At 38.3% G+C, this 144,179-nt stretch overlaps 1 protein-coding gene and 1 pseudogene across 2 annotated transcripts; both read left to right on the top strand.

Annotated features, from left to right (window-relative positions):
• Nucleotides 1–60,311: 60,311 nt before the first annotated feature.
• On the top strand, nucleotides 60,312–103,842 carry LOC132180480 (exocyst complex component SEC6). Of its 2 annotated transcripts, none has more exons than XM_059593317.2 (26): nucleotides 60,312–60,599; nucleotides 61,534–61,665; nucleotides 65,128–65,166; nucleotides 65,340–65,428; nucleotides 65,573–65,663; nucleotides 66,132–66,221; nucleotides 66,404–66,483; nucleotides 67,664–67,756; nucleotides 69,130–69,156; nucleotides 79,091–79,198; nucleotides 79,425–79,533; nucleotides 79,738–79,782; nucleotides 80,304–80,359; nucleotides 81,363–81,471; nucleotides 85,975–86,115; nucleotides 86,770–86,949; nucleotides 87,825–87,908; nucleotides 88,679–88,765; nucleotides 90,962–91,006; nucleotides 96,873–96,951; nucleotides 99,813–99,882; nucleotides 101,726–101,813; nucleotides 101,915–102,004; nucleotides 102,200–102,316; nucleotides 103,090–103,152; nucleotides 103,414–103,842. In XM_059593317.2, exons 2-26 carry the CDS (start codon nucleotides 61,537–61,539, stop codon nucleotides 103,543–103,545), a joined length of 2,241 nt encoding a protein of 746 aa, XP_059449300.2. In that variant the 5' UTR covers nucleotides 60,312–60,599; nucleotides 61,534–61,536; the 3' UTR covers nucleotides 103,546–103,842. The 2 variants fall into 2 exon arrangements, with proteins under 2 accessions (XP_059449300.2, XP_059449299.2); XM_059593316.2 differs by having other exon boundaries at nucleotides 79,395–79,533.
• Nucleotides 103,843–140,144: 36,302 nt separating this feature from the next.
• On the top strand, nucleotides 140,145–143,720 carry LOC148585785 (uncharacterized; annotated as a pseudogene).
• The last annotated feature ends 459 nt before the right edge of the window (nucleotides 143,721–144,179 follow it).

Here is a 144,179-nt window from a genome sequence, read left to right as displayed (position 1 = left end):
AGAGGATAAGACATTTAATGATTTCTTTGGTAAACTTAGTGAAATTAGAAATTTCATGATAAATCTAGGAAAGAAAGTTTCTGACACTAAGATTATTAGAAAGATCCGGAGAGGTTTTACTTTTAGAACCTTTTCTAAAAGGTTTCCTCTTTGTCACCAAAATCTTTGTGTGTGATTGTTTATATTTTGGTGATTGTTTGCTTTGATAAATATCCGTTAATTCCGCATAAAATTGTGATATTTATCTGTTTAGAATTTTTTCAAGGAGATTTTTGTCCTTGCTCCGAGAGTATGTCTTTAGCAACTTAGCTGCTTAGGTAGAATAAAAAATAGAAATAAATGAATTTAATAATTTAATTTAGGAAAAATGTATGATAAATCCTTGAGTCAGCCTTTCAAAATTTTAATATCCTTAAGTTTTTTTTTTTTTTTCGAAAATTTAGTCTCTGGATAAATTGAAATGACAATAAAATCCTTGCCGTTAAATTTTTTTAACAGACGTTAAAGAATTCAAAACGCACCATTTTGCTCTATTAAAATATTAATTTTTTTATTAATTTAATTTAAAAAATAAATCTAAAAAAAAAAAATTAAGGCTGCTGCCACCCCTGGCCACCACCCAACCCCTATGGGGTGGCCACAAGCCACCCCAGGGGTGGTTTGCAGCCACCCCCAAGGGGTTTGGGGTGGCCGCGAGCCACCCCAGGGGGGTTTGGGGTGGTTCGCAGGCCACCCCTCCATCCATGGGGTGGCTCACAGCCACCCCTTGGGGGGGTTGGGGGTGGCCTGCGGGCCACCCCTCCATTGTACCATTCTCCTCCAGCACAATAGAATTAAATGAAGAATTAATTAATTCAATATGCATCTATAAACTCGGCATTTAATTTTCTAAAGGAAATATGAGAATCTTCAATATTATAACTAGCTAGCCATTAGTTAAGCTATACCAATTAAGTACAAGCTCGTGCTCGCCATCGGGCTATGTATCATATGGATAAGGGGTTCCCTCTGGCGGCTTGATGACAATGGCACCATGGATTGTGGCACGTGACCAGTCACTATGGGCATGCCACCAAAGTATTCCATTTCGTCTGAAAATATAACCTCATAAGTTAAGTTTGTTTGTGGTTCAATGGGCATCTGTGTGACGTACTCAGGACCATCATACCATGGATTTCTTGGTTGCTTCACTCCGTGCTTGTCAATTAATGTCATGCCCAAACTATTCTTTAGTTTTCGTGATATTTTCATTTAATTTCATACCATATATATATCATTATGGTTTTGGACAAATAACGTTAATCCTTAGGACTGATATGGGTATCATCCACGAGTTCATCAATATTGCATATATTAATTCCATTACGACCCAAAGCTTCCCATCGATCGTTGCATGTATATTGTGAAATGTACTCTTTCTTTCCCTAGAAAATATAAAAATTATTCACCCACAACCCCCCCCCCCCCCTAAAAAAAAAATTAAAAAACTGCGCGCGTAGCATGCAGACTATGCAGTTACAGGAGAGAGAGAGAGAGAGAGAGAGAGAGAGAGAGAGAGAGAGTTTTTAGTACCAGTGAATAGTGACATTATAATCTCCATTATTGTGAACATTGATATATGCCGTATCGCCTTTACGAACACGAATCGTAGGGCCAGGCCATTCGGGTAAGCCTTCTATTTCTACAGTAAACATGCTCTTTGTTTGGCCACACAGCCTTGTGAAATTCACGAGCAACTCCCTCAGCTGCAATCAAAACGGACAATTACATAACGTTATATATATCAAAGTTGCAAACATAACGTGAACATCGTAGCTAGTGCCTAGTGGACACTTACAATGAAGCTATAATGGTGGTCTTCGGCTGCCGTACGAAGCAGCAGCCCATCGAAGAACAAAAAGCCTGAAAGCAAAAATCAAACCCATCTTCTTTACTCCCATACTCACTCGCTAATTGTAATTAACTACTTCTTGTCTTGCATGTGTGACTTTCAGCATGGACTTGGGTTCTACATATAGAGCCAACTTTCCTCAGACGCACCTACCAGAATATATATATATATAATTTCATATTATACTCAATCTAAAATTTTGATATAATTGGTTTAAACTTAAATAAACGTGTTATATAATTAACTAATCAACAATTAATTAATAATTACAAATTAATGACAAAAATAATGGGTTTTATAACTCTTGAAAAGCATGGGATAAAGATGCATGTGTTTGTACGTTTTCAGGGATTAAATCACAAATTTTAGATTCCTGAATGACTATTATAACTTCGTACACATTGATAATTAATAAATAAATGTAATATGATGTTCACAGGCATGAAATCAGCCAACCGAGAAATCCCTGGTCAGATGGTCCAGGGTATATCACACAATGTCCAAGAGAACCAGGTTCAAATTTTACGTACAAAGTCATTCTTAGTACTGAGGAAGGAACTCTTTGGTGGCATGCCCACAGTGACTGGACGAGATCCAGTGTTCATGGTGCCATTGTTATTTATCCCATTGAAGGAACAACTTATCCTTATCCAAAGCTTGATGATGAAGAGATTCTCATCCTCGGTACGTATATTAAGTTTTATGAATCATTTATATATCTAGCTAGCAAGCATTTGGAATATTTCTTTTATATATGTTTAGTAATTGTCAAATGGTATCTATATATATAGTTTAAAGAATCCTAAAATGCGTCGTGTTGGGTACGTGTCAGATAAGTAGGATTGTGTCAAAAATTGTTAGCCCATATGTCATGCGTTGGATTGAGTTCACGTCGAGACAGAATATAAGACTAATTTGATGTTAGGTTTGTGTTGGGTTTTCGACTCTTGTTATAATTTGTCATTCCTACTTAAGAGACACGTGTCTATATCGAGAAACTTCCTCTAACCCAATTTAGAAAAACTTTATCCGATCCTTTGACCATACCACTTCTTATACCACGTACATATATACATTGTTGTAAATGCAGGATCTTGGTTTCTTGGAGACGTTAACGAGTTAGTTTACGAGGACCTCGCCATCGGAGCAGACACCCTGGAGTCAGATTCTTATGTCATCAATGGCCAACCGGGAGACTTATTACCATGCTCTCAAGGTACACAAAATTATAAATTGTTATGAAATCATAGCAATTTGTTTTTTATTTTTCAAATAATTAAGGACCAAAATATTTGGTTTTTGTTACTTGTTACAGAATCAACGTACAGTTGGGTGGTTGATTATGGGAAAACATATCTTGTCCGGATAGTTAATATATGCAGCCATGAATGCACAACTCTTCTTTGCAATTGCTAACCATAGCCTCACAGTTGTCGGGATGGATGGGAACTACATAAAACCCATAGTCAGAGATTATTTAATGATTTGCTCCGGACAAACCATGGACGTCTTGGTAACAACAAACCTGTCTTTGAGCCACTACTACGTTGCCATAAGATAATATTATGATGACATGCCACAATATCAATTATATGATAAAACAAATGCTACAGCCATTCTTATGTACAGTGGCAACCATACAGCATCCGAGTATCCTATCTTTCCTTCCAGCCTTCCATCCAACATGGCCCTTACTGCTGCAAACAGATTTTTGGACGGCCTTAGGAGCTTAGCAAGCAAAGATCACCCAGTAAACGTTCCACTAAATATAACTACCAAAATGTATATCACAATTGCTATGAACCAGTTTCTCTGTCCAAATGTATCATGTTCTGGGGTAGATGGAAATAAGCTTGCTTCAAGCTTAAACAACATAAGTTTTTTAAACCCGAGTACTGATATATTGCTTGCCTATTACAGGTATTTTTCTATTATCTTTTTCTTTCCTTCTGTTTGTCTACTTAATTTGAATTTGCTCTAGCTAACATTTTATTTCAAAATATGAGCATGCAGGAACTTGAGTGGAGTTTACACCATGGATTTTCCAAACTGGCCGCCAGTTTTTTATAACTTCAATTCACTTAGAAGTTTTTGCCGGTCAATACTACAATACCGACGCTGGGGACCAAAGTCAAGATTTTAAACTACAATGAACAAGTGGAAATAACTTTTCAAGATACTAACGTATTGAATGCATCAGCGACTCATCCAATGCACATGCATGGGTATAACTTTTACGTGGTTGGATCAGGTGTTGGCAATTTCAATAATGAGACTGACCCCAAAACCTATAACTTGGTCGATCCACTTGAAGTGAATACTATAGGAGTCTCCAAGAATGGATGGGTTACCATCAGATTCAAAGCAAATAATCCTGGTAATTAAGCTCTTTAACTTTGAGAAAAAAATTAAATTAAGAAAACAAAAATCAACGATACAAACATTTACACTAAGTACTAACATTGGATGCTTTAATTTATATCAGGCGTATGGTTTTGGCACTGCCATTTGGATCGACATCTTACGTGGGGCATGAGCACTATAACGATAGTGAAGGATGGCGGCACACCTGAGACGAGTATGCTCCTGCCCCCTCCTAATATGCCCTCTTGTAAAGTACCCTACAAAAGTACTTGGATTGAAGACTTTGGTGATTCTGATGAACAAGTTAATAAGAATTGATATGTTATATGATAATATATATATGACGTGGGTTGACAATTATCTATTTTTATCTATTTTTAGTTTTATTATCTGTAGTTTGAATATTATTTATCTATTTTTATGAAATCAACCGTCAATTTATTTTTAATTTTTTAGTTTTGTTCCCCCTCGTAATATTCTAGTTTCTCCCATGTCAACAATTATCTCAAAATTCAAATGTGACTGTTGAATCATTTTTATTTTTTTTAGTAAAGAATGACCATTAAAATATTGGTTGAGACTGTACATCAATATTATAGAATAGTTGCCCGCAGTGGCAAAGCCAAGATGTTCATTTAGGGGAGGCAAACAAATTTTATGAATAAAAAAAATAAAGTTAAATAAATATCAAAAAAATATAGTTAACAGAATAAGTGATTTGGTTTCTATCACTAGAATGATAATCGCAAATTTGTTTTCTTAAGCAAGGATCTTGTGATAATTTTGCTAAATCTACTTCAACACGAGCTCGTTTAAAATTTGATTGGAGCTCAATGAAAATCGTTGTTTTTCTTCATAATCTCAGATAACTACAATTAGCGAAAATGAGGTGGGCTCTCCAACAACATACCAAACTAAAAGAGTAGGGCAATAATTGTTAGAATATATTTGAATGATGAGATTTGATGAAGATTCACTGATGAGCAAGGCAAAAGTGTACATAGCCATGATTCTTCTCTATGGGTTAGAAAGGATTAATTTCTCCTTTGTTGGCTAAATCTTACTCTTTCTGAGTCTGTGCTGACCACCATGTTTGGCTTGAATTCTTCAAATCAAGTGTGGAGTGCTTTGAAGACCTGCTTTGCATCTGAATCTCGATTACGAGTTTCTCATATGAAACACTAACTACAGAGTCTAAATCAAGGCTCCAAGTCATGTTCTGAATATTTGAGAACTGCCAAAAAATGGGCAAATCAGTTGACTGCCATTGGCAAACCAACAAAAAATGAGGATTTAATATCCTTTATCCTTAGTGGTCTAAATGCTAGTTCCTTGCCCGTTGTCTCTCTGAGTCATTTCATCAAGTACCTTAACTGTATCACATCTATTTGTTGAATCATAGGTTGCAAGCTCACTCCTTCTCGACAGTTACCGCACACCTACATCAATCCTTGGTCAAACCTCTCTCTCACCTTGGCCAAAAAAAAGAATAGTTAATAATTTTTTTTTGGGTAAGTTATCGAGAAACAACAATAATAATAATAAATATTTCATTGCACTTTGGGATCCATTTTGCATACGATTTGATTGAGTTGACATGTTCAATCTACTTTTAAGTAAGAAGATGAAAAAAGAAAGAAAGACATATATATTATTAGTTTATTTCTCATTCATCTCTTTTTTAAATCTACAATTGAATCTATAGAATCCACATTTAATGGTGGATTTTTTTAAAAAAATATATGAATAGAGATGGATGAGAGATAAACGAATGATGAAAAAATATCATTTCTCGGAAAAAAAAAAAAAAAAAAAAAAAACTAATATTGAATAGAGCATGCCAACTCAGCAGAAATGCACTCAAGATGCACTTTGAATGTAAACAATCATTTCTCAATAATAATACATGCCATTCTTTCATTGTGCTATTCTTTGAAATTGTATATTATTAAGGGTTTTACAACTTTTATTAAAAGTTCTTTACAAACAAATGTAATAGTTTACGTGGTATGTACCACACTAATTATTAAAATATAGGGGAAACTACATTTTGCTCCCATGACCTACAACGCCTTGACACTTTCTCCCCATGAGCGGCCAACTGTACTACTTTGTCCCCATGAACTACCATTTTGTGCCCAAAACCCCTTCCATTAGTCAAAGCCGTTAACTTAGACGATCAAAGTGACAATGCATTGCAATTCATGGGGGCAAAATGGTAATACGTTGTAGTTCATGGGGGCAAAGTGACGCAAAGTGACTGGTTGACTGTTTGAGTTAACGGCTTTGATTGACGGAAGAGGGTTTTGGGCATAAAATAGTAGTTCATGGGAGCAAAGTATTACAGTTGGCAGTTAATGGGGGGAAAGTACCAATGCGTTATAGTTCATAGGGGCAAAAGGTAGTTTCCCCTAAAATATACACTATCATGTAAGAGTCTATCTAACTACTAAAATTCACATTACAACCAAGATAATTTATGTGAAACTCATTTCCTCCCATTTGAAGACAAAACACCAAATCGACCCACTCTTGTTGAAGTTGCTTTATTTCTTTCCACTTGATGCACGCCTATAAGGGGCATTTTACTGTGCACCCAAAAGGTTTATTGTTGTTTATAAATGTGTCACATATAATGTGCAATTAAATAAATACGATAAAAACCTTGTCCCGTGGGTAGAGCGTAATAAGGTTTGGTTGGAGGGATCATCTAATTGTATCTGTGATGTAATTTTGATGGAGCAATCTGCTCTATCTTTGATTTGATATATGATATATATTCAATCTTTTTCTATATAAAAAAGAAAAAAAAAAAAAAAAAAAAAAAAAAAAAGAAAAGCTAGTCACCGCTATGATTTCTTAACAAATATGGTAAATGTCTCTCAACAAAATTTCAAATTAGTAAAAAAATAATCGTGAGTGACATATGTATAAGGTTTAATATAGGGTGGCCAAGTTTGGCAATGGACCGGTTGTGTTTTTTTATTTGGAAGTAATTGACGTAATATAAAGTATATATAAGTTTAGAATTTTTGTATGGAAAAAAAAAAAATATATATATATATATAGTATAACTAAACTAACAAAAAAACACAAGCCCTTCAGCTTACATTGCTTCATGCCAACATGAATGCTGAATAGCTTGGTGATAATATTGTGGTTCAACATGTGTTGAAACCGAAAGAAGATAATGTTTTTAAGAAATCAAGGTTAAATGCATAAACTAAACCCTAAATCAATTTTAAGGGAACAAAGGATACAAAACCCACTTGATATCAGATCTCTGGACATTTACTCTTACAAGTTACAAATGCAATTTATCAATGATTATGGCTTAGAGTTGGAGCGTCAAAGAGAGAGAGGGAGAGGGAGAGAGAGAGCGTTTGAGAGGGACTAAGGGAGAGAGAGAAGAGAAAGGGGGAAAACTCAGAAGAAGCGTGAGAAAGGGGGGAGAAAAGAAACAATTTTTTTTTTTTAATAGATTGGGCCACAGAGCCGGAAAAAAAAAAAAAAATGTTGGGGGTGCCATGTCGTGCCAACAAGTAGCCACAGAGCAGGGAAGAAGAATTTTTTTTTTTAAATCGTTGTGGCACTCCCAAACGCCAACGTGGCTCCGCCACTGATTCAATGCATCTTCTTTTCATCAAAAAGTGAAAAGAAAAAATACCTTCAAATATAACTAACTAGATACTCTCCCATTCATTTGAATTGGAAAGGATCGTGTTCCATTTGCCTAAGCAATGAGCCGGCCTTACTCCCTCCGAATTGAAATTATCATGAACAAGATTTCTTAAGTTTAAGAGCTTGTGCCATGTCCAATAGGCATAATGGACCAAAAATTTCTATCTAGGCCCTTGCAGCCCAATTCCAAGCATCAACCCCGTTTAACCCAAATTATTGATTGAGGGTATATTATAAAAATTGAAATATTAGAAAGATATTAAAAAAAAAAAAATTAAAAGAGGGTAATGTGTAATTCACCCTAATTTTGCAAACAAGGAGAACCCTGCTGTTTCTTACGGCCATGGAGTCAGCAAAAGGGAGAGAGTAATCGCTAGTGAATATGACGCTGAATCCAGTCAATCCTTTCTATCAATTGACCAGAGGTGTTATTAAACTTCAATTCCGCAACCGGAAACAACAACGGAGAAGAAGTTGATGTTCGCCAGCAAAACTACGAAGGCGACAGTCGCCGAGTGTCGAGACTAGTGTGTAAAGCCTCATGGGTAATGACGGAGGGCGCACACAATTCCAGAGCCCGTTTACCTTCAACTTTTTTGGGGATTTTTAATTTCATCTGTGTGCAAAAAGTTGCTGCTGTTATTTTTTTTTAGGAATCTTCATAGTGCTTTTTTGTTTTTTGCAGGTTTCTTCCTGCTCTAGAACTTTCCTCTCTGTTTCTTCCTCCTCTAGAACTTGCCGTTTGGTTTCCATCTTGCAAGTAACGGCGTGAGTAATAAGAATTTTTTTTTTTATTTATTAAATAAGGCACTTGAACTCTTTGCAAAACAACACAGTTTTGCATGGACTGTTATGCAAAACTGTGCCGTTTTGCATAACAGCTTCTATGCGGTAGTTTTCACTACCACATAGAAGCTGGATCCAAAATGAACACAAAATCAGTTTTTGGGGTTTCCAAACGCACTGAAATTTCATTTCCGTTCATCCATATACCGGGAAATTGTTGGAGGAAATGATGGTGGAGGATCTGGCGGTTGAGGCTAAGGAATCGGCGGTGCACGAGGTCGCCAAGCTATTGCCACTGCCGGAGCTCCTGCAGTCCATCGCATCGATCAAGGCTGATTACATTGCGCGTCGACTAGTGCCAATTATGTGCATTTTGTCTTTGTAGATGGGATTAAACCTGGTTATGGTTTATACAGCTGATAACATTGGATTGACTACTTTTAAAGTGGAGATGTGATTGGACAGCTGTTGTGGAAATGTGTAGAAATTTGGATTGGGTTGGGTTCTTAGGTTCGAAGTTTTATCAAGAAAGAGCAAAATGCGTATAAATCAGATTGCACTCTGTTACATGCCCTGCATGATTTTTACATTGATGTTGTAGAGCATTGTCTTGGTGTTTCTGGGACTCTAGTGGATCTAGGGTTTTCTAGATTATTGAAACTATTTCCAATTTGAGTTACCATGATTCGCTACAAGCCTACAACCCTTCCGAATTGTGATCAGGGATTGCCGATCAATTGTACTAGTATATTGGCAATGCAGAATTATTATTATTTTTTTTCCATTTATTTTCTTATCAGCTCTTTTAGAAATGAAAAATATAAATTAGACGTGAAGAGCTTAGAGGTGCGTATGGCTTTTTAGTAAAAAAATAGAATTTCTAACTGAGACCTACCTTACTCTTTCTGAGTCTATGCTGACCACCGTGTTTGGCTTGAATTCTTCAAATCAAGTGTGGAGTGCTTTGAAGACATGCTTTGCTTCTGAATCTCGATCACGAGTTTCTCATCTGAAACACTAACTACAGAGTCTAAATCAAGGCTCCAAGTCTTGTTCTGAATATTTGAGAACTGCCGAAAAATGGGCAAATTAGTTGACTGCCATTGGCAAACCAACAGAAAATGAGGATTTAATATCCTTTATCCTTAGTGGTCTAAATGCTAGTTCCTTGCCCACTGTCTTTCTGAGTCATTTTATCAAGTACCTTAGCTATATCACATCTATTTGTTGAATCATAGGTTGCAAGCTCACTCCTTCTCCACATTTTATCCACTAAGGATAAAATGTGGATAGAGGGGAGAAAAGAAACAATTTTTTTTTTTTTAATAGATTGGGCCACAGAGCCGGAAAAAATAATTAAAAAAAGAAAAAAATGTTCGGGGTGCCATGTTGTGCCAACAAGTAGCCACAGAGCATGGAAGAAGAATTTTTATCAAGTATACGTATAAATCAGGTTTGGCTGTAAGAATCACCTAATTGTATTTGTGATGTAATTTTGATGGAGCAATCTGCTCTATCTTTGATTTGATATATGATATATATTCAATCTTTTTCTACATAAAAAAGAAAAAAAAAAAAAAAAAAAAAAAAGAAGCTAGTCACCGCTATGATTTCTTAAAAAATATGGTAAATGTCTCTCAACAAAATTTCAAATTAGTAAAAAAATAATCGTGAGTGACATATGTATACGGTTTAATATAGGGTGGCCAAGTTTGGCAATGGACCGGTTGTGTTTTTTGATTTGAAAGTAATTGACGTAATATAAAGTATATATAAGTTTAGAATTTTTGTATGGAAATATATATATATATAGTATAACTAAACTAACAAAAAAACACAAGCCCTTCAACTTACATTCCTTCATGCCAACATGAATGCTGAACAGCTTGGTGATAATATTGTGGTTCAACATGTGTTGAAACCGAAAGAAGATAATGTTTTTAAGAAATCAAGGTTAAATGCATAAACTAAACCCTAAATCAATTTTAAGGGAACAAATGATACAAAACCCACTTGATATCAGATCTCTGGACATTTACTCTTATAAGTTACAAATGCAATTTATCAATGATTATGGCTTGGAGTTGGAGCGTCAAATATGGTAAGGGAGAGGGAGAGGGAGAGAGAGAGCGTTTGAGGGGGACTAAGGGAGAGAGAGAAGAGAAAGGGGGAAAACTCAGAAGAAGCGTGAGAAAGGGGGGAGAAAAGAAAAAAAAAAAAAATTTTAATAGATTGGGCCACAGAGCCGGAAAAAATAATTAAAAAAAGAAAAAAATGTTGGGGGTGCCATGTCGTGCCAACAAGTAGCCACAGAGCATGGAAGAAGAATTTTTATCAAGTATGCGTATAAATCAGGTATAGCTGTAAGAATCACCTAATTGTATTTGTGATGTAATTTTGATGGAGCAATCTGCTCTATCTTTGATTTGATATATGATATATATTCAATCTTTTTCTATATAAAAAAGAAAAAAAAAAAAGAAAAAGAAAAAAAAAGCTAGTCACCGCTATGATTTCTTAACAAATATGGTAAATGTCTCTCAACAAAATTTCAAATTAGTAAAAAAATAATCGTGAGTGACATATATGCATAGGGTTTAATATAGGGTGGCCAAGTTTGGCAATGGACCGGTTGTGTTTTTTGATTTGGAAGTAATTGACGTAATATAAAGTATATATAAGTTTAGAATTTTTGTATGGAAAATATATATATATATATATATATATATATATATAGTATAACTAAACTAACAAAAAAACACAAGCCCTTCAGCTTACATTGCTTCATGCCAACATGAATGCTGAACAGCTTGGTGATAATATTGTGGTTCAACATGTGTTGAAACCGAAAGAAGATAATGTTTTTAAGAAATCAAGGTTAAATGCATAAACTAAACCCTAAATCAATTTTAAGGGAACAAAGTGTTGGGGGTGGTCCCTCTTTATGTGGGGACCATCCCACGTGGCAGCAACACTAAGGGTTTTAAACCCTTTGTGTGCTATATATATATAAAGTGACAAAAAGAAGAAAAAGAAGCAGTGCGGCGCAGGGAGAGAAAGAAAAAGAAAAAGGAGAAAAAAAAGGGTTTCGCCTATTCACATCCGTCAGAGATTGGAGGTTCGTTTGTGGTCCGATCTTGATGCAATTTTAGAGTGTTGCTCCTGACGACGAGTGCTACGTATTGACTGGTGTCGATCGTTGGAATTCCTCTCCAATCGCTTGGTTGCTAATACCTACTTGGTGAGATCTTTCTTTATTATTGTTGGAATCCACTTAGGGTGATGAATTTATGTTTAATCCAAGAATGCATGTATTCTTGATGTGGTGATAACCTCTAGATATTTCTCTAGGGAAGACAATTGTAAACTCATTATTGTTGATAGTGGAAGATTTAACTGGACTAGGTCCTGTGGTTTTTCCCTTCGCATTGGAGGGTTTTCCACGTAAAAATCTTGGTGTCTTGTTTGTGGGTTTGCTTGATTATTATTTTACTATTGTGTTACTATTTAATTTGCACAAAGAGGGGTAGATTAATTCCGCTGAGCATCTGAAATTGGTGTTCACCCCTAACAAAGTGGTATCAGAGCCTTTGGTTCATTGTTCGTGTGGAGTTCTTGTGTGAATTAAATGGAAGAGTCATCTAATAGCATGGTTAAACTCACAGCTTCCAATTATTCAATTTGGAAGACTAGGATGGAAGATATTTTTAATTGCAAGGAATTGTTTGACCCCATGGAGTTGAAAGGTGTCAAACCAGTTGCTGTAACCAACGATGATTGGAAGAAATTGAATAGGAAAGCCGTTGGATATATCAGGCAGTGGGTTGATCAAAGTGTCTTTCATCACGTAGCTAAAGAAGTTGATGCTTATGGTCTTTGGCAGAAGTTAGAGAGTCTTTATGAACGAAAGACTGCTCAAAACAAAGCCTTTGTGATAAGAAGGCTTGTGAATTTGAAGTACAAAGATGGGCATAGTGTTACGGAGCATCTGAGTAATTTTCAGGGAATGTTGAACGAGTTGTCTACCATGAAACTTGCACTAGATGATGAGGTGCAAGCATTACTTGTGTTGAGTTCTTTGCCAGACAGTTGGGAAACCTTGGTGGTGTCACTCAGTAATTCGGCTCCCAATGGTGTGATAACTATGGGTATGGTAAAAGACAGCATGTTCGATAAAGAGGCAAGAAGGAAAGAGCAAGGTATTTCTTCTCATTCAGAGGCACTTGTTATAGAAAGGCGAGGGAGAAGTAAAAGCAGAAAACCTCACAGGTATGACAGTCGTGACAAGTCAAGGGGAAAGTCTTATTCAAAAACAGACATAAAATGTTTTCACTGTGGCAAGTCTGGGCATATAAGAAGAGATTGCAGAAAGTTTAAGAGGGAACAGTTGAAAGGAAAAGACGAAGAACGTCAAGAAGAAAAAGACACTGCAGCAGTTGCATCTGATGGTGATGTGGTATTTGCTTTTGATGAAGCTTATGCTAATCTCGCATGTGATGAATCTACGTGGGTAGTTGATACAACAGCATCTTTTCATATTACTCCACATAGAGATTTCTTCTCTTCCTACACCAGTGGCGATTTTGGTTGGGTTAGGATGGGAAATGAAGCAAAGTGTAAAGTTGTGGGCATGGGAGATATACAGCTAGAAACCAGCATTGGGTGCAAATTGATTCTCAAGGATGTTAGGCATGTTCCTGAAATGCGCTTCAACTTGATTTCTATTGGGAAACTTGATGATGAAGGCTACCACAATTACCTTGGAGGTGGACAGTGGAAACTGAGCAAGGGTTCTCTTATCTTAGCCAGGGGAAAGAAGAACAACACTCTCTACAAGACAGCTGCAAGACTAGTCAAGGGAAATGCGATTGTTGTTGAGAATGAAAACTCCACTGAGCTATGGCACAAGAGGCTTGGTCACATGAGTGAGAAGGGACTTCAGATTCTCGCCAAGGAACAGCTCCTACCTAATAATAAAGGTACGTCACTAACGCCCTGTACTCATTGTCTTGTTGGAAAACAAAGAAGAGTTTCTTTTCAAAAATCTTCTTCATCAAGAAAGTCTAATATTCTTGATTTAGTTCACACTGATGTCTGCACTATGGACACTAAAACTCTAGGTGGTGCACTTTATTATGTGACTTTTATTGATGACCACTCTAGAAAGGTATGGGTGTTTGCTTTGAAAACCAAAGATCAGGTATTGGGTATGTTCAAAGTCTTTCATATGAAGGTTGAAAAAGAAACTGGAAGGCAGTTAAAATGCATCCGTGCAGACAATGGTGGTGAATACAGAGGACCGTTTGAAGAGTATTGCAAAAGCCATGGGATCAGGCTTGAGAAAACTGTACCCAAGACTCCGCAGCATAATGGCGTAGCAGAGAGAATGAACAGAACATCTGTGAGAGAATCAGGTGTATGCTCTCTCATGCAAAATTGCCTAAACATTTTTGGGATGAGGCAATGAGGACAGCAGTTGACTTGATAAATCTTGCTCCTTCAGTTCCTTTGGATTGTGACATTCCTCAAAGGGCTTGGACAGGGAAAAATGTTTCTTTTGAGCACTTGAGAGTATTTGGCTACAGGGCATTCGTCCATATTCCTAGAGACGAGAGGTTAAAGCTTGATAGCAAAGTCAAGCAATGTATCTTCATGGGTTATGGGCATGAGGAGTTTGGTTACAGATTGTGGGATCCAGTTAATAAGAAAATCATACGAAGCAGAGATGTCGTATTCTTTGAAGATCAAACCATTGAAGACTTGGATCAGAAAAAGACAGAGTCTCTCAATGAATACCGTGTTGATTTGGATCCAGTTATTCCTCCTTGTGTGATGCATGATGAACACATGGGAGATGTACAAGAAGAATAGGTTGATACAGTTGGTGAAAATGCTGAGCCTACAATTGATAGTGTGGAGTCAGAAGAGCATCTAGAGCAAGCTTCTTCAGAACCAGCCGCTGAGATTCAGTTGAGGAGATCTACTAGAGACCGACAGCCTTCCAGAAAATATTCAGTTAATGAGTATGTGTTACTTTCTGATGGGGGAGAGCCAGAAAGTTATCAAGAGGTTATGCTACATGACCAGAAAAATCAATGGTTAGAAGCCATGCAAGACGAGATGAAATCCTTGCATAAGAATCACACATATGATTTGGTGGAACTGCCTAAGGGCAAGAGAGCACTCAAGAATAAATGGGTGTTCAGATGCAAGATTGAACCAAATAGATCACAGCCAAGGTACAAGGCGCGACTAGTTGTAAAGGGGTTCAGTCAAAAGAAGGGCATTGATTTTGATGAAATTTTCTCACCCGTGGTAAAGATGTCTTCTATCAGAGTTGTTTTGAGTTTGGCTGCCAAAATGAATTTGGAGATCGAACAGCTTGATGTGAAGACTGCTTTCCTTCATGGTGACTTGGAGGAGGAAATTTATATGGAGCAACCAAAGGGGTTTACAGCTAAAGGCAAAGAACACTTAGTGTGTCGGTTGAAAAAGAGCTTGTACGGACTCAAGCAGGCACCGAGACAGTGGTATAAGAAGTTTGATTCTTTTATGGTTAATCATGGGTATGAGAGAACTACAGCAGATCATTGTGTGTGAAGAAATTCTCTGATGGAGAATTTATTATTCTCTTGCTGTATGTGGACGACATGTTGATTGTTTGTCGTGACACTAGTAAAATTGACAGATTGAAGAAAGAATTGAGTAAGTCCTTTGCTATGAAGGACTTGGGACCCGCAAAGCATATCCTTGGTATGAAGATCTCTCGTGATAGGAAGAAAGGAAAATTGTGGCTATCACAAGAGAGTTATATCGAGAAGGTACTGGACAGATTCAACATGAGCAAGGCAAAACCGGTGAGCTCTACACTTGCAGGTCATTTGAAGTTGAGTTCAAAGCAAAGTCCTACAAGTGAGAAAGAAAAAGATGAAATGAAGAAAGTGCCTTACGCATCAGCCGTGAGTAGCTTGATGTACACCATGGTGTGTACGAGGCCTGATATCGCTCATGCAGTTGGAGTTGTTAGTCGGTTCCTTTCTAATCCTGGCAAAGAACATTGGGCAGCTGTGAAATGGATTCTCAGGTTTCTCAGAGGTACTTCGAGAGTATATTTGTGCTTCGGCAGTGGTCAACAGGTGCTTGATGGGTTTACATACGCAGATATGGCTGTGGATATTGATTTTAGAAAATCTACTTCAGGGTACCTGATTACTTATTCAGGGGGAGCAGTGTCATGGCAGTCCAGATTGCAGAAGTGTGTTGCATTTTCTACCACAGAGGCAGAATACATTGCTATTACTGAAGCGGCTAAAGAATTGTTATGGATGAAAAAGTTCTTACAAGAATTGGGTTTACAGCAAGAGAGGTATGTGCTTTACTGTGACAGTCAGAGTGTCATCCATCTCAGTAAGAATTCAACTTTCCATTCAAGATCGAAACATATTGATGTTAAGTGTCATTGGATTCGTGATGCACTAGAGGATAAGCTGTTACAGATTGAGAAAATCCATGCTGATGATAATGGGTCAGATATGATGACTAAATCGTTGCCTATGCAAAAGCTTGAAATTTGCAGAAGCGCGGCGGGCTTGGTGGAGCCCCCCACATAATCGAGAGGGGGAGATTTGTTGGGGGTGGTCCCTCTTTATGTGGGGACCGTCCCACGTGGCAGCAACACAAAGGGTTTCAAACCCTTTGTGTGCTACATATATATAAAGTGACAAAAAGAATAAAAAGAAGAAAAAGAAGCAGTGCGGCGCAGGGAGAGAAAGAAAAAGAAAAAGGAGAAAAAAAAGGGTTTCGCCAATTCACATCCGTCAGAGATTGGAGGTTCGTTTGTGGTCCGATCTTGATGCAATTTTAGAGTGTTGCTCCTGACGACGAGTGCTACGTATTGACTGGTGTCGATCGTTGGAATTCCTCTCCAATCGCTTGGTTGCTAATACCTACTTGGTGAGATCTTTCTATATTATTGTTGGAATCCACTTTAGGATGATGAATTTATGTTTAATCCAATAATGCAAGTATTCTTGATGTGGTGATAACCTCTAGATATTTCTCTAGGGAAGACAATTGTAAACAAATTATTGTTGATAGTGGAAGATTTAACTGGACTAGGTCCTGTGGTTTTTACCTTCGCATTGGAGGGTTTTCCACGTAAAAATCTTGGTGTCTTGTTTGTGGGTTTGCTTGATTATTATTTTGCTATTGTGTTACTATTTAATTTGCACAAAGAGGGGAAGATTAATTCCGCTGAGCATCTGAAATTGGTGTTCACCCCTAACACAAAGGATACAAAACCCACTTGATATCAGATCTCTGGACATTTACTCTTACAAGTTACAAATGCAATTTATCAATGATTATGGCTTCGAGTTGGAGCGTCAAATATGGTAAGGGAGAGGGAGAGGGAGAGAGAGAGCGTTTGAGAGGGACTAAGGGAGAGAGAGAAGAGAAAGGGGGAAAACTCAGAAGAAGCGTGAGAAAGGGGGGAGAAAAGAAACAATTTTTTTTTTTTAATAGATTGGGCCACAGAGCCGGAAAAAATAATTAAAAAAAAAAAAAATGTTGGGGGTGCCATGTCGTGCCAAAAAAGTAGCCACAGAGCATGGAAGAAGAATTTTTATTAAGTATGCGTATAAATCAGGTTTGGCTGTAAGAATCACCTAATTGTATTTGTGATGTAATTTTGATGGAGCAATCTGCTCTATCTTTGATTTGATATACGATATATATTCAATCTTTTTCTATATAAAAAAGAAAAAAAAAAAAAAAGAAGCTAGTCACCGCTATGATTTCTTAACAAATATGGTAAATGTCTCTCAACGAAATTTCAAATTAGTAAAAAAATAATCGTGAGTGACATATGTATAGGGTTTAATATAGGGTGGCCAAGTTTGGCAATGGGCCGGTTGTGTTTTTTGATTTGGAAGTAATTGACATAATATAAAGTATATATAAGTTTAGAATTTTTGTATGGAAGAAAAAAATTATATATATATATATATAGTATAACTAAACTAACAAAAAAACACAAGACCTTCAGCTTACATTGCTTCATGCCAACTTGAATGCTAACAGCTTGGTGATAATATTGTGGTTCAACATGTGTTGCAACCGAAAGAAGATAATGTTTTTAAGAAATCAAGGTTAAATGCATAAACTAAACCCTAAATCAATTTTAAGGGAACAAAGTGTTGGGGTGGTCCTTCTTTATGTGGGGACCATCCCACGTGGCAGCAACACAAAGGGTTTTAAACCCTTTGTGTGCTATATATATATATAAAGTGACAAAAAGAATAAAAAGAAGAAAACGAAGCAGTGCGGCGCAGGGAGAGAAAGAAAAAGAAAAAGGAGAAAAAAAAGGGTTTCGCCTATTCACATCCGTCAAAGATTGGAGGTTCGTTTTTGGTCCGATCTTGATGCAATTTTAGAGTGTTGCTCCTGACGACGAGTGCTACGTATTGACTGGTGTCGATCGTTGGAATTCCTCTCCAATCGCTTGGTTGCTGATACCTACTTTGTGAGATCTTTCTTTATTATTGTTGGAATCCACTTTAGGGTGATGAATTTATGTTTAATCCAAGAATGCATGTATTCTTGATGTGGTGATAACCTCTAGATATTTCTCTATGGAAGACAATTGTGAACTCATTATTGTTGATAATGGAATATTTAACTGGACTAGGTCCTGTGGTTTTTACCTTCGCATTAGAGGGTTTTCCACGTAAAAATCTTGGTGTCTTGTTTGTGGGTTTTCTTGATTATTATTTTGCTATTGTGTTACTATTTAATTTGCACAAAGAGGGGTAGATTAATTCCGCTGAGCATTTGAAATTGGTGTTCACCCCTAACACAAAGGATACAAAACCCACTTGATATCAGATCTCTAGACATTTACTCTTACAAGTTACAAATGCAATTTATCAATGATTATGGCTTGGAGTTGGAGCGTCAAATATGGTAAGGGAGAGGGAGAGGGAGAGAGGAGAGAGAGAGCGTTTGAGAGGGACTAAGGGAGAGAGAGAAGAGAAAGGGGGAAAACTCAGAAGAAGCGTGAGAAAGGGGGGAGAAAAGAAGCAATTTTTTTTTTTAATAGATTGGGCCACAGAGCCGGAAAAAATAATTAAAAAAAGAAAAAAAATGTTGGGGGTTCCATGTCGTGCCAACAAGTAGCCACAGAGCATGGAAGAATAATTTTTATCAAGTATGCGTATAAATCAGGCTTGGCTGTAAGAATCACCTAATTGTATTTGTGATGTAATTTTGATGGAGCAATCTACTCTATATTTGATTTGATATTAGATATAAATTCAATCTTTTTCTATATAAAAAAGAAAAAAAAAAAAAAAAAAAAAAGAAGCTAGTCACCGCTATGATTTCTTAACAAATATGGTAAGTTTCTCTCAACAAAATTTCAAATTAGTAAAAAAATAATCGTGAGTGACATATGTATAGGATTTAATATTGGGTGGCCAAGTTTGGCAATGGACCGGTTGTGTTTTTTGATTTGGAAGTAATTGACGTAATATAAAGTATATATAAGTTTAGAATTTTTGTATGGAAAAAAAAAAATTATATATATATATATATATATATATATATATATATATATATATATATATATATATATAGTATAACTAAACTAACAAAAAAACACAAGCCCTTCAGCTTACATTGCTTCATGCCAACATGAATGCTGAACAGCTTGGTGATAATATTGTGGTTCAACATGTGTTGAAACCGAAAGAAGATAATGTTTTTAAGAAATCAAGGTTAAATGCATAAACTAAACCCTAAATCAATTTTAAGGGAACAAAGGATACAAAACCCACTTGATATCAGATCTCTGGACATTTACTCTTACAAGTTACAAATGCAATTTATCAATGATTGTGGCTTGGAGTTGGAGCGTCAAATATGGTAAGGGAGAGGGAGAGGGAGAGAGAGAGCGTTTGAGAGGGACTAAGGGAGAGAGAGAAGAGAAAGGGGGAAAACTCAGAAGAAGCGTGAGAAAGGGGGGAGAAAAGAAAAAAAAAAAAATTTTTAATAGATTGGGCCACAGAGCCGGAAAAAATAATTAAAAAAAGAAAAAAATGTTGGGGGTGCCATGTCGTGCCAACAAGTAGCCACAGAGCATGGAAGAAGAATTTTTATCAAGTATGCGTATAAATCAGGTATAGCTGTAAGAATCACCTAATTGTATTTGTGATGTAATTTTGATGGAGCAATCTACTCTATATTTGATTTGATATTAGATATAAATTCAATCTTTTTCTATATAAAAAAGAAAAAAAAAAAAAAAAAAAAAAAAGAAGCTAGTCACCGCTATGATTTCTTAACAAATATGGTAAGTTTCTCTCAACAAAATTTCAAATTAGTAAAAAAATAATCGTGAGTGACATATGTATAGGATTTAATATTGGGTGGCCAAGTTTGGCAATGGACCGGTTGTGTTTTTTGATTTGGAAGTAATTGACGTAATATAAAGTATATATAAGTTTAGAATTTTTGTATGGAAAAAAAAAAATTATATATATATATATATATAGTATAACTAAACTAACAAAAAAACACAAGCCCTTCAGCTTACATTGCTTCATGCCAACATGAATGCTGAACAGCTTGGTGATAATATTGTGGTTCAACATGTGTTGAAACCGAAAGAAGATAATGTTTTTAAGAAATCAAGGTTAAATGCATAAACTAAACCCTAAATCAATTTTAAGGGAACAAAGGATACAAAACCCACTTGATATCAGATCTCTGGACATTTACTCTTACAAGTTACAAATGCAATTTATCAATGATTGTGGCTTGGAGTTGGAGCGTCAAATATGGTAAGGGAGAGGGAGAGGGAGAGAGAGAGCGTTTGAGAGGGACTAAGGGAGAGAGAGAAGAGAAAGGGGGAAAACTCAGAAGAAGCGTGAGAAAGGGGGGAGAAAAGAAAAAAAAAAAATTTTTTAATAGATTGGGCCACAGAGCCGGAAAAAATAATTAAAAAAAGAAAAAAAATGTTGGGGGTGCCATGTCGTGCCAACAAGTAGCCACAGAGCATGGAAGAAGAATTTTTATCAAGTATGCGTATAAATCAGGTATAGCTGTAAGAATCACCTAATTGTATTTGTGATGTAATTTTGATGGAGCAATCTGCTCTATCTTTGATTTGATATATGATATATATTCAATCTTTTTCTATATAAAAAAGAAAAAAAAAAAAAAAAAAAGAAAAAAAAAGCTAGTCACCGCTATGATTTCTTAACAAATATGGTAAATGTCTCTCAACAAAATTTCAAATTAGTAAAAAAATAATCGTGAGTGACATATATGCATAGGGTTTAATATAGGGTGGCCAAGTTTGGCAATGGACCGGTTGTGTTTGTTGATTTGGAAGTAATTGACGTAATATAAAGTATATATAAGTTTAGAATTTTTGTATGGAAAATATATATATATATATATATAGTATAACTAAACTAACAAAAAAACACAAGCCCTTCAGCTTACATTGCTTCATGCCAACATGAATGCTGAACAGCTTGGTGATAATATTGTGGTTCAACATGTGTTGAAACCGAAAGAAGATAATGTTTTTAAGAAATCAAGGTTAAATGCATAAACTAAACCCTAAATCAATTTTAAGGGAACAAAGTGTTGGGGGTGGTCCCTCTTTATGTGGGGACCATCCCACGTGGCAGCAACACTAAGGGTTTTAAACCCTTTGTGTGCTATATATATATAAAGTGACAAAAAGAAGAAAAAGAAGCAGTGCGGCGCAGGGAGAGAAAGAAAAAGAAAAAGGAGAAAAAAAAGGGTTTCGCCTATTCACATCCGTCAGAGATTGGAGGTTCGTTTGTGGTCCGATCTTGATGCAATTTTAGAGTGTTGCTCCTGACGACGAGTGCTACGTATTGACTGGTGTCGATCGTTGGAATTCCTCTCCAATCGCTTGGTTGCTAATACCTACTTGGTGAGATCTTTCTTTATTATTGTTGGAATCCACTTAGGGTGATGAATTTATGTTTAATCCAAGAATGCATGTATTCTTGATGTGGTGATAACCTCTAGATATTTCTCTAGGGAAGACAATTGTAAACTCATTATTGTTGATAGTGGAAGATTTAACTGGACTAGGTCCTGTGGTTTTTCCCTTCGCATTGGAGGGTTTTCCACGTAAAAATCTTGGTGTCTTGTTTGTGGGTTTGCTTGATTATTATTTTACTATTGTGTTACTATTTAATTTGCACAAAGAGGGGTAGATTAATTCCGCTGAGCATCTGAAATTGGTGTTCACCCCTAACAAAGTGGTATCAGAGCCTTTGGTTCATTGTTCGTGTGGAGTTCTTGTGTGAATTAAATGGAAGAGTCATCTAATAGCATGGTTAAACTCACAGCTTCCAATTATTCAATTTGGAAGACTAGGATGGAAGATATTTTTAATTGCAAGGAATTGTTTGACCCCATGGAGTTGAAAGGTGTCAAACCAGTTGCTGTAACCAACGATGATTGGAAGAAATTGAATAGGAAAGCCGTTGGATATATCAGGCAGTGGGTTGATCAAAGTGTCTTTCATCACGTAGCTAAAGAAGTTGATGCTTATGGTCTTTGGCAGAAGTTAGAGAGTCTTTATGAACGAAAGACTGCTCAAAACAAAGCCTTTGTGATAAGAAGGCTTGTGAATTTGAAGTACAAAGATGGGCATAGTGTTACGGAGCATCTGAGTAATTTTCAGGGAATGTTGAACGAGTTGTCTACCATGAAACTTGCACTAGATGATGAGGTGCAAGCATTACTTGTGTTGAGTTCTTTGCCAGACAGTTGGGAAACCTTGGTGGTGTCACTCAGTAATTCGGCTCCCAATGGTGTGATAACTATGGGTATGGTAAAAGACAGCATGTTCGATAAAGAGGCAAGAAGGAAAGAGCAAGGTATTTCTTCTCATTCAGAGGCACTTGTTATAGAAAGGCGAGGGAGAAGTAAAAGCAGAAAACCTCACAGGTATGACAGTCGTGACAAGTCAAGGGGAAAGTCTTATTCAAAAACAGACATAAAATGTTTTCACTGTGGCAAGCCTGGGCATATAAGAAGAGATTGCAGAAAGTTTAAGAGGGAACAGTTGAAAGGAAAAGACGAAGAACGTCAAGAAGAAAAAGACACTGCAGCAGTTGCATCTGATGGTGATGTGGTATTTGCTTTTGATGAAGCTTATGCTAATCTCGCATGTGATGAATCTACGTGGGTAGTTGATACAACAGCATCTTTTCATATTACTCCACAGAGATTTCTTCTCTTCCTACACCAGTGGCGATTTTGGTTGGGTTAGGATGGGAAATGAAGCAAAGTGTAAAGTTGTGGGCATGGGAGATATACAGCTAGAAACCAGCATTGGGTGCAAATTGATTCTCAAGGATGTTAGGCATGTTCCTGAAATGCGCTTCAACTTGATTTCTATTGGGAAACTTGATGATGAAGGCTACCACAATTACCTTGGAGGTGGACAGTGGAAACTGAGCAAGGGTTCTCTTATCTTAGCCAGGGGAAAGAAGAACAACACTCTCTACAAGACAGCTGCAAGACTAGTCAAGGGAAATGCGATTGTTGTTGAGAATGAAAACTCCACTGAGCTATGGCACAAGAGGCTTGGTCACATGAGTGAGAAGGGACTTCAGATTCTCGCCAAGGAACAGCTCCTACCTAATAATAAAGGTACGTCACTAACGCCCTGTACTCATTGTCTTGTTGGAAAACAAAGAAGAGTTTCTTTTCAAAAATCTTCTTCATCAAGAAAGTCTAATATTCTTGATTTAGTTCACACTGATGTCTGCACTATGGACACTAAAACTCTAGGTGGTGCACTTTATTATGTGACTTTTATTGATGACCACTCTAGAAAGGTATGGGTGTTTGCTTTGAAAACCAAAGATCAGGTATTGGGTATGTTCAAAGTCTTTCATATGAAGGTTGAAAAAGAAACTGGAAGGCAGTTAAAATGCATCCGTGCAGACAATGGTGGTGAATACAGAGGACCGTTTGAAGAGTATTGCAAAAGCCATGGGATCAGGCTTGAGAAAACTGTACCCAAGACTCCGCAGCATAATGGCGTAGCAGAGAGAATGAACAGAACATCTGTGAGAGAATCAGGTGTATGCTCTCTCATGCAAAATTGCCTAAACATTTTTGGGATGAGGCAATGAGGACAGCAGTTGACTTGATAAATCTTGCTCCTTCAGTTCCTTTGGATTGTGACATTCCTCAAAGGGTTTGGACAGGGAAAAATGTTTCTTTTGAGCACTTGAGAGTATTTGGCTACAGGGCATTCGTCCATATTCCTAGAGACGAGAGGTTAAAGCTTGATAGCAAAGTCAAGCAATGTATCTTCATGGGTTATGGGCATGAGGAGTTTGGTTACAGATTGTGGGATCCAGTTAATAAGAAAATCATACGAAGCAGAGATGTCGTATTCTTTGAAGATCAAACCATTGAAGACTTGGATCAGAAAAAGACAGAGTCTCTCAATGAATACCGTGTTGATTTGGATCCAGTTATTCCTCCTTGTGTGATGCATGATGAACACATGGGAGATGTACAAGAAGAATAGGTTGATACAGTTGGTGAAAATGCTGAGCCTACAATTGATAGTGTGGAGTCAGAAGAGCATCTAGAGCAAGCTTCTTCAGAACCAGCCGCTGAGATTCAGTTGAGGAGATCTACTAGAGACCGACAGCCTTCCAGAAAATATTCAGTTAATGAGTATGTGTTACTTTCTGATGGGGGAGAGCCAGAAAGTTATCAAGAGGTTATGCTACATGACCAGAAAAATCAATGGTTAGAAGCCATGCAAGACGAGATGAAATCCTTGCATAAGAATCACACATATGATTTGGTGGAACTGCCTAAGGGCAAGAGAGCACTCAAGAATAAATGGGTGTTCAGATGCAAGATTGAACCAAATAGATCACAGCCAAGGTACAAGGCGCGACTAGTTGTAAAGGGGTTCAGTCAAAAGAAGGGCATTGATTTTGATGAAATTTTCTCACCCGTGGTAAAGATGTCTTCTATCAGAGTTGTTTTGAGTTTGGCTGCCAAAATGAATTTGGAGATCGAACAGCTTGATGTGAAGACTGCTTTCCTTCATGGTGACTTGGAGGAGGAAATTTATATGGAGCAACCAAAGGGGTTTACAGCTAAAGGCAAAGAACACTTAGTGTGTCGGTTGAAAAAGAGCTTGTACGGACTCAAGCAGGCACCGAGACAGTGGTATAAGAAGTTTGATTCTTTTATGGTTAATCATGGGTATGAGAGAACTACAGCAGATCATTGTGTGTGAAGAAATTCTCTGATGGAGAATTTATTATTCTCTTGCTGTATGTGGACGACATGTTGATTGTTTGTCGTGACACTAGTAAAATTGACAGATTGAAGAAAGAATTGAGTAAGTCCTTTGCTATGAAGGACTTGGGACCCGCAAAGCATATCCTTGGTATGAAGATCTCTCGTGATAGGAAGAAAGGAAAATTGTGGCTATCACAAGAGAGTTATATCGAGAAGGTACTGGACAGATTCAACATGAGCAAGGCAAAACCGGTGAGCTCTACACTTGCAGGTCATTTGAAGTTGAGTTCAAAGCAAAGTCCTACAAGTGAGAAAGAAAAAGATGAAATGAAGAAAGTGCCTTACGCATCAGCCGTGAGTAGCTTGATGTACACCATGGTGTGTACGAGGCCTGATATCGCTCATGCAGTTGGAGTTGTTAGTCGGTTCCTTTCTAATCCTGGCAAAGAACATTGGGCAGCTGTGAAATGGATTCTCAGGTTTCTCAGAGGTACTTCGAGAGTATATTTGTGCTTCGGCAGTGGTCAACAGGTGCTTGATGGGTTTACATACGCAGATATGGCTGTGGATATTGATTTTAGAAAATCTACTTCAGGGTACCTGATTACTTATTCAGGGGGAGCAGTGTCATGGCAGTCCAGATTGCAGAAGTGTGTTGCATTTTCTACCACAGAGGCAGAATACATTGCTATTACTGAAGCGGCTAAAGAATTGTTATGGATGAAAAAGTTCTTACAAGAATTGGGTTTACAGCAAGAGAGGTATGTGCTTTACTGTGACAGTCAGAGTGTCATCCATCTCAGTAAGAATTCAACTTTCCATTCAAGATCGAAACATATTGATGTTAAGTGTCATTGGATTCGTGATGCACTAGAGGATAAGCTGTTACAGATTGAGAAAATCCATGCTGATGATAATGGGTCAGATATGATGACTAAATCGTTGCCTATGCAAAAGCTTGAAATTTGCAGAAGCGCGGCGGGCTTGGTGGAGCCCCCCACATAATCGAGAGGGGGAGATTTGTTGGGGGTGGTCCCTCTTTATGTGGGGACCGTCCCACGTGGCAGCAACACAAAGGGTTTCAAACCCTTTGTGTGCTACATATATATAAAGTGACAAAAAGAATAAAAAGAAGAAAAAGAAGCAGTGCGGCGCAGGGAGAGAAAGAAAAAGAAAAAGGAGAAAAAAAAGGGTTTCGCCAATTCACATCCGTCAGAGATTGGAGGTTCGTTTGTGGTCCGATCTTGATGCAATTTTAGAGTGTTGCTCCTGACGACGAGTGCTACGTATTGACTGGTGTCGATCGTTGGAATTCCTCTCCAATCGCTTGGTTGCTAATACCTACTTGGTGAGATCTTTCTATATTATTGTTGGAATCCACTTTAGGATGATGAATTTATGTTTAATCCAATAATGCAAGTATTCTTGATGTGGTGATAACCTCTAGATATTTCTCTAGGGAAGACAATTGTAAACAAATTATTGTTGATAGTGGAAGATTTAACTGGACTAGGTCCTGTGGTTTTTACCTTCGCATTGGAGGGTTTTCCACGTAAAAATCTTGGTGTCTTGTTTGTGGGTTTGCTTGATTATTATTTTGCTATTGTGTTACTATTTAATTTGCACAAAGAGGGGAAGATTAATTCCGCTGAGCATCTGAAATTGGTGTTCACCCCTAACACAAAGGATACAAAACCCACTTGATATCAGATCTCTGGACATTTACTCTTACAAGTTACAAATGCAATTTATCAATGATTATGGCTTCGAGTTGGAGCGTCAAATATGGTAAGGGAGAGGGAGAGGGAGAGAGAGAGCGTTTGAGAGGGACTAAGGGAGAGAGAGAAGAGAAAGGGGGAAAACTCAGAAGAAGCGTGAGAAAGGGGGGAGAAAAGAAACAATTTTTTTTTTTTAATAGATTGGGCCACAGAGCCGGAAAAAATAATTAAAAAAAGAAAAAAATGTTGGGGGTGCCATGTCGTGCCAAAAAAGTAGCCACAGAGCATGGAAGAAGAATTTTTATTAAGTATGCGTATAAATCAGGTTTGGCTGTAAGAATCACCTAATTGTATTTGTGATGTAATTTTGATGGAGCAATCTGCTCTATCTTTGATTTGATATACGATATATATTCAATCTTTTTCTATATAAAAAAGAAAAAAAAAAAAAAAGAAGCTAGTCACCGCTATGATTTCTTAACAAATATGGTAAATGTCTCTCAACGAAATTTCAAATTAGTAAAAAAATAATCGTGAGTGACATATGTATAGGGTTTAATATAGGGTGGCCAAGTTTGGCAATGGGCCGGTTGTGTTTTTTGATTTGGAAGTAATTGACATAATATAAAGTATATATAAGTTTAGAATTTTTGTATGGAAGAAAAAAATTATATATATATATATATAGTATAACTAAACTAACAAAAAAACACAAGACCTTCAGCTTACATTGCTTCATGCCAACTTGAATGCTAACAGCTTGGTGATAATATTGTGGTTCAACATGTGTTGCAACCGAAAGAAGATAATGTTTTTAAGAAATCAAGGTTAAATGCATAAACTAAACCCTAAATCAATTTTAAGGGAACAAAGTGTTGGGGTGGTCCTTCTTTATGTGGGGACCATCCCACGTGGCAGCAACACAAAGGGTTTTAAACCCTTTGTGTGCTATATATATATATAAAGTGACAAAAAGAATAAAAAGAAGAAAACGAAGCAGTGCGGCGCAGGGAGAGAAAGAAAAAGAAAAAGGAGAAAAAAAAGGGTTTCGCCTATTCACATCCGTCAAAGATTGGAGGTTCGTTTTTGGTCCGATCTTGATGCAATTTTAGAGTGTTGCTCCTGACGACGAGTGCTACGTATTGACTGGTGTCGATCGTTGGAATTCCTCTCCAATCGCTTGGTTGCTGATACCTACTTTGTGAGATCTTTCTTTATTATTGTTGGAATCCACTTTAGGGTGATGAATTTATGTTTAATCCAAGAATGCATGTATTCTTGATGTGGTGATAACCTCTAGATATTTCTCTATGGAAGACAATTGTGAACTCATTATTGTTGATAATGGAATATTTAACTGGACTAGGTCCTGTGGTTTTTACCTTCGCATTAGAGGGTTTTCCACGTAAAAATCTTGGTGTCTTGTTTGTGGGTTTTCTTGATTATTATTTTGCTATTGTGTTACTATTTAATTTGCACAAAGAGGGGTAGATTAATTCCGCTGAGCATTTGAAATTGGTGTTCACCCCTAACACAAAGGATACAAAACCCACTTGATATCAGATCTCTAGACATTTACTCTTACAAGTTACAAATGCAATTTATCAATGATTATGGCTTGGAGTTGGAGCGTCAAATATGGTAAGGGAGAGGGAGAGGGAGAGAGGAGAGAGAGAGCGTTTGAGAGGGACTAAGGGAGAGAGAGAAGAGAAAGGGGGAAAACTCAGAAGAAGCGTGAGAAAGGGGGGAGAAAAGAAGCAATTTTTTTTTTTAATAGATTGGGCCACAGAGCCGGAAAAAATAATTAAAAAAAGAAAAAAAATGTTGGGGGTTCCATGTCGTGCCAACAAGTAGCCACAGAGCATGGAAGAATAATTTTTATCAAGTATGCGTATAAATCAGGCTTGGCTGTAAGAATCACCTAATTGTATTTGTGATGTAATTTTGATGGAGCAATCTACTCTATATTTGATTTGATATTAGATATAAATTCAATCTTTTTCTATATAAAAAAGAAAAAAAAAAAAAAAAAAAAAAAAGAAGCTAGTCACCGCTATGATTTCTTAACAAATATGGTAAGTTTCTCTCAACAAAATTTCAAATTAGTAAAAAAATAATCGTGAGTGACATATGTATAGGATTTAATATTGGGTGGCCAAGTTTGGCAATGGACCGGTTGTGTTTTTTGATTTGGAAGTAATTGACGTAATATAAAGTATATATAAGTTTAGAATTTTTGTATGGAAAAAAAAAAATTATATATATATATATATATAGTATAACTAAACTAACAAAAAAACACAAGCCCTTCAGCTTACATTGCTTCATGCCAACATGAATGCTGAACAGCTTGGTGATAATATTGTGGTTCAACATGTGTTGAAACCGAAAGAAGATAATGTTTTTAAGAAATCAAGGTTAAATGCATAAACTAAACCCTAAATCAATTTTAAGGGAACAAAGGATACAAAACCCACTTGATATCAGATCTCTGGACATTTACTCTTACAAGTTACAAATGCAATTTATCAATGATTGTGGCTTGGAGTTGGAGCGTCAAATATGGTAAGGGAGAGGGAGAGGGAGAGAGAGAGCGTTTGAGAGGGACTAAGGGAGAGAGAGAAGAGAAAGGGGGAAAACTCAGAAGAAGCGTGAGAAAGGGGGGAGAAAAGAAAAAAAAAAAAATTTTTAATAGATTGGGCCACAGAGCCGGAAAAAATAATTAAAAAAAGAAAAAAAATGTTGGGGGTGCCATGTCGTGCCAACAAGTAGCCACAGAGCATGGAAGAAGAATTTTTATCAAGTATGCGTATAAATCAGGTATAGCTGTAAGAATCACCTAATTGTATTTGTGATGTAATTTTGATGGAGCAATCTGCTCTATCTTTGATTTGATATATGATATATATTCAATCTTTTTCTATATAAAAAAGAAAAAAAAAAAAAAAAAAAAAAAAAAAAGCTAGTCACCGCTATGATTTCTTAACAAATATGGTAAATGTCTCTCAACAAAATTTCAAATTAGTAAAAAAATAATCGTGAGTGACATATATGCATAGGGTTTAATATAGGGTGGCCAAGTTTGGCAATGGACCGGTTGTGTTTGTTGATTTGGAAGTAATTGACGTAATATAAAGTATATATAAGTTTAGAATTTTTGTATGGAAAATATATATATATATATATATAGTATAACTAAACTAACAAAAAAACACAAGCCCTTCAGCTTACATTGCTTCATGCCAACATGAATGCTGAACAGCTTGGTGATAATATTGTGGTTCAACATGTGTTGAAACCGAAAGAAGATAATGTTTTTAAGAAATCAAGGTTAAATGCATAAACTAAACCCTAAATCAATTTTAAGGGAACAAAGTGTTGGGGGTGGTCCCTCTTTATGTGGGGACCATCCCACGTGGCAGCAACACTAAGGGTTTTAAACCCTTTGTGTGCTATATATATATAAAGTGACAAAAAGAAGAAAAAGAAGCAGTGCGGCGCAGGGAGAGAAAGAAAAAGAAAAAGGAGAAAAAAAAGGGTTTCGCCTATTCACATCCGTCAGAGATTGGAGGTTCGTTTGTGGTCCGATCTTGATGCAATTTTAGAGTGTTGCTCTTGACGACGAGTGCTACGTATTGACTGGTGTCGATCGTTGGAATTCCTCTCCAATCGCTTGGTTGCTAATACCTACTTGGTGAGATCTTTCTTTATTATTGTTGGAATCCACTTAGGGTGATGAATTTATGTTTAATCCAAGAATGCATGTATTCTTGATGTGGTGATAACCTCTAGATATTTCTCTAGGGAAGACAATTGTAAACTCATTATTGTTGATAGTGGAAGATTTAACTGGACTAGGTCCTGTGGTTTTTCCCTTCGCATTGGAGGGTTTTCCACGTAAAAATCTTGGTGTCTTGTTTGTGGGTTTGCTTGATTATTATTTTACTATTGTGTTACTATTTAATTTGCACAAAGAGGGGTAGATTAATTCCGCTGAGCATCTGAAATTGGTGTTCACCCCTAACAAAGTGGTATCAGAGCCTTTGGTTCATTGTTCGTGTGGAGTTCTTGTGTGAATTAAATGGAAGAGTCATCTAATAGCATGGTTAAACTCACAGCTTCCAATTATTCAATTTGGAAGACTAGGATGGAAGATATTTTTAATTGCAAGGAATTGTTTGACCCCATGGAGTTGAAAGGTGTCAAACCAGTTGCTGTAACCAACGATGATTGGAAGAAATTGAATAGGAAAGCCGTTGGATATATCAGGCAGTGGGTTGATCAAAGTGTCTTTCATCACGTAGCTAAAGAAGTTGATGCTTATGGTCTTTGGCAGAAGTTAGAGAGTCTTTATGAACGAAAGACTGCTCAAAACAAAGCCTTTGTGATAAGAAGGCTTGTGAATTTGAAGTACAAAGATGGGCATAGTGTTACGGAGCATCTGAGTAATTTTCAGGGAATGTTGAACGAGTTGTCTACCATGAAACTTGCACTAGATGATGAGGTGCAAGCATTACTTGTGTTGAGTTCTTTGCCAGACAGTTGGGAAACCTTGGTGGTGTCACTCAGTAATTCGGCTCCCAATGGTGTGATAACTATGGGTATGGTAAAAGACAGCATGTTCGATAAAGAGGCAAGAAGGAAAGAGCAAGGTATTTCTTCTCATTCAGAGGCACTTGTTATAGAAAGGCGAGGGAGAAGTAAAAGCAGAAAACCTCACAGGTATGACAGTCGTGACAAGTCAAGGGGAAAGTCTTATTCAAAAACAGACATAAAATGTTTTCACTGTGGCAAGCCTGGGCATATAAGAAGAGATTGCAGAAAGTTTAAGAGGGAACAGTTGAAAGGAAAAGACGAAGAACGTCAAGAAGAAAAAGACACTGCAGCAGTTGCATCTGATGGTGATGTGGTATTTGCTTTTGATGAAGCTTATGCTAATCTCGCATGTGATGAATCTACGTGGGTAGTTGATACAACAGCATCTTTTCATATTACTCCACATAGAGATTTCTTCTCTTCCTACACCAGTGGCGATTTTGGTTGGGTTAGGATGGGAAATGAAGCAAAGTGTAAAGTTGTGGGCATGGGAGATATACAGCTAGAAACCAGCATTGGGTGCAAATTGATTCTCAAGGATGTTAGGCATGTTCCTGAAATGCGCTTCAACTTGATTTCTATTGGGAAACTTGATGATGAAGGCTACCACAATTACCTTGGAGGTGGACAGTGGAAACTGAGCAAGGGTTCTCTTATCTTAGCCAGGGGAAAGAAGAACAACACTCTCTACAAGACAGCTGCAAGACTAGTCAAGGGAAATGCGATTGTTGTTGAGAATGAAAACTCCACTGAGCTATGGCACAAGAGGCTTGGTCACATGAGTGAGAAGGGACTTCAGATTCTCGCCAAGGAACAGCTCCTACCTAATAATAAAGGTACGTCACTAACGCCCTGTACTCATTGTCTTGTTGGAAAACAAAGAAGAGTTTCTTTTCAAAAATCTTCTTCATCAAGAAAGTCTAATATTCTTGATTTAGTTCACACTGATGTCTGCACTATGGACACTAAAACTCTAGGTGGTGCACTTTATTATGTGACTTTTATTGATGACCACTCTAGAAAGGTATGGGTGTTTGCTTTGAAAACCAAAGATCAGGTATTGGGTATGTTCAAAGTCTTTCATATGAAGGTTGAAAAAGAAACTGGAAGGCAGTTAAAATGCATCCGTGCAGACAATGGTGGTGAATACAGAGGACCGTTTGAAGAGTATTGCAAAAGCCATGGGATCAGGCTTGAGAAAACTGTACCCAAGACTCCGCAGCATAATGGCGTAGCAGAGAGAATGAACAGAACATCTGTGAGAGAATCAGGTGTATGCTCTCTCATGCAAAATTGCCTAAACATTTTTGGGATGAGGCAATGAGGACAGCAGTTGACTTGATAAATCTTGCTCCTTCAGTTCCTTTGGATTGTGACATTCCTCAAAGGGCTTGGACAGGGAAAAATGTTTCTTTTGAGCACTTGAGAGTATTTGGCTACAGGGCATTCGTCCATATTCCTAGAGACGAGAGGTTAAAGCTTGATAGCAAAGTCAAGCAATGTATCTTCATGGGTTATGGGCATGAGGAGTTTGGTTACAGATTGTGGGATCCAGTTAATAAGAAAATCATACGAAGCAGAGATGTCGTATTCTTTGAAGATCAAACCATTGAAGACTTGGATCAGAAAAAGACAGAGTCTCTCAATGAATACCGTGTTGATTTGGATCCAGTTATTCCTCCTTGTGTGATGCATGATGAACACATGGGAGATGTACAAGAAGAATAGGTTGATACAGTTGGTGAAAATGCTGAGCCTACAATTGATAGTGTGGAGTCAGAAGAGCATCTAGAGCAAGCTTCTTCAGAACCAGCCGCTGAGATTCAGTTGAGGAGATCTACTAGAGACCGACAGCCTTCCAGAAAATATTCAGTTAATGAGTATGTGTTACTTTCTGATGGGGGAGAGCCAGAAAGTTATCAAGAGGTTATGCTACATGACCAGAAAAATCAATGGTTAGAAGCCATGCAAGACGAGATGAAATCCTTGCATAAGAATCACACATATGATTTGGTGGAACTGCCTAAGGGCAAGAGAGCACTCAAGAATAAATGGGTGTTCAGATGCAAGATTGAACCAAATAGATCACAGCCAAGGTACAAGGCGCGACTAGTTGTAAAGGGGTTCAGTCAAAAGAAGGGCATTGATTTTGATGAAATTTTCTCACCCGTGGTAAAGATGTCTTCTATCAGAGTTGTTTTGAGTTTGGCTGCCAAAATGAATTTGGAGATCGAACAGCTTGATGTGAAGACTGCTTTCCTTCATGGTGACTTGGAGGAGGAAATTTATATGGAGCAACCAAAGGGGTTTACAGCTAAAGGCAAAGAACACTTAGTGTGTCGGTTGAAAAAGAGCTTGTACGGACTCAAGCAGGCACCGAGACAGTGGTATAAGAAGTTTGATTCTTTTATGGTTAATCATGGGTATGAGAGAACTACAGCAGATCATTGTGTGTGAAGAAATTCTCTGATGGAGAATTTATTATTCTCTTGCTGTATGTGGACGACATGTTGATTGTTTGTCGTGACACTAGTAAAATTGACAGATTGAAGAAAGAATTGAGTAAGTCCTTTGCTATGAAGGACTTGGGACCCGCAAAGCATATCCTTGGTATGAAGATCTCTCGTGATAGGAAGAAAGGAAAATTGTGGCTATCACAAGAGAGTTATATCGAGAAGGTACTGGACAGATTCAACATGAGCAAGGCAAAACCGGTGAGCTCTACACTTGCAGGTCATTTGAAGTTGAGTTCAAAGCAAAGTCCTACAAGTGAGAAAGAAAAAGATGAAATGAAGAAAGTGCCTTACGCATCAGCCGTGAGTAGCTTGATGTACACCATGGTGTGTACGAGGCCTGATATCGCTCATGCAGTTGGAGTTGTTAGTCGGTTCCTTTCTAATCCTGGCAAAGAACATTGGGCAGCTGTGAAATGGATTCTCAGGTTTCTCAGAGGTACTTCGAGAGTATATTTGTGCTTCGGCAGTGGTCAACAGGTGCTTGATGGGTTTACATACGCAGATATGGCTGTGGATATTGATTTTAGAAAATCTACTTCAGGGTACCTGATTACTTATTCAGGGGGAGCAGTGTCATGGCAGTCCAGATTGCAGAAGTGTGTTGCATTTTCTACCACAGAGGCAGAATACATTGCTATTACTGAAGCGGCTAAAGAATTGTTATGGATGAAAAAGTTCTTACAAGAATTGGGTTTACAGCAAGAGAGGTATGTGCTTTACTGTGACAGTCAGAGTGTCATCCATCTCAGTAAGAATTCAACTTTCCATTCAAGATCGAAACATATTGATGTTAAGTGTCATTGGATTCGTGATGCACTAGAGGATAAGCTGTTACAGATTGAGAAAATCCATGCTGATGATAATGGGTCAGATATGATGACTAAATCGTTGCCTATGCAAAAGCTTGAAATTTGCAGAAGCGCGGCGGGCTTGGTGGAGCCCCCCACATAATCGAGAGGGGGAGATTTGTTGGGGGTGGTCCCTCTTTATGTGGGGACCGTCCCACGTGGCAGCAACACAAAGGGTTTCAAACCCTTTGTGTGCTACATATATATAAAGTGACAAAAAGAATAAAAAGAAGAAAAAGAAGCAGTGCGGCGCAGGGAGAGAAAGAAAAAGAAAAAGGAGAAAAAAAAGGGTTTCGCCAATTCACATCCGTCAGAGATTGGAGGTTCGTTTGTGGTCCGATCTTGATGCAATTTTAGAGTGTTGCTCCTGACGACGAGTGCTACGTATTGACTGGTGTCGATCGTTGGAATTCCTCTCCAATCGCTTGGTTGCTAATACCTACTTGGTGAGATCTTTCTATATTATTGTTGGAATCCACTTTAGGATGATGAATTTATGTTTAATCCAATAATGCAAGTATTCTTGATGTGGTGATAACCTCTAGATATTTCTCTAGGGAAGACAATTGTAAACAAATTATTGTTGATAGTGGAAGATTTAACTGGACTAGGTCCTGTGGTTTTTACCTTCGCATTGGAGGGTTTTCCACGTAAAAATCTTGGTGTCTTGTTTGTGGGTTTGCTTGATTATTATTTTGCTATTGTGTTACTATTTAATTTGCACAAAGAGGGGAAGATTAATTCCGCTGAGCATCTGAAATTGGTGTTCACCCCTAACACAAAGGATACAAAACCCACTTGATATCAGATCTCTGGACATTTACTCTTACAAGTTACAAATGCAATTTATCAATGATTATGGCTTCGAGTTGGAGCGTCAAATATGGTAAGGGAGAGGGAGAGGGAGAGAGAGAGCGTTTGAGAGGGACTAAGGGAGAGAGAGAAGAGAAAGGGGGAAAACTCAGAAGAAGCGTGAGAAAGGGGGGAGAAAAGAAACAATTTTTTTTTTTTAATAGATTGGGCCACAGAGCCGGAAAAAATAATTAAAAAAAGAAAAAAATGTTGGGGGTGCCATGTCGTGCCAAAAAAGTAGCCACAGAGCATGGAAGAAGAATTTTTATTAAGTATGCGTATAAATCAGGTTTGGCTGTAAGAATCACCTAATTGTATTTGTGATGTAATTTTGATGGAGCAATCTGCTCTATCTTTGATTTGATATACGATATATATTCAATCTTTTTCTATATAAAAAAGAAAAAAAAAAAAAAAAGAAGCTAGTCACCGCTATGATTTCTTAACAAATATGGTAAATGTCTCTCAACGAAATTTCAAATTAGTAAAAAAATAATCGTGAGTGACATATGTATAGGGTTTAATATAGGGTGGCCAAGTTTGGCAATGGGCCGGTTGTGTTTTTTGATTTGGAAGTAATTGACATAATATAAAGTATATATAAGTTTAGAATTTTTGTATGGAAGAAAAAAATTATATATATATATATATAGTATAACTAAACTAACAAAAAAACACAAGACCTTCAGCTTACATTGCTTCATGCCAACTTGAATGCTAACAGCTTGGTGATAATATTGTGGTTCAACATGTGTTGCAACCGAAAGAAGATAATGTTTTTAAGAAATCAAGGTTAAATGCATAAACTAAACCCTAAATCAATTTTAAGGGAACAAAGTGTTGGGGTGGTCCTTCTTTATGTGGGGACCATCCCACGTGGCAGCAACACAAAGGGTTTTAAACCCTTTGTGTGCTATATATATATATAAAGTGACAAAAAGAATAAAAAGAAGAAAACGAAGCAGTGCGGCGCAGGGAGAGAAAGAAAAAGAAAAAGGAGAAAAAAAAGGGTTTCGCCTATTCACATCCGTCAAAGATTGGAGGTTCGTTTTTGGTCCGATCTTGATGCAATTTTAGAGTGTTGCTCCTGACGACGAGTGCTACGTATTGACTGGTGTCGATCGTTGGAATTCCTCTCCAATCGCTTGGTTGCTGATACCTACTTTGTGAGATCTTTCTTTATTATTGTTGGAATCCACTTTAGGGTGATGAATTTATGTTTAATCCAAGAATGCATGTATTCTTGATGTGGTGATAACCTCTAGATATTTCTCTATGGAAGACAATTGTGAACTCATTATTGTTGATAATGGAATATTTAACTGGACTAGGTCCTGTGGTTTTTACCTTCGCATTAGAGGGTTTTCCACGTAAAAATCTTGGTGTCTTGTTTGTGGGTTTTCTTGATTATTATTTTGCTATTGTGTTACTATTTAATTTGCACAAAGAGGGGTAGATTAATTCCGCTGAGCATTTGAAATTGGTGTTCACCCCTAACACAAAGGATACAAAACCCACTTGATATCAGATCTCTAGACATTTACTCTTACAAGTTACAAATGCAATTTATCAATGATTATGGCTTGGAGTTGGAGCGTCAAATATGGTAAGGGAGAGGGAGAGGGAGAGAGGAGAGAGAGAGCGTTTGAGAGGGACTAAGGGAGAGAGAGAAGAGAAAGGGGGAAAACTCAGAAGAAGCGTGAGAAAGGGGGGAGAAAAGAAGCAATTTTTTTTTTTAATAGATTGGGCCACAGAGCCGGAAAAAATAATTAAAAAAAGAAAAAAAATGTTGGGGGTTCCATGTCGTGCCAACAAGTAGCCACAGAGCATGGAAGAATAATTTTTATCAAGTATGCGTATAAATCAGGCTTGGCTGTAAGAATCACCTAATTGTATTTGTGATGTAATTTTGATGGAGCAATCTACTCTATATTTGATTTGATATTAGATATAAATTCAATCTTTTTCTATATAAAAAAGAAAAAAAAAAAAAAAAAAAAAAAAGAAGCTAGTCACCGCTATGATTTCTTAACAAATATGGTAAGTTTCTCTCAACAAAATTTCAAATTAGTAAAAAAATAATCGTGAGTGACATATGTATAGGATTTAATATTGGGTGGCCAAGTTTGGCAATGGACCGGTTGTGTTTTTTGATTTGGAAGTAATTGACGTAATATAAAGTATATATAAGTTTAGAATTTTTGTATGGAAAAAAAAAAATTATATATATATATATATATATATATATATATATATATATATATATATATATATAGTATAACTAAACTAACAAAAAAACACAAGCCCTTCAGCTTACATTGCTTCATGCCAACATGAATGCTGAACAGCTTGGTGATAATATTGTGGTTCAACATGTGTTGAAACCGAAAGAAGATAATGTTTTTAAGAAATCAAGGTTAAATGCATAAACTAAACCCTAAATCAATTTTAAGGGAACAAAGGATACAAAACCCACTTGATATCAGATCTCTGGACATTTACTCTTACAAGTTACAAATGCAATTTATCAATGATTGTGGCTTGGAGTTGGAGCGTCAAATATGGTAAGGGAGAGGGAGAGGGAGAGAGAGAGCGTTTGAGAGGAACTAAGGGAGAGAGAGAAGAGAAAGGGGGAAAACTCAGAAGAAGCGTGAGAAAGGGGGGAGAAAAGAAAAAAAAAAATTTTTTTAATAGATTGGGCCACAGAGCCGGAAAAAATAATTAAAAAAAGAAAAAAATGTTGGGGGTGCCATGTCGTGCCAACAAGTAGCCACAGAGCATGGAAGAAGAATTTTTATCAAGTATGCGTATAAATCAGGTATAGCTGTAAGAATCACCTAATTGTATTTGTGATGTAATTTTGATGGAGCAATCTGCTCTATCTTTGATTTGATATATGATATATATTCAATCTTTTTCTATATAAAAAAGAAAAAAAAAAAAAAAAAAAAAAGAAAAAAAAAGCTAGTCACCGCTATGATTTCTTAACAAATATGGTAAATGTCTCTCAACAAAATTTCAAATTAGTAAAAAAATAATCGTGAGTGACATATATGCATAGGGTTTAATATAGGGTGGCCAAGTTTGGCAATGGACCGGTTGTGTTTGTTGATTTGGAAGTAATTGACGTAATATAAAGTATATATAAGTTTAGAATTTTTGTATGGAAAATATATATATATATATATATATATAGTATAACTAAACTAACAAAAAAACACAAGCCCTTCAGCTTACATTGCTTCATGCCAACATGAATGCTGAACAGCTTGGTGATAATATTGTGGTTCAACATGTGTTGAAACCGAAAGAAGATAATGTTTTTAAGAAATCAAGGTTAAATGCATAAACTAAACCCTAAATCAATTTTAAGGGAACAAAGTGTTGGGGGTGGTCCCTCTTTATGTGGGGACCATCCCACGTGGCAGCAACACTAAGGGTTTTAAACCCTTTGTGTGCTATATATATATAAAGTGACAAAAAGAAGAAAAAGAAGCAGTGCGGCGCAAGGAGAGAAAGAAAAAGAAAAAGGAGAAAAAAAAGGGTTTCGCCTATTCACATCCGTCAGAGATTGGAGGTTCGTTTGTGGTCCGATCTTGATGCAATTTTAGAGTGTTGCTCTTGACGACGAGTGCTACGTATTGACTGGTGTCGATCGTTGGAATTCCTCTCCAATCGCTTGGTTGCTAATACCTACTTGGTGAGATCTTTCTTTATTATTGTTGGAATCCACTTAGGGTGATGAATTTATGTTTAATCCAAGAATGCATGTATTCTTGATGTGGTGATAACCTCTAGATATTTCTCTAGGGAAGACAATTGTAAACTCATTATTGTTGATAGTGGAAGATTTAACTGGACTAGGTCCTGTGGTTTTTCCCTTCGCATTGGAGGGTTTTCCACGTAAAAATCTTGGTGTCTTGTTTGTGGGTTTGCTTGATTATTATTTTACTATTGTGTTACTATTTAATTTGCACAAAGAGGGGTAGATTAATTCCGCTGAGCATCTGAAATTGGTGTTCACCCCTAACAAAGTGGTATCAGAGCCTTTGGTTCATTGTTCGTGTGGAGTTCTTGTGTGAATTAAATGGAAGAGTCATCTAATAGCATGGTTAAACTCACAGCTTCCAATTATTCAATTTGGAAGACTAGGATGGAAGATATTTTTAATTGCAAGGAATTGTTTGACCCCATGGAGTTGAAAGGTGTCAAACCAGTTGCTGTAACCAACGATGATTGGAAGAAATTGAATAGGAAAGCCGTTGGATATATCAGGCAGTGGGTTGATCAAAGTGTCTTTCATCACGTAGCTAAAGAAGTTGATGCTTATGGTCTTTGGCAGAAGTTAGAGAGTCTTTATGAACGAAAGACTGCTCAAAACAAAGCCTTTGTGATAAGAAGGCTTGTGAATTTGAAGTACAAAGATGGGCATAGTGTTACGGAGCATCTGAGTAATTTTCAGGGAATGTTGAACGAGTTGTCTACCATGAAACTTGCACTAGATGATGAGGTGCAAGCATTACTTGTGTTGAGTTCTTTGCCAGACAGTTGGGAAACCTTGGTGGTGTCACTCAGTAATTCGGCTCCCAATGGTGTGATAACTATGGGTATGGTAAAAGACAGCATGTTCGATAAAGAGGCAAGAAGGAAAGAGCAAGGTATTTCTTCTCATTCAGAGGCACTTGTTATAGAAAGGCGAGGGAGAAGTAAAAGCAGAAAACCTCACAGGTATGACAGTCGTGACAAGTCAAGGGGAAAGTCTTATTCAAAAACAGACATAAAATGTTTTCACTGTGGCAAGCCTGGGCATATAAGAAGAGATTGCAGAAAGTTTAAGAGGGAACAGTTGAAAGGAAAAGACGAAGAACGTCAAGAAGAAAAAGACACTGCAGCAGTTGCATCTGATGGTGATGTGGTATTTGCTTTTGATGAAGCTTATGCTAATCTCGCATGTGATGAATCTACGTGGGTAGTTGATACAACAGCATCTTTTCATATTACTCCACATAGAGATTTCTTCTCTTCCTACACCAGTGGCGATTTTGGTTGGGTTAGGATGGGAAATGAAGCAAAGTGTAAAGTTGTGGGCATGGGAGATATACAGCTAGAAACCAGCATTGGGTGCAAATTGATTCTCAAGGATGTTAGGCATGTTCCTGAAATGCGCTTCAACTTGATTTCTATTGGGAAACTTGATGATGAAGGCTACCACAATTACCTTGGAGGTGGACAGTGGAAACTGAGCAAGGGTTCTCTTATCTTAGCCAGGGGAAAGAAGAACAACACTCTCTACAAGACAGCTGCAAGACTAGTCAAGGGAAATGCGATTGTTGTTGAGAATGAAAACTCCACTGAGCTATGGCACAAGAGGCTTGGTCACATGAGTGAGAAGGGACTTCAGATTCTCGCCAAGGAACAGCTCCTACCTAATAATAAAGGTACGTCACTAACGCCCTGTACTCATTGTCTTGTTGGAAAACAAAGAAGAGTTTCTTTTCAAAAATCTTCTTCATCAAGAAAGTCTAATATTCTTGATTTAGTTCACACTGATGTCTGCACTATGGACACTAAAACTCTAGGTGGTGCACTTTATTATGTGACTTTTATTGATGACCACTCTAGAAAGGTATGGGTGTTTGCTTTGAAAACCAAAGATCAGGTATTGGGTATGTTCAAAGTCTTTCATATGAAGGTTGAAAAAGAAACTGGAAGGCAGTTAAAATGCATCCGTGCAGACAATGGTGGTGAATACAGAGGACCGTTTGAAGAGTATTGCAAAAGCCATGGGATCAGGCTTGAGAAAACTGTACCCAAGACTCCGCAGCATAATGGCGTAGCAGAGAGAATGAACAGAACATCTGTGAGAGAATCAGGTGTATGCTCTCTCATGCAAAATTGCCTAAACATTTTTGGGATGAGGCAATGAGGACAGCAGTTGACTTGATAAATCTTGCTCCTTCAGTTCCTTTGGATTGTGACATTCCTCAAAGGGTTTGGACAGGGAAAAATGTTTCTTTTGAGCACTTGAGAGTATTTGGCTACAGGGCATTCGTCCATATTCCTAGAGACGAGAGGTTAAAGCTTGATAGCAAAGTCAAGCAATGTATCTTCATGGGTTATGGGCATGAGGAGTTTGGTTACAGATTGTGGGATCCAGTTAATAAGAAAATCATACGAAGCAGAGATGTCGTATTCTTTGAAGATCAAACCATTGAAGACTTGGATCAGAAAAAGACAGAGTCTCTCAATGAATACCGTGTTGATTTGGATCCAGTTATTCCTCCTTGTGTGATGCATGATGAACACATGGGAGATGTACAAGAAGAATAGGTTGATACAGTTGGTGAAAATGCTGAGCCTACAATTGATAGTGTGGAGTCAGAAGAGCATCTAGAGCAAGCTTCTTCAGAACCAGCCGCTGAGATTCAGTTGAGGAGATCTACTAGAGACCGACAGCCTTCCAGAAAATATTCAGTTAATGAGTATGTGTTACTTTCTGATGGGGGAGAGCCAGAAAGTTATCAAGAGGTTATGCTACATGACCAGAAAAATCAATGGTTAGAAGCCATGCAAGACGAGATGAAATCCTTGCATAAGAATCACACATATGATTTGGTGGAACTGCCTAAGGGCAAGAGAGCACTCAAGAATAAATGGGTGTTCAGATGCAAGATTGAACCAAATAGATCACAGCCAAGGTACAAGGCGCGACTAGTTGTAAAGGGGTTCAGTCAAAAGAAGGGCATTGATTTTGATGAAATTTTCTCACCCGTGGTAAAGATGTCTTCTATCAGAGTTGTTTTGAGTTTGGCTGCCAAAATGAATTTGGAGATCGAACAGCTTGATGTGAAGACTGCTTTCCTTCATGGTGACTTGGAGGAGGAAATTTATATGGAGCAACCAAAGGGGTTTACAGCTAAAGGCAAAGAACACTTAGTGTGTCGGTTGAAAAAGAGCTTGTACGGACTCAAGCAGGCACCGAGACAGTGGTATAAGAAGTTTGATTCTTTTATGGTTAATCATGGGTATGAGAGAACTACAGCAGATCATTGTGTGTGAAGAAATTCTCTGATGGAGAATTTATTATTCTCTTGCTGTATGTGGACGACATGTTGATTGTTTGTCGTGACACTAGTAAAATTGACAGATTGAAGAAAGAATTGAGTAAGTCCTTTGCTATGAAGGACTTGGGACCCGCAAAGCATATCCTTGGTATGAAGATCTCTCGTGATAGGAAGAAAGGAAAATTGTGGCTATCACAAGAGAGTTATATCGAGAAGGTACTGGACAGATTCAACATGAGCAAGGCAAAACCGGTGAGCTCTACACTTGCAGGTCATTTGAAGTTGAGTTCAAAGCAAAGTCCTACAAGTGAGAAAGAAAAAGATGAAATGAAGAAAGTGCCTTACGCATCAGCCGTGAGTAGCTTGATGTACACCATGGTGTGTACGAGGCCTGATATCGCTCATGCAGTTGGAGTTGTTAGTCGGTTCCTTTCTAATCCTGGCAAAGAACATTGGGCAGCTGTGAAATGGATTCTCAGGTTTCTCAGAGGTACTTCGAGAGTATATTTGTGCTTCGGCAGTGGTCAACAGGTGCTTGATGGGTTTACATACGCAGATATGGCTGTGGATATTGATTTTAGAAAATCTACTTCAGGGTACCTGATTACTTATTCAGGGGGAGCAGTGTCATGGCAGTCCAGATTGCAGAAGTGTGTTGCATTTTCTACCACAGAGGCAGAATACATTGCTATTACTGAAGCGGCTAAAGAATTGTTATGGATGAAAAAGTTCTTACAAGAATTGGGTTTACAGCAAGAGAGGTATGTGCTTTACTGTGACAGTCAGAGTGTCATCCATCTCAGTAAGAATTCAACTTTCCATTCAAGATCGAAACATATTGATGTTAAGTGTCATTGGATTCGTGATGCACTAGAGGATAAGCTGTTACAGATTGAGAAAATCCATGCTGATGATAATGGGTCAGATATGATGACTAAATCGTTGCCTATGCAAAAGCTTGAAATTTGCAGAAGCGCGGCGGGCTTGGTGGAGCCCCCCACATAATCGAGAGGGGGAGATTTGTTGGGGGTGGTCCCTCTTTATGTGGGGACCGTCCCACGTGGCAGCAACACAAAGGGTTTCAAACCCTTTGTGTGCTACATATATATAAAGTGACAAAAAGAATAAAAAGAAGAAAAAGAAGCAGTGCGGCGCAGGGAGAGAAAGAAAAAGAAAAAGGAGAAAAAAAAGGGTTTCGCCAATTCACATCCGTCAGAGATTGGAGGTTCGTTTGTGGTCCGATCTTGATGCAATTTTAGAGTGTTGCTCCTGACGACGAGTGCTACGTATTGACTGGTGTCGATCGTTGGAATTCCTCTCCAATCGCTTGGTTGCTAATACCTACTTGGTGAGATCTTTCTATATTATTGTTGGAATCCACTTTAGGATGATGAATTTATGTTTAATCCAATAATGCAAGTATTCTTGATGTGGTGATAACCTCTAGATATTTCTCTAGGGAAGACAATTGTAAACAAATTATTGTTGATAGTGGAAGATTTAACTGGACTAGGTCCTGTGGTTTTTACCTTCGCATTGGAGGGTTTTCCACGTAAAAATCTTGGTGTCTTGTTTGTGGGTTTGCTTGATTATTATTTTGCTATTGTGTTACTATTTAATTTGCACAAAGAGGGGAAGATTAATTCCGCTGAGCATCTGAAATTGGTGTTCACCCCTAACACAAAGGATACAAAACCCACTTGATATCAGATCTCTGGACATTTACTCTTACAAGTTACAAATGCAATTTATCAATGATTATGGCTTCGAGTTGGAGCGTCAAATATGGTAAGGGAGAGGGAGAGGGAGAGAGAGAGCGTTTGAGAGGGACTAAGGGAGAGAGAGAAGAGAAAGGGGGAAAACTCAGAAGAAGCGTGAGAAAGGGGGGAGAAAAGAAACAATTTTTTTTTTTTAATAGATTGGGCCACAGAGCCGGAAAAAATAATTAAAAAAAGAAAACAATGTTGGGGGTGCCATGTCGTGCCAAAAAAGTAGCCACAGAGCATGGAAGAAGAATTTTTATTAAGTATGCGTATAAATCAGGTTTGGCTGTAAGAATCACCTAATTGTATTTGTGATGTAATTTTGATGGAGCAATCTGCTCTATCTTTGATTTGATATACGATATATATTCAATCTTTTTCTATATAAAAAAGAAAAAAAAAAAAAAAAGAAGCTAGTCACCGCTATGATTTCTTAACAAATATGGTAAATGTCTCTCAACGAAATTTCAAATTAGTAAAAAAATAATCGTGAGTGACATATGTATAGGGTTTAATATAGGGTGGCCAAGTTTGGCAATGGGCCGGTTGTGTTTTTTGATTTGGAAGTAATTGACATAATATAAAGTATATATAAGTTTAGAATTTTTGTATGGAAGAAAAAAATTATATATATATATATATAGTATAACTAAACTAACAAAAAAACACAAGACCTTCAGCTTACATTGCTTCATGCCAACTTGAATGCTAACAGCTTGGTGATAATATTGTGGTTCAACATGTGTTGCAACCGAAAGAAGATAATGTTTTTAAGAAATCAAGGTTAAATGCATAAACTAAACCCTAAATCAATTTTAAGGGAACAAAGTGTTGGGGTGGTCCTTCTTTATGTGGGGACCATCCCACGTGGCAGCAACACAAAGGGTTTTAAACCCTTTGTGTGCTATATATATATATAAAGTGACAAAAAGAATAAAAAGAAGAAAACGAAGCAGTGCGGCGCAGGGAGAGAAAGAAAAAGAAAAAGGAGAAAAAAAAGGGTTTCGCCTATTCACATCCGTCAAAGATTGGAGGTTCGTTTTTGGTCCGATCTTGATGCAATTTTAGAGTGTTGCTCCTGACGACGAGTGCTACGTATTGACTGGTGTCGATCGTTGGAATTCCTCTCCAATCGCTTGGTTGCTGATACCTACTTTGTGAGATCTTTCTTTATTATTGTTGGAATCCACTTTAGGGTGATGAATTTATGTTTAATCCAAGAATGCATGTATTCTTGATGTGGTGATAACCTCTAGATATTTCTCTATGGAAGACAATTGTGAACTCATTATTGTTGATAATGGAATATTTAACTGGACTAGGTCCTGTGGTTTTTACCTTCGCATTAGAGGGTTTTCCACGTAAAAATCTTGGTGTCTTGTTTGTGGGTTTTCTTGATTATTATTTTGCTATTGTGTTACTATTTAATTTGCACAAAGAGGGGTAGATTAATTCCGCTGAGCATTTGAAATTGGTGTTCACCCCTAACACAAAGGATACAAAACCCACTTGATATCAGATCTCTAGACATTTACTCTTACAAGTTACAAATGCAATTTATCAATGATTATGGCTTGGAGTTGGAGCGTCAAATATGGTAAGGGAGAGGGAGAGGGAGAGAGGAGAGAGAGAGCGTTTGAGAGGGACTAAGGGAGAGAGAGAAGAGAAAGGGGGAAAACTCAGAAGAAGCGTGAGAAAGGGGGGAGAAAAGAAGCAATTTTTTTTTTTAATAGATTGGGCCACAGAGCCGGAAAAAATAATTAAAAAAAGAAAAAAAATGTTGGGGGTTCCATGTCGTGCCAACAAGTAGCCACAGAGCATGGAAGAATAATTTTTATCAAGTATGCGTATAAATCAGGCTTGGCTGTAAGAATCACCTAATTGTATTTGTGATGTAATTTTGATGGAGCAATCTACTCTATATTTGATTTGATATTAGATATAAATTCAATCTTTTTCTATATAAAAAAGAAAAAAAAAAAAAAAAAAAAAAGAAGCTAGTCACCGCTATGATTTCTTAACAAATATGGTAAGTTTCTCTCAACAAAATTTCAAATTAGTAAAAAAATAATCGTGAGTGACATATGTATAGGATTTAATATTGGGTGGCCAAGTTTGGCAATGGACCGGTTGTGTTTTTTGATTTGGAAGTAATTGACGTAATATAAAGTATATATAAGTTTAGAATTTTTGTATGGAAAAAAAAAAATTATATATATATATATATATATATATATATATATATAGTATAACTAAACTAACAAAAAAACACAAGCCCTTCAGCTTACATTGCTTCATGCCAACATGAATGCTGAACAGCTTGGTGATAATATTGTGGTTCAACATGTGTTGAAACCGAAAGAAGATAATGTTTTTAAGAAATCAAGGTTAAATGCATAAACTAAACCCTAAATCAATTTTAAGGGAACAAATGATACAAAACCCACTTGATATCAGATCTCTGGACATTTACTCTTACAAGTTACAAATGCAATTTATCAATGATTGTGGCTTGGAGTTGGAGCGTCAAATATGGTAAGGGAGAGGGAGAGGGAGAGAGAGAGCGTTTGAGAGGAACTAAGGGAGAGAGAGAAGAGAAAGGGGGAAAACTCAGAAGAAGCGTGAGAAAGGGGGGAGAAAAGAAAAAAAAAATTTTTTTAATAGATTGGGCCACAGAGCCGGAAAAAATAATTAAAAAAAGAAAAAAATGTTGGGGGTGCCATGTCGTGCCAACAAGTAGCCACAGAGCATGGAAGAAGAATTTTTATCAAGTATGCGTATAAATCAGGTATAGCTGTAAGAATCACCTAATTGTATTTGTGATGTAATTTTGATGGAGCAATCTGCTCTATCTTTGATTTGATATATGATATATATTCAATCTTTTTCTATATAAAAAAGAAAAAAAAAAAAAAAGAAAAAGAAAAAAAAAGCTAGTCACCGCTATGATTTCTTAACAAATATGGTAAATGTCTCTCAACAAAATTTCAAATTAGTAAAAAAATAATCGTGAGTGACATATATGCATAGGGTTTAATATAGGGTGGCCAAGTTTGGCAATGGACCGGTTGTGTTTGTTGATTTGGAAGTAATTGACGTAATATAAAGTATATATAAGTTTAGAATTTTTGTATGGAAAATATATATATATATATATATATATAGTATAACTAAACTAACAAAAAAACACAAGCCCTTCAGCTTACATTGCTTCATGCCAACATGAATGCTGAACAGCTTGGTGATAATATTGTGGTTCAACATGTGTTGAAACCGAAAGAAGATAATGTTTTTAAGAAATCAAGGTTAAATGCATAAACTAAACCCTAAATCAATTTTAAGGGAACAAAGTGTTGGGGGTGGTCCCTCTTTATGTGGGGACCATCCCACGTGGCAGCAACACTAAGGGTTTTAAACCCTTTGTGTGCTATATATATATAAAGTGACAAAAAGAAGAAAAAGAAGCAGTGCGGCGCAAGGAGAGAAAGAAAAAGAAAAAGGAGAAAAAAAAGGGTTTCGCCTATTCACATCCGTCAGAGATTGGAGGTTCGTTTGTGGTCCGATCTTGATGCAATTTTAGAGTGTTGCTCCTGACGACGAGTGCTACGTATTGACTGGTGTCGATCGTTGGAATTCCTCTCCAATCGCTTGGTTGCTAATACCTACTTGGTGAGATCTTTCTTTATTATTGTTGGAATCCACTTAGGGTGATGAATTTATGTTTAATCCAAGAATGCATGTATTCTTGATGTGGTGATAACCTCTAGATATTTCTCTAGGGAAGACAATTGTAAACTCATTATTGTTGATAGTGGAAGATTTAACTGGACTAGGTCCTGTGGTTTTTCCCTTCGCATTGGAGGGTTTTCCACGTAAAAATCTTGGTGTCTTGTTTGTGGGTTTGCTTGATTATTATTTTACTATTGTGTTACTATTTAATTTGCACAAAGAGGGGTAGATTAATTCCGCTGAGCATCTGAAATTGGTGTTCACCCCTAACAAAGTGGTATCAGAGCCTTTGGTTCATTGTTCGTGTGGAGTTCTTGTGTGAATTAAATGGAAGAGTCATCTAATAGCATAGTTAAACTCACAGCTTCCAATTATTCAATTTGGAAGACTAGGATGGAAGATATTTTTAATTGCAAGGAATTGTTTGACCCCATGGAGTTGAAAGGTGTCAAACCAGTTGCTGTAACCAACGATGATTGGAAGAAATTGAATAGGAAAGCCGTTGGATATATCAGGCAGTGGGTTGATCAAAGTGTCTTTCATCACGTAGCTAAAGAAGTTGATGCTTATGGTCTTTGGCAGAAGTTAGAGAGTCTTTATGAACGAAAGACTGCTCAAAACAAAGCCTTTGTGATAAGAAGGCTTGTGAATTTGAAGTACAAAGATGGGCATAGTGTTACGGAGCATCTGAGTAATTTTCAGGGAATGTTGAACGAGTTGTCTACCATGAAACTTGCACTAGATGATGAGGTGCAAGCATTACTTGTGTTGAGTTCTTTGCCAGACAGTTGGGAAACCTTGGTGGTGTCACTCAGTAATTCGGCTCCCAATGGTGTGATAACTATGGGTATGGTAAAAGACAGCATGTTCGATAAAGAGGCAAGAAGGAAAGAGCAAGGTATTTCTTCTCATTCAGAGGCACTTGTTATAGAAAGGCGAGGGAGAAGTAAAAGCAGAAAACCTCACAGGTATGACAGTCGTGACAAGTCAAGGGGAAAGTCTTATTCAAAAACAGACATAAAATGTTTTCACTGTGGCAAGCCTGGGCATATAAGAAGAGATTGCAGAAAGTTTAAGAGGGAACAGTTGAAAGGAAAAGACGAAGAACGTCAAGAAGAAAAAGACACTGCAGCAGTTGCATCTGATGGTGATGTGGTATTTGCTTTTGATGAAGCTTATGCTAATCTCGCATGTGATGAATCTACGTGGGTAGTTGATACAACAGCATCTTTTCATATTACTCCACATAGAGATTTCTTCTCTTCCTACACCAGTGGCGATTTTGGTTGGGTTAGGATGGGAAATGAAGCAAAGTGTAAAGTTGTGGGCATGGGAGATATACAGCTAGAAACCAGCATTGGGTGCAAATTGATTCTCAAGGATGTTAGGCATGTTCCTGAAATGCGCTTCAACTTGATTTCTATTGGGAAACTTGATGATGAAGGCTACCACAATTACCTTGGAGGTGGACAGTGGAAACTGAGCAAGGGTTCTCTTATCTTAGCCAGGGGAAAGAAGAACAACACTCTCTACAAGACAGCTGCAAGACTAGTCAAGGGAAATGCGATTGTTGTTGAGAATGAAAACTCCACTGAGCTATGGCACAAGAGGCTTGGTCACATGAGTGAGAAGGGACTTCAGATTCTCGCCAAGGAACAGCTCCTACCTAATAATAAAGGTACGTCACTAACGCCCTGTACTCATTGTCTTGTTGGAAAACAAAGAAGAGTTTCTTTTCAAAAATCTTCTTCATCAAGAAAGTCTAATATTCTTGATTTAGTTCACACTGATGTCTGCACTATGGACACTAAAACTCTAGGTGGTGCACTTTATTATGTGACTTTTATTGATGACCACTTTAGAAAGGTATGGGTGTTTGCTTTGAAAACCAAAGATCAGGTATTGGGTATGTTCAAAGTCTTTCATATGAAGGTTGAAAAAGAAACTGGAAGGCAGTTAAAATGCATCCGTGCAGACAATGGTGGTGAATACAGAGGACCGTTTGAAGAGTATTGCAAAAGCCATGGGATCAGGCTTGAGAAAACTGTACCCAAGACTCCGCAGCATAATGGCGTAGCAGAGAGAATGAACAGAACATCTGTGAGAGAATCAGGTGTATGCTCTCTCATGCAAAATTGCCTAAACATTTTTGGGATGAGGCAATGAGGACAGCAGTTGACTTGATAAATCTTGCTCCTTCAGTTCCTTTGGATTGTGACATTCCTCAAAGGGTTTGGACAGGGAAAAATGTTTCTTTTGAGCACTTGAGAGTATTTGGCTACAGGGCATTCGTCCATATTCCTAGAGACGAGAGGTTAAAGCTTGATAGCAAAGTCAAGCAATGTATCTTCATGGGTTATGGGCATGAGGAGTTTGGTTACAGATTGTGGGATCCAGTTAATAAGAAAATCATACGAAGCAGAGATGTCGTATTCTTTGAAGATCAAACCATTGAAGACTTGGATCAGAAAAAGACAGAGTCTCTCAATGAATACCGTGTTGATTTGGATCCAGTTATTCCTCCTTGTGTGATGCATGATGAACACATGGGAGATGTACAAGAAGAATAGGTTGATACAGTTGGTGAAAATGCTGAGCCTACAATTGATAGTGTGGAGTCAGAAGAGCATCTAGAGCAAGCTTCTTCAGAACCAGCCGCTGAGATTCAGTTGAGGAGATCTACTAGAGACCGACAGCCTTCCAGAAAATATTCAGTTAATGAGTATGTGTTACTTTCTGATGGGGGAGAGCCAGAAAGTTATCAAGAGGTTATGCTACATGACCAGAAAAATCAATGGTTAGAAGCCATGCAAGACGAGATGAAATCCTTGCATAAGAATCACACATATGATTTGGTGGAACTGCCTAAGGGCAAGAGAGCACTCAAGAATAAATGGGTGTTCAGATGCAAGATTGAACCAAATAGATCACAGCCAAGGTACAAGGCGCGACTAGTTGTAAAGGGGTTCAGTCAAAAGAAGGGCATTGATTTTGATGAAATTTTCTCACCCGTGGTAAAGATGTCTTCTATCAGAGTTGTTTTGAGTTTGGCTGCCAAAATGAATTTGGAGATCGAACAGCTTGATGTGAAGACTGCTTTCCTTCATGGTGACTTGGAGGAGGAAATTTATATGGAGCAACCAAAGGGGTTTACAGCTAAAGGCAAAGAACACTTAGTGTGTCGGTTGAAAAAGAGCTTGTACGGACTCAAGCAGGCACCGAGACAGTGGTATAAGAAGTTTGATTCTTTTATGGTTAATCATGGGTATGAGAGAACTACAGCAGATCATTGTGTGTGAAGAAATTCTCTGATGGAGAATTTATTATTCTCTTGCTGTATGTGGACGACATGTTGATTGTTTGTCGTGACACTAGTAAAATTGACAGATTGAAGAAAGAATTGAGTAAGTCCTTTGCTATGAAGGACTTGGGACCCGCAAAGCATATCCTTGGTATGAAGATCTCTCGTGATAGGAAGAAAGGAAAATTGTGGCTATCACAAGAGAGTTATATCGAGAAGGTACTGGACAGATTCAACATGAGCAAGGCAAAACCGGTGAGCTCTACACTTGCAGGTCATTTGAAGTTGAGTTCAAAGCAAAGTCCTACAAGTGAGAAAGAAAAAGATGAAATGAAGAAAGTGCCTTACGCATCAGCCGTGAGTAGCTTGATGTACACCATGGTGTGTACGAGGCCTGATATCGCTCATGCAGTTGGAGTTGTTAGTCGGTTCCTTTCTAATCCTGGCAAAGAACATTGGGCAGCTGTGAAATGGATTCTCAGGTTTCTCAGAGGTACTTCGAGAGTATATTTGTGCTTCGGCAGTGGTCAACAGGTGCTTGATGGGTTTACATACGCAGATATGGCTGTGGATATTGATTTTAGAAAATCTACTTCAGGGTACCTGATTACTTATTCAGGGGGAGCAGTGTCATGGCAGTCCAGATTGCAGAAGTGTGTTGCATTTTCTACCACAGAGGCAGAATACATTGCTATTACTGAAGCGGCTAAAGAATTGTTATGGATGAAAAAGTTCTTACAAGAATTGGGTTTACAGCAAGAGAGGTATGTGCTTTACTGTGACAGTCAGAGTGTCATCCATCTCAGTAAGAATTCAACTTTCCATTCAAGATCGAAACATATTGATGTTAAGTGTCATTGGATTCGTGATGCACTAGAGGATAAGCTGTTACAGATTGAGAAAATCCATGCTGATGATAATGGGTCAGATATGATGACTAAATCGTTGCCTATGCAAAAGCTTGAAATTTGCAGAAGCGCGGCGGGCTTGGTGGAGCCCCCCACATAATCGAGAGGGGGAGATTTGTTGGGGGTGGTCCCTCTTTATGTGGGGACCGTCCCACGTGGCAGCAACACAAAGGGTTTCAAACCCTTTGTGTGCTACATATATATAAAGTGACAAAAAGAATAAAAAGAAGAAAAAGAAGCAGTGCGGCGCAGGGAGAGAAAGAAAAAGAAAAAGGAGAAAAAAAAGGGTTTCGCCAATTCACATCCGTCAGAGATTGGAGGTTCGTTTGTGGTCCGATCTTGATGCAATTTTAGAGTGTTGCTCCTGACGACGAGTGCTACGTATTGACTGGTGTCGATCGTTGGAATTCCTCTCCAATCGCTTGGTTGCTAATACCTACTTGGTGAGATCTTTCTATATTATTGTTGGAATCCACTTTAGGATGATGAATTTATGTTTAATCCAATAATGCAAGTATTCTTGATGTGGTGATAACCTCTAGATATTTCTCTAGGGAAGACAATTGTAAACAAATTATTGTTGATAGTGGAAGATTTAACTGGACTAGGTCCTGTGGTTTTTACCTTCGCATTGGAGGGTTTTCCACGTAAAAATCTTGGTGTCTTGTTTGTGGGTTTGCTTGATTATTATTTTGCTATTGTGTTACTATTTAATTTGCACAAAGAGGGGAAGATTAATTCCGCTGAGCATCTGAAATTGGTGTTCACCCCTAACACAAAGGATACAAAACCCACTTGATATCAGATCTCTGGACATTTACTCTTACAAGTTACAAATGCAATTTATCAATGATTATGGCTTCGAGTTGGAGCGTCAAATATGGTAAGGGAGAGGGAGAGGGAGAGAGAGAGCGTTTGAGAGGGACTAAGGGAGAGAGAGAAGAGAAAGGGGGAAAACTCAGAAGAAGCGTGAGAAAGGGGGGAGAAAAGAAACAATTTTTTTTTTTTAATAGATTGGGCCACAGAGCCGGAAAAAATAATTAAAAAAAGAAAAAAATGTTGGGGGTGCCATGTCGTGCCAAAAAAGTAGCCACAGAGCATGGAAGAAGAATTTTTATTAAGTATGCGTATAAATCAGGTTTGGCTGTAAGAATCACCTAATTGTATTTGTGATGTAATTTTGATGGAGCAATCTGCTCTATCTTTGATTTGATATACGATATATATTCAATCTTTTTCTATATAAAAAAGAAAAAAAAAAAAAAAGAAGCTAGTCACCGCTATGATTTCTTAACAAATATGGTAAATGTCTCTCAACGAAATTTCAAATTAGTAAAAAAATAATCGTGAGTGACATATGTATAGGGTTTAATATAGGGTGGCCAAGTTTGGCAATGGACCGGTTGTGTTTTTTGATTTGGAAGTAATTGACATAATATAAAGTATATATAAGTTTAGAATTTTTGTATGGAAGAAAAAAATTATATATATATATATATAGTATAACTAAACTAACAAAAAAACACAAGACCTTCAGCTTACATTGCTTCATGCCAACTTGAATGCTAACAGCTTGGTGATAATATTGTGGTTCAACATGTGTTGCAACCGAAAGAAGATAATGTTTTTAAGAAATCAAGGTTAAATGCATAAACTAAACCCTAAATCAATTTTAAGGGAACAAAGTGTTGGGGTGGTCCTTCTTTATGTGGGGACCATCCCACGTGGCAGCAACACAAAGGGTTTTAAACCCTTTGTGTGCTATATATATATATAAAGTGACAAAAAGAATAAAAAGAAGAAAACGAAGCAGTGCGGCGCAGGGAGAGAAAGAAAAAGAAAAAGGAGAAAAAAAAGGGTTTCTCCTATTCACATCCGTCAAAGATTGGATGTTCGTTTTTGGTCCGATCTTGATGCAATTTTAGAGTGTTGCTCCTGACGACGAGTGCTACGTATTGACTGGTGTCGATCGTTGGAATTCCTCTCCAATCGCTTGGTTGCTAATACCTACTTTGTGAGATCTTTCTTTATTATTGTTGGAATCCACTTTAGGGTGATGAATTTATGTTTAATCCAAGAATGCATGTATTCTTGATGTGGTGATAACCTCTAGATATTTCTCTATGGAAGACAATTGTGAACTCATTATTGTTGATAATGGAATATTTAACTGGACTAGGTCCTGTGGTTTTTACCTTCGCATTAGAGGGTTTTCCACGTAAAAATCTTGGTGTCTTGTTTGTGGGTTTTCTTGATTATTATTTTGCTATTGTGTTACTATTTAATTTGCACAAAGAGGGGTAGATTAATTCCGCTGAGCATTTGAAATTGGTGTTCACCCCTAACACAAAGGATACAAAACCCACTTGATATCAGATCTCTAGACATTTACTCTTACAAGTTACAAATGCAATTTATCAATGATTATGGCTTGGAGTTGGAGCGTCAAATATGGTAAGGGAGAGGGAGAGGGAGAGAGGAGAGAGAGAGCGTTTGAGAGGGACTAAGGGAGAGAGAGAAGAGAAAGGGGGAAAACTCAGAAGAAGCGTGAGAAAGGGGGGAGAAAAGAAGCAATTTTTTTTTTTAATAGATTGGGCCACAGAGCCGGAAAAAATAATTAAAAAAAGAAAAAAAATGTTGGGGGTTCCATGTCGTGCCAACAAGTAGCCACAGAGCATGGAAGAATAATTTTTATCAAGTATGCGTATAAATCAGGCTTGGCTGTAAGAATCACCTAATTGTATTTGTGATGTAATTTTGATGGAGCAATCTACTCTATATTTGATTTGATATTAGATATAAATTCAATCTTTTTCTATATAAAAAAGAAAAAAAAAAAAAAAGAAGCTAGTCACCGCTATGATTTCTTAAGAAATATGGTAAGTTTCTCTCAACAAAATTTCAAATTAGTAAAAAAATAATCGTGAGTGACATATGTATAGGATTTAATATTGGGTGGCCAAGTTTGGCAATGGACCGGTTGTGTTTTTTGATTTGGAAGTAATTGACGTAATATAAAGTATATATAAGTTTAGAATTTTTGTATGGAAAAAAAAAAATTATATATATATATATATATATATATATATATATATATATATATATATATATATATATAGTATAACTAAACTAACAAAAAAACACAAGCCCTTCAGCTTACATTGCTTCATGCCAACATGAATGCTGAACAGCTTGGTGATAATATTGTGGTTCAACATGTGTTGAAACCGAAAGAAGATAATGTTTTTAAGAAATCAAGGTTAAATGCATAAACTAAACCCTAAATCAATTTTAAGGGAACAAAGGATACAAAACCCACTTGATATCAGATCTCTGGACATTTACTCTTACAAGTTACAAATGCAATTTATCAATGATTGTGGCTTGGAGTTGGAGCGTCAAATATGGTAAGGGAGAGGGAGAGGGAGAGAGAGAGCGTTTGAGAGGGACTAAGGGAGAGAGAGAAGAGAAAGGGGGAAAACTCAGAAGAAGCGTGAGAAAGGGTGGAGAAAAGAAACAATTTTTTTTTTTTTAATAGATTGGGCCACAGAGCCGGAAAAAATAATTAAAAAAAGAAAAAAATGTTGGGGGTGCCATGTCGTGCCAACAAGTAGCCACAGAGCATGGAAGAAGAATTTTTATCAAGTATGCGTATAAATCAGGTTTGGCTGTAAGAATCACCTAATTGTATTTGTGATGTAATTTTGATGGAGCAATCTGCTCTATCTTTGATTTGATATATGATATATATTCAATCTTTTTCTATATAAAAAAGAAAAAAAAAAAAAGAAGAAGAAGCTAGTCACCGCTATGATTTCTTAACAAATATGGTAAATGTCTCTCAACAAAATTTCAAATTAGTAAAAAAATAATCGTGAGTGACATATGTATAGGGTTTAATATAGGGTGGCCAAGTTTGGCAATGGACCGGTTGTGTTTTTTGATTTGGAAGTAATTGACGTAATATAAAGTATATATAAGTTTAGAATTTTTGTATGGAAATATATATATATATATATATATATATATATATATATATATAGTATAACTAAACTAACAAAAAAATACAAGCCCTTCAGCTTACATTGCTTCATGCCAACATGAATGCTGAACAGCTTGGTGATAATATTGTGGTTCAACATTTGTTGAAACCGAAAGAAGATAATGTTTTTAAGAAATCAAGGTTAAATGCATAAACTAAACCCTAAATCAATTTTACGGGAACAAGGGATACAAAACCCACTTGATATCAGATCTCTGGACATTTACTCTTACAAGTTACAAATGCAATTTATCAAGGATGATGGCTTGGAGTTGGAGCGTCAAATATGGTAAGGGAGAGGGAGAGGGAGAGAGAGAGTGTTTGAGAGGGACTAAGGGAGAGAGAGAAGAGAAAGGGGGAAAACTCAGAAGAAGCGTGAGAAAGGGGGGAGGAAAGAAGCAATTTTTTTTTTTAATAGATTGGGCCACAGAGCCGGAAAAAATAATTAAAAAAAGAAAAAAATGTTGGGGGTGCCATGTCGTGCCAACAAGTAGCCACAGAGCATGGAAGAAGAATTTTTATCAAGTATGCGTATAAATCAGGTTTGGCTGTAAGAATCACCTAATTGTATTTGTGATGTAATTTTGATGGAGCAATCTGCTCTATCTTTGATTTGATATATGATATATATTCAATCTTTTTCTATATAAAAAAGAAAAAAAAAAAAAAAAAAAAAAGCTAGTCACCGCTATGATTTCTTAACAAATATGGTAAATGTCTCTCAACAAAATTTCAAATTAGTAAAAAAATAATCGTGAGTGACATATGTATAGGGTTTAATATAGGGTGGCCAAGTTTGGCATTGGACCGGTTGTGTTTTTTGATTTGGAAGTAATTGACGTAATATAAAGTATATATAAGTTTAGAATTTTTGTATGGAAAAAAAAAATATATATATATATATATTGTATAACTAAACTAACAAAAAAACACAAGCCCTTCAGCTTACATTGCTTCATGCCAACATGAATGCTGAACAGCTTGGTGATAATATTGTGGTTCAACATGTGTTGAAACCGAAAGAAGATAATGTTTTTAAGAAATCAAGGTTAAATGCATAAACTAAACCCTAAATCAATTTTAAGGGAACAAAGGATATAAAACCCACTTGATATCAGATCTCTGGACATTTACTCTTACAAGTTACAAATGCAATTTATGAATGATTATGGCTTGGAGTTGGAGCGTCAAATATGGTAAGGGAGAGGGAGAGGGAGAGAGAGAGCGTTTGAGAGGGACTAAGGGAGAGAGAAAAGAGAAGGGGGGAAAACTCAGAAGAAGCGTGAGAAAGGGGGGTGAAAAGAAACAATTTTTAATTTTTTTTAATAGATTGGGCCACAGAGCCGGAAAAAATAATTAAAAAAAGAAAAAAATGTTGGGGGTGCCATGTCGTGCCAACAAGTAGCCACAGAGCATGGAAGAAGAATTTTATCAAGTATGCGTATAAATCAGGTTTGGCTGTAAGAATCACCTAATTGTATTTGTGATGTATTTGTGGATCTCAAAGCCAACCACCTATCACATCCAAACACCTTGTAGGGGTCTCAATGAGGAGGCTACTGTAAATGAGCTTTTTGATTCAATTGTGGGTGGCTGGAACAGGGCCCTTATCAAGGAAATTTTTGAGGTTGATGAAGCTGAGATCATTTGCAACCTTCCTATGAGCAGGTATGGGAGGCTTGATAAGATGATTTGGAGAGCAACTCCCACTGGGATTTTCACGGTTAGGAGTGCATACGATGTGGAGATGGAGAGAAAAATGATGCAATATGGGATGGGTTCTACTCAATCAGGGAGTTCACAAGTGTGGAAAACATTATGGAGTTTAAATTCCAAATTCCTCAAAAGTTTTCTTGTGGAGGGCATGCAAAAATATACTCCCTACCAAGGATAATTTATTGAGGAGGGGGATAGTGAATGAAGACATATGCATTTTTTGTGGTAGTGAGAGAGAAACAGCTGTGCACATTCTCTAGGATTGCCCCTCTGCCGTGGATGTGTGGGGGTCCTGCCAAGGGAAGCTCCAAAAATGTTCCTACCGTGGGTCTTGCGTTATGGACATTTTTGAGTTTCTTGTCAACCAGTGCAGCATGGAAGATGTATGCCTCTTTGCTATTTTGTCAAAAAAGATATGGGCTAGAAGAAACTCTGTGGTCCATGGTGGTAATTTTTTGCATCCAAAAAAGTTGGTCCAAGAAGGTGAGAATCTCTTGCTACAATTCAAGGAATCTTTGGGTCAGCATGGGAGTCATTCGGATAGGGCTTGCGAAAACAGAGAGAAATGGGTACCTCCTCCTGCGGGAACGTTCAAAGCCAATTGGGACGTCTCTTTCGATTCTAAGCATAAAAGGATGGGGGTTGGTGTCAATGTGAGGGACAACGATGGAATGGTAAATGCAGCAAAATGTGAAACGGTCCAAATGCTCCAAGAACCTAGTACTGGCGAAGCTTGGGGGGCTCTTCGGGCAGCAGAATTCTGCTGTGAGTTGGGCTTCCATGATATTATTCTAGAAGGGAATTCATTAAATGTTGTGAAAGCTATTGGGGAATTAGAGGCTAGCTAGAGGCCTTTTGGACAGATTCTGGAGGACATAAAGATAGTTTTGGGCTCTCTTAGAATTTGGAAGATTATTCATGTGAAGAGAGATGCCAACCAAGCTGCTCATGGACTAGCAAAGGAAGCAACGTCATCCTTGATTGAGGGGACTTGGATTGAGGAAACCCCAACATGTATTTCTAACATTGTAACCCTAGAGCTTCGTGCTCTTCTTTTTTAGAGTGTTTTTCCACTCTGGACTCTCTGGTTTTTCCTTGAGTTCTAGTAATAAAGTTTGATCGATTTTCTCGAAAAAAAAAAAAAAATTTAAAAACCTTTATGCAGTGACTTGCCTTTGGACAAAGATTTCCCGGCTATGCCGCCCGTGCAGTTTGACTACATAGGACCTGATGCGAATAAATATTAAATCCCAAGCGTAGGAACCAAGGCACTTATGATAGATTATGGGACAAACGTGGAAATAGTGTTCCAAGGGACTAATATTGGGAATGCAGAGAATCATCCAATGCATCTTTTTCAAATTAGGATAATGTCCAGTTCATTTGGACTGAAGAATATTCAGTTAATTATATTATATGAGTATTTTGGTTCCATCAAAAAGTGAAAAAAAACAAAAATACTTTCAAATATAACTAATTGGATACTCTTCTGTTCATTTGAATTGGAGAGGATCGTGTTCCATTTGCCTAAGCAATGAGCGGGCCTTACTCTGTCCGCATTGAAATTATCATGAACAAGATTTATTAAGTTTAAGAGCTTGTGCCATGTCCAATAGGCATAATGGACCAAAAAATTCTATCTAGGCCCTAGCAGCCCAATTCCAAGCATCAACCCCTTTTAACCCAAATGATTGATTGAGGGTATATTATAAAAATTGAAATATTAGAAAGATATTAAAAAAAAGAAAGGTTTAAAAGTGGGTAATGTGTAATTAACCCTTATTTTAATTCTAACAATTCTATGTGCTATTTTTCTGAAGGACAAACATTTATCTTTGACGAAAAAAAAAAAAAAAAAAGAAGAAGAAAAAACTAGGCAAGTTGATGTTGGACTGGGCCACATTGACTAAGCCCATGGTGACGCATACAAGTCCAAACACAGAAAGTACACGGTGGGGCGCAGAAAAAGACCCAAAAGTCAGTTTGAAATGAAATGAAATGAATAGGGCTGGACAGATTAACCGGTTACCGATTACTGGCCGTCTACTGATTTCGACCGAATCAATATAAACTGTAACCGATATATCGATATCTTTATCGGTTAAAAAATGTATACCGGAATTCTTATCGGTTCGGTTAAGGGATGCTTATCAGTTAACCGGTTTAACCAATAAGAACCGATTATCTAGAGGCCTAAAACGTCTCTAACTCAACAATAGCTGAACCCCAAGCCCCACTAAAATCACGGCTCTGTGTCTCTCGCCTGCGTCGCCCTGTCGCCCACTCGCCCATCTGCTGCCGGCCGCCCCCAAGTCCCAACTGCTCTCAGCCTCACACAGTCACAGAGTCTCGTCTCTCTCGAGTCTTGGTCTTGATCTATCCCTTCTCTGATCTCTCGCAAGTCGCAGACTCGCAAGTTCGCAAATCGCAACACTGCCAACACGCCAACACTCTCGGCTCTCTCGGATTCTCGGTGCGACGGTGACTCACAGGTAAACAAGCTTTGACCCTCACTCCCTTTTATTTTTTTTCTTGAATTTTCTTGAATTCTTTTTTTTTTTTGTTAAATTTGTTGTTTAGTTGTTTTGTTTTCTTATCTGGCCTGATCGATTATATTTTTTCTCTTGAATTCTTTTGTTGTTTTCTTATCTGGCCTGGCCGATTAGTTGACTTAGCAGACCTAGTGGTGATTTGATTTTAAATCTAGGAACCTAATATATGGGTACCATTTAGTTGATGCATATCGTATATAGCCAAAAAAAAAAAAAAAAAGAGAAAGGGAAGAAGATTCCTACTTAAGGACTGAAACAGATTTAGTGTTTACTTTAACTGGAATATCTATATAAGGATGGGTCAATTTTTCACCTTTATATGGATTTGTGGCATCTCTGAGCTACTATATATGTATATATGAAGTTTGTTTTATTTGATTGTGTCGAGTTAAAAAAGACCTTTAATTGATACTATATTCCAGGATTAATTGAATAAAGTTTGAGTTTTAGTCATAGCCCATAAGTCAGACATTGTCACATTAGCTAATTAAAATCAACCCCTAAAATAACTGATTTTTAATAAGGTATTTTAGCCCAACAAAAAGTATTTGGGCTCTCAAAAGTAAAAAAAATTCATTTTTGGCCCAACAAAATAAATCAATATAAAGCCCATGCCTAAATCGGTTAACCGGTTTAACCGAACCGTTTAACCGTGTACTGTTTTAACCGAAATTATCGGTTAAAATTCTTATTGGTTCGGTATCGGTTAATAAACCGTTTAACCGAAAATTATCGGTTAATAACCGATAAGGTCCAAAACCGGACCGTTTTGACCGATACCCAGGCCTAGAAATGAATACAAAATCAGTTTTTGGGTTTCCGAACGCACTGAAATTTCATTTCCGTTCATTGATATACCGGGTAATTGTTGCAGGAAATGATGGTGGAGGATCTGGCGGTTGAGGCTAAGGAATCGGCGGTGCGCGAGGTCGCCAAGCTATTGCCGCTGCCGGAGCTCCTGCAGTCCATCACATCGATCAAGGCTGATTACATTGCGCGTCAACAGGTGCCAATTCTGTGCATTTTGTCTTTGTAGATGGGATTGAACCTGGTTATGGTTAATACAGCTAATAACATTGGATTGACTACTTTTAAAATGGAGATGTGATTGGATTGCTGCTGTGGAAATGTGTAGAAATTGGGATTGGGTTGGGTTCTTGGGTTGGAAGTTTTATCAAGAAAGAGCAAAATGCGTATAAATCAGATTGCACTCTGTTACATGTCCTGCATGATTTTTACGTTGATGTTGTAGAGCATTGTCTTGGTGTTTCTGGGACTCTAGTGGATCTGGGGCTTTCTAGATTATTGAAACTATTCCCAATTTGAGTTACCGTGATTCGCTACAAGCCTACAACCCTTCCGAATTGTGATCGGGGATTGCCGATCACTTGTACTAGTATATTGGCAATGCAGAATTATTATTATTTTTTTCTTTCCATTTATTTTCTTATCAGCTCTTTTAGAAATGAAAAATATAAATTAGACGTGAAAAGCTTAGAGGTGCGTATGGCTTTTTAGTAAAAAATTAGAATTTCTAACTGAGAACTACCTTATTGCATACTAACTTCTAGTTAAGTAATCATATATGCTGTAAATAAGCCTATCTCTTTTACTCTAACTTGCTATAGAACTCATTCCCAAGTCCATGTTACACACGTGAAATATTCCCAGAAGCATGTTCGGAGAAGTTGAAGACATTTATTCTTGATGAATATGGTGTCATGCAAAGTATGTCTTTGTGACAATCATATATGTATCACTGAAACATAGGCACCTCATATAGAAGATTCATTTTTTTTTTGATAAGTACCTCATATAGAAAATTCATAGAACCGAGTTCCAAGAAGTTGGGTGGAAGGTGTATGTGCTTGTTGATTATGAGTGTGAGACAGAGATGCCAGAGATGTATAATCTGTGCGTATATGTTATTTTAGAGTGCTCGAGAAAACTCCCCACCATCTCCAAATATGTTTCCATACTCCAACTCCATAAGTGCCCTCCACCTTCCACCCAACTTATAAATATCAGTTCCAATGTTTTGGTTTCGAGGACTGCCAAAGATGTATAATTTGTTTTATGGTTTCAACAGTCAGATTTTCTATTTTGATAAATGGTTAACCTGGCGGCTTTCTCAATGGTTTTAGAGTTTTGAGGCAAGCACATACACTTTCTTTTGTTTCCAGATTGTCAAAAGTTTCCATTTTTTTTAAGTAAATAAAATATCATTAAAAGTGAATTACGCTACTTAGGTACTTTGGGAGTATACAAGGAAAAGCACCTAGGTAGAAGGAGAAAAAAAAACAAGAAAATCATGAAAACTAAGCACTAAAGGAGTTACAAATACAACTGTCCAAAGGTAGAGAGTAAAAAAGAAAAAAAGACTCAAGCTTTGCCAACGTCCTCTCTGTTAGAAGTAAAGAGAATACTATTGCTTGTGCATCTATCCTTTTTTATTTCTAACATTCTCACGGTCCTCGAAACTTTTGTCGTTTCTTTCTCTCCAAAGATACCACAAGAGGCAAGAAGACTATCTTTCACACAGCAGCACTCGTAGTTCTACCACTAGTCTACCAACAAGCAAATAAGTCAGTTACTCTACTAGGCATCACCCAAGATAGTTCAAACTGACTGAAAAAGGCATTCTATAAGACGCTAGTAACCTCACAATGGAGGAGTGGATGGTCCGCTGACTCTTTATTCCTCTTGCTCATACAACACCTATTGACCACAATGATATGCTGCTTTCTAAGATTGTTCATGGTAAGGATCTTCCCTGGTGCCGCTGACCAAGCAAAGAAGGTCGCTTTCAAAGGAACTTTAGTCTGCCAAATGCTTTTCCAAGGGAAAGGAGTGACATCATTACTAGCAAGGACATTGTAGAAGGAGCCAACAACAAACAACCTTTTCTAGAGGGGGACCACCTAAGTTTGTCTTCACCATCCCTTTCACTCTAACGGAGTACAACAAAATGAAGAACGATGCAAAAACATTCACCTCCCAATCATGAGTTGTTCTAACAAAGCTTACGTTCCACTGATTGGAGCTATAAGAAAACTCCAAGTGAGTTTCGACTAAAGCCATCCTTTGTACAAACAATACCATATAAATCTGGAAAGGTTTCCTTAAGGGTCTTGTCCCCACACCATAGACCAGTTTACCAAGTGAAATTTGAACTCTGTGGATAGCGTGCTTCATAGAAAATCTTGATGAAGCTTCTTTATGTGGTTTGCAACACCATAGGGGGTGGGAAGGGGGACAAGAAATAAGTAGGCAAATTGGAAAGAGTGCTATTTATAAGGGTTATCGTACCACCCGTAGGCAAGTACATCATTTTTCAACTAGCCAATCGACGTTCTATCTTTTCAATAACACCGTCCCAAATAGGCTTTGCCTTATCAGAGGCCCTCGACCGAAGGCCAAGATACTTCAAAGTCAAAGAAGACATTTCACAATCCAGGATGCCAATCAACCCATCCTCATTCTCAACAAAACCCATAGGAACCATGTAGATTTCAATTAATTATTTTACGTGTTGGGCCTCACATATTAAAAGGGTGTTTGAGGCCACACATAAGGTGGGGTGTTAAAGTATTGATTAAATGATTAAATTTAGCTCTTTCTATCAGCTTAAATTTTTAGGAAAATTGGTGATTTATCAGTAGCTATTGCCAATAGACTTGTGAAATTACAAGGAGATTTTCTTTGCGGTTGTGTGGTATATGTATTCAGTTATCAACTGTGTACTCTCTATGTTCTAGGGTTGTGCCTCACTATGCTTTATTATTGATATTGAAATTACTTATCAAATATATATATATATATCAACAGTAAACAATATGATTTGTAAGACAATCCTTTATGTCTCATCTCTTGTTTATGGAGAGAGAGGAATGCTCACATTTGTAAGGATTATAAACTTTTGTCTTGGGCTTGAAGCTGCTATTCTTCCAATCTTTCTCTGACTGGATGGATGCATTTGAATGCTTTTCTGCTGCTTCTCTGATTGAATTTTTAGAATTGTTAAACTTCAGAATCTAAGTTTTGTTTTTGGTGTTATTCTTGTATACATTTCGTGTAATAGGGTTGTACCCCCTTTATGTGCATTTACTTCATTAAAAGGAGCAAAAAGTTGCACATGAACCTTTATTGTGTGCCTAACCTTAAATCAAGATGTGATGGATGAATCATAATAAATGGTGCAGTTGATGTATGTGGCATGATTGTCTACAATAGATGCTGGTTAGAGTTTATGAAAATGAGTTGGTGTGTGCATTTCTGTTGGTGGTTGGTGCCGAGGCAATTAATTTTGTTGGTGATAGATGCTTCGGTTGATCCATATGGTGTTTTGATAATGATGTAAAATATTTGTCACTTTAGTGGCATTATGTTGACTTTTGTTTTGGTAATTTCTATATAATAAGCCTTTTGATTGTCAATTCTGAATTTAGTTATTGTTCTTTATTGTCAGGCAAATGATGCACAACTTAGTACAATGGTCGCAGAGCAGGTATATGCACCAATTCCCATCATTTTTCATGGGGAAAGCTGCTGCACCGGGATTAATTTCAATCATGTTTTTTCCCCTTACATTCTAACTTTCTGATTCCTTTATGGAGCTGAGAAAGCTCTACAACTCTTATATTTAAATGTGCTTACATAATAATTCTTTGGACTCTGCAGGTTGAACAGGCAGAAGCTGGACTGGAATCTCTTTCCTTATCCCATAACTCGATAAACCAGCTGTGTGAAAACTTCCTTTCTATTGAAAAGTATGTTATTGATGAGATATATTGAGTGAGTGTTATAACATTATAAGGGGGTTGTTGGTTTTTGGGTGCTATGTCTAAACTTCACTTCCATTTTAATATTAATGTATTTGAGTTTGTTCTTAATATTATTGCCTTGCGCATCAGGCTTTGTCAAGAGTGCCAAACATTAATTGAAAACCATGATCAAATAAAGATCCTTAGCAATGCAAGGAACAACTTGAATACAACCTTGAAGGTGGGTGGGTTCAAACTAAGTTGAATAAGCTTTTATCATGATTTTTTTGTGTGTTATTGTACCTACAATTTGTAGTCTCGGTAAAAAGAGATATGCTGCTTTGAATTTTTGTTTCTATCTTGTCAAAGGCTGTTACATGAAAATGCAGCCACACTAGAATGCTACATGCAACTGATCATCACCCTAGTTGAGTTAGAATCGCCTGACAAGACTTTATCTTGCAAAAAAAGGAATGTGAAACCCATGGCTATTTATGTTGTTGATGCTTTGTGAAGCATGCATTTAAAAGTTTTAAACCCTGAGGCATGAAGCTTTATGACCTTCTTGTTTGTTGTTTTACAACTTTTCTAAGTTTTAAAGTTTTAAACCCTAAGGAATGAAGCTTTACGACCTTCTCGTTTGTTTTTTTTTTTTTTTCCAACTTTTCTATGTGGTTGCTGTCTAGCTGAAGACATGATTTTGTGGTAGGATGTTGAGGGCATGATGTCCATTTCTGTTGAAGCAGCTGAAGCACGGGATTCTTTGAGCGATGATAAAGAAATTGTTAACAGTTACGAGGTAACAATACTTATCAAAAAAACACTTACGAGGTGACAATATTTTTAGTTTTGTGTGTGTGTATCGTTGTATCTATACACATTTTATATATACAGTATATATGATTACCTCAAAAAAAAAATTCAAAAATTACAACGTTTTCATACTCTGATCTTTGGTTTTTCATCCTTAATTTGTGATAGAGGTTAACAGCTCTTGATGGGAAGCGGAGGTTTGCATTAGCAGCTGCAGGATCTCACAAGGAAGAGGTTGGCAGACTAAGGTTTGTGTTGTCTTGTAAAGTTATTTGTCACTTTCATGAGTGGGTGCTAGCTGGCTCCAAGGGGGCCACTGCCTGCCTTAGATTTGAAGACCCCCTCTTGTTCATTCCACATCCCACATACATGCACACCACTTCTTTCTAATTTTCATATTAGCCATGGTCCTGTAAGGTTACTTAATGGGGGACATTTTTCTTTAACAATTGAACTATCATCACCATTCTAAAGTCTATACTTTTATTGGGTCATATTCAAAATCTCTCAAAGCTTCCTTCTCTCTCATCTGCTTGGCTACAAATATCTGCTCTACAGCGAGTGATGAAGCTTTGAGTACCCAATCCTATATACAAGCTCATAATTTGTATCTCTTTTGGTGCTTAGTTTTCATGATTTTCTTGTTATTTTTATTTTATTTTATCTTTCTTCTTTCTAACTACATGTTTCTCTTGTATACTTCTTGTGTAACTGGGTGCACTTTGCACTTTTAATGATATCTCAATTATTTATATATATATAAAAAAAAAATTCAGGACAATTTTCATAAATCACCAGTTCCAGAAAAATAAGAGTTTCAAACTTAGGTGACTTAGTTTCATGGGTTTACTAGACTTTTAATATCAGTGAAATATAGGAGATTATATGAAGCCAAAGTTATTTAAATTGGAGAAGAAGAAAGAACCGGCTTAAGAAATCATCATTCAACATAAGTTGGAGCAAAAACTGCTTTATATATGTAGCAGATTAAACAAATGACATTAAATTTCAAAAAAAAAAAAAAAAAAAAGAGGAATTCACAAAATTTCTGGCTCAAGAAATAATTTCTAGCTTCTTCCTCGTTGCATTTGAAGTTCTGATGGTGAGCCCAGTACTGGTAACAATTAGATATCAAAAAAGTTAAAGGAGCTCAATGGAAAATAAAAATAAAAATGAAGGTATGTGTAAGCTTTCAGTACTTGCCAGTTTTCCAGTATATCTTCCGGTGTTTTGCCATTTTAATACTAGAGCCATTCACACGGATGGTGTTTTTCCAGTTCTCGAGCAAATGTTTTGGATGATGATGATTTCACTTATACTAAACCTTTTCAATAATTTTATTTCCATAATTTGTTATTAATGATGCTTACAGTCTGAGGCTTAATCACCTCTCTCTCTCTCTCTCTCTCAATTTGGAATGTGGCCCAGAGAATATTTTGAAGATGTAGATCAGACTTGGGAGACATTTGAGAAGACACTATGGGGTCATATTTCCAACTTCTATAAACTTTCTAAAGAAAGGTATATTCTTTTATCTGGAAAGACTTGAAACTTGTGATTGTTCTTTTGCAAATGATATTGATTTGATTTCTTGCAACCAACTGCATTAAGTTTTCTTTTGATAATATTTTGTTTCTTATTTAACCTGAATAAATTGTGTTATTACTTGACTTTTGATATAGATGTTGGTTTGAAATGGTCTGAGATATGGCTTTGGTCCACTTCTTGGAAATGCTTGCAGGTGTTTTTACTTGCATTCTGATTAGGTTTAATTGCAAATACCACATGGTAAAAACAGTGCTGAGAAATCAGTGTTGACAGATTTGTTAAAATAATCTCGTGACCTCCTAAGGAGTCATCACTGTCAATGCAATAAAACTTGGCCCAACATTGTCATATCTGTTAATCCAGCAATTTTGTGCAGCAAAGTAGCAGAATACTAAAGCTTCTGTGGTTGAAACTTTAGAAAGGACAGTTTTGGGCTAGTGTTTAGTGTGGAGACTGGTTTGGCTATATTTTGTCTTGTTGCTTGTTGACCATTTTATGATTCCATGTTTATTTTATTGGTTTGAGCAGGGAAGTTTAGGCTAGAATTTCCAAATGGTAGAATGTGCTTAGCTTAGATGAGTTGCTTGCTTGTCAAGAAGTTAGGGTGGAAAAGAAAACGGACTAGAATTTTGTATATTTCATAAGATTGCAGTTCCTCATGCCACTTGTAAACATTATTTAAATATATAAATGACCTTTTAAATGATGAATAATCGTTTAGAGACATTTTAACTAATAGGTTTACTAATTACTTCCTTGTCTCATATGAAGTGTCTTGCATTCCTTTTTGGGACGTCCAAAAATGAGTGTCTACTTTTTTTTATCTGCAAAAAATGAGTGTCTATTTCAAGTAAACACATTTATAACTTCATCAATCCCTCCCTAATTTAAAATCAATCAAGACAATCATTAAAGAGTCAGGTCACCTTTGGGCATTTGGTAAAATTACTATACTTTTTTTCTTATTTATTAAACATAATTTCATTTCAACCTAAGACATTCAAATTGGGATATATGGAGTTTTAAGTTTTTCAGTGGTCTTTGGACCAAATAACGTCTCCATAAACAAGGGGTGGATCTTAATATCACAGGTCTAATTGTTTTAGCATCTTTAGATACAATCCACTGACAACTTTTTGCTCTGTGCGGTGGTCCAAGCAAAACAGGCCTGCCTTCTAGTAAAACTTTTTTTCTTCCCCTTCCACTGGAGTTTGAAGTTATCCCCTGTTTATGGATTTATTTCTTTTCTTTCTGGTACATATGCTTCGAAGTCATTATTACTTGGATTATTTATGGTTGCTTTATGATTCTTCTGATGGTCATTTTATCATTATTTTTTTTTTCAGCCCACAAACTTTGGTTCGTGCTTTAAGGTATGTCTAATGAATTTTCTTGGTCTTCATCTTCTTGCTGTACTATTAAGTTTGTTATTTTTGGATTTTGTTTGAACTTTCTTTCTTTCTTTCTTCTCTTCTCTCTATTTAAACTAGCTTCGTGCGGTAAGTTTGGTATTACTTATGTTTCATCCAATCAAACAGCACGTGCAGAGTGGACATGAAATGATACATGCATGGATGTAAGAAAATAATGAAAAAAATGTTGGAACGGAACTGTATTTAATGTATTTATTCTAGACATAGGACTATTTAGGGGAGCTGGAGTGGGTAAAACATTGGAATTGATGAACATCATTACCAAAACTCATGGAAGTGTATTTGTATTTGGTAAATGTACTTGTGAAAGAAATGATTGGAATAATTAATGAACAACATATTGCAGAACTAAAAGTGGCCCAAAATCTTTGATACTCAAGACAGAGAGAAATGAGGTTAAAATATGATTCATAGAGGAAAAATGCTGCAATAACCCTTAGTTGCTATGTATATATGTTGATACTTGGAGGAAGTGCATTGAATCTATGGTACTCGGGAGCAAACTTCTCTAGAGGGAATGAGGTTAACGTATGTCTTCTAAAGGAAAATTGCCATTATAATGATAAATAGCTATGTATTTATGTTGATTGTTAGAGATTTCCTCTCGTCAGAATACTGGGATGGCTGTGGGGGGCTGTTCGCAATAGGCCTGTCGGGGGGAGGCAATGAGTCTGGTTTCGTCGCTTCATGTTGGACAGGAAAGAGTTGAACGGATGTCGGCGATGGAGCTCATTGGGCCTGGTTCAGGTATGGATAGTTGGGTTGGAGGATTTAGGGCCAGAGACGATTTCTTCCAGCTGGGTAGTTGAAAGTTGCCTCAATTTTTATCCTAAAAGTGGTGTATTTGATGAGTGGAAAAAGGAGGAGTTGGCGGTTTTGTTCAATTCTATTGAAGCTTCTAGAATGCAGTATGATTCTGATTTGGGAGGCATTTTTGCCTATGTTCCTGCTCCCAAAGGATTTAAGGGGCTTAAGGAATGTGAGAGGGTCGAATTGGTGGATCATGAAGCTTAACATTGTAGCATGGAATGTGAGAGGGTTGAATGCCCTCAAAAAAAGGTTGCGTATTAGGGGTCTCTTGAAAGAGTGGAAAGCAAATATAGTGTGTTTGATTGAGACTAAGATGGAGGCTATCTCTCGTGAGGTGATTCATAGTCTTTGGGGAGGTCAACATGTGGGGTGGAAGTATAAAGGGTCTAATGGTTTGTCGGGGGGGATGTTATTGATGTGGGATAGGAGGGTGGTGGAGTGTAAGGAGGAGTCTGTGGGGCATTTCACCTTGGCGTGCTCTTTTCAAAATGTGGAGGATAACTGGGTTTGGGCGTTTGGGGGGGTGTATGGTCCGAATGAGGATGTGGAGAGAAGGGCCCTTTGGGAAGAGTTGGCTGGTTTGATGAATGTGTGGGAGGTCCCTTGGTGTTTTGGCGGGGATTTTAATATTGTACGGTTTCCTAGTGAACGCTCGAGTGTTTCTTATTATTCTTCTAGCATGATGGATTTCTCGGACTTCATTTCAGAGAACAATTTGGTGGACATTCCGATGATGGGGGGTCAATTTACTTGGTCTAATAATCAAGAAAATGAGATTTGGTCTAAAATTGACCGGTTCTTGCTTTCCTCGGATTGGGAAGATCACTACCCAACAGTGTCACAAAGAAAACTTCAACGCCTGCTCTCCGATCACTTCCCTTTATTACTGGACTGTGGGGCTCCTTGTGGAGGTAATAAGTGTTTTAAATTTGAAAATATGTGGCTTAAAGCCGAAGGTTTTGTTGACAAGGTTAGTTCTTGGTGGGAGTCTTATTCGTTTGAGGGTTTACCTAGTTTTGTGTTAGCTAATAAATTGAAATTCCTTAAATTGGATTTGAAAAAGTGGAATGAGGAGGTGTTTGGGGATATTGGGAGGAAAAAGGAGTTGTTGGGAGGTATTCAGGAGTTGTTGGGAGGTATTCAGGAGTTGGATGAGTTGGCAGAGTCGAGAGGCTTAGATCAGGAGGAGAAGATTCGAAAGGCGGATATTAGGGGTGAGCAAAAACCCGCTCGACCTGCAAAACCGCCCCGCCCCGATCCGCCCTGCAAAAGCCAGATTTTAAGTTATTTTTTGCGAGTACGGGTGGTTTTTTCCCAAACCTGGCGGGGCGGGTTACGGGTTATAACAATTTTTTTCCCCGGATACCCGCCCCGCCCCGCCCGCATTAATCAAATAAAAGGAAAAACCCTCTTTTCTCCAGCCGCCTCCCCCTCACCTCTTTTTTTTTTTCCTTCTCTCTTCTCTCTTCTCTCAGTCTCGCCTCTCTCTGCTGTCTCGCCTCTCTCCCTCTCTCTCGTCCGACTCTTCTCTCATCTGCGCCGCCGCTCAACCTCTGCCGATCCAGGTTTTTTTCTCTCTCTAGACCTCTTTCATGAATGGGGATCCAAGAGATCTCTTCTTTCATTATCTTAATCTGAAGATGTTGGGTTAATCTTGGGGTTTAGCACCTTCTGATTGTTGGGTTGTTTGTTTAGAAGGAAAATAGATGATAAATCTGCAAAAGAAATGAAAATGGTGGAGAAGAAAGAAACCCGCACAACCCACCCCGATCTACCCTGACCCGCACGGATTTTGTTTCTTGTGCCAGCCACCCGGGTGAAATTTTCCAACCCGCAGGGTGTGGGTTCGGGTAGAAAAACTGCAGAAATCCGCCCCGAACCGACCTGTGCTCACCCCTAGCGGATATGTTGAAAGATTTGGAGAATACCTTGTTGTGTGAAGAAATTCATTTGCGCCAAAAATCGAGAGTTTTGTGGCTCAAGGAAGGGGACCGAAATACTCGGTTCTTTCACAAGATGGCTAATTCTCATCGCAGGTACAATCGTGTGGAAGTGCTTCGTATTAATGGTGTATTATCCAATGATCCAGCTGAGTTAAAAGATCACATTGTGCAATATTATCAAAGCTTATACTCGGAACGAAGCACTTGGCGTCCTAGAATGGATAACCAGCCTTTTTTGTTCATTGATGAGGAGGATAATAGGTGGTTAGAAAGAGATTTTGAGGCAAAGGAGGTATGGGAGGTGGTAAAAGGCATGGATGGTGATAAGGCACCGGGTCCAGATGGCTTCTCCATGGCTTTTTTTTCAAGCTTGTTGGGGTGTAGTTAAACATGATGTTATGGCGGTTTTTGCTGAGTTCCATCTTAGACGTCATTTGGTGAAGAGCTTGAATGCAACTTTTATTTCCTTGATACCTGTTAGAAGAGTTAGGGTTTGAGTCATTAGGGTTTTAGGGGTATTTTAGTCTTTATGGTATTTCCCTAATCCTATATAATAGGATGCCTGTATTAGGTTAACATAAGTTGAATAATATAATAGCTTCCGCCTTTTGTGTCTAAACCGTTCATACAAACTATAACATGGTATCAGAGCTTGTTTAGATCCTTGGTTCTTTTGTTTGTAGTTTTTTTTCTTCTACTCTTTTTGTTTTGGTTGAATCTCTCGTTCTGTTGTTGGTGAGTGTTCTTCTGGTGGCAGCACCGCCCATGTGGGCGTAGTGCCCACACGGGCAGTGCCTGAAAGAAGCTGTCCATGGTCGTTTGTAGAAAAAAAAAAAAAAAAAAAAAGTTGCCGTGAAAGCTGTGCTTTGTACTAGTTTTATAAGTTTTGTATTTTCTGTGGCTCTCGGTGGTTTTCCAGTAAGATCTGGAAATTTTCGGCAATTTCCAAGTCTCCGGCAGCCGTTTGTGGTGTTTTCCGGCGCTGTCCGATCGTTTCCAGCTTGTTTCTGGTGTATTTGTGGCGTTTAATTGTGTTTTTTGAGTTCTTTGACAATCTCTGTGGTGTTTTGAGGTGTTTCCGCCAGTTGTGGTGATCTCCGGCGATACTCCGGCGAGTCTCCGGCGATACTCCGGCAAGTCTCCGGCGAAGGTCCGGCGAGCCTCCGGTGACTGTTTCTGTTCTGTTTTTCAGTGTTTTTCTTGTGTTTTTAGGTACTGCCGGCCAGTTTTGTGTGTTTCTGGCCAGTTTTGAAGCCCCGACGAAGTTCTGGCATATTTCCAGCAAAGCTCCGGCAAAGTTTTTTGTTTTTCCGGTATCTGTTTTCCGGCTAATCTTGTTGGTTAATCATGTGAAAATTTGTTGTTTGTTTGTTGTTTGTGATTGATGTATCCGACCGGCCTTGGATTCTCCGGCGAGAACCGATCAAGTGATCGTTGCATCCGACCGGCCTTGGTGTTTTTCGGCGAGAACCAATCCCAAGATCGATGTATCCGACCAGCCTTGGATTCTCCGGCGAGAACCGATCAAGTGATCGTTGCATCCGACCGGCCTTGGTGTTTTTTGGCGAGAACCGATCAAATGGTTGTTCAAGTTACCAACGAGTTTTTCAACCGGCATTGAAGTTTTATTTAATTAACTTGTGTGGCCCAAGCTGTTCCAGCTTGAGGGGGAGTGTTAGAATATGTTTTCTAGTTGTTTTTCGTTTGTTTGTATCTTCCAAGCTGGATTCATATGATGTATATGCTCCAGCTTGAGGGGGAGTATTAGAAGAGTTAGGGTTTGAGTCATTAGGGTTTTAGGGGTATTTTAGTCTTTATGGTATTTCCCTAATCCTATATAATAGGATGCCTGTATTAGGTTAACATAAGTTGAATAATATAATAGCTTCCGCCTTTTGTGTCTAAACCGTTCATACAAACTATAACAATACCGAAAAAGGCGGATGCGATGGAGATGAAGGACTTTCGGTCCATTAGCTTGGTGGGAGGGGTGTACAAAATTGTTTCTAAGGTTCTTGCCAATAGGATGAGAACTGTTTTGGGTAAAGTCATATCCTACTCTCAAAATGCTTTTATCGGGGGTCGTCAAATCCTTGATTCTGTTCTCATTGCAAATGAATGTATGAATAGTCACATGAAATCAGGGGTGCCAGGTGTTCTTTGTAAATTGGACCTGGAAAAGGCTTATGACCATGTAAATTGGGACTTTGTTTTGTATTTGCTGAATAGGTGCGGATTTGGCGAGAGGTGGAGGGCTTGGATAAAGTGGTGTATTACGTCGGTAAGATTTTCCATACTTGTGAATGGTTCTCCGGAAGGCTTCCTTAACAGTTCGAGGGGAATTCGGCCAGGGGATCCTCTCTCTCCGTTACTTTTTGTGCTTGTTATGGAGGCATTGAGTAAGATGGTGAATGCAACGGTTGACCAAGGCCTTTTGACTGGCTTCTCGGTGGGAAATAGGGTCTTCTCGGAGTTGGTGGTTTCTCACTCTTTATTTGCTGATGATACTCTGATTTTTTGTGAAGCTTCTCTCGAGCAAATCCAGTATGTGCATCTTATTCTCTTATGTTTTGAAGCTGTTTCGGGTTTGAGAGTGAATCTTGGAAAGTCAAAAATTGTGGCTATTGGTGAGGTGGAGAACATTGGGGTTTTAGCTAATATCCTTGGGTGTAGTGTTGCCGATTTGCCTATGAAGTATTTGGGTCTCCCTCTTGGGGCGTCGTATAAGGATACGGTTATGTGGAATGATGTGATCGAAAAGATGGAGCGTTAGATGGCAGGTTGGAAGAGAATGTATCTCTCTAAAGGAGGTCGTTTAACTTTCAATAAGAGTACATTGACTAATCTTCCGACTTACTTTTTGTCTCTGTTTTCGATTCCTATGAGTGTAGCTAAAAGGCTTGAGAAAGTCCAAAGAGATTTCTTGTTGGGAGGGATGGGAGATGAGCCTAAGTTGCATCTTGTAAATTGGAACCAAGGCTGTCGTCCCCTGCGCTACGGTGGTCTTGGCATTCGAAAGTTGCATCAGTTTAATCAAGCTCTCTTGGAGAAATGGCTTTGGAGATATGCGAATAAGAGTGAGGCTCTTTGGTGCAAGGTTATCAAAGCTAAGTATGAAGACCAGGAAGGTGGGTGGTGCACGAAGGAGGTTTCGGGTTCTTATGGTGTGGACTATGGAAGCATATTCGACAAGGTTGGAACTTCTTTGCCAAAGGTATTCGGTTTGAGGTGGGAGTGGGTTCGAAAGTTCGTTTCTGGCATGATATTTGGTGTGGGGAAAATTCTTTGAAGCATGCCTTCCCGTCCTTGTTCAGTATCGCTAGACACAAAGAAGCTTGGGTGAAGGATAACTTTACTTGGAGTAATGGGGTTGTTGAGTGGAATGTCATTTTTGTGCGGCCCGTCCAGGATTGGGAGATGGATTTGGTTTCACCTTTCTTTGATCGGTTGTACTCTTGCAAGATTTCCATAGGCATTGTGGATCGTATTCGTTGGTCCTCGTCTAAGAAGGGCAAGTTCGAGGTTAAGTCATTCTTCAAGGCCTTTTCCAATTTAGACCATGAGGTGTTTCCTTGGAAGAGCATTTGGCGTACTAAGGTGCCTCTGCGAGTGGCTTTTTTAGGGTGGACCGCGGGCCCTAGGCAAAATTTTGACTCACGATAATCTGCGTAAGAGGAACCTAGTGGTAGTGGAGTAGTGTTGTATGTGCAAGAAGGCCGGAGAGTCAGTCGATCATCTTCTTCTCCACTGTGAGATCGCAAGCGCTCTTTGGTATACTATTTTTAGTCGGTTTGGGTTGCATTGAGTCATGCCTTGCAGGGTGAGGGACTTGTTCGATTGCTGGTGGTCGGGAGGACATTCTCGAAGCGCGGTAGTGTGGAAGATGATCCCTCTATGTCTTATCTGGTGTATATGGAATGAAAGAAATGCTAGATGTTTTGAGAACTCCACTAGGACTATAGAGGAACTGACTCATCTTTTCTTCTTTACTCTTGGACGACCGCTTGGCTAGCTCCTTTAGTGATTAGTTTCTCTGACTTCCTATTTCATTTCTCTCCCTCTTAGGCGCTCTCTTTTTATACTTCCCGTGTATGTGGGTTGCGCCCCTCTACGTTTTTGATATATATCATTATTACTTATCAAAAATGTATTTATGTTGATACTCGGGATGTCCATCAAATGTTGCAACTATTCTTCTTTTTTTAATTTTTTTTATTGCAACTATTCACAAGCCTAAAGTACAAGGGCAAATACAAAATGAACTCATCATTAAAAAGATGGGTGTGTATTGATACATGTAATTTTGTTTAGCTCTTGGATGGCCGCTTGGCTAGCTTCTTTAGTAATTAGTTTTTCTGACTTCCTCTTTCATTTCTCTCCCTCTTAGGCGCTCTCTATTTATACTTCCCGTGTATATGGGTTGCGCCCCTCTGCGCTTTTGATATATAACATTATTACTTATCAAAACAAAAATTGATATATGTAATTTAATTCTACAAAAAGAAACATAGAGTTACCAATTTAAAGCTTCTATCAAATAGAAGTAATGATTAGTATAAATATGCATATATGCATATACACATGCATGTACATATATACTTATATACATATGCACATATATGTATGTTTGTGTATGTATGTGTGGGTGCATGTAAGCTTTCCCTCTAAAAAAATTAGAACTTACGTTTTTATAGGTTTCCAAAATGTGCAAAATTCTGTTGTCTTCTTGCTTGGACTTGGTTATTAATTAAAAAGATCATTAATAAACTAATTGGACATGAAAAGTTAATTTGAAGCTCATTCTCTCAACTATAAATTCTATTATATGCTATGGATATAAGCACACTTAACTAAGCATTAGTCAAATTTGCGAGGGTTGGTTTTTGTTTTTTTTTTTTTCAATGAATAATAATTTATTTAAAGAAAAGACAAAGGCCTCTTACATGTAAAGTATACGCGAGATAAAACCACCCTAAAGGCGTCTGAAATCTAAACAGTTGCTAGGGTTGGTTATGGATACCCTTTCCCTTTCGTGCTAGATAAGCCATAGTTTTGGTTAAATCAAAGATTATTATGTCTTGTTATTGCTGTTAGAAGAGTTAGGGTTTGAGTCATTAGGGTTTTGGGGGTAGTTTAGTCTTTATGGTATTTCCCTAATCCGATATAATAGGATGCTTGTATTAGGTTAAAGATAAGTTGAATAAGTTGAATTGGATCCTTATTTGGGGCAAGGATTCGTCCGCAGGTAGGTCCTTGATGGGGATCGTGGGTCGTATAGTGGGTTGAATCATGGGTCGGGCTTGGTTTCGGATCCTGGTTCGGATCTGGGTGTTTTTCAAGCTTTTGGTTTAGTTAGGGGTGTCAACTTGGTTTCGGGTCCTATTGAGGGTTGTGGGGATGACTGTACGAAGATGGCGCCGGTGGAGACTGCTAATAGGATGCCTTTTCCGGTGAAGGGCCGGTTCCGGCAGCGGACCTCTGGGTCCTCCTGAGGTGGTTGATGCTTCTCTAGCGATTTCTCCGGCAGGGATCTCTGGGTCCAAAGTTTTCACTTTCCTTCTGAGGCGTTTGCTGCTTCTCCGGCGATCTCTCCGGTGAAGGGCCGGCCCTGACAGGGGTTTCTTGGGCCCAAAGTGGTGTTTTCCTTTCCTCCGATGCCGTGAAGGCCTGGGATGTTTTGGGTTTTACGTTTGGGTTTTTCTTTGGGATCTTTAGGGCTGTTTTTTTTTTGGGTTTTAGGCATGGGGTGCTTGGGTGTTTGTTGGGCTTCCTTTCTTTTGTTTTTCTATAGTTTTGGCATTCTCTTGTATACTTCCTGTGTACTAGAGTTGCGCCCCTCTGTGCTTTTTTTAATAAAACTTCATATTACTTATAAAAAAAAAAGTATAATAGCCTCCTCCTTTTGTGTGTAAACCTTTCATACAAACTATAATATGGTATAAGAGCCTTAGGGTTTAAATCCTTGGCCCTTTGTTTGTAGTTGTAGTTTTTCTGCTATATTGTTTTGTTGAGTGTTTTTTTGGTGGCAATGCCCACATGGGCAATGCCTTGGTAGAAGATTTTTTTTTTTTTTTTGTTTGTTTGTTTTACAGTGACCGGAGGAACACCTCTTGTGAAGAAAAAAAAAAACCCATCAATGTCGTTGCTACTGGTGTGCGAGTTCTTGTTGCTGGGTGTGGTAGCCGCAGTATTCTGTGGTGGCCGGCGAAGTTGCTGTGACCATCGGAAAAAAAATTCCGGCCTTTTGATGTTTGTTGTTAAAATGTTGATTTGTGGTCACCGTTTGCTTTTGTAGTTGCTGTTTTTGAAGTGGCTGGAGTGTTCTGTCTTCTCTGGCAAGTTCCGGCGAGCCTACAGTCACTGTTTCTGTTATGTTTTTTTTCGTGTTTTTCTTCTGTTTTAGGTTCTGTCGGTGTGGTCTGCCTGTCTCCGGCCAGTTTTGAAGTTCCGGCGAAATTTATTTATTTATTTTCCTGCAACTGTTTTCCGGCGATACTTGTTGGTTAATCATGTGAAAAATTTGTTGTTGGTTGTTGGTGATCGTTGTATCCGACTGGCCTTAGTGTTTTGTGGCGAGAACCGATCCCAAGTTGTTAGTGATTGATGTATCCGGCCGGCCTTGGATTCTTTGGCGAGACCCGATCACCTCTTGTTAGTGATCGTTGTATCCGATCGGTCTTGGTGTTTTGCGGCGAGATCCGATCAAATCTTCGTTGTTCAAGTTTTCGACGAGTTTTCGACCGGCGTTGAAGTTTTATTTAATTATTTTGTTATTTGAATTGTGTGCTCCAAGTTGTTCCAGTTTGAGGGCGAGTGTTAGAAGAGTTAGGGTTTAAGTCATTAGGGGTTTTGGAGGTAGTTTAGTCTTTATGGTATTTCCCTAATCCTATGTAATATGATGCTTGTATTAGGTTAAAGTTAAGTTGAATAAGTTAAATAATATAATAGCCTCTGCCTTTTGTGTGTAAACTGTTCATACAAACTATAACAATCGCAAATCTGACTTGAGATTTTGTGAGCTTCAATTTTGTTTTATGAGGCCCCTTTGGTTCAATTCACTTTTGTGCTAGTCTTGTAGTTTATAATCATCTTCCACTTCTGTTGTGTATTTTCCCTTCTAGGGTTGTTGAAATGCAAGAAATCCTTGATCAACAACTTGCTGAGGAAGCAGCTGAAGCTGAGGGAGGTGGTGCAATGGCATCAATTGCAAATCCTCGTAGAACTGCCAAGTAACTATTTTGTATTGATTTCTAATTTTATGTTTTAACTTTCTCCTTGAAGTTTGATTGCCTTTTCAAGTTATTGGTCATCATATTGATAATGTACATATCTATCATGGAAGCATTTTTTAATTCTATATCAAAAACTTAGTTCTTAAGGTGCACATTATGCATCAAAGTTCTATTATTTTCTCGTGTCCTGTAGGAAGTCTACTAATGTATCAGCTTCTTCAAGGAGTCAAATGCAGCAGAAATTGAAGGTTCAAGGAAAAGGCTATAAGGATAAATGCTATGAGCAAATAAGGAAGACTGTTGAAGGACGGTTTAACAAACTTCTTACTGAGGTATTCTTTTTATTTACTCTCTTGTAAAACAATGGTAAATATATTATATTAGGGTGCGGTGCACGGGTCCGAGGTTTACTTTGCAGGGGTGGGTCTGAAGGGCCCTGCCTTGTCGAGGTTTCCCGTCATAAAAAAAAAAAAAAATGGTAAATATATTATATTCTTGTTAATTATGTCTTATTCTAACAATAATGTGTGCATCAGCTTGTTTTCAAAGACCTGAAAGCAGCGTTAGAGGAAGCTCGAACAGTAAGTACAATTGATCTTTTCAATCTTTTAAACATTTGTGCTTGAACTCTAGGTGCAGATGCAATACTCATTTATCTCCTTTTTTTCCCTTAATAAACAAAAAGTTGAGATTGATCATATGCTTATAGAAAGTCGAAGTGCATTTGAGTTAGTGCTTGCTAGTACTTTTTCTGGTATTTAGAGAGAAAGTTGTCTTAACATGTGTTTATCAAGACAGAACCATTTCTGGAGAATAAGTCTTGTAGTTTTTGTTTTCTTGAAGATGTGAGGTGTTACTATATTGTTTCTAATCCAACATATATTTTCTTATTAAGAGTTGCTTCGTTTTTCTGTACTTGTGCCCCTCTCTCTCTCTCTCTCTCTCTCTCTCTCTCAAATGAGTTCTTTTACATGTAATGAGCTATGAATGTAGTTTCATGACATTGCTTTTCTCATACTCATAATATTCAAAATCGTTATTTATAATGCTACCTGATTTAGATTTCATTCATAATGTTGGTAGTTTCTTTTTCAACATTCAGATTGGTGAAGAGCTTGGAGATATTTATGACTATGTTGCTCCTTGTTTTCCTCCAAGGTTTGGACTATGTCAAATCTACCTTTATTTTATTTTATTTTTCTGCCTTCTCTTGATTTCCAGTAAGCTTTCAGTTAATGTATTTATCTGTCTCTTGATTTAAGGGTTGTCATTAAGATTAACTTTTTGCTATATTATCTCTTCACCTTCATTACTCCTTTAAAATGTACTGTGGATGTTTTAGTTTTTTTACTTGAAAATCCTTGATTTTATATCTGTTGTATCCTTAGGCATATGTCACTAACTTTTCCTAAGTTTCTTGGTAGTAATACTTAGATGCCAAACTATTGGCTGCTTTGTTGGCTAACCTGATAGTTGATGACTCAGCTCTCCAAATGTGACTCTCACACAGAGGGAAGGCTTAAGAAAGACCTTTTTGGGGTTTTGTTTTTTTAGCGTCTAAATTGCTGTTGATCTGAATTCCATATCTAAGAAGAATTAAATTCAGAAGAGTGTACAAATGGACATCCAAGCAGCGTTATTTTCTAAAAATTCACCTTCGGCAAAGCGTTACAGTTTGTTTCCTTGAACACTTAAAAAGGCTGCAGTCTGAAAGTTTCTGGAGTAATATAAGAATGAGGGGTCCTACAGCTTGTTCCCTCTTATCAGTTTGTTTTCCCTTAAAAGAAAACGCATCTTAGTGGCCATGCACCTAGGATACAAATCCAACACTACTGAGTTCAAAATGGTAGTAGGTTGCAGTTTCGTAATTTGAAAAGAAAAACTATTTTTTTTTTTTGCCAGTGGTGCTTATTTATATTTGGGTTCCATAGGCTTCTGGTAATTATAAGGTATACTCTGGTGCTGCATGTGTGGGCCAAAAGGTAAAGCCAAATTGTTGCTCTGGGTAGCAGTCATTCTATAGTGCATGTATGTGTGCTCATGTGGGTGATCGATTGTGTGACATCTGCATACTTCAGTTAAACTTGGGAAATTAATTTTTTTGAGGATTATCTTCCATGTAAATGTTTTACTTGTACTGATTCAGTCTTCCATGCTGCAGATATGAGATATTCCACCTCATGGTAAATCTGTATTCTGAGAGGTTTATTCAGATGCTTAGACTGCTCAGTGACAGGGCGAATGAGCTAACAAATATAGAGATTTTGAAGGTATTTTTTCAATCCATATTAGTTGTTTGCAACTCATCTTATTTTTTTGCAAACAGGCTTTGTAGAAGTAAACTGGCCATACATACTATATAGCGCATGGAACAACTTGACCATTTGCAAGTTGACTGGTACCAAGATGTATCACTATAGCTAGACTTACACTTTGAATTCTAAAGGCATCTAGTTTGGGAAAATACAATTTTTTTTTTGATAAGTAATGATGATATAAAAGAGCGCAAAGGGGCGCAACCCATATACACGGGAAATATAAACAGAGAGCGCCTAGGAGGGAGAGAAATGAAAAAGAAAATCAGAGAAACTAATCACTAAAGGAGCTAGCCAAGCGGCCGTCCAAGAGTAAAGAGTAAAGAAAAAGAAATGAGTCAATTCCTCTATGGTTCTAGTGGAATTTTCAAAACATATAGCATTTCTTTCATTCCAAATACACCACATAAGACACAAAGGGATCATCTTCCAAACAACTGCGCTTCGAGAACGACCTCCCGACCACCAGCTAGCAAACAAGGCCCTCACCCGGCAAGGCATGACCCAATGCAACCCAAACCGCTGAAAAATTGTGTGCCAAAGAGCCCTTGCAAGCTCACAGTGGAGAAGAAGATGATCGGCTGATTCTCCGGTCTTCTTGCACATACAACACCACTCCACTACCACTATGTTCCTCTTACGCAGCGTATCATGAGTCAAAATTTTGCCTAGGGCCGTAGTCCAACCGAAAAAAGCCACCCGCTGAGGCGCCTTAGTACGCCAGATGCTCTTCCAAGGAAACTCCTCTTGATTAGAAATGGACAAGGCCTTATAAAACGACTTAACCTCGAACTTGCCCTTCTTGGACGGAGACCAGCAAATCCGATCTGCACTGCCTAGGGAAACCTTGCAAGAATACAACCGATCAAAAAAAGGAGAAACCAAATTCATCTCCCAATCTTGGACCGATCGTACGAAAATGACATTCTACTTAACAACCCCATTCCTCCCAATAAAATTATCCTTCACCCAAGCTTCTTTGTGTCTGGCGATACTGTATAAGGACGGGAAAGCTTGCTTCAAAGAGTTGTCCCCACACCAAATATCATGTCAGAATCGGACTTTCGAACCCTCCCCCACCTCAAACCGAATACCTTTGGCAAAGAAATTCCATCCTTTCCGAATATGCTTCCATAACCCCACACCATGAGAGCCCGAAGCCTCCTTGGTGCACCACCCACCTTCTTGGTCTTCATACTTAGCTTTGATCAACTTACACCAAAGCGCCCCATTCTCATTTGCGTATCTCCAAAGCCATTTCCCCAAAAGAGCTTGGTTAAACTGATGCATCTTCCGAATGCCAAGACCCCCATATCGAAGAGGGCTACAAACTTGGTTCCAACTTACAAGATGCAACTTGGGCTCATCCCCCATTCCTCCCCACAAGAAATCTCTTTGGACTTTCTCAATCCTTTTAGCTACACTTACAGGAATCGGAAACAGAGACAAAAAGTAAGTCGGAAGATTAGCCAAAGTGCTCTTAATGAGGGTTAAACGACCTCCTTTAGAAAGATACATTCTCTTCCAACCTGCCATCTGACGCTCCATCTTCTCGATCACTTCATTCCACATAACCGTATCCTTGAACGATGCCCCAAGAGGGAGGCCCAAATACTTCATAGGCAATTCGGCAACACTACACCCAAGAATGTTAGCTAGGCCCCCAATGTTCTTCACCTCACCAATGGCCACAATCTTTGACTTTCCAAGATTCACTCTCAAACCCGAAACAGCTTCAAAACATAAGAGAATAAGACGAACATACCGGATTTGCTTGATAGAATCTTCACAAAAAATCAAAGTATCATCCGCAAATAAGGAGTGTGAGATCATCAAGTCCGACAAGGCCCTATTTCCCACCGAGAAACCAGTCAAAAGGCCTTGGTCAACCGTCGCATTCACCATCTTACTCAACGCCTCCATGACAAGCACAAACAATAACGGTGAGAGGGGATCCCCTTGCCTGATTCCCCTCGAATTGTTAAAGAATCCTTCCGGAGAACCATTCACAAGAATGGAGAATCTTACCGTCTTAATACACCATTCTATCCAAGCCCTCCACCTCTCACCAAAACCACATCTATGCAGCAAATACAAGACAAAATCCCAATTTACATGGTCATAGGCCTTCTCCAAATCCAATTTACAAAGAACACCTGGCACCCCTGATTTCATGCGACTATCCACACATTCATTTGCAATAAGAACGGAATCTAGGATTTGCCGACCCCCAATAACAGCATTTTGAGAATAGGAAATGACCTTACCCAAAACAGATTTCATCCTATTGGCAAGAACCTTAGACACAATTTTATACACCCCTCCCACCAAGCTAATGGGCCGAAAGTCCTTCATCTCCACCGCATCCGCCTTCTTAGGAATCAAGGAAATAAAGGTTGCATTCAAGCTCTTCACCAATTGACGTCTACGATGAAACTCTGCAAAAACCGCCATAACATCTTGTTTAATAACACCCCAGCAAGCTTGAAAAAAAGCCATGGAAAAGCCATCTGGACCTGGAGCCTTATCACCATCCATACCTTTTACCACCTCCCAAACCTCCTTATCCTCAAAATCTCTTTCTAACCACCTCTTGTCCTCCTCCTCAATGGACAAAAAAAGTTGGTTATCCATTCTAGGGTGCCAAGAGCTTTGTTCCAAGTAAAGACTTTGGTAATACTGCACTATGTGATCTTTAATCTCAACTGAATCACCGGATAAGATGCCATTAATACGAAGCACTTCCACACGGTTGTACCTTCTGTGAGAATTAGCCATCTTGTGGAAAAAACGAGTATTCCTATCCCCCTCCTTGAGCCACAAAGCTCTCGATTTTTGGCGCTAATGAATTTCTTCACACAACAAAGTATTCTCCAAATCTTTCAACTTGTCCGCCTTCCGGATTTTCTCTTCTTGATCTAAGCCTCTCGATTCTGCCAGCTCATCCAACTCCTGGATACCTCCCAATAACTCAAATCTTTTTTCTCCCAATATCCCCAAAGACCTTCTCATTCCACTTTTTCAAGTCTACTTTAAGAGCTTTTAATTTACTAGCAAGCACAAAACTAGGCAGACCCTCAAACGAATATGACCCCCACCAAGAAGCAACCTTATCAACAAAACCCTCTGCCTTAAGCCACATATTTTCAAATTTAAAACCCTTCTTACCTCCACAAGGAGTCCCACAATCCAGTAATAAAGGGAAATGATCCGAGAGCAGGCGTTGAAGTCTTCTTTGAGAAACTGCTGGGTAATGATCTTCCCAATTCGAAGAGAGCAAGAACCGGTCAATCCTCGACCAACTCTCATTTTCTTGATTATTAGACCAAGTAAATTGACCCCCCATCATCGGAATATCCACCAGATTATTCTCTGAAATGAAGTCCGAGAAATCCATCATGCCCGAAGAGTAATAAGAACCATTGGAGCGCTCGCTAGGAAAGCGTACAATGTTGAAATCCCCGCCCAAACACCAAGGGACCTCCCACACCCTCATCAATACAGCCAACTCTTCCCAAAGTGCCCTTCTCTCCACTTCCTCATTCGGCCCATACACACCCCCAAACGCCCACACCCATCTATCCTCTACATTTTGAAAAGAACAAGCCAAAGAGAAATGACCCACACACTCCTCCTTACACTCCACAACCCTCCTATCCCACATCATTAACATCCCTCCCGACAAGCCATTAGAGCCTTTAAACTTCCACCCCACGTGTTGACCTCCCCAAAGACTATGAATCACCTCTCTGGAAATCGTCTCCATCTTCGTCTCAATCAAACACATTACATCTACCTTCCATTCTTTCAAAAGACCCCTAATGCGCAACCTTTTTTTGAGGGCATTCAAGCCTCTCACATTCCATACTACTATATTAAGCTTCATGATCCACCAAACAAATATTGTTAGTTATGCCAAGAAAAGTGGAATTTGTTAGCTCCCACTGTATCAAGTGATGAATGAGCATATTTTTTTCATAATGCTGCTGGTTGAATTGATGATAACTGTAATTATTGGTCCCTAGAGGTCATTCATACTGCTCTATCCCCAAGTGATTACCTCACTAGAGTGCTTTACTCAAGAATGATTACATATCCAGATGTGATACTTTTTGTAGAAGTGACTCATTCATTCCCTAGCCGTATGAGCCATAGCTGTATATTTTGCCTTTGCACTAGATGGAGCAACCTCTGTATGTTTCTTGCTCTTCCAAGTAACAAGGCTAACCTCCCAAGAGTGTATAATACTCGGTAGTAGATTTTTAGTCTGAAGGGGATCCTGCCCAATCTGCATCAGGGAATACTTCTGTCCTGAGATGTGCATTCTTCATATGTTTCTTGTTACTTACTGAAGCATATTTCATTTATGACTTTTTTGGGTATATAATATACTTCATATTACCATAAGAGTTTCTTATTTCCAACTTTCTATTTCTCTTTGTTATTTCTCGCAACTAGGTCACTGGTTGGGTGGTTGAATACCAAGATAATCTGATTGGGCTTGGGGTTGACGAGTCTTTGGCTCAAGTTTGTTCTGAGAGTGGTGCCATGGATCCCCTCATGAATTCATATGTAGAAAGAATGCAAGCTACGACAAGGGTATATATATGCCTACCTTGTCAATTTGTTGTGCTCATATTTGGTAAATAATATGATTTTTTAAAGGGTTAAATACTCTATTAGTACCTGCTTTTGCAGATTTTTATTTTTTCCCACCTAGGGTTCAAATCCTATCATAAATGATACTTGACTTACAAAAAAAGACTAACTTAGTATCTCCGTTAGTTCCATTAGCCCAAACTAACGGAATGCCATGTGTCGTCACATAGAAATGCCATGTGTTTTGAAAAAAATAATAAAAATAATTATAAAAAAAATAAAAAAAACTAAATCTAAAAAAAATAAAAATTGAAAAATTCATGGGGTGTCCGGCCACCCCATGAATTTTTCAATTTTGTTTTTATTTTATTTTTTATTTTTTAGGACACGTGTCATTTCTATGTGATGACACGTGTGACACGGAGGTATTAAGTTGGTCTTTTCCCGTAAGTTAGGTATCATTTATGATAAGATTTGAACACTGGGTGGAAAAAAAAAAAAATCTGTAAACCCAGGTACTAATAAAGTTTTTAACTGATTTATCAAAAAAAAAAGTATTTAACCCTTGTTTAAATCACCTCTTTCTATATTTCTCTCTTGGCGAGGCCCTTCACTTCTCTCATTTATTGCATTTATACTCGTTCTATTTTCTAGAAATGGTACTTGAATATCTTGGAAGCTGATAAGGTACAGCCACCAAAGAAAACAGAAGATGGAAAGCTGTATACACCAGCTGCTGTTGATTTATTCAGGATCCTAGGAGAGCAGGTGCAAATTGTTCGGGATAATAGCACTGATGTCATGCTATACCGAATTGCTTTGGCAATCATTCAGGTAAGTTAAACTAAACTTTCATTTGACATACTTGATATACTTTAAGTACTTCAAGAATTGTATTATAACTCCCAAAGTCAAAAACAAATTTAGAGATCTTTCACATAATTTAAGAAATACAAATCATGCATGGAACAATTTTTGTGTTCAATTTTCTGCTTGTTCATGGTTGTAACAGCCAGAAGTAGGTTGCAGCCATTACATGCTTGGACAAAACACACCCCCTTTGGAGGCCAAAGGCAACCAAGAGAAGAGATGGTGAGAGACCACACCCCCTTTGATCCAGTGCCTGTGCAGATTAAGCAATTCACAGAATTCACAACACGCACACAGTCAATGGTCTCACCATTGGTTAAGGAGAAGTCTCATCTCACAAGGATTACTAATCTTGATAATGCATGAATAATGCTTCTAGGGCTGGAATACATCATTTATAATTTCTACCTGCTCATTGATGATAACGATAAACTAGAAAGATTACAAAAGAAATGATAAATATAATTACGCAGTCTCCATCCTGTTTCCAGCTACTGATTGAGAGTAAGTGTATTGATCTAGGACTCCATGGTAAGATATAGTATTGGTCTTCAAATAGGAGTCTAGTCGAGAACTCTTGCAACAGGACACTTCCCTTCCACAGCAGTTAACACCACTAAAATGCAGATTGAACAATAATCTTCCACGACAGATGATGCCCAAATGCAGACAATGAAATAGTTAAACTTAAACATGAATGCAGGGAGTTGATAAAAGAAATCATTTTTCAATCATTATCTCCAGAAATCATAGTAAATAATTTGAGGCATTGATGTGTGATTTTTTCTCTAGTGGGGTTTTCTCCTGATACTTGGACCTCACATATTGTCTTGCTTCAGGTGATGATTGATTTTCAAGCTGCTGAGAGGCAGAGACTTGAAGAACCTGCTTCTGAAATTGGTCTGGAACCTTTGTGTGCAATGGTTTGTGAATCATTTGATCATGTAGAAACGTTCTGTGGTGCTTGCTGGAAATTAAGTGTGTGTTTGTATTGTGTATTGAAAAGAGTTTTAGAGGTGGAAATTGAGAAATGTTTTAGTGTGGGTCACATTTGAAAAGTGTTGTTCGTGGGGTCCATAGAAGGAAATTGTTTGGTAAACTTTTTAGTGTTTTTGGAAAGCAAAAATTTGAGAAGTGTTTTTTTTAAGCGAAAAAACTGGGGGTGGTCACATGGCCACCCCAACCACTAATGTCCTGCCACCCCTACCAGTTTTGTCCTATTGGGATGGTTGTGCGGCCACCTCTATCCTTTTGGGTTGTTGGAGTGGCTGTGCGACCCCCCTTCTCTTCTATTGGGGGTGGCTGCAGCCTCTGTTGAGGGGGGCCACACAACCACCCGCTTTTCTCTATTGGGGGTCCGTGTGGCTACCTTTTTTTTTTTTTTTTTTTGTATCTTTTTTTTATTATATTTTTGTAAGTAACAAGTCAACCTTTACACTTGAAAGTATGTATTTTCTCAAAATATTCCTATAGGAAGGTGTGGGAAGTTTTCTAATAAGTGTTTCGTATTTTGGTTTTTGAAAAGTGTTTCATTTGGTACCAATTTTCTGAAAATTTTGTTTCAGCATTTGAAAAGAGGAATAGAAAAACTTTCCAAACACTTTACATAAACATGTCCTAAATTGTTATACATTTCTGCTAACGACGTTGTGTACAGACAAATAATAATATCTGCTATTGTCTTTGTATACAGGTTAACAACAATCTACGCTGCTATGATCTTGCAATGGAGCTAAGTAATAGCACCACGGAAGCTCTTCCACAAAACTATGCCGAGCAGGTTGTATTATTATCAATCTGACTTCTTTGTTCTTCCTCTTCATCATCATTGTCTTCCTTTCTTTTTTATTTCATTTTTAAAACAAAATTGTGATAATAAGCCAAAATGGAGAGTGGCCCTCCCACTCCCCTAATCCTTCCCCCTAACAGGTTGGACCTAAGACCTCCACCTTATTTGTTGTTGTTGCTACTTTTTTTTTTTTTGTGTGTGTGTGTGTGTGTGTGTGTACTGTTGGCACCAGTCCTCACCAGGCTAATCGGGCAAAAATCTCTGATATTCTTGCCCCCCTCTTCTTTGTCACCAAGGTGAGGAATGAGTAATTCAAAGACTACTCAAACATGCAAGGCTCATTGAATTCCTGAAGAGAAACTCATATAATTTCATTTGATGAACAATAATTTATTGATGAAAAAGAAAAGCTCTTGCGCACGAAAAGTATATAAGAGAAGCAACCATCTTAATGAGGTTGAAAATCTAGAAGTTAACAAGATTTACAAGGGGAAGAAAAATTGGGAACAAAAGAAACAACCCAATCAAAAAGGGAATTCAAGATGGGAGATTTTAGTTGTAGCACATTAGACTCGCTGTCTTCGAAAAGACGTCTATTTCTTTCTCTCCAAATGCTCCACATAAGTAAAGAAGGGATGGCTTTCCATATGATCTATTTGGATTGACTCTGCCGTTATGTCTACCAACATTGAAGTAGCTCTAGAACATTTCTAGGCATGACCCATGAGACTCCAAATAAGATAAGAACCAGGTGCCATATCTCGCTAGTAAACTCACAATAAATGAGAAGGTGGTTTACGGTCTCCTCGCTCATCTTGCAAAGACATCACCAATGACAATGGTAAGACCCCCATCTCTGGAGGTTATCAATCGTAAGAATTTTACCCAAAGTTGTCGTCCAAGTGAAGAAAGCAATATGAGGTGGAGCTTTTACCTTTCAAATGCTTTTCCAAGGAAAAAGGGATGACTCTCCAAACTGTAAAATATAGTAATGGCTCTTTACTTCAAAACTGTGGTTACGAACTGGGAACCACAACATTTTATCTCTCTCTCGGGTGTATCCACAAAACCTCCTCTTTTTTTCTTCTTTCTTTACATCCCCAAATCTTAAGTCATTGTTCACGGCTTTCGTCTTCGTAGATAAGACAAAACTAGGTGATCCTTGGAAATCATAACTACACCACCAGCCGAGGTGTATCCACAAAGCCTCCTCTTTTTTCTTCTTTCTTTACAACCCCAAATTGTATATATTTTGGAACTCTAAAGCCCTAGGGTTTCCCTGAATCTCTAGCCATTAGTGAAGCATTCAAATACACCCCAATACCCTTCAAACAGCTGCTGACAGTAAATTCTGTAATCACCTTTCTCAAAGAATAGCCCCTATAACCTTTATTTACTATCTCTTCAAGCCATAATTTATTCGCTTTTTTCTTCAATGAGTAATAACAAGATCATAAAAAACACAAGGGGCGCAACCCAAGTACACAGGAAGTATACAAGAGAAAAATCTCAACAAATCAGAAACGAGAAAAGAGAGTACGAAAATCTACAATGCTAGACCAGAATTTATATACAAAACCGTAAAGCTTTGCCTTCCCATAATGAACCTTTAAACTATAACTATTCCTATCGTAAAGCCCACCACGAAGCCCACTTAGATAGATTCTTTAAGTCTGTCCCACTCAGATTTATTGGGAACTAAGGCACCGTTTCTTAAACCCCTTCCCCTTCCCTCAACACTATTCACTTTCTTTTTTTAAAAAAAATCAACATCAAAACATTACTTTTTACTACTATTTAAATAAAAAAAATTACTACAAAATAATTTTTTTTCACTTTTCTATACCACTTCTTTACTTTTTTATACTAGACACTCTTACTTTTTTCCACATCAATCCACATCAGCTACAATGTCTAGAGAAAAAGGGTTTAACAAACACACCTAAATCCTCTTAGAATATTATACCTTTTGAGTTATTGTGTAGATTATGTTCTAGCTTCTATCCTGATGTTAGTTTTGCATTTCGACTCTTTCTCCTGTTGTAGGCATCATCATCAGCCCCTTCAACCATCTTGTTTTGCTTTCTTATCTTTTCGCATTGGCTTGAAGTTTATATGTTACAAATATTAAATATATGTGGTTGGCATTTTCCATTGTTAAAATTGGTTTTCCTATTTCATTTATAGGTTAATTTTGAAGACACATGCAAGGGTTTCCTAGAGGTTGCAAAGGTATGATCAACTTTGAAGGTTTTCATGTTATGTTTTTTGTATTTTCCTCAAATTTTACATGGATCATGAACTACATACTGTATCTGCACTATTCTTTCACAGCATGATCCAGTTAATGCTTTATCATTTAATTAAAACTTCCTGCACTGTACAGTTGTACTTGGTGACTTGCTGAAAAGTTTGGAATTTTTTTTTTTTTTTTTTTTTTTTTCTGTTAAGTAACGAGAAATATCATTAAAAGCGTAAGGCGCTCCTAAGTACATAGGAAATATACAAAAGGAACACGTAGAAAGAAGAATCAAGAAGAACAAAAAACCCAGCCAAAGAGACCCGTAAAAGCCCAGAAAGATGAAACAATAACCACCCAAAAGTCCCACATAAACAAAAACACCCACAAAAACAACCACAACACAACCCCATGAACCAGGAGAGTAGCCTAGGCTTCATGAAAACACTGAAAGTTATCAATATGTTTATAAAATTTATCTTACTGCTTCATGATCTTCTGGATTTTTTGGAGAATTTAATTGCTTTTTACTATTAGCTTAACTAAGCCTTAATTCCAATTAACTGGGATCATTTACGTGGATTTTTTAACATCACTCAGTCTTATGTAGAACCATGTCCCTATTTACCTTTCTGAAAACAATGTTTGTACTATACCTTCTATTGATGTCATTTTTTGCTTAAGTTTTCTTCTTTTTAACTCCTTCCATATTAATCTAAATAATTCTTTGCACAGACGTTTGTGGGTCTCTGTTGCATATGTCCAAAGCATCTAAAATTACTCCTCATTTTATCCTTGTTTGGTGCCACTGACACCTTTTCCCGAATAACTTCATTTCTTATACTCTTTCCTAATGTTGTCACACATCCATCGCAAAATCATCTCGACTGCACTCATATCTTTTATATGTAGTTTCTTGGTTGCCCAAGAGACCCATCTTAAATGTGTTTAATAAGCTCATCCACTACTCAGGCAAGTTGATAAGGACATGAAGCTGATCATTTATGTAATCCTATTTATTGGTGTGGTCCAGAGACCCTTGGTTGCCCACCAGAGGCTGTGGCGGCATTCAGTGTCCTGCCGGCGTCGTCTTTGGGTGCTCCTTCTTAGCCGTTGGTCAAGACTGTAGTCCAGTCCACGTCGAGGGGAGTGGTTAGAAAGTTTACTCCGGCTAGTTTTCTTCGGCGAGGTTTCCTTCTCTCGAGCACTTCTAGTGTGATCCAGAGACCCCCTTGGTTGCCCAGGCCTTTTGTGGCGTTGGGTCTGGTCTTTTATTTCTGTTGGCTGATGGGTTTATGGGTGATAAGTTGCTTGGGTTTTTTGTTGTTGCCACCTAGGCCGTTGTTCATGTTCTCCTCGGTTTTTGGGTGCTCCCCTTAGTATTTGCCTGGTATGTCTTGGAGGGATCAACAGTCTTCTCGTGCCTACAAGGTGGGTGAATATTCCGAGGGGGATGATCTTGAGGGAGGGGTTGTTGGTTACCCCGGGGTAGTGCAAGTTGCAAGGTCGTGTTATCACACGATGGGGGTCTCTTACAGGGGACGAGAAGGATTCTTTGAATTTCTTGGTTCTAGTTGATGAGGTGCAAAAGGTCTCTGTCTTTGCTTCTAAGCAAAGAGGAAAAAGAGATCATAAGAATTTAGAATGCTCGATCAATTTTGATGTCAGGGGAGTTGGCTCTAGCCGAGTTAAAGGCAAGAGGGCCCTTGTTGTTTTGTAATGTAGCCCAGGTTTAGTTGCGGGCATTGGGTTTCTGTGGTGCGGTTTAGGGGTTCTTCTGTTTTTGGGTTTTTGCGGGTTTTCCCTTGTTTTACGTTTTTCTTTCTGATTTGGTGTCCTCGTTGTCTACTCCCTATATGTTGAGGGGCGCTTGACGCTTTTTTTAATGCTATTTCTTTGATTACCTATCAAAAAAAAAAAAAAAAGTTCCTTAGATGGTGGCCATTTCCCAAGACAATGTTTATTCAGAGGAAGAAGAGGAGGTGCAGAGAAATCCTTCGGTTGGTAGGACAGAATGAGGGAGAGATTGGAGGAGGGAGTGGGAAGCAAAACCTCTTTGGGCCACCAAAATCAATACACCCAAAACTGGGCAGATAGGGCTCTTCCTCCATTTTCCCCATAATTTACGATTTTACCCTCTCTCAAACCATATGATTGTCTATGTAGATGAGTTTGATTTTTGTGGTTTTGGTGGCTCAGAAAAGGTTAGAATTGTGTTGCTCCTTGATTATCTGCAACACTTTTCTGCATTCAGATGTAATCAGGTTTGTGCAAAAGCATTGCCAACTTTTGTGTACCATTCCTCAGATCTAACCTATGATAGATCTAAATACATGATAACAATTTTATCAGAAACAAATGCTTTGGTCTAGGTAGTCCTGCCTTTCTGTCAAGTTAGGATGCACTTGCTTAATGGTTCGGTTGTATCTAACCTGGGTGGGAAGAGCAAACATGAGAGCTTTCTTTCTGTTTTCTTCACTTTGCATGTTCCTTTTCTTATTGCTTTACAACTATAGAACCATAACTTTGGTGTTGCAACCAAGCAAGTGGATGATATAGCTCTATTTATTTAGCCTTTAATGGCAGTCATGCAAGGAATTAGGGAGAACTTAGTAATTTTATTGAGTTATGAATCTTAGGTTCGTATGAAGAGGTGGGAAAGATAAGGGCTAAAGTTGCTTGTTGAAAAGTTAAAGGCAACTCTTATGGAGAAAAAGATGGAGATTCATTTAAGATGATTTGGCCATGTGCAATGGGGATTGATTAATGCACCATTGAAAAAGATTGATTTAGTTCAAAGTGGAAAGTGGTAGAGGACAGCCAAAAGAATATTAGTAGTGAAGAAGAATATGATAAATAGGGTAGGAGGTGGTAAAAAAAATGGATAGGGACAAGGCTCCAGGCCCGGATTGTTTCTCCATGGCTTTCTTCCAGGATTGTTGGGAGGTGATCAAATTGGACATCATGGCTGTTTTTTGGAGTTCCATGACCGAGGTAAATTCGAAAAAAGCCTCAATGCTACGTTTATTGCTCTTATTCCGAAGTCGCATGGGGCTTCCGATTTGAAGGATTTTCGCCCTATCAGCCTTGTGGGGGGCATCTATAAGATTATTGCGAAGGTTCTAGCCAATAGAATGAGGAGAGTCATGAATCGGGTGATTTCCAACCTGCAGAATGCTTTCGTCAAAGGAAGACATATTTTGGACTCGGTGCTTATAGCCAATGAATGCCTGGACAGCCGTATCAGATCTGGAGATCTCGGCCTCGTGTAAGTTGGATATGGAGAAGGCTTATGATCATTTGAACTGTAAGTTCTTAATCTAATTGTTGAGGAGGTGTGGTTTTGGTGAGAAATGGTGTTCATGGATCGAGCATTGTATCTTGTCGGTGCGGTTTTCGGTGTTGATTAATGGCTCTTCCTCTGGGTTCTTTGGGAGTTCGCGTGGGGTGAGACAAGGTGATCCTCTTTCGCCTTTTTTGTTCATCATGGTCATGGAGGCGTTCAGCAGGATGATTAATGCTTCCATCAGTAGGGGTTTCATCAATGGCTTCTATGTGGGTGCTAGAGAGCCTGAGCGGGTAAATGTTTCTCACCTTCTCTTTGCTGATGATACGCTGGTTTTTTGTGGGGCCACTCCTGACCAAGTTAGATTTATTAAAGCCCTCCTTATTGGCTTCGAGGCGGTCTCAGGGTTAAAAGTAAACCGGGCCAAATCTGTCTTGGTCCCAGTTGGAGGTTCGGTGGTGACAGGGGAGCTAGCTGGTATCCTGGGTTGTGGCACTAGTTCTTTGCCCTTGAGGTATTTGGGTCTTCCTCTAGGGGCTTCGTTCAAGCTTTTGGCTATTTGGGATGATTTGTTGTAGAAGATTGCTAGAAGGTTGGCCCCTTGGAAGCGCTCGTATCTGTCCAAGGGGGCGAGACTCACTCTCATCAAGAGCACCTTATTCAATCTCCCCACCTATTTTCTGTCTCTTTTCCCTATTTCGGTTTCTGTGGCGAAACGCATTGAGAAGATCCAACGGGATTTTTTATGGGGGGGTTTCAATAACGAGCCTAAGTTACACTTGGTCAGTTGGAAAGAGGTTTGTTCTCCGATTGCTGTGGGTGGTCTAGGGATTCGGAGTTTGCGTCTTTTTAATCAAGCTCTTTTGGGGAAATGGTTATGGAGATTTGCAAATGAGGAAGAAGCTTGGTGGAGAAGTATTTTGGTGGCAAAGTATGGGGTGGATTGGGGTGGATGGCGTTCTAAAGTTCTTCGAGGAACGCATGGGGTGGGGTTATGGAAACACATTTGTAAGGGTTGGGGGTTGTTTCAGAGCCACTTTAGATTTGATCATGGACTGGGAGTGAAAGTCAAGTTTTGGGAGGATGCTTGGTGTGGCGAGATGTCCCTCAAGGAAGCTTTTCCCGGTCTTTTCAATATTGCTAGCAATAAGGATGCTTCCATAGCGGATATTCGGGAATGTTTAAATGGTATGGTTCACTGGAATGTCACTTTTACCCGTAGAATTCATGATTGGGAGGAGATGGTCTTAGCCTCCCTCTTCTCGCTCTTGTATTCGTCCTCGATTCGTGGGGAAGGGGAGGATCGGATGTGGTGGACCCTTCAAGAAAAGGGAAGTTTGAGGTTCGCTCTTTTTATAGGATGCTTGTCTCAAAAGAGTCCAATCATTTTCCTTGGAAAAGTATTTGGCGCACAAAGGCTCCTTCGAGAGTGGCCTTTTTTGCTTGGTTGGCCGCCCTTGGGAAATCTCTCACTTTGGATAATGTTCGGAAGAGAGGTATTGTGGTGATTAATCGTTGCTGTATGTGTGAAACGGATGGGGAGTCTGTGGATCATCTTTATCTTCATTGTGGGGTTGCGCGCAAGTTGTGGGAGGTTATTTTCTCTCGCTTCAAGTTGGGTTATGCCTAGAAGTGTCAAGGATTTGTTTGCCAGTTGGTGGTCGGGTGGGAGATCTAGTAGTGCCGTGGTGTGGAAGATGGCTCCCCTTTGTCTTTTATGGTGCCTTTGGAAGGAGAGAAATGCGAGATGCTTTGAGGATTTATCGAGGACCCTTGAGGACTTTGTTCATTTCTTTTTGTACACTCTTTTTACTTGGACTGCAGGCTGGCTTGTTCCTATAGTGATTAATTTTCCTGATTTCCTCTCTATGTTCTCTTCTTCTCTCTCCCCAGCTTAGTCGCTCTCTTGTATACTCCCTGTGTACTTGAGTTGCGCCCCTCTGTGCTCTTTAATGCATTATTACTTATCAAAAAGAATATGATAAATAGGGGATGACAGAGAGAATGATTCTAGATAAGATAAAATATGGAAAATAATGCATATGGCCAGACCCGATTAGTTGAAAAATGATTCATAAAGTTAACTTTTATTTAATTGGGATTAAAGTGTAGTTGAGTTGAGTGGTTCAAAGGTGGCAATAGACCCTACCAGCCGGCCAGCTTACATATTTTTTTTGTGTAAAACAGAGTCTGGATGCTATGACTATTTAGTTATTTATTTATTTGTATTCTTATGTTAAAATATGAATCAGGGAATGAATTTTGGTACGCTTCAGAATAATCCATCATAAGATATATTGGCATCTATGGATCAATTGATTGAATTGAAAGCGAGAAACTGTGTGCGTGATTTTGTTGCATTTGAAAGATAAAACATAATTGTTTTGTAGAGAATCTTTTACCAGATTCATTCAAATCTGTTCAATCTTGAATTTCTGTCTAGTTCTTCATGCACCAAAAAGCTGTTCTATCTGCTGTTCGTAGTGTATTAGTATGCATGATAAATCATGATGTGTATAATGTGTTTGAAATAGTTTGTTGAAACTTATCTTTAAATTCCACATTGATTATAGGAATCTGTGCATCAAACTGTTCGTGTAATATTTGAAGATCCAGGGGTGCAGGAGTTGCTCATCAAACTATATCAGAAAGGTAAGGGATTTTAACCATTTCGTATCTTTCACATGTGGTTCTTATCTTTACCATATTTGACGATCTTGGGGTGCGGGAGTTCTGTTAAGCTTTATCAGAAAGGTGAAGTAATTTTTACTCTTAAGGCATGTTTGGTATGCAAGAATTGACCTGGAAATAGAATAGCTAATGGAATAGCCCTAAAAGTGTTTTTCCGAAAAATACGCTTTTTTTTTAAAAAAAAAAATTGGTTTTGGGCACAAAAAAAAGAAGTAATCGTTCCCATGGGGGGCCTACCACCTCAACAGAAGCACTAGGGGTGGTTGCGGCCACCCCCGATAGCTCAAGGGTGGTCATGGCCACCCTCGATGGTGCATCAAGGGTGGTGTGAGCACTCGTATAACGCCCCACTCCAATGACACAATATTGTCCGCTTTTGGCTCTCTCGAACCAAACTTCTCAAGAGGTCGTCCATCTTTGTACTACTCTTGCATAAACACGCTTAAGTGCGGAGTTCTGATAGGGATTTGAGTGTATCATCCACATGATTCACCTTGGTCATGTGTATAATCCACACTAGACCCATCATCAGTCTTCAAAGAAGCGGTGAATGCCATGAAACTGCCCTTGTCATTGGGCTGATTTGTGTCATCAGATGACTCTCTCTTAAAGTGACATTCATGGCTTTGCCTTTGGACCTTTTATAGTTAGGACAATCAGCTGTAATATGTCCAAATCCTAAACACCCTTGGCACGTGATGCCTGGAGTATTCTTCTCTTTTTTACCCTTGAACTTTTTCTTTTCATGAGAACTCTCAATGTCATTCTTCAATTTTTCACCAGATGTAGGTTGAGTATTCTCCTCTTTCTTACCCTTGAACTTTTTCTCGTCATGAGAACTACCCTCAGCTTCACTCTTGAATGTCTCACGAGATTTAGGGGATCTGCTAAAGTCACCTTTCCTAAGTTTGAGAAACTTTTTGAATCTCATGGCAAGTAATGTCAAGTCCTCATCATCAGCGGAGTTATTGGCCTCTTCCCTCACAATTTTTGAAGCCAAGTTATTTTTCTTGGGTCGAGGCAAGGTGAGTTCATAGTTCTGCAAAAAACCAACAACTTCTTCAACTTTTATGGCATCAAGGTCTTTGCTCACCTCATTAGCAGCGACCTTAGGTCTAAATCTCTCAGATAAAGACCTCATAATTTTTCTAACAATCCTATTGTCAAGAATTTTCTCTCCTAGGTTAAAAGAATTATTTACAATATCATTGATACAAGCGTAGAATTCATCAAAAGTTTCATCATCCTTCATTCTAATCTCTTCAAATCTAGAAGTCGACATATGAAGTTTTGAATATTTTAACCTTTTTTTTTCCCTTCCATGGGTGACTTCTAGAATATCTCATGCCTTTTTGGCAATTTCACACGTTGAAATTCTCTTGAACTCATCTAGTGAAACAACCATAAAGATGGCATGTACCCCTTTACTGTTCTAGTTGCATTCGGTCAATTCATCCTTAGACCATGTGTCAATATTAGTAGTGGGTTTATTCCAACCCCTCTCAATAGAGATCCATGCGTGTTTATCCAAGGATTGCGGGAACACTCTCATGCGAATCTTTCAGTGGGTATAATTATTGTCATCAAAATAAGGGGAACTGATTGAGATTGAAACGTGATAAAGGGATCAAGGATCACACTAAGAAAATTAATCCAATCAACAGTGAACCAAGGCTTTGATACCAATTGAAATTTTGGATTTAGACCCAAAGTTGTAACAAACAGTGAATATCTTAATCTTAACAATCAAGATTAATAAAGTTATTAACTTTAAAGTCAAAACACCTAAAATATGAAAACCAAAATCAAAGCAAGCATAAAACAAATCAACACAGATTTTGATTACGTAATGAAAACCTACAAATAGTAAAACCACTTTGGTGTTAGCCAACCCAAAAGCCATCAATTGTAGAAGACTTGTGCTGCAGATTCTTCTAGTTACTAAACCTTTGTAACTTTGAAGACCCACTCTCGTAATCTCGGTAAACAACACGTTCACCTCGCACCGCAACGGCTCCAAAACCTGTAACATTCTTTTTAGACTAAGTTGGTTAGGGTTTTACAACTTTTTCGCAGGCTGCATCTGGACCTGGTGCAAACAAGCCAACAAATGAGTGATTCTACCAAATTGTGATCTTCATCTCGTCCGGATACCCAGCGAACAAGCTATCCTGTCCAGCTTCGTGAAATAAAAAGTTGTAGCATTTTGAATTAGCTTTCCAATGCCACTAAGTTTGCCTTCATTTGATGTTGGAATCAAAAGACATGGTTGTTTTTATCTGACTAGGTCTATGTTGGACAGCATACACAAAATTGAATTATCATGTCTTTGATCAACTTTTGCACCGAATTAACCCTAAACTTAAAACTTACTACCAAATATGTTTTGACACTGAATTTGTCAATACGAAAAATGTTAACAGATTTGAAATAGAGAAGTCATTTTGTATGAGTTAACCAGCCCATGTGTGGATCAGTGGATGCATGTATTTTGAGTGATATGTGGGGTTCTCATAGTATCATGCAGAACCACAGGAAGCATCCAAAATTAAATTAAAAGCCATTTAGAAATTCATGTTTAACCTTTCAATAACTTGGCAATTCATGAGGCTGTGGCCCCATGGAACAACTTGATACATTTTGCTTCCGAGTCTAATCAATTAGGGATTTGGAATCATGCAATCATTGCTATTCTGCTACAACTTTCCGCACCTGTTAATGATGAAATTCTTTTAGTTGGAAATGACAATAAGTCTTCTTAGTATTTCTTTAAACACCTCTTTTTGCATCTGAGTTGGGTTTTCTCCTTTTGCATATTCCAGAGTGGTGCGAAGGACAGGTTACTGAGTACCTGGTTGCAACATTTAGTGATTATTTCACAGATGTGAAGATGTGAGTTATCTTCTTTTCTGACCTCGGAAACCTTATATTTTCACTGTCCTAATATTTCAGTATAGTGGATATTGTTGGTTCAACACCCAAGTCAAAGATACATTCTAAAACAATAATGGTGTTCCTATATTGTTTTCAACTCACAAGTAGTTTATTGACATGGACAGGATTTACAGCCTTTACTATGTCCCCTTTATTCTATGTTACAACCATCTAGTATCCTTGATACTAGCTTATGCGTGTATCAGGCTGGCATTGTACATTGATGAGTTTTTTGCTACAGTTTTAATCTTGACCGTCACTTTGTATCAAGATGAGACTGACTAGCAACTCTTTCAGCTGGTTGGGGACCAACTTGAGGATTTAATAAGATGATTGGATTTCCTACTTTATACGAATATACCTTGTTTCTTGGTCAACAACAAGGAGAAAGCATGAAGCTATGTTTAATGGCTGATCTCATTGTTTGATATGATGAATTCCAAAATTTAGTATGATGAGTACCGAAAAGGGTATGAAATGTAGAATGACAGCAGGAGTGAGGTGGATCGAATTAAACCAACTTTAAACAACAAATACATTCTTAAAATGTTAATTGTCACAGATTTAGCCACCCTAAAACCATTCTATATATTAAATTTTAATTCTTTTTCAACCTACTTTTTATTAACCATTGTTGTGAAATTTTTGCACAGCTATTGAACGTATGTATGCACCCAAGTATGAAACTGTTGGAACGTTTTGGCCTATTTAACATGTTTAGCCACCCTAAAATTATTTAAAATGTTAAATTTTGGTTATTGGAGATGTAATATTATATATATATATTGTGATTGTCGGTGTTGTACCATGTTGATCTTATGATATTTCTTGTTTCCCTCTCTTCCCAACTTGTCTGTCTTTATCCACGCAATAAACCATACTGTTTATCCTTTTTAATACTTTTATTTCTGAAGGTTGTTTTACTATAGAAACCCCCTATTTCGTTGATGTCATCCACCTAATCTGTATATATCAACGCAATGTGTATTAGAGCATCAAATATTGTGGCCTATATTCTCTATCAGAATCCCTCCCTGATTTTCTCGGAGTGATTCTTCACCTTGTTTTGTCTATCTCCTTCTTCAATGGATCTCAGTGCCAATCCTATTCATTGTCAATTTCGCTTCAGTCTTATTTTCACTCTCTTCACTGGCATTGTTAAAACCCTAATTCCTTTCAGTTGCCATGGAAAACTGTTGTTTTCGGGTCATCATTGCTACTGTTGTCCTTGCTGTAGCCTTTGCTTTTTCGTTGCTCTCATTTCCGGAATTGCCTTTTGGCTGGGGCAAATGTTAATTCCCCCCTCCCCCCTTCCCCTTCCCAACTGCCCTGATACCCTCCTCTTGTATTCCTGTTGCTTGTTTCCTTGTTTTCCTGTCTGGATTATGAAATAAAGAGGGGTGTTTCACATTTCACTAGAGGAAAGCTCCTCATGGTTGGTGCATGGTGTTCTTCAGTTTAATATCGACAAATATTTTAATTAGAATTTATGAGATTCTTCAGCAATGATCTGTTCCTTGAACATGTCAGGTATAATTTCTGGTGTGTTGTTAATTTACATGCATGTGCCTAATTCTTCCTTCAATCTCATCATTTGTTTTAGTTTACCCCTAATCCATTCATTAGTTTGACTTAGACTTGTTTGATTCTCACCAATTTTGAGACTCTGCCACATTTATAACAAAATTTGTTGTTGCAGAATAAAAAGATTCTTTATTACCACTTTGGAATGATGATGTTTCTGTTAGTATTGTATGTCGGTTGGAACACTTATTATTGGGTTGTTAATTCTGTATTTAAGGTACATTGAAGAAAGATCATTTAGGAGATTTGTTGAAGCTTGCCTGGAGGAAACTGTCATTGTTTATGTTGATCATCTTCTAACAGAGGTTTTTATTTCACATTAAAGTTGACGATGTATACTCCTGTAATTTGTATTGTTATTTTTATTTCTAAAGCATGATCATCTTAATGATGCTTATGCCTGTAGAGAAATTACATCAAGGAAGAAACCATAGAACGGATGAGGCAAGACGAAGAGGTTCTCATGGACTTTTTTAGGGAATATATAAGTGTTTCTGTAAGTGCTGTTTATGTTTTGGACAATTCCATCCCCACCCCAACAAAAAAAAAAAAAAAAATCCCAAAAGATATGTGCTCTTATGTTGAAGTAAATTTGTTTCATGAAGATAATAACTGTTTTATTCTTGGTTAGATATATCTCTCAGTTTCTTGTAATGCTTCTTTGTGCTAATTTTCCTGACTCGGATTGCAGAAAGTTGAAAACAGAGTTAGGATACTGAGTGATTTAAGAGAACTTGCTTCAGCAGAGAGCCTGGATACCTTCACACTCATTTACACAAATATTCTTGAACATCAACCCGACTGCCCGGTAATCTCCTCTATTAATAAAGACTTATTTTTCCATGACAATTTTGCTACTGAAAATCTGGAAACACTATTTTCTTTCAAGACTGACATCTTAAATAAATGGGAAACTGCACCTTAATACTCCCTCAATCTACCATACAATTTGCAATGTCCCCCAATCTTTTAATTTGCTTAATGTACCATTGGGGTTGTAATGTCAAAAATGGCAAAAATAACAATTCAGAAAAAAAAAAACAAAAAAAAAAAACAAAACAAAAAAGTAGGAAAACAATTACTTGAGTGACCCCACGGCCACTTTTCTAAATTTTTTTCCAGAACTTTTTATATCATGGAGGGTATTGTTGTCATTTTTACTCGCAGAAAGGGGACATTGTAACCCCCAAATGGTAGATTAACCAAATTGAATATTGGGGGGACATTGCAAATTTAGTGGTAGATTGATGGGGTAAGGTTAGTTTTCCCTAAATAAATCAAATGTCTTTGAAGTTTATTTTGTATCTTGAAAAATTAAATTGTTGGTTACCATCTCATCCATGCTCTTCCCTGTCATGTTATTAATAAACTTCTGGTTCACTGTTTTTATTTTAATGTATCTGTCAACTGCAAATAAGAGCACTAGCCCAAGGTAATTGAAAGTAAGACATAATATTAAGTTAGGAATTTCAGTACTCTCTTTAGTTTATGCTAATTTTTTGCCACAAAAAGTAAGGTATTAGAAATCTGGCCCTAAAGGTAATTTTCTGGTATAAAAATCTCGATGTTTTCCTATTACAGCCTGAGGTTGTTGAGAAGCTTGTTGGACTACGGGAAGGCATACCAAGGAAGGATGCTAAGGAGGTATGTCCAACCTTATCATTCTTTCCTCAATATCAATCAAAACTATACTGTTGGACGCTAAAATACGAGAAGGTCTAAAGATTTTCTTGGGATGTATTATGATGCCCCATGGGAACCCAATTACTGGACAGTGATTTAACAGAATGGGTTCAATGTAATCATGCAACTAACTGACTTATGAAAAGTGGCGCTGCTTTATATATGTTACATGGACCTAAACTTCGGTGGTTTTGAATATTGTCCGTTATCTTTGCCAAACAGGTAGTACAAGAGTGCAAAGAGATTTACGAGAATTCTCTAGTCGATGGGAACCCTCCAAAGGCAGGTTTTGTTTTTACAAAAGTGAAGTGCTTATCAGTCTCCAAGGGATCTCTGTGGCGAAAGCTGACTTAGTAGTGCAATTTCAATACATTTGTGTGGATCAGAGAAACGATTCTGTCATTTGTATAGACCTGTTAACCTTCTTTTATGGAAAACTCCCATTTGTATTTATTTATTTTTATTAATAGTGAATAGTCTCTTTGAGTTCTTGTGCATACCATTCCTCTCTCTCTCTCTAGAGCAAATAAATTAAAGTCGTATAAACTTCGAAGTCACAGTATGACATAAATCAGTTTGAAATTTTAGGGTTTTTTTCACCCAAGATTTCAACAATTTGTATAAATATATTGATTGAAGAACTTCAGAATCTCTGTGATGGCTTTCGATATTACTAGTGCAATTTCTTGATTCCCATAAAAGGCTATAACTCTATTATATAGGTCCGATAGAGGGAGACGAAACTAAACTGTTATAGTATTTATCTTGGGGGCCTGCCTAGTCAGATAATCTGTCTCAAATAGTCCCTTCTGGGAGTGTCTGATTTCAAAGTGTCTTGGAAAATCCCTAATTTATGTTCGCTTAATTAATGGAAGCTCTTCCATATCTGGAAAATAGTCCATGATGAAAATTTCAGGTTTTTTTTTTTGTACTGTTGAACGTTTACATTTTATACATACCGGAGAGTAATAATAATGGCTTTATAATATTCCTATTCTTGAAAAATTATGTCAACCCCGTAGCATAACAAATTTGAAAAAGACAGCCCAAGTATTAGACCTAACCAATTTCCTTGAAATTTTCATATATTGATGGCTGCTTCCTTGTAGTTGGATCAGAAATAAGCTCAAGTGTTTTTCTTTTTCTTTTTTCGTCAGCAAGAGTGGTAAATAATAATCAAGTAGGACGACACGAGGGACCTAATGGAGCACCAAGGTGATGGTATGATTGTAACGCTTTCTTATCAAGTGTTTGGAAGCATTTTCGCTCGCTTCCTTTCTTTCTTTTATAAGAATTAGGAGGGCAAAGACCGACCTTTCTCACTCCCCTTTTGCGGATAAACATGTAAGACACTCTTTATTTCTTTTATTAGAATTAAGACGTATATCTTCACATAGATGTTTAATAAATTAATCATTAAATCTCGGAAAAGGTGATCACCCAAATCCCTTATCAGTAACTGCATTGCAGAAACTCAGGGAAGAGTGACTCATTGATGAAGGGACTTCTACTACTTCATGCCTATAAAAGACAGATGATCTCTTCAGATTGAGGTAAGCGCAACTTTGACATTCAATCTTTCCTTTGTTGCTTATTCTCCTTCTCATTCTGACTTAGGCATTGGGGTGTCCCCGCCGGCTCACCCCCGGTCTCTCTTCGATCCTTCTTTCTTCTTTGTTGTGTAGTCAAATCACTCGTGTGTTGGTCAACTCAAACTTGGTAGGCGTATCACGTCATCATCAGGAAAACTGTGCATCAACACTAACAAACCTGAGAGATCCCAAGAACTTTTGCAAGGCATGTTTGGTTCCCCAACTCAAATGACTGATTCATGTACTTGAAATAGTCCCGAGCAAACTTCATAAATGAATGAAATTCTGTCTTTTTAATTTTGTTTATAATAAACCTGTCATCTAGTGTTTTAGCAAAAAATGATTTGCTCTTCCCACCTTTGGCATCCCAGTTCCTACAACGGCTTAGGGAAGCAATATAATCAACCTCAGATGGGCAGCAGCGATGGCGAAGATCACGGAATTCATTCGCATAGAGACAAGCTACAATATATTTACCCTTCCCAAGCAGATTGACAACTGGATTAAAAGGATTTGGGGGGACTAGAGAATCCAACAAATTCAACCCATCAAAACTGGAGAACCGTGGATCTTCTAAAGAAATGCTTGGTGTAGAATGGACTGAATCTGAATCTGAATCTGAATCTGAAGAACCATTTGAAGACCAAGGCGGGTAAGTACTGGCAGAACTTCGACCTAGGCTGTATAAACTTTCAAAAGACTTGGTGGCCATTCCATTCTCCCTCTTACTAACCTTATCAAGAACTTCCGATGGAACAGGTACATCCTTCAAGGACGCCAGTGCACAGGCAATTATGCTTGAGAGTTCACCATTGTTGATGGACAGCTTTCCTGATGATGACGTGGCACGCCTGCCGAGTTTGAGTTGACCAACACACAGATGATTTGACTGCACAACAAAGAAGAAGGAAGGATCGAAGAGACCGGGGGTGAGCCGGCGGGGACACTCCGATGCCTAAGTCAGAATGGGAAAGAGAAAAGATATTAATCACAGAGCTTAGATAGCAAAAGTTGCGATTACCTCTGCATTGATAACATGACTTGTATTTATATGCAGGGAGAAAGTTTGATTTCCCACACATTCAAGAATCTTATCCCTTGATATTAGCTGTGCAAACATTTAAATGAAGGATCATGTTTGTTAGCTATTCCGTGATCTTCGTGGCCTAAGATCAGGGGATAAGCATTATAGCTTTTGGGCCATGCTAAGTTAGAGCGTCCGAGTGGGACTCGATCGCCTTCATGATCTTAGATGTTAACTAGTGTATCTTGATTGATATATAGATAATCTAGACTATAAATAGATATGGCAGCTTTTGAATAAACAAGATCACTTATCTGTTAACGGTTGTATCTTTTAAGATACCCGAGTTATCCTTGTAGCCGAGGCCTGCATGTCCTGAGTTAGTCTCAGACTTTCACAGTCTCGGCACAAGGGTCTCAGATCCCATAGGTCTCGACCATAACGGTCTCGGTCATGAGGGTCTCGAATATGTAGGTCTCGAACTTGCCTGTCCAAATCCTTTACTGGGCCTGGGCCCTAGGATTACCAGATATTGAATGGTTTGATCTATGACCTAACAGTTACCCCCCAATTTTCATGTTCTTAGAACCAAGGAAATTTCATGTCTGCAGGAATAGATCTATCTTCCGAGGCTATCCCCAGATGGAGACATCCGAGACGATTTGTGATCTTTTGGGTTCCATCTCAGACCACTGAGGCGGGAAAAACTTTTGAAATTTGAATTTCAAATTTTGAGCAGCTTCGGTTGGTATTCCCGAGACGGTGTCGGTTCATTAAACAAGGTACTCGAGTGCCTCTACGTGTCACCTGCACCGGCGTGCTCCTCTCGGCGCATTTGATGCGCATATTACCGAGGCCAGTCTTTAAAAGGCTGTAGACTTCCCATTTTGGACCTATTTCCTCTATCTCCTTGTCAGAGCTCTTTCTGCTTCCTCTCCAAGAGCTTTCTTTCTTCTTTTCCTTACATCATCATGTCTGGCAATGAGGGATCAGGCTCAGACGGCCTTGGTGGCAACACTTATCCAGCTTGCTGGCGGCCATCTTTAACTAGGACCGATGAAGCTAGAATACGGGAAGAGTGTTTTATTCCCAAATCAGTGAAGCAGCAGTTTGACGACGAATAGGTCGGCGCTATAGTCCGTGCTGATGCGCACGAAGTTTGTTTACACGAGACTATGTTTCGCGCTGGTTTCCGACTGCCCTTCCCGTCGACAGTGCGAGAATTGCTGAGCTATTTGAATCTGGCTCCGCATCAGATTGTGCCCAACGCATGGAGGGTTATCTACGCCTGCATGTTACTGTGGCCTATGGCGCTCGGACCGAGGAATTATCTCTCTGCCCAAGAGTTTTTATGGGTATATCGGCTCCAAAAGAACCCGAAGTGCGAGGGCTTATATAACTTCCAGTCACGACGGGGAAAATTCATTCATGTGGACGGCAAATATTCTAGCAACCACGCGTGGAAAACCATATACTTTTTTGCTACAGGTCAGTGGGAGTTTCATCCTACTGAAGTTACCAAAGGCCCGAGAGTACCTCGGGAAACCTCTATTCCCGCCGAGAACGAGTCCAAAGAGCCCATCATCACCGACGATGAGCGACGCTGTGTGAACGACGTTTTGGCGTGGACTCAGAAACATGAGAGTCTGCTGAACTATTCTTTGTTAATTAATATGGCCTCAGAAGGGAGAGGCCTCGTCACTCAAGGAGGCGCCGGGGAGTGGTGGAGCAAAAAAGAGGCTTGCTTCTGTGATTGTCCGGGACCCAAAGCTTGTTGTCTCGGACCTTCCAGCAGCTAACACCCGTGGAGCTACCCTCAGAAGCCCAGGCTTGATAAAGGCAAAGCCAAAGTAATTGAGCTACCTAAACAGAAGAATTTCCCACTTCGAACAGGTGGGGCTTTAAAGATAAGCGGGGAAGTGGTCCAACTTGCACCGCAATTTCGAACTACTGGGCCCTTGAAAATGGAAACTAGGGCTAAAAAACTTAACACTCCTCCTCGGGAAGCCAGGGCTTTACGCTTGGTAGATGAGCTCGAAGAGCCTGAAGAGCCCGAAGCCCCTTAATTGAAAAAGAGGAAACTGATAAAAGCGGCAGAAGCAAAGGTGCAGGATCAATTTGCCAGCTTCTTGGCTGCCAGTCGAAAGACCGGCCCTGGACCTGTGGTGAAACCAATAGCAGAGGTCGAGGCTTTTCTTACAAACGAGCCCGTCACGGCGCGGCCGTTAAATGCTACTCCTTTGGTCTCGACTGGAGCTGGGGCTGAGACCGCAATCCCCATTGGGTCTACATCACTCCAACCTCTAGGCTCAGATATCCAACACATCTTGGATGAGATTGAGTTAGAGGTGCATTCAGACAGTTTCGTAGGGATGGTGCAAGAAAAGACTGAGGGGCCCACTGCAACTGCCAAGGAAGCTCGACCTATACCCCTATTGCTGAGGAGGAATCGGAAGCCCGTGCTTCAAAACAAGCAAAGGCTCGGCTGTCGACACCCATACCTGCTAAGAAGGCTGCCGAAAGAGGCTTTGCTGCCGAGAGGGTCTCGGTTGCCGAGAGAGGCTCTGCTGCCGAGACCTCATCTTCTTCTATCTCAACAGTAAGGCCTCAAGGAATGAATTGGACTGTCGGCGGGCCCCTGGCAAAGTTCAGTGGTGACCTGAAAGGCAGTCCTTTCTTAGCACTAGTGGATTTGATTCCACATGAGAACCTTACGATGGAGCGTGACATATCTACTTAAAGCATGACTGAGCAGATGATTTTCTTTCAACTTTTTGTAAGTATAATATCTTTCCCCTTGTTTCTCTTTATATATACATATGCTAATGAAATTCTTGTTGCAGAGCATCATGAAGTCGCTGATCATATATTGTTACTTCCGGAAGGCGGCCAAGGACTCGGCCACCAAAACAAGCAGTCTCGAAGGCAAGGTCGCTGATCTGGAAGCTGAGAATGTGAAACTGAGCCAAGCAAGATGAATAGCTGCTTCTCTCAGGTCAACAGCAGTCAATAATGCAAGCCGAGACTTTCGAGGCGGCTGCGGCTCGGGCAAGGGCGGAAGTCTAAGATCACAGAGCTATCGGCTGAGATTGAAGGTCTTCGAGCTGAAGTAAATCGACTCCATGAGGACAATTCTATCACAAAAGAAGACTTGAATCAGCTGGAAGAAACTCACACTGGGGTCTCGGATTAGCTGAAATTGGCTCATGATGAAATCTTGGACCAGAAAGCCTTGGTGGTGAAGGCGAATGAAGCCATAGTGGTTGCCGTGGAAAAACTCAAGTTCTTCAAAGGCAAGTATGTCCAGGTGAGGGCTCAGCTAAAGGAGGCCAAAACCAGAGCTGCCACTTATTTGCATCAGCTGTCCTTTGCCTTATGGGTTCGAAACTTTGCCTAGGCCGACGGGCTTATCCTGGGCTTCGAAACCTTTAGGGCATGGGCTAAGGACTCGATCCAGAAAATAAATCTCGACAAGGTGAAGATCGAGGACATCCCTTGTTCGGATGCAGCTATGGCGCAACTGGTGAACTTGGGCCAAGAACAAATGCCTGATGCAGCAGGGATAAAAGAATTTTTCTATGACCCCTTCTCTGGTCAATAGCGTCAAGGTACCGAGACTGAACCGGATAATGCACAATCTGCCGAGTCCGCATCTACCGAGTCCCCTGATGCTGTTCCTACTTTTGCTCCCAAAGAAGAATGATGTAAAAACTTTTTAAGGATTCTCTGTGTATACCTCAACTTTTCTAATGAAACGAGTTTCCGTGTATACTCTTTGTGTTTAACAGTAAGTCTAACATAAGGTCTCGGAATAATAACCTTTTAATGTTTGCCTGTTGGTTAAGGTAGTTTGAAAGAACCCATAATTACGTTTCTCTGAGTTTTTAGTCTCGGGAAGGCTTCCGGGTTTTCTGACTTAAATTCAGACTTAACCATAGTTATGCTACTCCGATTTAGGTCTCAGAGAGTTCCTTAGGTTTTTCAACTCTAGGTTATGTTAAGAGAGCAGTTGCATCTTTTTGGGTCTCAGAAAAGCCCTTTCAGCTATATTTTTCGAGACTTATAGAACCTTGTGCTTATGAACTTTGTATGCTGTTTAACTCCGAGATATTTTTATTCATTGTAATGAGAATAATGAAATGACAAAGAAATCACATATTACAGCATTTAAACATAGTACTTTTTGAGGTGCTCAGCATTCCAAGGCCTCGGAAGAGCCTTACCTTTGGAATCCTCCAAGTGATACGCTCCTGCCCTTTTGCACTCAATCACCCTGTAAGGTCCTTCCCAATTAGTAGCCAGCTTTCCCTCAGCGGGGTCCTTGGTTGCCAGCGTGACTTTACGTAGGACCATATCTTCGACTTTGAAACTCCGAGGCTTGACCTCCTTATTGAAATACCGAGTCACTCTTGCCTGATATGCTGCCATAGTCACTTGGAATTGATCCCATTTCTCTTGTAGCAAGTCTAGGTGTAGCTGTAAACCCTCGTTATTGGTCTCGAATTGGAAGGTCTCTACATGATTACTGCCTGAGTCCACCTCGGCTGGAATGAAGAGTTAAATTAGGTACGCGTAATTCACTTTTAACGATATTTTGTTTACTTAAAAAAAATGGAAAACTTTTGACAATCTAGAAACAAAAGAAAGTGTATGTGCTTGCCTCAAAACTCTAAAACCATTGAGAAAGCTGCTAGGTTAACCATTTATCAAAATAGAAAATCTGCCTGTTGAAACCCGAAAACAGATTATAAATCTTTGGTAGTCCTCGAAACCAAAAAATTGGAACTAATATTTATAAGTTGGGTGGGAGGTGGAGGGCACTTATGCAGTTGGAGTGTGGAAACATATTCGGAGAGGGTGAGGAGTTTTCTCGAGCACTCTAAAATAACATATACGCACAGATTATACATCTCTGGCATCTCTGTCTCACACTCATAATCAACAAGCACATACACCTTCCACCCAACTTCTTGGAACTCAGTTCTGTGGATCTTCTATATGAGGTGCCTATGTTTCAGTGATACATATATGGTTGTCACAAAGACATACTTTGCATGACACTGTATTCATCAAGAATAAATGTCTTCAACTTCTCAGAACATGCTTTTGGGAATACTTCACGTGTGTAACATGGACTTGGGAATGCGATCTATAGCAAGTTAGAGTAAAAGAGATAGGCTTATTTACAGCATATTTGATTACTTAACTAGAAGTTAGTATGCAATAAGGTAGTTCTCAGCTAGAAATTCTATTTTTTTACTAAAAAGCCATACGCACCTCTAAGCTTTTCACGTCTAATTTATACTTTTCATTTCTAAAAGAGCTGATAAGAAAATAAATGGAAAGAAAAAAATAATAATAAAAATTCTGCACTGCCAATATACTAGTACAAATGATCGGCAAACCCTGATCACAATTCGGAAGGGTTGTAGGCTTGTAGCGAATCACTGTAACTCGAATTGGGAATAGTTTCAATAATCTAGAAAGCCCCAGATCCACAAGAGTCCCAAAAACACCAAGACAATGCTCTACAACATCAATGTAAAAATCAAGCAGGAAATGTACCAGAGTGCAATATGATTTATGCGCATGCTCTTTCTTCATAAAACTTCGAACCTAAGAACCCAACCCAATCCCAATTTCTACACATTTCCACAGCAGCAGTCCAATCACATCTCCACTTTAAAAGTAGTCAATCCAATGGTATCAGCTGTATAAACCATAACCAGGTTCAATCCCATCTACAAAGACAAAATGCACAGAATTGGCACCTGTTGACGAGCAATGTAATCAGCTTTGATTCATGCGATGGACTGCAGGAGCTCCAGCAGCGGCAATAGCTTGGCGACCTCATGCACCGCCGATTCCTTAGCCTCAACTGCGAGATCCTCCACCATCATTTCTTGCAACAATTACCAGGTATATCGATGAACGGAAATGAAATTTCAGTGCGTTAGGAAACCCCAAAAACTGATTTTGTGTTCATTTCATTTCATTTCAACCTGACTTTTGGGTCTTTTTCTGCACCCCGCCGTGTCTGCATACTTTCGGTGTTTGGACTTGTATGCGTCACCATGGGCTTAGTCAATGTGGCCCAGTCCAGCATTAACTTGCCATGTTTTTACTACTTTTTTTTTTTTTTTTTTTTTTTTTTGTCGAATTGGGAATAGTTCAATAATCTAGAAAGCCCCTGATCCACTAAAGTCCAAGAAACACCAAGACAATGCTCTACAACATCAATGTAAAAATCATGCACGACATGTAACAGAGTGCAATCTAATTTATACGCATTTTGCTCTTTCTTAATAAAACTTCGAACGTAAGAACCCAACCCAATCCCAATTCCTACACATTTCCGCAGCAGCAGTGCAATCACATCTCCACTTTAAAAGTAGTCAATTCAATGTTAGCAGCTGTATAGACTATAGCCAGGTTCAATCCCATCTACAAAGACAAAATGCACAGAATTGGCACCTGTTGACGCGCAATGTAATCAACCTTGATTGATGCGATCGAGTGCAGGAGCTCCAGCAGCGGCAATAGCTTAGCAACCTCACGCACCGCCGATTCCTTAGCCTCAACCGCCAGATCCTCCACCATCATTTCCTGCAACAATTACCCGGTATATCGATGAACGGAAATGAAATTTCAGTGCGTTCGGAAACCCCAAAAACTGATTTTGTGTTCATTTCATTTCATTTCAACCTGACTTTTGGCTCTTTTTCTACGCCCCGCCGTGCCCGTGTACTTTCGGTGTTTGGACTTGTATGCGTCACCATGGGCTTAGTCAATACTTTGCTTGACACTGTATTCATCAAGAATAAATGTCTTCAACTTCTCAGAACATGCTTCTAGGAATATTTCACGTGTGTAACATGGACTTGGGAATGAGATCTACAACAAGTTAGAGTAAAAGAGATAGGCTTATTTACAGCATATCTGATTACTTAACTAAAAGTTAGTATGCAATAAGGTAGTTCTCAGTTAGAAATTCTATTCTTTTACTAAAAAGCCATACGCACCCCTAAGCTTTTCATGTCTAATTTATATTTTTCATTTCTAAAAGAGCTGATTAGAAAAAAATGGAAAGAAAAAAAAAATCATAATAATTCTGCATTGCCAATATACTAGTACAAGTGATCGGCAATCCCTGATCACAATTCAGAAGGGTTGTAGGCTTGTAGCGAATCACGGTAACTCGAATTGGGAATAGTTTCAATAATCTAGAACGCCCCAGATCCACTGGAGTCCCAAAAACACCAAGACAATGCTCTACAACATCAATGTAAAAATCAAGCAGAAAATGTACCAAGTGCAATATGATTTATACGCATGCTCTTTCTTGATAAAACTTCGAACCTAAGAACCCAACCCAATCCCAATTTCTACACATTTCCACAGCAGCAGTCCAATCACATCTCCACTTTAAAAGTAGTCAATCCAATGTTCTCAGCTGTATAAACCATAACCAGGTTCAATCCCATCTACAAAGACAAAATGCACAGAATTGGCACCTGTTGACGAGCAATGTAATCAGTTTTGATTGATACGATGGACTGCAGGAGCTTCAGCAGCGGGATTAGCTTGGCGACCTTATGCACCGCCGATTCCTTAGCCTCAACCGCCAAATCCTCCACCATCATTTCCTGCAACAATTACTCGGTATATCGATGAACGGAAATGAAATTTCAGTGCGTTCGGAAACCCCAAAAATTGATTTTGTGTTCATTTCCTTTCATTTCAACCTGACTTTTGGGTCTTTTTCTGCACCCCGCCGTGTCTGCATACTTTCGGTGTTTGGACTTGTATGCGTCACCATGGGCTTAGTCAATACTTTGCTTGACACCGTATTCATCAAGAATAAATGTCTTCAACTTCTCAGAACATGCTTCTAGGAATATTTCACGTGTGTAACATGGACTTGGGAATGAGATCTATAGCAAGTTAGAGTAAAAGAGATAGGCTTATTTACAGCATATCTGATTACTTAACTAAAAGTTAGTATGCAATAAGGTAGTTCTCAGTTAGAAATTCTATTCTTTTACTAAAAAGCCATACGCACCTCTAAGCTTTTCACGTCTCATTTATATTTTCCATTTCTAAAAGAGCGGATAAGAAAATAAATGGAAAGAAAATAAAATAATAATAATTCTGCATTGCCAATATACAAGTACAAGTGATCGGTAATCCCTGATCACAATTCGGAAGGGTTGTGTGCTTGTAGCGAATCACGGTAACTCGAATTGGGAATAGTTTCAATAATCTAGAAAGCCCCTGATCCACTGGAGTCCTAAAAACACCAAGGCAATGCTCTACAACATCAATGTAAAAATCTTGCAGGACATGTAACAGAGTGCAATCTAATTTATACGCATTTTGCTCTTTCTTGATAAAACTTCAAACCTAAGAACCCTACCCAATCCCAATTTCTACACATTTCCACAGCAGCAGTCCAATCACATCTCCACTTTAAAAGTAGTCACAATGTTATCCGTTGTATAAACCATAACCAGGTTCAATCCTATCTACAAAGGCAAAATGCACAGAATTGGCACCTGTTGACGCGCAATGTAATCAGCCTTAATCGATGCGATGGACTGCAGGAGCTCCGGCAGCGGCAATAGCTTGGCGACCTCGCGCACCGCCGATTCCTTAGCTTCAACTGCCAGATCCTCACCATCATTTCTTGCAACAATTACCCGGTATATCGATGAACGGAAATGAAATTTCAGTGCGTTCGAAAATTCCAAAAACTGATTTTGTTTTCATTTCAACCTGACTTTTGGGTCTTTTTCTGCGCCCCGCCGTGTCCGTGTACTTTCGGTGTTTGGACTTGGATGCGTCACCATGGGCTTAGTCAATGTGGCCCAGTCCAGCATCAACTTGCCTAGTTTCTTTTTCTTTTTCTTTTTCAATGATAAATTTTTGTCCTTCAGAAAATAACACATAGAATTGTCAGAATTAAAATTAGGGTTAATTACACATTACCCTCTTTTAAACTTATTTTTGTTTTAATATCTTTCTAATTTTTATAAAATACCCTCAATCAATCATTTGGGTTTAAAGGGTTTGATGCTTGGAATTGTGCTGCAAGGGTCTAGATAGAAATTTTTGGTCCATTATGCCTATTGGACATGGCACAAGCTCTTAAACTTAAGGAATCTTGTTCATGATTGTTGATACACAGTTTTCCGGGATGGTGACGTGGCACGCCTTAAGGTGGTGCTGACAACTTCGTGGATGCTTCAGGCTACACACAGAAAAGAACAAGCAGGATTAGAGCCCCCGGTGGTGTCCCGGCGGGGGAGCTCCGATGCCTAAGTCAGAAAATGGGGAAAGAATATTTAAGCAATCAAAGTTTTCATAGCTAGGATTTCCCTTACCTTTGATGGAAATCGAGACCTGTATTTATAGGCATGGAGTAGAGTTTGTTTCCCGCACATCTCGGGACTGTTATCCGTAAATATCTGCTTCGCAGTTATTTGATAAGGGAGGAATCTTGGGACAAAGCGATAAGGTTTTTGTTTGAGCTAGATAACCTTTTGAATTTGAATTACAGCTCATCCCGCTTGTGCAGGGATTGTTTATAGGTGGATAACCATCTATGTTGTAGAGAGCTTTTTGAATGTGAGATAATGATCACTTGGATTAGTGTCAATACTGGCATATCCTTAGCTGTAAAATGGTAGTTTTACCCTTGGCTCTTATTTGCTTTCGAGGAGTTGCGTCTCGGATTTGGTATCTGACACCAACCGAGGAGCAGTCTCGGACTCGTGTCCGAGACATTCTCGGTTTACGAAGCCTCCTCGGGGAAAGCTTGTCCGAGGCATAGTCGGGTACTCTGTTTAGCTCAAGGTCGGGTTTGGGACCCGTTAGGCTTTAGAAGAGTTGATTCATGGCCCAACAGTTATCCCCCAATTTCTGGTCTGAAAGATTATGGAAATTTTTGTTCATAAATGGATCGGCGTTCTGAAATTATACTTGAGTAAAAATCTGAGACCTTTGAGGCGGTAGATTTGAATTTTGAATTTTTACGGGAAACCTAATACAAAGTTTTTCGAGACGGTTGACATGACCGAGGGCGTGTCGGGTGCTCCACGTGTCAGCGCTGCGATAGACGTCTTTTCAATTGCCGGCTGTCAGTTGTCATGCGGAATTTACCGAAGCGCCTTTTTCGCTGCATTTATTGCGCGCGTATCTCGGGAAATCCTTTGGTATCCTTCGTTCTTATCTTTATAAAATCTCATTTCTTTCTTATTTTGCACCGAGCTTTTTGCAACGTTTGTTCTTTCTTGCTTTGCTCTTTCTCTTCTCTTTTGTCACTTTACGGCTATGTCTCAAAAAGAAGGATCAGGGTCCGATGGTGGTTTGGGTAAAACTTACCCAGCCTTGTGGAGGCCAGATTTGACCTCGGCTGACGAGCGCCGAGTCAGATTGAACTGTCATATCCCAAAAACGGTGAAACTCCGTTTTGATGACGAGAGGAAGGGTGCCATCGTGGACGCTGGGAGCCATGAGGTCTGCCTTTATGAAGAAATATTTCGTGCAGGCCTCAAGCTTCCTTTCCCCAGGGTCGTCCGTGAGCTTCTCGGTTGCTTGAGCATAGCTCCCCATCAATTGGTCCCCAATGGCTGGAGGATGTTTTTCGCTTGTGTGGTTGTTTGGCCCATGGCCCTGGGAGAAGGAAAGAACCTGACCGTTCTGGAATTTCCCTGGATATATCGACTCCAGAAGAATCCAAATAGTGATGGACTATATAGTTTCAAGTCGAGAAGAGGAAAACTTTTCTTTATGGATAAGACCTTCACTAGTAACCATGGGTGGAAAAACAAGTACTTCTTTGCACAGGGGCAATGGGAATTTGCTCCTGGAGAGAAAGCGGAGGGGCCGAGAGTACCCCGAGAGACGACTACCCCCCATCTGGGTCTCCACAAGACTTTGAGCTTGTCGGAGGAGGAGACGATCCGAGTTAACACGGTTTTGGCCTGGGCTCAGAGTCATGAGTCCGCCATGACCTTCAAGAGGCTGGTTACGACAGGGGCGCTGAACCGCTGTTTATATGCCGACAGAGAGGATGTCGGTGGGTTACAGAAGAGTCCATCTCGCCCGGCTGTTTATTTGGGCCCTCCGGCAGCCAATACCTGAGGCGCTACCCCTCAAATGCCTACACTTGACAAAGGCAAGAAGAAGGTAGATGAGTCTCGGGTCAGGGAGGCTCTCCGTTTGGTAGATGAGCCCGAGGAGCGTGAGGCTCCTCAGTTGAAGAAAAAGAGGCTAGTGAAGGGCAAGGGCCCTGCTGTCGAGACCGAAAAGGGGAAATCCCTTTTTGCCGATCTTTTGGCCGCCCGGAGGAGGGTTAACCCAGAGCCTGTTGTGGCTCCTGTAACGGCCTATGAGAACATTCTTGCCAACCATCCAATTGCTGCCACCCCTTTGGCGGCGACTCCCCTGGAAGCTCCCAGTGCTGCTCCTACCACTGCTATTCCTGTGGGGTTGATATCACTGGTCCATTCGGGCCCCAACATTCAGAATCTTTTGGTAGACCCATTTTCGGACAGTTAAGTAGGGATGGAGCCGGAAGAAAATGGACCGTGCGCCGAGGTGGGAGAAGTGAGGCCTCAGGTCTTGTCCCCGATAGCCGAGCAGCCTCGGTTTCCGACTCCGGTAGCTGAGGCCGCGTCTCGGGCCCCGACCCCGACTCCTGAGGCTAGTGCTGAGGCTGGTACCGGTTCCGAGGCTTCCTCTCACTACTCCTTGGTGAAGCCTCAGAACGTTGAATGGACCGTAGATAAGCCCCTGTCTCGGTTCGGCGGACAATTATTGGGGAACCCGTTTCAAGCTTTGGTGGAATTGGTTCCTCAAGATAGCTTGACGGGCGAACGAGACATCTCTGCCAGGGGTATAGCAGAGTCAATGTTATTCAATCAGTTGTGTGTATGTATCACTCTTCATAGGGGCTTCCTTTTCACCTGAGTTGTGTTCTGTTTGATTAACTTTGTTTGTTGCAGGGAGTTATGAAGTCAGTGGTCTTATACTGTGATGTACCAATTTAATTGCAAGCGCACGAATCGTGTGCAATATAGCATGTGTGCAAGTGCGAGGTCGATTCATAGGGAATTGTGTTTGTGAAATTTAATTTCTATCTAAATCAATTATATCTTAACCTAGTTCCGAATGATTTTGATTTTGAAAATAAAAAAACATAAACTAAATAAAATAAAAATAATCAAAAGATAAACGACTAAGGTTTTAGAATTCACCTCACCAAATCAAAGCATACATTCTCATGTTTTCATTCATGTATCTGACAAACAATTAAACCCTATATATGTTCTATTGTTTTTTTATAAACCAATTGAATCATTCGATGAATCCATCTCTATTACAAATCACAACGAATATCCAATTGAGATCAAATCATCCACTGTATCCGTAAATCACAATAGATATAAGTCTCAATCAAATCATTCGATGTATCCGTTGGGTGAAACACAACGAATATCCAACGTTTTCACGATGTATAAACAACAATCAATCACAATTTTGTCACACAATTGAATTGAAACGAACATACATTACATTAAACGACGGATTTGTACGAACGAAACATAAAAATATAAAACTAATCAATGGGGAGGCTTCATCTTCAACCTTAGTTGAAGATTTAGCCTCTCATGACGAAAGAAATCATAAAGAAATTAAATTACTTCATTAAAATTAAAAACTTACAAAAGAATTCGAGATCCAAGCTACAAAAACCCAAAAAACACGAAAAACGACCAAGAATGGCACCCACGGCGCGTCTCCGTTCATTTACAATGGAAAAGAATGATATTTATAAGCTAATTTTAGGGTTTCAGCACTGTCAGGTCGGCCGAGTGCGCCCGATCACACTCGTGCAACATGTCTTCTGCTGCGTAGGGCGCAAGTGCGCTCGATCGCACTAAACGTGCGCTCGAGCGCACTTCTAGTCAGAATTAGCCTACTCTTGTGAAACATGACTTTGTAGATCTTTGAGTTAGCTTTCCAATGACACCAAGTTCGCTTCAATCCGAGCTATACAAATCCAGATATGGCATTTTTAGTGGGACTCGTCGGGTGCAAATCATCGCTCGATCCCAATTTGCTGCCAATCCATGAAGTGTCTTAAGCCCCAGAATTAATGGAATGGGTTGCAAATATCACCTTAAAGCCGCATTTTTCTCTTAACAACTTGCAAATCACTAAAATACCAAAACTAACCAAAACATCATAAAATAATAAAGCTAAAGGCTTAGCAAATGCAAATTAAGTGGTCTAAATATGCAATATTTGGCACTCATCATACTGCTACTTCAGGAAGTTTTTCCAAGAGTCCGCCTTAGAATCTGAGAGCCTTCGAAGCAGGCTTGCAGCTTCTAAAGCTGAGAATGCTAAACTGAAGGATACACTGGCTCAGCAAGACAAAGAGCTGCTCCTTCTCGGCCAGCAGCAGTCGGCTTCTCAAGCTGAGCTTGCCCAAGCCGAGTCCTGGGTTTCTGGTCTATCTTTTGAGTTGAAGACTCTTCGTGCTGATCACTCGAAGCTCCAAGAGGATCATTCCATTGTGAAGGAGGATCTGCATCAACTTGAGGAGAAGCACGCAGAGGTTTTGGAGCAACTGAAGGCTTCTCGGGCGGAGGCTGCCGGCCAGAATACTAAACATGAAGAGGCTATCAAAGACCAGCCAGTGGCTGAGGAGTGACTTAAATTCTTCCGGGGAAAGCTTGAAGAGAAGAAGCTACAACTTAAAAAAGCCGAGACCCGATCCTCCAACTATTTGCAGCAACTGTCATACGCCTCCTGGACTCAGGATAGTGCCTGGGCTGATGGGATCATCCTTGGTTTTGAGACCTTTTGGTCTTGGGCCAAAGATCCTGCTCGCACCATTGACCTTGACACGGTCAAGCCCGAGACCATTCCCGTTTCTGACAAGGCTTTAAAACAGCTTATCAGTCTCGAGTCGGATCTGATGCCTGATGCTGATGGGATCGATAGATTTGCCCATCAGCCGTTTTCGGGTTCCGAGGAGTCCTCGGGTGATTAAGGGACCGCTTCTGATCATGGTGCCAAGACTCCATCTACTTCTAAGGCTCCATCTGCAGACCCCAAGGAAGACTAAACTTTTTCTTTTGACTTGTAATAAAGTAGTTAGTACATTTGATTCCTTTGTAAATCACAAACTCGAGATTTTAATGAAATATGTTTGTAAATCACAAACTTGAGTAACTAGTAATATTTTTCGAACACACCTTTTCTCAAAGGATTTATGTTCTTGACAGATTACTTTTATGAAGTTGGTTTAACCTTTTTCGAGCACACCTTTTTTTTAAAAGGATCTCCGCTCTTGACAGGCTACTCGTTTGACTTTCTTCGAACAGACATTTTCGAAGGTACGTCTTCGTTCCTTGACGAATAGTTTGAAGTTGTCTCTTCAAATTTAGCACATGAGACTTTGACTGGGAAGCAAATCGGCTTGCCAAGGCTGTCCAGACTTGTTTGGATGTACGAAGTCCATACACAATGGACAAAATAGAATTTGATAAACTAATATTAATCCAACTAAGAAGGCATTGATCCTTCTTAGTCCAAATAGCATAATCTGGATTAGATACTTCCTTACCTACATCATCAGGTAGGAATTGAGGAGGGCATGGCTTAGTACTGTCAACAATACCCATTAATTCATAAGCACGCAAAATGGGCTCGAATTGAGTCAACCACCGGATGTAATAGTGATTGTCAAGTTTGAGATAATTTTGAGAGGTAACATTTGGTGGAGAAAAAGTAAAAGATTGATTTGAGCTAGAAGAAGCCATGGAAAATCGAAGAGATAGCTAGGGGTGTCAAGGCGGTTACAGTTAGCGGTTATTGGTAATAACCGCTAATCGTAACCGCCTTAGCGGTTAGTAGATTTCACTAACCACAACCGCTAACCGCCTAGCGGTTAACGGTAAGCGGTTAACCGCCGGTTAGCGGTTAATGAAATAAATAACCGCCCGCTAACCGCTTTTTCAAAATTGGGCTTTTTTTTTGGCTTTTTGGGTATTTTTTTGGCTTTCTTTAGGGCTTTTCGGGCCTTTTTGGGCTTTTTTTTTTACCCTCCTTTTTTTTTTTTTTTTTTGTATTTTTAGTGTCTTCTTGGGCCCAATTGCTATAAAAAGAGCCCATATTGAAAAATTAAAAATATTTGACCCAAAAGTTACATTTACTTGTACTTTAAAAAAATTTCCTTAAATATTAAATCATAACCGGTTAACCTTTTTTTAAAAAAAAATAACAAATAAAAAAAAAAAATTCAACACAACATATAAAAAAAGTTTATAATTCAGACAATTGTCACAACATATAATGATAATACATTAATACTTAAATTGTGTTTATAAGTAACACATTGGTCATTGTTTAATCCAATGTCAATTATTTAATTTGATATTATACGAATCATATTATCATTGTATATTAATAATATGATTCACTTGAAGTCTTGAATAAAGTATTTTAATTGTCATTGAATCATATGATTAAGTATTGATATTATACATTTATATTATTCATATGCATATGTAGACTTATATAGACTTATAACATATATAGACTTATAAGTTTATAACATACATTGAAAATAAGTCTCTAGATATTTAATTGTTGTATTAGTATAAATTAGTATACTTATGAGTTATGTCATATTATATATGTATAATTTGTTATTATATAATCAAATAATTTAATGATCAATTGATCATGTGATATAATCATATAAATTATAGTGATAATATATTAATAATCAAATTGTGATTTAATTATTTTAAAAAAAAATTGTGATTTAATGATCAAGTGATTATATGATATAATCATATAAATTATAGTGATAATATATTAATACTCAAATTATGATTTAATTATTTTTAAAAAGAATTGTGATTTAATGATCAAGTGATTATGTTATATGTATAAATATTTTTATAATTATAATTATAAAAATATATTATATAAAAAGGCGGTTAGCGGTTATGTTTAGAAAACCCAATAACCACTAACAGCTAACCGTTAGGCGGTTATAGCGGTTAGCGATTAATACGGTTAAGCGGTTAAGCGGTTAGCGGTTAGCGGTTATAGCGGTTAGCGGGCGGTTTTTAACCACCCGCATTGACACCCCTAGAGATAGCGTAGGCCTTGTAGGCTTTGATACCATAAAACAGAAAATATATGAAAGGGAAATAGACAATGTATCTATCCCGTAAGTGTATTGAAATATATATAGACTTACACGTAAATATAGTTAACAACAAGAGATAAGGTTACAAAAGAGATAAAGTTACAACTGAAGAGATAGAGATTAATCTTCTGCCTTATCATCTTGATTTGAATTTCAAAGTCTTCATTATCTTCTACGTAGCACCTGCCTTATCATCTTGATTTGAATGTCAAGTAATTGCCTTATCTTGATTCGAATGTTGAGTTGCTAGGATAGTATTGTTAACAATATATACAACTTGATAACAATGGAAGATTGCATGATTGGACAATTCCTGAATTAATGGGATTGCCAAGGTTTGATTCCCAAAGTTTCCATGCAAGCTTGAGATTGCATATTGGTCATGATGGCAAGGATTCTTCTTTCCTTCTCAACACCATTGACTGTTGCATTCACTTGATTCAATGAATCCTTGGCAGCTACGTTTCCCTTTCTTCATGAGTGACAGGATCTTGGATTTGGAACCCAACAATCTCTTGTCCAATGAAAAGGAGCACAGAAACTGTACGAGGTATGAAAGGGATTCTTTGTCCGAAAAACTTGCTTGAATGTGTAGCTTCCTATTTGGATGAATTTGTGGCCTATAATAATGTAAAATTGTTCCCTGAAATTGAATTCCAATTGTATAAATTTTATTTTTCCCTAATTTTAATTGAATTTCCCTATTACTACCTAACCTGCAGGCAACAATAAGTCATCCCATCCCATCCGATTCCGAATAATTGAACTCGATCCACCTAACGGTTCAGGATCAACAACGTCAATTTTTTTTTTTCTCGAGCTTTCTTCAGTGTACTTCAGTTGCTATCTAAAAAGGATGGTCCCAAGCTCAAGGAGTCACTGATCTCTTGTAACAGTAAGCTACTATTTCTTATTGAAAAGGCCAATTTGAGATGGCAAATCTCCTAGGCATGTTCACACACACTTTGTCCCAATTTCATGTTAATTGTTTTGTGTGTTTGTTTGTTTATTTGAAAAAAAAAAAAAAAAAAAAAAAAAAAAATTTATGCATGTTCTTATTTGAAAATTTTAAGTTGATCTAAAAAGAATTGTGATTTGAATTCATCAGTGAGCTTAAAATTTTGAACACATGATCTGCTGAGTCAATCTGTTAGTTTGGTTACTTGTTTAGGACAGTTGAAAAACCACATGTTTGATCTGAGCACTCAAGCACATTAGCACATGATCTGTGAGATATGACATGAGATCTAATATGTGTGTTTCTGCATCTTGGATGAAATTGGATGACTTATTAAATGACACTATGGCATATATAGTGATAAAAAAAAAAAAAAAAAAAAGAATAAATAAATGATCATTGATGGCTTTTCACTGAGTAACTGGACCTCTTGCCTCAAAGCATTGAGTGTTCACGTCAAAAGGTGAAAATTTTGGATTTGATCAATGTCATGGTTAGTTGGTTTTGTAGCCTTTTTGACTCGAGTTAATAGGTCCTTAGGGGTGTCTCTACACCTAATGCTCTAAAACCATCTGGTTTGGGAGTCATTGACTTAACACTCGCTACAAGGGTGAATTAGAAAGCTTAAGGGAACCAACATTGCACAACCTGACCAAAAAAAAAAAAAAAGAGAGAGAGAAAAAGAAATATGCCATTGTGTCATTCCAATAGGAATTTCAGTCAATTCTGAGATAAAGAGACATCGCATATTGGAAAGATTTGGAAGCCTCATAATTTTGTGCTAATTCACTTTACACTGTTTTCAAACTTGTGATGTTTTAGCATGTCCTTTGTAAGTAATTGCACTGATTCCAATTCATTGTGAAGATGGAGTTCATCCTTTTAAGATTGCTTATGAATGAAAATCATAATCCTGAAGTGATGCTTTAATTTTTGGAATAACATGAACTCTTGCATGATGTTTGTGGGTAACATTTCTGGAAAACCCTCACGAGACTTCACTCGTCCACTAGGGAATTCCTAAGGGTTTAAAAGGCTTGTTGCATACGCTAAATGCAATCGTACATCCCACGAAAGATGGATTTATCTTTTGTTTTCTGTTTTTCCATTCCTGTTTTTAGTTTTGTATTGCTAAGGGACTAGCAATATGCAAGTTTAGGGGTGTGATAAGTGCTAAAATATTCATATTTTTAGCCCTTAACTTGCACGTTTTAATCCTTTGGTTTTAGTTAATTAGGTCATTTTAATTCTTTTTTGTGTTTTTCATACTTTTGCAGGCTTTTGGGAGAAAATGAAGTAAATCGAGATGATTTGGTCTCAAAGAGAGAAGATGAGAAAAATTGGAGCTCCCTGACACTGCGATCGATCGCAATACCGAAAGAGGACACAACACGAAGTGGGCCAGGAGCGATCGAGCGCATAACAAAAGGGATTGATCGCAGAACTATGATCAAGCGCACACGGGTTGCGATCGATCGCACCCATGTGAAAGAGACACATCAAGTGGCGGCTAAGGTGTCATTCTTTCCATATTAGGGTTTTCCAACTCCAAATTGTAATAGGTCTTGAAACCCTACGATATCCCTAGGGTTTACTACTTTATCAAGGACTTCTAAAGCCTATAAATAGACCCTTAAGCCTCTAGAATATGCATGCTTTATAAGGAGAAGAATAGGAGCTCTTCAAGTTCAAGTCTCGGGTTTATTCTTTTCCTTTCTTTTATTTTATGAAGATGTTTAACATCAACTCTATGTGTAGCTAATTTATTTAGTAAGGCTAGATTGAAGCCCTAGTTATGTTTAATTAATATTTCAATATTGGCGCCTTTGTAATGATCTTGTTATGCTATTTAACTTGATTAATACCTGCTTGCATGAATTCCTTATATGTGTGTGCCTGATCAACATATGCATGTGGCATGGACTAGTTAGTTAAATCAATTTGGATGACCGAGTCCTGGGTTTAACATAAGTAACAAAAGAATCAACACCGCGATTCTTGAGTTAATCAACATGGGGAACCGGGAGTATACACCCATGCCCTAGACCTCGTGTGTTTGTTGATTTCCATAGAACATATGTTTTTCTAAAGAACAACTTAGTATATACCATGCTAAATCCTTTAGGAAAGAAAAGAGTTAGAGTATACACACATGCCTAACTCGTTGCTTAGGAAAATCTATAGCTTAAGGAGTATACACCCATGCCCTTAGGTTGACAAACATTAGATATGCATAATATGATCAAAGCACTGACATATTGTTATATTAGCTGAATATAATTAGTGGTGGCTATCAAAGCCCTACCTTTTTATCATTCTCAACTCAATCAATCTTTGTTTTATTTAAGGAATTTATTTTTAAACGAAAATTCAGCAATCCTCGTAGGAATGATCCTGTACTTGCACCATATACTACTATGTTGACCTTGTACACTTGCAGGTAAAACGTACAATTATTTACCTATTAATTTGGGTATATATTTTGCACAACAAGTTTTTTTGCATGGTTCGAGGTGATGCACATCATTACGACTTCCTTGTAAGTCCCAATCAACCGATGCAAATTTGTTTTACAAATTAATGATTACCGACTTATTCTTTATTCTTTTTTCTTTAGGATTATTTTCCCCGTCATTTTGGTTTATTGGTTGTGGTTAGTCTCATAAATGATTTTAGTTATATTGCTAATTAATTACCCTGCCTCTAATGATAATAACAATCAACATATCTCTCTCGATTTTCCCGGGCAGTTTTGATAAAAGAGGGTTGCTGGAACCTCATTTCTGAGTGTTTTCGTATCTTTGGTAAAAAGTTTTGTTCTGAGTTTTTTTTTTTTCTTCTTTAAATACTGATTTTTGAAATTTACAATTATTAACAAATACGGGTGGTAATTTGTGTTTACATCTCGAGTTCAATAGTGTTAAGGTATGAGTATAAGATTATATAGGTCAATTTTAACTCAACTCGTTCAATTAAACGGGTCAAACCTTTCAACTCTAACCCTCTAATTTTGTATTGGGTTCGTGGATTATGTCAAAAATTGCAACCATTATATTGCGTGCTGAGTTCAATTAGTCGTGTTGATGCATATGTATAAGACTATATACGTCAATCATAATCCGACATATTTAATTATATTAAACCAGTGACTAAATTTAATTGATAGTATAATTTTTAAAAAATTCGGGGGACAAAAGTTAATTTTTTTTTTAAAAAAAAAAATTAAAAATTATATATATGTTGGGCCATGGATCAGCTCTTCTAAAGCCCAACGGGTCCCAAACCCGACCTTGAGCTAAACGGAGTACCCGACTAGGCCTCAGACAAGCTTTTCCCGAGGAGGCTTCATAAACTGAGGATATCTCGGACACGAGTCTGAGACTACTCCTCGGTTGGTGTCAGATACCAAATCCGAGATGCAACTCCTCGAAAGCAAATAAGTCAAGAGCCAAGGGTAAAACTACCATTTTACAGCTAAGGATATGCCAGTATTCAAACTAATCCAAGTGATCATTATCTTACATTCAAAAAGCTCTCTACAGCATAGATGGTTATCCACCTATAAACAATCCCTGCACAAGCGGGATAAGCTGTAATTCAAATTCAAAAGGTTATCTAACTCAAACAAAAACCTTATCGCTTTGTCCCAGGATTCCTCCCTTATCAAATAACTGCGAAGCAGATATTTAGGGATAAGAGTCCCGAGATGTGCGGAAACAAACTCTATGCCATGCCTATGAATACAGGTCTCTATTAAAACAAAAAAAAAAGTTTAAAAGAGGGTAATGTGTAATTAACCCCAATTTTAATTCTAACAATTCTATGTGCTATTTTCTAAAGGACAAAAATTTATCTTTGACAAAAAAAAAAAAAAAAGAAAAAAAAAACAGAGAAAAAACTAGGCAAGTTGATGCTGGACTGGGCCACATTGACCCATGGTGACGCATACAAGTCCAAACATCAAAAGTACACGGACACGGCGGGGCGCAAAAAAGACCCAAAAGTCAGGTTGAAATGAAATGAAATGAACACAAAATCAGTTTTTGGGGTTTCCGAACACACTGAAATTTCATTTCTGTTCATCGATATTCCGGGTAATTGTTGCAGGAAATGATGGTGGAGGATATGGCGGTTGAGGCTAAGGAATCCGCGGTGCGCGAGGTCGCCAAGCTATTGCCGCTACCGGAGCTCCTGCAGTCCATCGCATCGATCAAGGCTGATTACATTGCGCGTCAACAAGTGCCAATTCTGTGCATTTTGTCTTTGTAGATGGAAGTAAACCTGGTTATGGTTTATACAGCTGATAACATTGGATTGACTACTTTTAAAGTGGAGATGTGATTGGACTGCTGCTGTGGAAATGTGTAGAAATTGGGATTGGGTTGGGTTCTTAGGTTCGAAGTTTTATCAAGAAAGAGCAAAATGCGTATAAATCATTTTGCACTCTGTTACATGTCCTGCATGATTTTTACATTGATGTTGTATAGCATTGTCTTGGTGTTTCTGGGACTCCAGTGGATCTGGGGCTTTCTAGATTATTGAAACTATTCCCAATTCGAGTTACCGTGATTCGCTACAAGCCTACAACCCTTCCGAATTGTGATCAGAGATTGCCGATCACTTGTACTAGTATATTGGCAATGCATAATTATTATTTTTTTTTCTTTCCATTTATTTTCTTATCAGCTCTTTTAGAAATGAAAAATATAAATTAGACGTGAAAAGCTTAGAGGTGCGTATGGTTTTTTAGTAAAAAAAATAGAATTTCTAACTGAGAACTACCTTATTGCATACTAACTTCTAGTTAAGTAATCAGATATGCTGTAAATAAGCCTATCTCTTTTACTCTAACTTGCTATAGATCTCATTCCCAAGTCCATGTTACACGTGAAATATTCCCAGAAGCATGTTCTGAGAAGTTGAAGACATTTATTCTTGATGAATACGGTGTCATGCAAAGTATGTCTTTGTGACAACCATATATGTATCACTGAAACATAGGCACCTCATATAGAAGATTCACAGAACTGAGTTCCAAGAAGTTGGTGGAAGGTGTATGTGCTTGTTGATTAGGAGTGTGAGACAAAGATGCCTGAGATGTATGATCTATGCGTATATGTTATTTTAGAGTGCTCAAGAAAACTCCTCACCCTCTCCAAATATGTTTCCACACTCCAACTCCATAAGTGCCCTCCACCTTCCACCCAACTTATATATATCAGTTCCAATGTTTTGGTTTCAAGGACTGCCAAAGATTTATAATCAGTTTTTGGGTTTCAACAGTCAGATTTTCTATTTTGATAAATGGTTAACCTAGCAGCTTCTCAATGGTTTTAGAGTTTTGAGGCAAGCACATACACTTTCTTTTGTTTCCAGATTGTCAAAAGTTTTCCATTTTTTTTAAGTAAACAAAATATCATTAAAAGTGAATTACGCTACTTAGGTACTTTGGGAGTATACAAGGAAATTCACCTAGGTAGAAGGAGAAAAAAAAAACAAGAAAATCATGAAAACTAAGCACTAAAGGAGTTACAAGTACAACTGTCCAAAGGTAGAGAGTAAAACAGAAAAAAAAAGACTCAAGCTTTGCCAACGTCCTCTCTGTTAGAAGTAAAGAGAATTCTATTACTTGTGCATCTATCCTTTTTATTTCTAACACTCACACAGTCCTCGAAACTTCTGTCATTTCTTTCTCTCCAAAGATACCACAAGAGGCAAGAAGACTATCTTTCACACAACAGCACTCGTAGTTCTACCACTAGTCCTCCAACAAGCAAATAAGTCAATTACTCTACTAGGCATCACCCAAGATAGTCCAAATTGACTGAAAAAGGCATTCTATAAGGCTCTAGTAACCTCACAATGGAGGAGTGGATGTTCCACAGACTCTTTATTCCTCTTGCTCATACAACACCTATTGACCACAATGATATGTTGCTTTCTAAGATTGTTCATGGTAAGAATCTTCCCTAGGGCCGCTGACCAAGCAAAGAAGGTCGCTTTCAAAGGAACTTTAGTCTGCCAAATTCTTTTCCAAGGGAAAGGAGTGACATCATTACTAGCATGGACATTGTAGAAGGAGCCAACAACAAACAACCTTTTCTAGAGGGGGACCACCTAAGCTTGTCTTCACCATCCCTTTCACTCTAACTGAGTACAACAAAATGAAGAACGACGCAAAAACATTCACCTCCCAATCATGAGCTGTTCTAACAAAGCTTACTTTCCACTGATTGGAGCTATTAGAAAACTCCAAGTGAGTTGCGACTAAAGCCATCCTTTGTACAAACAATACCATATAAATCTGGAAAAGTTTCCTTAAGGGTCTTGTCCCCACACCATAGACCAGTTTACCAAGTGAACTTTGAACTCTGTGGATAGCCTGCTCCATACAACAAGAGGCAAGAAGACTATCTTTCACACAACAACACTCGTAGTTCTACCACTAGTCCTCCAACAAGCAAATAAGTCAATTACTCTACTAGGCATCACCCAAGATAGTCCAAATTGACTGAAAAAGGCATTCTATAAGGCTCTAGTAACCTCACAATGGAGGAGTGGATGTTCCACAGACTCTTTATTCCTCTTGCTCATACAACACCTATTGACCACAATGATATGTTGCTTTCTAAGATTGTTCATGGTAAGAATCTTCCTTAGGGCCGCTGACCAAGCAAAGAAGGTCGCTTTCAAAGAAACTTTAGTTTGCCAAATGCTTTCCCAAGGGAAAGGAATGACATCATTACTATCAAGGACATTATAGAAGGAGCCAACAACAAACAACCTTTTCTAGAGGGGGGCCACCTAAGCTTGTCTTCACCATCCCTTTCACTCTAACTGAGTACAACAAAATGAAGAACGACGCAAAAACATTCACTTCCCAATAATGAGATGTTCTAACAAAGCTTACGTTCTACTGATTGGAGCTATTAGAAAACTCCAAGTGAGTTGCGACTAAAGCCATCCTTTGTACAAACAATACCATATAAATCTGGGAAGGTTTCCTTAAGGGTCTTGTCCCCACACCATAGACCAGTTTACCAAATGAAATTTGAACTATGTGGATAGCATGCTCCATACAACAAAAGGCAAGAAGACTATCTTTCACACAACAGCACTCGTAGTTCTACCACTAGTCCACCAACAAGCAAATAAGTCAGTTACTCTACTAGGCATCACCCAAGATAGTCCAAATTGACTGAAAAAGGCATTTTATAAGGTGCTAGTAACCTCACAATGGAGGAGTGGATGGTCCACAGACTCTTTATTCCTCTTGCTCATACAACACCTATTGACCACAATGATATGTTGCTTTTTAAGATTGTTCATGGTAAGAATCTTCCCTAGGGCCGCTGACCAAGCAAAGAAGGTCGCTTTCAATGGAAATTTAGTCTGCCAAATGCTTTTCCAAGGGAAAGGAGTGACATCATTACTAGCACGGACATTGTAGAAGGAGCCAACAACAAACAACCTTTTCTAAAGGGGGACCACCTAAGCTTGTGTTCACCATCCCTTTCACTCTGAGTACAACAAAATGAAGAACGATGCAAAAACATTCACCTCCCAATCATGAGTTGTTCTAACAAAGCTTATGTTCCACTGATTGGAGCTATTAGAAAACTCCAAGTGAGTTGCGACTAAAGCCATCCTTTGTACAAACAATACCATATAAATCCGGAAAGGTTTCCTTAAGGGTCTTGTCCCCACACCATAGACCAGTTTACCAAGTGAAATTTGAACTCTGTTGATAGCCTGCTCCATAGAAAATCTTGATGAAGCTTCTTTATGCGGTTTGCAACACCCACAGGGGATGGGAAGGGGGACAAGAAATAAGTAGGCAAATTGGAAAGAGTTCTATTTATAAGGGTTATCGTACCACCCGTAGACAGGTACATCATTTTTCAACTAGCCAATCGACGTTCTATCTTTTCAATAACACCGTCCCAAATAGGCTTTGCCTTATTAGAGGCCCTCGACGGAAGGCCAAGATACTTCAAAGTCAAAGAAGACATTTCACAATCCAGGATGCCAGTCAACCCATCCTCATTCTCAACAAAACCCATAGGAACCATGTAGATTTCAATTAGTTATTCTACGTGTTGGGCCTCACCTATTAAAAGGGTGTTTGAGCACACACGTGAGGGTGAGTGTTAAAGTATTGATTAAATGATTAAATTTAACTCTTCCTATCAGCTTAAGCTTTTAGGAAAATTGGTGATTTATCAGTAGCTATTGCCAATAGACTTGTGAAATTACAAGGAGATTTTCTTTGCGGTTGTGTGGTATATGTATTCAGTTATCAACTGTGTACTCTTTATGTACTAGGGTTGCGCCCCACTACGCTTTATATATATATATAAGACAATCCTTTATGTCTCATCTCTTGTTTATGGAGAGAGATGAATGCTCACATTTGTAAGGATTATAAACTTTTGTCTTGGGCTTGAAGCTGCTATTCTTCCAATCTTTTTCTGACTGGATGGAGGCATTTGAATGCTTTTCTGCTGCTTCTCTGATTGAATTTTTAGAATTGTTAAACTTCAGAAGCTAAGTTTTGTTTTTGGTGTTATTCTTGTATACATTTCGTGTAATAGGGTTTTACCCCCTTTTTGTGCATTTACTTCATTAAAAGGAGCAAAAAGTTGCACATGAACCTTTATTGTGTGCCTAACCTTAAATCAAGATGAGATGGATGAATCATAATAAATGGTGTAGTTGATGTATGTGGCATGATTGTCTACAGCAAATGCTGGTTAGAGTTTATGAAAATGAGTTGGTGTGTGCATCTCTGTTGGTGGTTGGTGCCGAGGCAATTAATTTTGTTGGTGATAGATGCTTCAGTTATATGGTTTTTTGATAATGATGTAAAATATTTGTCACTTTAGTGGGATTATGTTGACTTTTGTTTTGGTAATTTCTATATAATAAGCCTTTAGATTGTCAATTCTGAATTTGGTTATTGTTCTTTATTGTCAGGCAAATGATGCACAACTTAGTACAATGGTTGCAGAGTAGGTATATGCACCAATTCCCATCATTTTTCATGGGGAAAGCTGCTGCACTGGGATTATTTTCAATCATGTTTTTTCCCCTTACATTTTAACTATCTGATTCCTTTATGGAGCTGAGAAAGCTCTACAACTCTTATATTTCAATGTGCTTCCATAATATTTCTTTGGACTGTGCAGGTTGAACAGGCAGAAGCTGGACTGGAATCTCTTTCCTTATCCCAGAACTCGATAAACCAGCTACGTGAAAACTTCCTCTGTATTGAAAAGTATGTTACTGATGAGATATATTGAGTGAGTGTTATAACATTATAAGGGGGTTGTTGGTTTTTGGGTGATATGTCTAAACTTCACTTCTATTTTAATATTAATGTATTTGAGTTTGTTCTTAATATTATTGCCTTGTGCATCAGGCTTTGTCAAGAGTGCCAAACATTAATTGAAAACCATGATCAAATAAAGATCCTTAGCAATGCAAGGAACAACTTGAATACAACATTGAAGGTGGGTGGGTTCAACCTAAGTTGAATAAGCTTTTTATCATGATTATTTTGTGCGTTATTGTACCTACAATTTGTAGTCTAGGTAAAAAGAGATATACTAATTTGAATTTTTGTCTCTATCTCGTCAAAGCCTGTTACATGAAAATTGTAACGACCTAGATTTTAAAACTCTTATTTAAATAATATTAAATAGATTAAAAGAATAATCGATAAATTAGAACAATGATATGTGGATTAATGATATTAAATAACTATTTAGTGTTAAAGGAATATTACATTGATTTTTGACCTCTTATGTATATTACTTCAATTCTAAAAATTTAGCTTCACTAATATGTTTATGGGCATAATTAAACTCAATTCAGTAAATAAATTATTTATATTGGCATTTAGTGAAGTCATAAATTAAGTTGAAGTTTTTCAGTTTTTAGCCTAAAAAGCAATGTCTTAATTTTCATACTGTCTAAATGAGATTAAAACTTCTAAAGAAAGATACCAAGGCTAGCCACCTTTGTTGAAAGATTAAAGTCTTCAAGTAATGAGGGTTATAGGAAATATCATGATTATAATGATTTAATAAGCAAGTGGCAAGTGGGAATGCAAATAGTTAAAGCCTAAGTTGAATCGGAAACTTTGTACAGGCCAAAAATAGACTCAAATGAACTCGGATGAGGTCAAACCAAAAATATAAAATGTTTGTCTCGGAGTCCTCTATCTACCTTCAAAATTTCATGTCAATCAGAGTACGTTTGGACATTGAAAAATGGATCGGGATACACTGCCCTCATTTTGGACGAAAATACTAATTGGTATAGAGTATGAAATATGGACTAGGTTCATTATTTTGGTTACATACATCTCAACCCTTGGATCAAATGTGCAAAAATAAATCCTAACCATTCATTCTCTTATAAATAGAGCCTTAGCTAAATTCACTTTCACTCGAGTTTTTACAATCTTAGAACAAGTAAAATTGTTTGCTCCTCCTTTCATTTTATTTCTTAGTTCTAGTCAAATACCATAAAGCCTAGATCTTTCTTGTAGTGTTCAAGTGTTTTTCTAAACTAGCTACCTAGAGAAGATTTGGTGGAGTTTTACTTCTAAGGATTATTAGGTAAGTGTTCTTTGTATAAATATCATGATTTATTACTTCTATCACTTGTTCTCATTTAATTGTTTAAAGACCCAATAAGCGTATAATGTAAAATAAAGTAATAGATACAAGTGAATTAATAATAATGAGTTAGTGGACAAAATCAATTAAGGGCTTATGATATTATCTATATATTATTTACTTTACAATATTTACATTCAGTCATTTCTTTTATTGTCATTTAAATTTTAGTTCATATTTTTGGCGGTAAGGACCATTTGGTCTCATCCCCTAAATATGAATTCAGTATTTACATTCAATCATTTCTTTTATTGTCATTTAAATTTTGATTCATACTTTGGTAGGTACGGACCATTGGTCTCATCTCCAAAATATGAGTCATGCTTTATATATATTATTTATAATACTAATTTGTATTTAGTGATACTGGCCATTATCCTCGTCACCAAAAATGAATTCAGGCATCAAGCTAGTTATAAGTGACTATCTTAGATTAATATAATAAAATGAGTAAGTAAAGATGAAGTGACAGATAATAAATAAATATAAAAAGATGAGGGTCTTTAAACAATGATATTATTGGAGAATGAACTAAGTATTGTTTGTATGTATGTATTATATGCAGAAGTGGAGCAGAATACTACACTAATGAGAGTAAGTATGGATATACTTACTGAGTACTAGCTTTGTTTTATTGTTATAGGAATTCTTATTTTGTCTAATTAATATAATTTTGCAATACAATTGCTGCATAATGTGTCTAATAAAATGGGCTGATAAGATAGCCACCTTAAGAACAAGCTGGGTGGATTGCCGCGAGGAACTGTCGGTATCTCAGTGGATGGGGGTATATAACCATCCAACAGGTCTAATATATAACTAAGCTGGAGCGGTGTAGTTGCCAACACCAAATAGGTAAACCTCTAAAGTGTGAAGGACATAACGGACATAAGCGGGCTGAGAGCTCATGACAAGAGGTCTGAAGAAAGATTATCATAAAACACAAACTAATCTGTCATTACGCTGTATTCACAACTCATTCATTATTATATATTTTAGTCTTTAATCTTACTTGTTCAAACTAGTCTTTTTAGTCTTTGTCTCGAGGAAAATAGATTACTCACTTGTTTGCCTATGTAAATATGATAACGTCATATTTACATAGATATTGACGCAGGAATAGAAAGTGAGGACGATGGTCCTTTTACTGGTTTTGATGGTTGATAGACCATCTACTGCAGGATTGAAGCTTACTCTATGAAGCAAGACTCATTTATGTTAATCGCTTTTATTATGTATGGTGATGTGTGTGAACTTCATAAATATTACAATAGTAATTTAGGTGCCGTCTGTGGCATATATTTGGTACACCTAGAGTGTGCATATGTTGTAATGAAAACCATGTTTCTATTTTATATCATCTCAAGGTATTTCAGTCAGCTCAATGGTGTTGTGTAAGTTATTCCTAGGTCATAGAAAAAGAAAAAAAATATACATACTCCGCTGTAAGATTGTATTTTCTAAAGTTGCAGCGTCACGACTTCAATATTTGCTAGCTCAAATATCAGGGCGTTACAAAAATGCAGCCACACTAGAATGCTACATGCAACTGATCACCACTCTAGTTCACTACAAAAAAAACAAGGTTTAGTAACGCTTGGAATAGAGGCGCTTTAATAAAACATCCCTTTATAAGGACGTTTTATTGTGTAAACGACACAAAATAAAATTAGCAACGCCTGCGCAGAAAAACGTCCCCTTAGTTCGGGACATTCCAATAGGACATGCCCCAATTTAATTAATTAAGTGCGCTTGGCTGGCAAGCGCCCTTAATTCTGGACGCCTGCTATCTAGGCGCCCTTAGTTAGGGGCGCCTGCCAGCTAGGCGCCCCTAATTAAGTGCGCCTGGCTGGCAAGCGCCCTTAATTCGGGACGCCTGCTATCCAGGCTCCCTTAATTAAGGGCGACTGCTAGCTAGGTGTCCTTAATTAAGTGTGCCTGGCTAGCAAGCGCTCTTAATTCGGGACGCCTGCTATCCAAGCGCCCTTAATTAGGGGCGCATACTAGCTTAGCGCCCTTAATTAAGCGCGCCTGGCTGGCAAGCGCCCCTAATTAAGGGCGCTTGGTTGGCAAGCGCCCTTAATTCAGGATGCCTACTATCCAAGCGTCCTTAATTAGGGGCGCCTGCCAGCTAGGCGCACTTAATTAAGTGTGTCTGGCTGGCAAGCACCCCTAATTAAGGGCGTCTGGCTGGCAAGCGCCCTTAATTAAGTGCGCTTGGCTGGCAAGCGCCCCTAATTAAGGGCGCCTGGCTTGCAAGTGCTCTTAATTCGGAAATCCTGCTATCCAAGCGCCCTTAATTAGGGGTGCCTGACAGCTAGGCACCCTTAATTAAGTGCACCTGGCTGGCAAGCTCCCTTAATTATGGGCGCTTGCCATCTAGGCACCCTTAATTAGGGGTGCCTGCCAGCTAGGCGTCCTTAATTAAGGGTGCTTGGCTGGCAAGTGCCCTTAATTAGGGGCACTTGCTAGCTAGGTGCCCTTAATTAAGGGTGCCTGGCTGGCAAGTGCCCTTAATTAGAGATGCTTACCAGCTAGGCGCACTTAAATAAGGGCGCCTGGATAGCAGGCGCACTGAAATTATTTTTGTTAGTGCGCGAGCTTAATTTTCCCTAGGGAAAATTAAGCTCGCCTATGATTCCTTAGCTCTCGCCAAATACTTTTCCCTTCAATATTTTCCCTCTCCTAGTACAGTATCTTTAATTCAAATAAATCTTATGAAATTTTTCGTTAATTATAACCCAACACCCACCCACTCACCACCGAATCCCTACCTATGAACTAGTCGCACGTACGTGATGGCCGGTTGATCCCGTCCGACTAAACAACCTTGACCAACAGAATGTGGGTTTTGGTCGCGAAAAGATATAGTTTAATTTGTGACCGGGGTCGTAATGTAAAGTTAGTAGTTGATGGGGGTATATGGTAATCGAGTGGTCATAGTTCATTAGGGGGAAATGATAATTACCCATAAAATTTACAAATTATTATTATTTTTATTTATTTATTTATTTTTTAAATATGGGTTGGTTGCCAGTTGGTAGCCACCCCGTTTGGGGGACGTGGTGGCCAAGGAGCCACCCTGGTGGCTTGCCGCAACCCCCGACCCATTGGGGTGGCGCGCGGCCACCCTTGTCCACCCTGGGGTGGCTTGCGTGCCACTCCGCAGGTGGGGTGGCCGTCGAGTCACTCCCAGATTTTGCTGGGGGAGGCCTATGAGCCACCCCTACGCCATGGGGGTGGCCATGCACCACCCTCAGCCCCCAACCAAATCAACGATGGCCCGAAGGCCACCCCCACCTAAGGGGTGGCACGCGGGCCACCCTATGGTGGCTAGGGGTGGCCGCATGCCACTCTCGGCCATTTCTGGGGGTGGCTCGTTAGACACCCCCCTGATCCCCCGCCCTCATTTTTTTTTAATATAAAAAATAATTTATATATTTCATATATTTATTTACTTTTAAATAAGAATTTGGTATGTATCATCATTTTATTGGTGATAACGTGATACACTAATGGAATCCATTAACTATTTTGCCATAATTTAATTGATTACAGGAATTAAATTATTATTGTGGCCTATCCCGATAATTTATAAAATTAGTATTATTTTTGTTTTTATATCACATAGATGAATTTTTAATCTAGACAACCACTTTAACTCATTTTGCATTTATATATTTTTTAGTTTAAGTCTCTTTTAAATGTTTTTTAATTTTTAGTATTTACTTTTTATTTTTATAAATAAATTTATAAGTGTTTTTTAATTTTAATAAATTTATAAGTGTTTTTTAATTTTAATATATTTATATATATTTTTTTTTTTGCGAGCGGGAACTTAATTTTCCTTTTGATTCCTCAGCTCCCGCTCTAAGACTTAATTTCTCCCTCAATATATATTTTCCCTAACCTCTCCCCGCGCGGCCCGCTAGTCCCCCCTCTTTGCATCAGGATATATATATATATATCCTGAGATATATTTTCGATCCCTAGCCTCGATCTCCCCTCTCCCTCAATATATTTCGATCCATATCTCTCTCTACGGCGCCAGTCGCCCCTCTCTCAATCTCGATTTTCCTATCTCTCTGTCCGGCGTCCAGTGACCCGAACGGTTGGCCAACCCACCGGCCATCTTCTCCAGTCGAAACCGGCCAGCCTCTCTTTACGTTCCTGTACTAGTGAGTCTCTCTCTGTCTTTGTCTCTGCCTCTGTTTTTCTTTGTCTCTGCTATCTCTTTAAGTTGTCAATTTGAGATTCTAATAGTCAGATTTTTTATGTATTATGATTTTTAGGAGAATTAGGGATTTTAAATTCAGCAAAGTTTTCTCTGCTTTTAGGGTGTAGTTGGTTTGTTGAATGCAGCAATCACAATTTTGAAGAATCTCCGTGGTTGTCTTGGAGTGTTCTTTCAGATTTAATTCAGTTTTGGAGTCACTGTGCAGTTCGTTCATATTGCAGAATTAAGTAGAATACCTTTTTATTATTATTATTATTATTATTATTATTATTATTATTTTAATTTTATTGTTTTTCCTTATCCTTTATTAGCATGTTCCTTTGTTTTTCCTCTTCATTGGTAGTGCCAGAATAGTCTGCTTTACTATCCAAAATTACTCGTCGAGATTGGTGCCCTTTTTTGAATTTTAATTGTCTTATGTAAGTTCTTTGGAAAAGTTGTATACCATTGTGGAAGAAACATGATGATCTTCTAGAGTCCGGATTATACCTAGAAATGAGCAATGTCAGTGAATGTTGAAAAATTGGTAATTACCAATTTTTCAACATTATAATGAGCCCTCTCTCCCTCTCACTCTTCCACCCTAAAGAAAATTTATTTTAGGGTCAAAACCAAATAAGGCAAATCTTAACTCTTAGCTAATCATCAATCTTGCAATCTAAGGAAAATGTGTCTCAAATAATAATCGGTAAGAGTAAGGAAGAGTATAAGAAACATTAATTGTAAGTTGATTAACATAATAATTAATTAATAGCAAAAAATTAAAAAATGAGTGGGCAAAACAGAAAGAAAGGCATTTGGAGTAGGCAACAGATTATGTGGAGAAGTCGTCGGGCATTTCTTAATTCTAGTATTTGGCAGGTTTTATATGATGTTTGTAACCTTGATGATCCACCAGATAGATCTTATCTTTGCCAGAAAATTTATCTTATCATCAGGAAATTATTAGTCAATCATCTGATTTTCGAAAAAAAAATAAGTTTTAAAGTATTTTTCTCATGATAATTAAGGTGCCACTTTCAACTAATAAAAATCTTTTCGATCATACTAGCTAGAAATTTGAGATCAAATAATATTTTCATTAGGAGAAAATACTTTGCATGGATGTGTTGAAAGGGTAGAAAAATATATAGCATCATCAATAGTGATCTACTCCATTGAAGTCCCTTTCTACTGCTAAATTTTGACTATTGTATCATTTTGAAATTTGTTTATGGGCACTAGGTAAAACAGTAAAGAAAATTTAGTTTAGAGTCAAAACCAAATAAGCCAAATCTTAACTCTTAGCTAATCATCAATCTTGCAATCTAAGGAAAAGGTGTCTCAAATAATAATCAGTAAGAGTAAGACATGCCTCCCAAAAAGTTATCTGCTCCAAAAATTTAAATTCTAAGCATTTCACCATGTAACATAGCTATTCTTTCTTTCTAAAAGAAACCAGATTGGATGGGTTCCGCTATCCTTTATATGATTGCTCATAGACCTTACATATTGGAATCATAAATCACAAGTATCTGTAAACTTCAAACATAATGTCTTAAATTTATTCAAAGCTTCTAAGAATAATACAGAACACTAATAAGAATGAACTATCTCATGATTGGTGTTTTATTGTTCTAGTCATTTGTAAGGTAAAAAATAAAAATAAAATCAATTACATTATAGCATTACTCATGTTTTGAAGCCATTCCCATACCAAATAAGCCGAGAACAATTACCTAGTGTTCTGAGAGTAAAAGAAAGAACTGAAACTTGCCTTGTCTTGTAACTCTGATAAATGAGGTATTCATTTAGTATACTAGTAATGTAGAATTCCATATCAGTGTTTAATACCTTCTTTGATGCCATCCTAATTTAATACAAATTTAATACCTTCTCTGATGCCATCTGAATCTGATATATTACTCCTCACATCCTGAGCTTACTTTAACTATGTGAAGATTATAATAGAATTCAACAACAGTCTAATTAAACAAGCCTAAGTCTTATTCATTATAACTTATAAACCTTTTATAATGTAGTCACGCTATGGACAAGAGTTGGATGACAAAGTTTAGGGGTTCGGTTAAGTATATGAACAGAGCCAAATCATTTGTAGAATTTGCAGTTAACAAGTCTACAAATAAGGAGTGCATAATCTGCCCATGTAAGAAGTGTAAATTCAACAAGAGTCTTAGTCCATAGTTGGTTTGCACACATTTAACTGGTGGAATAGGTATTATGACTGGTTACACCGAATGGGTGTTCCATGAAGAAAGGATATGTGATCTTGTTACTCAAAGAGAACCAACAGTTAAAGGATCTTCTTCAACCCCCGTACCTGACGAGTCAAGAACTATGAATGCCATGCTTCATGATGTTTTCGGCATGCACCCGTCAATAATAGACGAATTTACTGGTCACATGGAAGTGCAACCTAATGTTGTAGAGTCAGTGCAAGACGCAATTGATGATGAGAGTGTGAGAAAATACTACAACTTGCGTATGGAATCAGAAAAGCCACTACATGATAAAACCAAACATAGCAAGCTAGGTGCTATTGTACATCTATACAATTTGAAGTGTATGGGTGGAATTAGTAACACTATATTCACATCGTTGCTTGAGTTCATCAATCAGTTGCTCCCGACGGATGGTGAAGCTTTGCCAAAAAATACATATGAGGCCAAAAAAATTTTGAGGGACTTGGGGCTTGGATATGAAAAGATTCTAGCTTGTCGAAATAATTGTATGTTATTTTGGAAGGACACTGAGCATTTAGATTTGTGTACAAAATGCGGATTATCAAAGTGGAAGGACGATATCAGAGATGGACAGTCTCGACCATCTAAAGACGGCCCATTAAGGTGTTGCGATGGTTTCCATTGATACCATGCTTGCAAAGGTTGTTTATGTCGCAGCACACCGCTGTCCATATAAGATGGCACGCTGATGGGCGCACAAAAGACAGAGTGTTGAGGCATCCAGCGGACGGTGAAGCATGGAAGTCATTCGATGAGAAATACCCAGAATTTGCATCGGATCCACGCAATGTAAGGCTTGGACTAACATCAGATGGATTTAATCCATTCGGTAACATGAGCTCAACCCACAGCACTTGGCCTGTCATGGTAATTCCGAACAACTTGCCTCCTTGGTTATGCATGAAACAACCGTCATTTTATCCTTGATTATTCCAGGCCCAAGTTCACCTGGAATGGCAATAGATGTATACTTACAACCCCTAATATCAGAACTACAGGAATTATGGAATGCAGGAGTAAGCACATTTGATGTATCAATGAAGAAGTCCTTTGTGTTGCGATCGGCATTGATGTGGACAATAAATGACTTCTCGGCCTATGCAGATTTGTCAGGATATAGTACAAAGGGAAAAAAAGCGTGTCCAATTTGTATGGGTTCAACACGGTCTAAATGGTTAATACACGGGAAGAAATGTTGTTATATGGGGCATAGACGATATTTGCCTATGGATCATAGGTGGAGAATGAACAAAAGAGCTTTTGACGGTACACAAGAATTGGATGGTCCGCCTGTTGTGCCAAATGGCGACGACATCCTGAGACAATTAGGCGTATTATTTGAATGTGAGGATCATGACCCACATAGAGAGAAAAGACAAAAGACTGTGCAAGATATAGATGGTACACATGTTGATGTTGGGTGGAAGAAGAAAAATATTTTCTTCACTTTGCCCTATTGGAAAGATAATTTGTTACGACACAATCTTGATGTGATGCACATAGAAAAAAATGTCATGAACAATATACTTGGCACATTGCTTGACATTACGGGGAAGACAAAGGACAACCATGAAGTCCGTAAGGATTTGCTAAAAATGGGGTTGAGAGAAAAACTTCATCCATTCACCAACAACAATGGGAAAATATATCTGCCCGCAACTTGCCACACAATGTCTAATATGGAAAAAACTAATTTCTTGAAAGTGATTAGAGATCTACGAGTGCTGGATGGATATACATCAAATGTCTCCCGATGTGTCAAACTTAAGGAACGTACAATAGTGGGGTTTGAAGAGTCATGATAGCCACATACTCATGCAACAAATTATGCCTATTGCGTTGCGCGGATCCTTGACAGACAAAGTTGTCAGGCCTCTGATAGAGTTGTCGCTATTCTTTCGTGGCATATGTTCGAAAACATTGTCAGAATCAGACCTAAACCGGCTCGAGAGTGATATTATCATCATAATTTTGTGTAAGCTGGAACAAATATTTCCACCCAAAATTTTTACCAGCATGGTTCATGTTGTTGTGCATTTAGTTCGAGAATGCCGACTTGGTGGACCGGTAGCGCTTCGGTGGATGTATCCGGCTGAGAGGTATTCAAATATATAATATTATCTATTTTTCTATATATGTATAATGAATTACTTCCATGAGCAAGGTGGTTAAATGTATGTAGGAGTCTTGGAGGTTTAAAAAATGACGTGCGCAACAAATCTGCACCTGAAGGGTCTATTGCGGAAGGTTACGTAGCGAGAGAACTGGTGTCATTTGTTTCAATGTATTTAAATAATGCACCAACAATACACAATAGGCCTCAAAGAAACCCTGATGAGGCTAACAGGGCGGTAACACGAGTTAATCTTGACAACCGCACTTTGACACAGGTTTATCGATATATTCTATTTAACTCGGACGAGTTCCATCAATTGCTGATGTGAGTTGTATTCTTAGCACATGTTACTTCATTTATAACGTTATTGGTGAATCATAAAACATTTAGTTCTAATATATATATATGGGCATGTAGGAGACACTTGGATACGCTTCGGCAAGGAAGCAATAGGAGGCGAATGACAGACATTGAATTAGACACACAACATAAGGAGCAATTTTGTGATTGGTATCATGACTACGTAAGATGCAAGACTTGTATTCCAAATAATAACTTAACATAAATGTTTCAATAACATATTAAATATTTTTATTATTAATACTAAATCGCAGGTTAATCGAATGGATGCAACATGTCACACTGAACTGGGGATGAAGCTTGTATGCCATTCTAAAGGGCCTATTCAAAATGCTCTAAAATATAACCGCTACGTAGTTAACGGTTCATTGTTTCGCACTTTGGCCTATGATGAAGGTAAAAAGACTCAAAACAGTGGTGTGTGCGTGCCAACCATTGATGGCTATACATATTATGGGAAGTTGACTGGAATAATCGAGCGACACCACTAGATATGTGTTGTTCAAGTGTGATTGGGTAGACATAAGAAGGGGTAGGGACTACAAGGAGGACCAATATGGGTTCACGCTTGTGAATTTTAAAAACCTGATACATACGGGAGAGCAAATTACTAATGAGCCATATGTGTTATCTTCGCAAGTGTCACAAGTATTTTACGTCGCTGATGAAAGGCACCCAGATTGGTCTTGCGTTATAAGGACTAAACCTCGAAACGTGTACGACATTGGTGAGGGCGAAGGCAATGATGATTCATATGCCAACTACCATGAGAGTGAGTCGCTAAACCTGAACATTACTCATGATCTGAACATTGCCGTTGAATGTTGCCGAAACGACCTACCTCCAACCAACGTACCCATACCCTCCAAACGACCTACCTTCAAACGACATGGGTATGCGTTTTTTTTTTTTTAATTATTATAATTGTTTATAATTACAATATATATATTTTTAATATATTTGAATGTGATATCACCTTCCTTATTTATCTTGTAGGTGAAAAACATGTCAAGAAAAAGAGCATGGTCGAAGTTACCAGTACGAGATCAGATTTTGGCAATAATACCGCCATCATAACAATCGGCTTTATACGCCGACGATGATACACAGGGCCTGTAGGCCGGACTATACCGACCTATACCACCTCAGGATCAGGTTCATGATGATGGTGAATGGGCTAGTAATCATCATGTACATACTAACATGGAAAGGTTAATCGATCCACAATTCAATCTGTTCGATGGTGATGATGAGAATAGGCCTCACTCCACACATGGGTGGGATCATGAGTGCAATGCCACACAGGAGCCGGATGGGAAAGATCATGATACAGATGACATACAAGAGCCGGATGATCCTCTGTTAGCCCATAATGAGGTCCGAACAGTAGGTATGTATATGTTTCGTATTTATTTATGTTATAAAATCTTCTAATGATGTCGTTTATATGTTATATACGTTATATATAACCTTAAACATGATTCATGTGTTACACAAATACAGATGAAGAAGGAAAATTTCATGTGCGGATTCTAA

Source organism: Corylus avellana, chromosome 5 (assembly GCF_965113065.1).
Source record: "Corylus avellana chromosome 5, dhCorAvel1.hap1.2, whole genome shotgun sequence".
In the NCBI taxonomy this organism is placed as follows: domain Eukaryota; kingdom Viridiplantae; phylum Streptophyta; class Magnoliopsida; order Fagales; family Betulaceae; genus Corylus; species Corylus avellana.
The sequence above is the reverse complement of the archived record's forward strand: the minus strand, read 5'-3'. Positions and strand labels throughout refer to the sequence as shown.

Coding starts and splice junctions, on each gene's coding strand:
- LOC132180480 (XM_059593316.2), top strand. CDS start 61,537: ATGATGGTGGAGGATCTGGCGGTTGAGGCTAAGGAATCGGCGGTGCGC. Junction 79,199..79,394: donor AATCCTCGTAGAACTGCCAA/GTAACTATTTTG, acceptor CGTGTCCTGTAG/GAAGTCTACTAATGTATCAG. Junction 79,783..80,303: donor CGTTAGAGGAAGCTCGAACA/GTAAGTACAATT, acceptor TTCAACATTCAG/ATTGGTGAAGAGCTTGGAGA.